This window comes from Mobula hypostoma, chromosome 24 (assembly GCF_963921235.1).
Source record: "Mobula hypostoma chromosome 24, sMobHyp1.1, whole genome shotgun sequence".
NCBI lineage: Eukaryota > Metazoa > Chordata > Chondrichthyes > Myliobatiformes > Myliobatidae > Mobula > Mobula hypostoma.
Window position 1 is genome coordinate 25,333,621 of NC_086120.1, and position 109,818 is coordinate 25,443,438.

The 109,818-nt window shown below is 42.5% G+C and overlaps 2 protein-coding genes across 3 annotated transcripts; one reads left to right on the plus strand and one right to left on the minus strand.

Moving 5' to 3' along the window:
* Positions 1–1,475: 1,475 nt before the first annotated feature.
* Positions 1,476–40,071, minus strand: sugp1 (SURP and G patch domain containing 1). Its single transcript, XM_063032061.1, has 14 exons — positions 40,011–40,071; positions 27,788–27,989; positions 23,738–23,832; positions 20,678–20,923; positions 15,283–15,406; positions 14,816–14,946; positions 13,343–13,466; positions 12,008–12,318; positions 10,721–10,827; positions 9,259–9,436; positions 8,301–8,407; positions 7,225–7,370; positions 3,052–3,181; positions 1,476–2,198 (listed from the first exon to the last, which is right to left on the minus strand). The coding sequence occupies exons 1-14, from the start codon at positions 40,030–40,032 to the stop codon at positions 2,172–2,174; spliced, it is 1,950 nt and encodes a 649-aa protein (XP_062888131.1). The 5' UTR covers positions 40,033–40,071; the 3' UTR covers positions 1,476–2,171.
* Positions 40,072–40,337: 266 nt separating this feature from the next.
* On the plus strand, positions 40,338–78,048 carry LOC134337485 (SURP and G-patch domain-containing protein 2-like). 2 transcript variants are annotated; one of them, XM_063032543.1, is made up of 10 exons: positions 40,338–40,376; positions 48,121–50,061; positions 50,568–50,835; positions 52,732–52,946; positions 55,919–56,042; positions 61,836–62,053; positions 64,391–64,449; positions 68,528–68,664; positions 72,846–72,981; positions 74,798–78,048. In XM_063032543.1, exons 1-9 carry the CDS (start codon positions 40,355–40,357, stop codon positions 72,979–72,981), a joined length of 3,120 nt encoding a protein of 1,039 aa, XP_062888613.1. In that variant the 5' UTR covers positions 40,338–40,354; the 3' UTR covers positions 74,798–78,048. The 2 variants fall into 2 exon arrangements, with proteins under 2 accessions (XP_062888613.1, XP_062888612.1); XM_063032542.1 differs by having other exon boundaries at positions 50,553–50,835; positions 74,798–78,046.
* The last annotated feature ends 31,770 nt before the right edge of the window (positions 78,049–109,818 follow it).

The window sequence follows — 109,818 nt, forward strand, 5'->3', positions numbered from 1 at the left end:
CCAGCTTCATCATGGGTACTAGCTTCCCCAGCATCTTGGTTCAATGGCCCAATTTGTTTTTTTTTAAAAAGGAGGGTTGGGGTTAGGATGCAAGAATGCAGGCAAAATATCCCTCTAGTGTTTGTGGATCTCGTACTGGAGATGCAGTATCACTTCACCCTGCTGCTTTGTTTTTGGCCCACGTTGTCATCATCTCGGTCCCCGACGTGCCTTTATTGGCATCTTCCTCCTGGTTAACCTCCATTCTGGAGTTTAAGTTAAAATGGTGGAGTTACTGCTTATGGATAGTGTTTTGGATATGGGCGTCTTTTTTTATAGGGACTAGGTGCTATGATGTGGGGGTTGTGCAGTAGCTAATTGAGGGGTGTTATGGGGAGGGACAGGCCCAGGGGTAAAGTTAGGTAATGGGGGTTGAAGATTCATGATGAAGGGAGGTGGGGTGGCAAATGGCATTGCGGGGGGGGGGGTTTGCGGGCCCTTGCAGTAGGAGGGAGGGCTGAAATAGGAGCGGAATTGCTGGTGATATTGGGTGAATTTGGCCCCTTGATGGGGTGAGGACTTGGGTTTATGGGGGGAGTGTAGGAGGGTTGGAGATATTAGGTTTAGGGGTAGGGCAAAGGACTCTTACGTAAGCCCTTTTGTGGGGTGTGGTTTGGGTTATTTGGGGTACTGTCCGGTTTAGTTGGGGTGGGTTAGGGTTAGGATGCGAGTATGCAGGCAGTGGGCAAAATATCCCTCTACTGTTTGTGGATCTCGTACTGGAGATGCAGTGTCACTTCACGCTGCCACTTTGTTTTTGGCCCACATTGTCATCATCTCGGTCCCCGACTTGCCTTTATTGGGATCTTCCTCCTGATTAACCTCCATTCTGGAGTTAAAATGGTGGAGTTATCGCTTATGGATAGTGTTTTGGATTTGGTTTTTTTTAAAAATAGGGACTGGAGGGTGAAGGTTCGTGCCCTCTCACCTTGGAGCAGATATATATATTTATTTCTTATTGTAACTTATAGTTTATTGTTATGTATTGCAAGGTACTGCTGCTGCGAAACTGCAAATTTATGACATATCAGTGCTGTTAAACCTTCTTATTGCATTGCTCTGGGTGGGATTTTGTTGAAGCTTATGACGAGTAATGTAGAAAATGATCTCTTCGCTCTTTTAAAAAAAAAAGTTCCATAGAGGATTCCTACTCCGAAACAGGATTTGTGTCCATACTTGCTTTTCAGTGATAGCAGCTGTGCAGCAGTTTATATTAGACCCTCCCCCACCTCAACTCAAATATCCTGCCAACTTTTTACTGTAAAGGAATGGTTCCCAAATTTGGGCCACATTTGCAGCACGTTGTTGAATCATACACTCTCTCTGCAGTATTAGCATCATGGGTGCTCGGCTATCACTGGAGTCCTAGAATCGAACCTACAACTTTCCCACTTCCACCTTAACCATTTTTTAAAAATAAAAAAAAATTGGGTTGTAAATAATACTCATTATACAATAAGTTTATTTAGGCATAGCGTGCAACAGTTCCTACAATTTGTAAGAAATTGTGGTCTTCTACTGGAGGTAAAAAAAACATTACCTGATTTCTACAAGAGATGGTCAAAATGGTTGAGACTTCACTTGCTAGGAACTGGAGCTTAGAAATACTTCTTCACTGTTTCTCTCAAAGGCTTTAAACAGCTACAGTGAAAGCAAATCACTCATCATCTGGGCCAGGATGCATGAGACCAAAGCTTACTGCAGTCTCCTCTTCCAATTAGTTATCCATTGAAGACAGAGGACCAGACATAGTCCTCACCAGTGTATCAGCACCTTCCCACTAGAAAATTCTCCCAGACCCTCTGCAGCTCAAGCCTCTGCAGGCATTTCAGCTGCCGAAAACAGAATGAATCGGTCAAGAAACACATTTCATTTAGGGATTACTTTTCCTGTAACATCCTGGCTCCTGATGAGGGAAAGAGGCTCCTTTCAGAGCAAGGAAATGGACATGAAAATGGGAAGAGAGTAACCTAGTATCAGTGAAACAGAAAATTCCAGCACTGCTTAATTAAGGAAATTCAACTCTTAAGTTCATCCCACAAAAGTACGTTCAACTGATAGCGGTGCTGTTGAAACAAACTAACATCACAGTCAAAGATTGAATAGTAGTCTCTTCCAGCAGTGTGAGGAAGTCAGTAATAAGGTCTTCTTGGGTTATTCTGAAACAAAAAGAGAAATAAATCAATATTACTTCAGACAAGTAGGAGACCAGGTGACCTATTTAGCTTTCTCCACACTCTTGATGACCGGAACATGACTGGACCCTTCCTACCTCCTTCCCTTTCACCGCACATGGATTATCCTGAGAGATAAAAAAACAGGATAAATTTGGAGCCAACAAGGGGATAAAAAAAAATAGAAGTCCATTCAGCAGTAGTTAGGATTACACATAGTGATAGGAATACTCACTCACCTGGACAGGTGCAGTGAAGCACAAGAAGCTCAAACCATCTAGGACCGAGTAATCCCTGCAACCTGACATAATATCCGTGCCTTCCATCACCTGCATTATCATGGCTACTATATAAATGATTCAGGGGATGGATATCCTGCAGTGACCCACCATACTTCAACAATGTTTCCCACCCCCATGATTTTTCCCCACAGAGGGGCAAAAGCAGCAATCCACTGGGACTACCACCACCTTCAATTGACAACAGGGAAACCCCCTATTTGTTTATTGTGCTTCTGCTGGCTCACTGTTGGATCCATCCAAATGGCAAAAGTAAAAAGTTATTGTGTCAATCAAGCCTGTTGCACCATTCAATTAAGACATGATGATCTGTATCATGTTACATACAGAACGGCAGCAAAATTATACTACTTAAGAGGGAAAAAAAAAATGAAGATCTGAAATGCAACAAGCTCAAGACCTTTAACATAGAGTATCTTCTCAGATGAATGTATAGATGATTTTAATGAACTCTATGGAGTTGAGCTGTGAAGGCACAAAACTTCCAACAGAGACCCTCCCCACTCCTCTGTCCCTTGTGTGTTTCAGCGACGACCTACCAATGGATTGGGTCTGAACCTGTAGGCCAACATCATACGCTTGCGGAATGCTTCATACTCGTCATCATCCTTACTGAGCTCTGCGGGGCGATCAATACCAAACCCAGCTCCATCAACTGCAGTAATTCCTCTGTTCATGTGAAAAATAATACGCAATCACAAAAATTCTCAAATTCATATTAGGCTCTAAGAGTTTTCTCTCTTGTTCGAGGGATAGAAAGCTTCAGTTAGGAAAGAACATAGAATAGTACAGACCCTTTAGCCCATAATGTTGTGCCAACCTTTTAACACACTCCAAGATTAATCCAATGCTTCCCTCCCATATGGCCCTCCATTTCTCTTTCATTCATGTGCCTATCTAAGTCTCTTAAATGTCTCTCAGTGATCTGCTTCTACCACCACCCTCAGCAGTGCATTCCATGCAAGTACCATCTTGTGTAAAATAAAATCTACTCTGACATCGCCCCTCTGCTTTCCTTCAATTACCTTGTCCTCTCACATTCGTCACTGTGGCCCAGGGAAAAAGGTGCTGGTTCTGCACTTTACTTATCCCTCTTATCATCTTACACACCTCCATCAAGTCGCCTCTCATTCTCCTTTGCTCCAAAGAGAATAGCCCTAGCTCGCTCAACCTTTCCTCTTAAGACTTGCTGTCTAATCCAGCAGTGTCCTGGTAAATCTCCTTTGCACCTTCTCTAAAACTTTCCCATCCTTTCTATAATGAGGTGACCAGAACTGAACACAATGCTCCAAGTGTAATCTAACCAAAATTTTACAGTGCTGCAACATTACCTGAACTCAATCCCTCAACCAATGAAGGTCAATAGATCATACACCTTGTCAACCATTCTATCAACTTTGAGGGATCTATGGACTTGGGACTCCAAAGCTGAGATTGTTCCTACAGAAAGGCAAAGTTAAAAGATTTAATAAAGGGATTTTGACAGAGTAGATATTGCGAAACAGTTTCCAATAGCAGTATATGGAGGAAATTAAAGATGATAATCAGGAAAGCAATGACAGAAGGTGAGTTTTTTTAATATATGATGTTGTTGTAATCTAGAACAGTGGTCCCCAAACACCGGGCCGCAAAGCATGTGCTACCGAGCTGTGAGGAAACGATATGATTTGGCGATATGAAACGATATGAGTCAGCTGCACGTTTGCTCATTCCCTATCACACCCACTGTTGAACTTGGAACGTACGCGAGGTCATCAGTCGGTCATTAACCTACAACTACTTGATGAGTAAAATACAAACGTCGCATGAGTTTCTTTGGAAGAGGTGGTAGGGGACATAAAAGGCCTAACAGTGATGATAATGCAGAGACAGCTGAGGCCGAGACTGCAAAAAAAAAAAAGAAAGCAAGCTTCCTTCAACAGAAAATGTGAGTCATACATAAAATATGGCTTTATTGTGACCGGTGACTCGCATGTTCCAAGCCCTCTGTGTGTGATATGTGGAGACAAGCTGTCTAATGAGGCAATGAATCCCTCAAAACGGCTTCGGCACCTTGAGTCCAAGCACCCTGCACTTAAAGACAAACCCGCTGAGTTTTTTGAGCGGAGAAAATGTGAGCAAGCGGGACAGAAGCAATTGCTGAGAGTCACCACCTCCACCAATGCAGCCGCTCTGAGAGCATCGTACTTAGTGGCTAGCTGCATTGCTAAGGCTAAGAAGCCTTTCACTGTTGGTGAAGAATTGATTCTGTCTGCTGCCAAAGGCATGTGCTGTGAACTGTTGGGAGAAGCTGCAGCTAACAAGATGGCACAGGTTTCCCTTTCAGCTACCACAGTTTCAAGGAGAATCGGTGACATGGCAGAGGACATCGAAGCACAGCTGTTGGAACGGCTTAACGAGTCGCCATGGTACGCTATTCAGATTGACGAGTCTACCGATGTCGGCAACAAGGCAATACTGCTGGTTTATGTGTGATATATATTTCAAGACGATGTGCACGAGGATATGTTGTGTGCACTGCTGCTGCCAACTAACACAACTCGGGCAGAACTATTCAAGTCTTTGAATGACTACATGTCAGGCAAACTGGACTGGTCATTCTGTGTTGGAATATGCACAGACGGGGCTGCAGCTATGACTGGACGGCTGTCTGGTTTCACTACCCGAGTCAAAGAGGTTGCTTCTGAATACCAGTCTACACACTGTGTCACACACAGGGAAATACTGGCTAGCCAAAAAATGTCACCTGATCTTAACAGCGTATTGAGTGACGTTGTTGAAGTTATTAATCACATCAAAGCAAAAGCCCTTTACTCACGTCCGTTTGAGCAGCTTTGCGAGGAAATGGATGCACAGCACAAATGCCTTCTCTTACACACTGAAATCAGGTGGCTGTCAAGGGGGAGAGCCCTGGCCAGGGTTTTTGAGTTAACAGAGCAGCTACAGAGATTTCTTTCAGGAAAAAAGTCACCACTGGCAGCACATTTCAGTGACGAGGAGTGGATAGCAAAACTCGCTTATCTGTGTGACATCTTCAACCTGCTCAATAAACTCAATTTGTCACTTCAGGGGAGAATGACAACTGTCTTCAAGTTGGCAGATAAAGTGTCTGCTTTCAAAGCCAAACTGGAACTGTGGGGATGGCGAGTGGACAGGGGCATATTTGTCATGTTCCCAACATTAGCTAGGATTTTGGGAGAGACCGAACTGTCCTTCTCACAGCTGGTGCGCAATCACCTATCTTCGCTGTTGACAGAATTCGAGTGTTACTTCCCAACCGCAAATGACCCAAGACGTGCAAAGAAATAGGTCCGTGACCCATTTGTGAATGTCCCTGGTGAATCATCCATGTTAGCGCAGGAAGATGATTAACTCCTTGAGCTTGCAAATGACGGCGGGGTGAAAAGTATGTTTGACATAACATCTCTGCCGGCATTCCGGATCAAAGTCAAGGCTGAATATCCTGAGATAGCCACGAAAGCACTGAAAACGTTAATTCCATTTCCAACGTATCTCTGCAAAGCGGGGTTTTCTGCAATGAATGCAACGAAAACTAAATTGCGGAATAGACTGGACATAAGGAACCCCCTTCAAGTACCGCTGTCTCCCATCACCCCTCGATGGGACCGTCTTGTTGCAGGAAAACAAGCCCAGGGCTCCCACTGATTCAGCGATATTGGTGTGTTGCAATGATTTTATATGTTCGTACGAGGAAAATATGCGCTGTGTGTTTAATACTAAATTCGTTAGATAAACCCTTTTAGGAACGAAATTGAGTGTATTAGCCACTTATAAGTGACTTACAGTTGACTTATCACCTATATTCCAGCTGTGATTCAACACCCCCCACCCCCCCCAATTCAGCTGGTCCACAAGAATATTGTCAATATTAAACAGGTCCGCGGTGCCAAAGAGGTTGGGGACCCCTGATCTATAATGTCAAAAGGCATAGGAAGTGTATTAAATTGGAATTTTTAAATACAGAGCTACAACTAAAGAACTAGCATGCTAGATTAATTGAAGAGTTTTTGCCATAATGAGCTAGCATGGCCATAATATGCAAATTTATTAATCTATAAAGCAGGACTGTCATTCAGCAATTATTGTCAATTGACAAGGACAATGGTATAAGATTCTATAAAACCAACACAATGAATGCAAACTAGCTACTATTGCTGCTTTTGGAAGAAACTTCTGTAATCAGCAGACACCTTGATGACATTGCAACTCTCCTTCAGAGCTGTCCTTGAGCACTGGCGAAAAGATATTCTCCTAGACTAAGCATACATCCACCAAGTTAGACTTTGAATTCTAAGTTTATTTACTTCATACTTAACAGTTCTACTGAAGGCAGTTACAGCAATACCTCTGGGCCTCTAATGTTGTGAAGTCTTGGGATGGTGGAGGATTAGGTTGACTGTGATGTTCCCAAGTTAAAAAAAAAACACAACAATTGGCACACAAGAAGAATGACTACTCATCTGGCCCACTTGTAAACAGAAATCATCAGGATTAAATACATTACCTGCTCCTCTCACTAACAACTCTAAAACCTGGAGAAGAATGCTCTCATTGGACAGTGGCAGAACCTCAGATCTCTGCCCCTTCCTTTTCCCTCAGCTCAGGCCGAATACCGTTTCAACTAACTCACACAGATAATATCGACTTATTTGACAGATTGGAGCCTGGATGTCCCACCATTTGTTCTGTACCTGGGGACAGGAGCTTTGATGCCTTGACCCTCGGAGCCCAAACCATCACCTTCCTTCCAGCCCATTTTCATCAGCATCTGGTAACCAATGTTCTCCACGGTAAGTTTGAAATCCTTGTAGTCAGAATAATCAGGCTCTCTGCCTTCCTACGAAAAACAGGATATAGAATGACAGGGATGATGAGGCAAGAAGTATTTATACATGCACCTACGCCAGTACACTTGACAATACATACAGTCATGCATGCTCATCAACACAGACTGGTTCCCAATCCAATTATAAATTCACATTGCTTTCAAAATACTTCACAGAGCTTCCTTTGCTCTTCAATATTTTTCATCATGATCTTTTAAACTGTACCAATTCTCTGTTTTATCTCTTGATAAATGACAGCTGGCTGGACATCTACACTCCAGATTGTGAAATTTCCACTCCAAACCTCTCCCTGTTCTCAAGGCCCTTCTTCAGACCAAAACCTTGCACAGCTTGGCTGATTTTCCTTCTATCAGAAATCTTCTGCTTTTGACCATATCAAACAGCTTTAGAAATGCAATCTGGTGTTAACTGTAAGTTATGATAGCCAAAAAACCAGTGGCACTTTGCACAAGGGACAATAGACATGAATCCACTAATTTTTTTAAGCACACATTAGCTCACATCAAGGCAATAGTAGCTATACATGATACCAGAAAACATTCTCATTTCTACACCCCAGAAACCAATTCATTTCAATAGTAATTCCTAATACTGAAAGATACAAGATTGACCATAAAGAGGATTGGAAGAAATACAGACTGTAAAAGTCTAATTTCAATCCACCCTAGCTCCTAACATAGCTCTAGATCTCACTGTGGGACCATGGGACCACCAAAAGGGCCAGCGATGAACAAAAGTCATACCAATGCAGTGAATTCTCACTGAGATGAGACACTCAGCACATTTATTGGACACAGCAGAACTTCAGTTTCACTTGAACCAAATTCTGCATCTGCATGGCTAAGAATGCAAAAGAGCTACTTTAAAATAGCAACAGGCAGAATCCATTTTAAGAAGTGTTTTCAGATAATCTAACTTACCTTTAGAGCTTTGAATGTTTCCATGAATTTCTCTAGTTCATCAGGGGGCAGGAAATCCCCAATAAAATGTTTCCCTCGACCCATTTCTGTCAGTTGTTCTGCCCATTCTACCAACAGCAAGACAAACTGTAATCAGTTAAGGTTAAGTATACAATATGAATGTAGATTTTTCAAGCAAAGCAGGTCCCTGGCACATTGATTACTTGCATCTCCACCATCTCACCCACCCTCTTCCCTCAAAATAGTATTTTTAGAATCAGATGAAATTACAACTCCAACAAGGTCAGATGCAAAATATAAAAACAAACATCCACAAATTTTCAAGAATAGAAATGATCTCAGGGTATTACTTTTAAGGAAGGAACAGGCATGCTTCACAGTAACCCAGGGCTAATATTTAACCAACATCACCAAAAAAAAAAAATTGTCTTTTCATTAACTTAGTACTGTTTGTAGGCATTCACTTTGTGGAAATTGATTGCTGTGTATCATATAGTATGTCACTTAAAAAAAAAATTCACAGATTTTAGGACATTCTGAGGTTGTGAAAAGGCCTTTATAAATGCATTTTTCTTTTCCTCTCTTACAACAGGTCATGCACTCCATTTGCTTTCTTCCTGCTAATTGCTACCAGGTAAGAAGATCATTAACCAAGAGTCATCTCACAGAAGCATTCAAGGCACAGATTAGCCATTATTAGCTGAAGAGTTCTCGAGGACACATAGCCACTCTTCTCTCAGCTTCTAGGTGTGTTGGTTTGGTAACGAGAGTAGCAAAGATAGATCATAAGCTGCCTTCAGACAGAAGGAATGGCAATTCTAAGGCCCTTGTGTCCAGACATGGGGTCATCTGTGAGTTTGGACATCTCTAGTATGTCTGCCTAGGACCATATGTACTGATCAGCTGCAGAGTGCCACAATTCCATTGCACCTCATTACATATTGTTATCTGAAATTACCTCTAGTCTTTTCCATCTCCATGTGCCGCAGGCGATGTTCCCAGGTTCCAGCTTCACCGTCAATCTCCTCATCACTATCATACTCGTGTCGGTGTTCTTGAATTGCTTTCTCCCACATCACCTGCATCTCCTGCATGGCTTGCTTGTGCTTCATAATCATATCGTACATTTGCTGCATCTGCAATTCATCCAGAAATCACATCAGCTCCTTGGAAAACGTCACGGACAGCTTCATTCCCCTCCAGACCTTCTCCAACCCTTATTGTCTCTTTGGGTGCTTCAGATGGCAAGTAACACAGCTCTCTAAAATCTGTGTATAGCTCCACCTTGCCAGCTCTGCAAATTCCTTCTATTTATTTCCTTTCCAGCTCTGGGTATAACTCTTTTTAAAACCGGGGAAATGACTGAGTAATCATTCAGCCTCTCCCTGTGTAGTTCTGGCCACCTTCTTTTCTTCCTCTGCTTTGCTTCTTGGTCTCTTTCAGTCTGCTCTTTTCCTCTCTTCCCTACCCCCCCCACAACCCAACCCCTCCCCCCTCACCCCACCCATCCCATCTGCACGTCAGGATGTGTCGATATCCCTTTGCATCTTGATCTGTACCCAGCTCTATGCTGGGCACCCAATGCCTGTCTGTGTATGTAGCACGGCTGCGTAACGCTATTGCAGCTCAGGGTGTTCTGGAGTTCGCAGTTCAATTATGGTACCAACTGTAAGGAATTTGTACGTTCTCCCCGTGGGTTTCCTCCGGGTGCTCTGATTTCCTCCAACTGTTCAAAGGCATACCAGTTAGTGGGTTCATTGGTCAATGTAAATTGTCCTGTGATTTGGCTAGTATTAACTAGGTACGTTTCTGCGTGATGCAGCTTGTTGGGGCAGAAAAGCCTGTTCTGTCCTCTAAACAAACAAATCTCTGCACTCATGTTCAACTTTTCTCTCTCCCTATGTAGTTACTGTTACTAAATACATCAAATTGTCCACCAACCCATGTTCCCCTAGTTTCTATTTCTCTCAGCTTCTCTCTCATCTTTTTCTCTCCGTGCCAAACCCAGTATCTCTCATTTTTTCTCCTCTCTAATTACCACTGCTCTTTATCTGCTTGGTTCTCACACTGAGTGTCCCGAACTAGTGATATGTCTACCTCCAAAAGTTCAACTTCCCTGCTACCTCCCTCTCAAAATACCAGCCTTCAATCTACTGTCCTGTCTGTCAGTTTAACTTCAGTTCTGAGTTACTCCTGGAGCTCCATTTCTTCAAAGAGTTATCAAGCAAGCAAAGCAAGAAGGGCCAGCATCCTGATACACAACAGTATTTAAGCTCAGGCCTTCTGCTGACAATGCCGCAGTTCAGAAGCAATGCACGACAGAATAAGATTGTCTGCAAGCAGACAGCCTCCAACCAGTGCTGCAGAAATATTGCTGTCTACCTCACATGGGCACACTCTGCCATTAATGATCAATTTACCTCTTGCTGTTCCTTTATCTGTTTCTTCTGTGCATCACTGAGCTCGTTGACTCCCACCAATCCGACCGGCTTACCTTTCTGATAGCCGAGTCCCTTCAACTCCTGAGCTATAATCATACAGACACAATTAGGCATTAACAACAGGATACTGGGAATCAACTCCAGCACAGTCACACTCATACCTCAACTTCATCTGTTCCATATGGAACTGTACCTCTGTTTCTCTTCTCCCCAAATCACAATGGATAGGTACAAGGGTTTATACATAAAGGAAGCTCTTCAATCTACTGTGCCAATATTAGTTCTTTAAGTATTAGTCCCACTCCCTGCTCTTTTCATGGCCCCAAGATTCTTCGTGTTTATTCAAACCTATGACGTGATTGGGCCCAGGTTTGTTTGCTGTGAAGTGTTAAGTATGAATTTAGGCAAACTGAAATCAACAACTCTTTGAATTGGGGGAAACTACAGGGTTTCAGACCCGTGGTGCAGTTTATTTGCTGACTTTATGCAAGGCAAGTTTGTGATTAAAGCTAAATGACACCTCAGTATTTAGAGGGCAGGCGAATGGAGTTATTGGGGGCTAGAGGGCACAGACTCAAATTCAAATTAATTTAATATATTCTGAAATCAGAAATATTCTCAGGAAAGAAACTATTTGAACTATAGCATCACAATAAACTCGACAACCTGGATAATCAATCTGACATTGTGTGAGGTTTGTGTGCTTCAAGTACTTCATCAGGCGATGCCAACTCATGGCCGCCCATGTTGGAATGGTTGTGGACGAGATGCCAGATGAAGACTGACCCAATCCTGGCTCCTGAATGGACGGATTCTTGTCTGTTCCTCCTGGGACATGCCACACTAAACTATACAAACTATACAGTGACTGCACCCTCATCACAGACAAAAACACTGATGTACCCTCGTTATAAGGGTCAAAAGACCATGACTGCAATCTCACCATTAGGGTCAAATCCCGATAATGTAAGGGTATAAACATTGTGAATGTACAGTGACAAGTGATGAAATGCTGCCAACATATAAAAATGTATTATGAAGAAAGCACAATTTGACCAAAATATCTTATCACAGATCAATCCCACCTCTCAATCCCATTGACTCATTTTCACCCCATTATAGGAACACCAAATACCCAACCTTTCTCCATCATCTTTAATGAAAATAAAAATTTAATCTGTGAAAACAAGTTCCACCTGATACTCTTCTTACCCATGTCTGACACTAAAATGCCAGTAATATCACTTCCTTATTCACAGAACTTACTTGTTAAGCCAGGTAATTGCATCGGATAAGCCATTTCAGGAGGAGGAAGTTCAATCTTGTCATCCTCTGGGCCCCATCGGCTCTTTTTTTTCTTTTTAACTGAGGAGGAAGATGATGGTGTGGATGCAGGCTCAGTGGATGAGTCACCAGAAGCGGGCTCAGGAGAACCTTTCCTCTTCTGTGTTGCTGGAGATGACATCATCATCAAGCTTGCTTGGACTGCCTTCTGCGCAATAGTTTTAACTTTACAGAATACTTCGACGGTGTCCCTGTAGTATCGATATGCATCACTATTCTGCTCATACAGAAACCTGTGGAGTGGAAGAAGCCAGAGATTTTGGTGCTAATGAACAGCAAGTCAACACTGGGAATTTAATAGCACAGAAACTGGAATCCCACTCAGTTCAGTATACCGATGCTGGACTCTGAAAGAGCTGTCCATTTAGTCCATAAAACCACAAGACATAGGAGCAGAATTAGGCTATTCAGCCCATTGAGTCTGCTCCACCATTCTATTATAGCTGAATATCCCTCTCAAACCCCATTCTCCCACCTTTTCCCTGTAATCTTTTGATGCCCTGACAAATAGTCCCCTATCATTTTCCTACAAAATTCAAAATGTTCTGGATTTTCGTGGGTCTGGGGACATGCTGATTCTGGGCTGGTGCCCCTGACTGAAGCATCGCAGGAGAACACAGAATATTGAAGGGAGCAGGTTAGCTGCCGGGGGTTGTGTCCCCAGAGAGCTGCATCTTCTTGGAAAACAGCAAGGCAACAGACAACAGACTTTTAACATCATAAATCAGCAAGTTATTTGTTATGTCTCCCCTCTTACTGTGAAATGAGGACACTTCTTGTGTGTGTGTGTGTGTGTGTGGAGGGGGGGAAGAGGGGAGGAGAGGGGGAGGGGGAGGGTGCTGATGCTTTTTTGCTGGTGGGGGTGCAGAGGGTCGTTGCCTTGCTACTGCTTGTGCTTGGGAGGGGGCTTTGGGGTTCTAACATTTTAACTGCCATTCACTCCTCTGTTTTCATACATGTTTGCGAAGAAAGAGAATTTCAGGATGTATAGTGTATACATTTCTCTGACATTAAATGTACCTATTAAAACTTATTGATTTATCATACCCCATGAAGACATTCCTCTTCATGTTAGTGTTAAAGGAAAAGGCTCTTATCCAAGACTCCTTTTATCTTATCAATTCTATGCAATTTTATTAAGCTCAATGGCAAAATCTTCATCAGAGATACATTTTAAGGAGCTGCATAGTCAATACATATTGGAATAAAATGTTTTAAGTAACTACCATTTTAAATGTCATAATGAAATGTGCTCACCAGAAGGCAGGATTATCTTGATTATCCTGAATGGCCAACTTTTCCACATCTGGACCCCCGTCTGCCACAAACTTTGCCAACTTCTCAATGACACTCCGGAGCTCTGGGTCCTCTGGGGGTGAAACTTTAAGCAGGCTATCAGTACTTGAGTTCAACTCACACACCCAACAGTAACAGCCAAACAAGGTCTACAGGTGTGGGTGGGTAAGAGTGGGATACAGGGAGAGCACCGGTTAAAGCACACGCACAAGTGGTTTAATACAGACACTGTCCACAGATCCAACTCTTAAGCCACTCTGTTTTAATGGTTTTCTCTTCAGGAAACTTCCCATAGCGTAGTATAGACAATGTTAAAGTACAATCATATCACACAACATTCCTTTACCACCTGTATACGCAGTTCAGAAGCAAATTAAATAAGGAACTTGGGAGAAATTTTATTACAAATAGCGCAAATTGCTACCAGAGTGTGGTTCAGGCACATAGAGGAAGAGAACACAAAAGTCCAAAGTGTGCTGATGATACAGAAGAGGGAGAAAGGAGCATGAAGTATGGGGCAGGCTGTACCCTTTCTATGCAATTTTGGTCAATCCACTTTCAAAATAATGTATGCTGTGATCTAGTCTCAGAATCTGGGATTGTTCTCCTTAGATCACAGGAGTTAAGAGACTTGATAGACTTGTGCCAAATCATAAACGGCTTTGTTAACATAAATTGCTTATTACGGCAGAAAGGTCAATAATCAAGAGGAATTATTTTTAAAAAAAGAAAAGCAGTCCATAGTAAACTGGAATGCACTTAATGAAGTGTGGTGGAAGTTGATTTCAAAAGATTTCCATAAAGAAAATGGGATAAATATTCCAGTGGGGTAAAAGGAAGTGCAACAGAGAAACAAGGAAATGTGACGACTGGTGAGCTTAAATATGGCCTTACTTTTCACTGTACGATTCTCATACAGATTAAACAAAAAACAGTCCATCCCTAATCTAATTTAATCTGCATGTTATCCTCACAGTATGAGAAAGATTTCTACGACTATCTCACAACCAAAGTAACAGATATTTTGGTCCACAAATACAGAGAATGCAATGCATTTTTGTATATTTTCACATTCAAGAGGGTGGATCATAAAGATTTACAGCACACTGAAATGTCAGAGGCTCAATAATCCATTCCTACGAGCTAAGTACCATGTAGAGCTCATCTAGCACTGCCCTAGAGGGCAATCAGCACAGGTTCCATCTCAGAAGATTTATGTTTGACAGCTATTAAACAGACAGTAGGAACTGTGCTAAATTCTGTTAATTCAAAGAAAGGTCAGCCAGCACTGGATCTAGGTTTTAATCCAACTCCACAAGATGAAAAAAGGATAAATATTGTTGGTCTAGACTCCAATCCTGACTTTTGAACTTTTTGCAATTCCAAATCTTTTACACGATAAATCTTAAAGATGATCTCTTTTCGATTTCCTACCTTTTGGGACAGATGCAGAAGTTGGCTCTGGTGGCTTGGGTATTTGCTGACTTAGTTGTTTCTCTCGCTTGATTTCAGCTACTTTTTTCTTGTAATAAAGATAAGCCCGGCTGTTGCGATCGTACAAGAAGCTGCAAAGAGAAATAGAAGAATTAATCAGGAATTTCCTACAGCGTAACACAGATGTACAAATTACATGACTGAAGTTTTATGTGGGAGATTTAGCCACCAGCACCCCTTTTCTTTTTTAAGGCTGTCCAGACTGGACAAATCAAGATACCAGTTTGACTATACTAATCTAAGGGTTTTTTGGAGAGCAGTCAGAAAGTTGCATTTATGAGCTCTGGCATTACTACAGAAAGAAATAGCTCTAAAACAGTGGCACATACACAGGCAGGAACTGAAAACTCAATATAGTTATCGTACATGATTTATTTCAGCTGTCTTACTGAATGAACAACACTTACGAGAAGGCAGGGTTGTCCCTGTTGTTCTGAATGGCAAGCTTTTCAACCTCGTGACCCCCATCTGCAACGTATTTTGCCAGCTTCTCAGCGACGCTCCTCACTTCCGGTTCCTCTGGGGGTGAAACTTTAAGCAGGCTATCAGTATTTGAGTTCAACTCACACACCCAACAGTCAACAGCCAAACAAGGTCTACAAACGTGGATGTGTAAGAGTAGGATACAGGAAGAGGATGGGTTAAAAGCAAAAGGAAGCCAATACTGAGATAAGATGCATTGTTATTACTCCATATCAATACTAATTTTGTTAAGGAGAATGTAGTTTTCTCATTGCCTTCCAAATACATCAAAGATACCATATCCATCACCCAAAAATAACTCTAACACCCTGGCTGATCCTGGATCCCACTCAACTCCATACTCTTGCCTTTTGTTCTTCATTTTGGATTTATCCACAATGAAACTGTGGTTCAGTGGACAATCCTTTCCTCGAATTTGCAGCCTAGTTCAAAGCATACTAGACAACCAGAGTGTCAATCCTTGTGCAGTCCCCAGGAACTGTAGACTACTGGAGCCATCAACTGAGATATTGAACCAGGCCTCATCTGTTCTCTCATTTGGTACTAATTTGAAGGCAATCGGAGAACCCTCATAGCAACAAAGAAACAGCAGTATAAACTGGCCACAATACTCTGCTCCACCTTTCATCAAATACTGCTGATATTTCAACACAAGTGCTTTTCCCAACACTATCCCCAAATATCCAAAAATCTATAATATTTTTGTTAAGAATAAACTCAGCAATTGTGAGTCCATTACCGACGCAAGTCAGAGTGAAGCCATGTCTTCTCACTTCACTTCTAAATGGCCTGCCCCATATTCTGTACTTATGCTCCTTTGTCTAGGACTCCTTCGCCATGGGAAACTTTCTCTGCCTTTAGTCCATCAATTCCTTTACATTTTTTGTAAGTTACATTGCGAACTCCTTTTATTCTTCTAACCATTGAAAATGTAATCCCAGCCCAGTCAATCTTTCCTGGTATGGCATGCTAGGCATCCAAGGAACCAGTTTTCTGAATCTTTGCCACACTCTCTCAATGAAAAATATATCTTTTATGATAAGGATACTAAATTTTTTTTCTGTGATGTACATCAAAGTAGATGACTTACATTATATTCCAACTGCCATAACCTCACCCACTCATACAGCTTGCTCAGATCTCCTTAGAGCCTTTTTACATCCTTCTTGTAATCGCATAGCCACATCATATTGCATTGTCAGCAAAGCTGTAAGTATAACATTCGGTTCCTCTCAGCCACATCATTGATACGGATTGTGAATAGCTGGGACCTGAGCATCAAATCATGAACTACTCTACTTGTCAGAACTTGCCAACCTGGGAATGATTTGCTTATTTCTACTTTTCGGGATTTTTCCAATAACCAATTCCCAATTCTTACTTTCCTGGTAACTTCCTCAAAAAACTTGAAGATTGGTTAGACACGACCTGCCATGCACAAAGCATGCTAATCATCCCAATCAGTCTACATTCATCCAAATACTCATACAGATGCAAGAATTGTACTACTTCTCGTCAATATGGAGGACACCACTTAAGCAATCACAATCTAGGTTCAAAGAAGTATGTGAACCTCTGTCTGGGGTAATGCCTTCCACAAAAGCTATTTGGAGTCAGGTGTTCCAATCAATGAGATGAGATTGGAGGTGTGGGTTGCAGAGGTGCCTTGCACTATAAAACAGATACACAAAGTCAGGTTCCTGACAGAGTCTGCTCTTCTCAAGAAAGATCTGTTTATGTGCACCATGCCTTGATCAAAACAACTTTCAGAGGTCCTTAGAAGAAGAATTGTAGAGATGTATGAAGCTGGAAAAGGCTACAAAAGCATTTCTAAAAATCTGAGTGTTCATCAGTCCACAGTAAGAGAAATTGTCTACAAATAGAGGAAATTCAGAACAGCTGCTACTCTCCCTCGGAGTGGGCGTCCTGCAAAGATCACACCAAGAGCTGAAGGAGATGGAAAAGAACCCAAAGGTAACAGCAAAAGATTTGCAGAAATCTTTAGAACCGGCTGAAGTCTCTGTTCATGTGTCCACTATAAGAAAAACACTGAACAAGAATGTTTTTCATGGAAAGACACTGTGGAGGAAACTGCTGCTCTCCAAAAAAAAAAACATTGCTGCACATCAAGTTTACAAAAAGTACCAAGGTATTTCACACTGCTTCTGGGACAACATTCTGTGGACAGTGAGACAAAAGTTGAACTTTTTGGCAGAAATGCATACCGCTACGTTTGGAGGAAAAAGGCAAACAAACACCAAAATCTCATCCCAACTGTGAAACATGGTGGAAGGAGCATCATGGTTTGGAGCTGCTTTGTTGCCTCAGGGTCTGGACAGGTTGCAATCGCTGAGGGAACAATGAGTTCAAAATTGTATCAAGACATTTTACAGGGGAATGTCAGGGTAGCAGTCCATCACCGGAAGCTTAATAGAAATTGGATAATGTAACAATGTAATGATCTGAAAGGCAAATCAACAAGAGTGGTTAAAAAAAAAGTTTTTTAAAAAATTCATATTTTGGAATGGCCGAGTCAAAGTCCTGACCTTAATCCCTTAGAAATGTTATGGAAGGACCTGAAGCAAGCAGTTCATGCAAGGAAGCCCACCAAAGTTGAAGCAATTTTGTAAGGAGGAATGGCCTAAAATTCCTCCTCGCCATTGAGCAGCTACAGGAAATGTTTGGTGGAGGTTGCTACCACTAAAGGAATTTCTACCAGTTATTAAATACAAGGGTTCACATAGCTTTTCCAGCCTGGACTGTGAATGATTAAACAATGTGTTCAATAAAGACATGGAAAGCGCAATTGTTTGTGTGTAATTAGTTTAGGCAGATTGTGTTCGTCTATTATTGTGACTTACATGAAGAACAGACCACATTTTATGAATAATTAATGAAGAAAACTTGGTAATTCCAAAGGGTTCACAAACTTTTTCTTGCACTGTCTATCGGTCCCTTAGAATACCTTCCAATAACTTTCCCATTACTGACATCAGGCTCACTAGCCTATAATTCCGATTTATTTTTAGATCCTTTCATAAACTGTGGAATATTAGCTATCCTTCAAACTTCCAAATCCTCACCTGTCACTAAGGATGATTTAAATACCCCCGCTAGAACCCCTGCAATTTCTGCACTTGCCTCCCAAAGGGAGTGAAGGAACACCCTGGGGATTTATCCGCCCTAATTATTCTGAAGACAGCAAACACCTCCTTCTCTGTAATCTGCATAGGGTCCATGACCTCACTGCTGCTTTGCTTCACTTCTAAACATTGTGTGTCCGTCTCCTGAGTAAATACAGACGCAAAAAAATCCATTTAAGATCTCCCCTCTCTCTTTTGGCTCCATGCATAGATTAACATCCTAATTTTCCAGAACACCAATATTGTCCCTCTTAACATAGCTGTATAATCCCTCTTTCACTTTGTCTGCTAAGGCAACCTCATGCCTTCTTTCAGCCCTCCTGATTTCTTTAAGTACTCTCTTGCATTTCTTATACTCCTCGAGTATAAGAAATGCAAGAGAATTCCTACCTGCCTATACCTGCTATGCAATTCCCTTTTTTTTTTAACCAGGGCCTCCTGAAAACCAAAGTTCTCTAAACCTTTTATTCTGACAGGAATATACAAGCTTTGTACTCTCAAAATTTCACTTCTGGAGGCCTCTGACTTACCAAGTGCACCTTTGCCAGAAAACAGCCTGTCCCAATCCACACTTGCCAAATTTTTTCTAATACCATCAAAACTGGCCTTTCTCCAATTTAGGGTCTCAACCCACAGACCAGACCTATCCTTTTCCATATTTACTTTGAAAATAATAGCATTATGATCACTGGATGCAAAGTGTTACTCTGCACCAAATTCTGTCACCTGCCCTGTCTCATTCCCTAATAGCAGATCAAGTATTGCATACTCTCTCGATGGGACTTCTACGTAATGATTAAGGACACTTTCTTAAAACACATTTGACAACTCTACTCCACCTAGTCATTTTGTGGTATGGGAGTCCCAGTCGATATGTGGAAAGTTAAAATCACCTACTATAACAACCTTATGTTTCTTTCAAGTTTGCGATCTCTACAAATTTATTCCTCTAAATCCTGCGGGCTGTTGGATGGTCTATAGTATAGCCCCATTAAAGTGGTCATGCTTTTCTTATTCCTCAGTTCCAGCCATAAAGCCTCACTAGACAAGTTCTCCAGTCTGTCCTTACTGAATACTCCTGTGACACTTTTCCTGACTAGTAACACCACCCCTCCCCCTTTAATCCCTCTCGCTCTGTTGCGTCAAAAACATCAGAACCCCAGAATACTGAGCTGCCAGTCCTGCCAGCAACCTGACCACCGTCTACCTTCTGTGAGGTCACCCCCCCCCTCACCCAGTATCCAAAGTACTATACCGATTGTTGAGGGGGTGCTCTGCATTGGCTGTTCAATTCCTTTCCCCTTCCTGACCATCACTCAGTCTCCTGTGTCCTGCACCTTGGCTGTAACTAATTTTCTATATGTCCTATTCATCATCCCCTCAGCCTCCTGAATGATCCAGAGTTCACCCATTTCCAGCTCCAACTCCTCAACCCGGAGTGTTAGAAGCTGCAGCTGGATGCCCTTCTCACAAGTGAAGTCGTCCCTGCCTTCCCAAATCCTGCAAGAGGAGCAGTCAACTATCTGGCCTGTTCTAACTGTGCAAATATAAAGAAGGAAAACCATAAATAAACGGGGGGGGGGGGGCGGTAATCTACCAAGAGGTTTTTTTTTGCCTTCTCTCACTCAAGCCTCTCTGCGCTGAAGGCTCAAAGAGCCAAAGCTTCAAATAACCAGTAACACTGCCCACTCCAAATATGGCTGCTCTGTTTGCCCCTGCCTTATTTTAATTTCTTTCAATCAATCCCGATCGCTGATTGAATATATTAATAGTATTCATATTAGCTGTCAACTAGAATTTAGGACACTAGAAAATATTGTGCAATCACAGAAATACGTCTTAAGTGCAGACTTCTTGATATTGGTTGCCACATTTCTAAAATGTGTATAAGGTACTAATGTTGAAAAAACAAATCCGAATGCTGAAGAAAATGAGTGAACAGTAGGTGTAGTGGGATTCGAACAGTATCCTCACTTTGTGCCAAGTCAAATTTCTGTCTATTTACTTACATCAAGGCACAAGTCAATAATTTCAAGAGGACTAGGACAAACACAACTGGCTTCTCTGCAAACCTCCCCGATTTCCAAACCTCTCAAATTTAATCCAGAATCTTTACTCAAATCATGCCAACAGCTACATTCTAATCTAGTTTTGTAGTTTAGAAAATTCAACTTACCTTTAACTTCTGCCCACTGTTCAAGATCATCATCCTCCTCTTCATCATCATCATCTGGTGACTGGAAGACGCTGGGACGGCTTGCCACTGGTGTTTGCTTGGCATGGGTATAGTTCTTCATTTGGCCTAAAGTGCTGCCCAAAGAGCTCATCCCCAGACCTGGTCGTTTCCCAATTAGAATCTGTCTCTTCTGTGACTGTGTTCCAGAAGTACTGGTGGTGTTGCTGCCATTACCAGTCGGTCCTCCTTTGGGGAAGAAAAAGTGTCTAGGATCAATTGGCCATCTGCACCAATCAAAAGCAGCAACCAAGTTGTATTGAAAATTGCCAATCTACCCATTCCCATAACCCTTGCAGTAAAGTTAACCTTTAATCTTACCTTAAATCCAGGATATAATATTTCAAGCTCCCAACCACCCATTTTTTGAAAACAACTATGAATATGTGTAATTAGTATGATTTTATGACAACTAATTCCCTTATTCATTCTTAAATGAAGCACACTGGCAAAATAGAGCAACTGCAGACTTCAAAGGAAGTAAAAATAAATGGACTGAATAAAATGATTTTGTTCTGAAGTTCCTGTTAAGTTCATGCCTATAATTAATGTAAATTGGCAAAGTGAAATTATATATTACTGTGGGGTGGAGTATGTCTTTACGTAGGTGCACAAGATAACATTTTACAGTCCCTATCAAAGTTGCTGGTGAACGCAGCAGGCCAGGCAGCATCTCTAGGAAGAGGTACAGTCGACGTTTCGGGCCAAGACCCTTCGTCAGGGCTAACTGAAGGAAGAGCTAGTAAGAGATTTTAAAGTGGGAGGGGGAGTGGGAGATCCAAAATGATAGGAGAAGACAGGAGGGGGAGGGATGGAGCCAAGAGCTGGACAGGTGATTGGCAAAAGGGATATGAAAGGATCATGGGACAGGAGGCCCAGGGAGAAGGAAAAGGGGGAGGGGGGAAAAAACCCAGAGGATTGTCAAGGGGTATAGTCGGAGGGACAGAGGGAGAAAAAGGAGAGAGAGAGAGAGTATGTGTGTATATAAATAAAAAATGGATGGGGTATGGCTGGTGTAAGAAATTTAAAAGGTCATATGGCCTAATTTTATTCCTTTATCTTATGGTTTTAAAGTTCTTTGTAGCAAATATAGCATCTTCCATTACGCGGTCACATCTAATGCAGCACCCCATATTGGGAACATCTTTGAAGAAGGTTTTATCAATGGAACAAAATGCCTTTAAAACCTTTTCATAGTAAGCTGTTTGGTTCTCTGCCTGTTCTTTTGCTTCTCGTGTCCTTGATTGCCCAAACACTAAGAGATCCTAACTTGCAAGCATTGTGCTATGTGATTCCAGTATTTCCAAGTCATCCTATTTGCTATGTCAAGCCCAGCTTTATGTGCCAATGTGATAATGTATTTATGGAATGTTTTTTGGGTTCACAAACTCAAAGGCTGTGCACATACCCTAGCTATAATTTACTCCACACAAGATTCACTGTTCCATGGATTTCATCACCCCAAGAAACAGAGATAGCCCATGGTCTTCTTGATATTGCATCTCTTCCAAATTTCATTGATGGGTCTGTCATTGCTGCTCAAATCTGAAACCAGAGTGCTTCATTACTTTCAATCAGTCTTGAAAATAAAGGTAACACACTAGTCCAGATAACAATGAAGTGACACTGGAGGAAAGAACCTGAATGCATTTGGCTTCATTGCCAAAGTCAATCAGATGTCCAGGTGCTCTGTCAATAACGAGCAAGTCTTTGCGATCCAGGTCATTCCTCACACATTATGTTCTGATGAAGAGTGAGAAATAACATGATATGGGAAAAGCACAGCTATCATCCCAGCTTTGCCAATTGCCACAACAATGGCCTCTCAATATCCTTTGGAGACTTTGGGTTTTATAAGTGGTAGCTAAGCTTGAAATAATACAGAAGGACCTGTATTATTAATGGATTCCATTAGTTCCCTGCCCTCTAATATTAGGGATTATTTGTTCTCACAGATAAAGTCTCCCAGATCAAAGACACCCATCTTAATCAACTACATTTTCATGAAAACTCCTACATATTCTATAAATTGAGGAACAGGTGTAATTAAAATGCCACTAAAATGCAAAAATCCTCCTTATTCCGTCAAATGTAAAGATTTCTTTCCATGTGTCTTTTCAACTCTTAAATAGCTGAATCACTATCTTCTATGTTCAAAGAGGGTGCAAGCTAAATAACAAAAAGTATGATTATAGTGGGATAAGATGTTACAGGTTGACTGCACAACTGCATACATGGGAATGATAAAATTAGAGTTGTATGAAATGCATGGAACAGAAGAGTTTTATGTATTTTACACTGGTTGGAAAAGGCCTGAGCAATTGAGTGGTCTATGTCTATGTTGCTTTAGTCCCCAATCTGCACTCCTGTTCAATATGAAGAAACAATCAGATTGTCAGTGTTCAAACACCTCTTACTACATGCCAGATCACAACCCTACTAATGAATGTGATACCATTGCCTTTAGGTCAGCTGAGACTCAATTTCCACAGGACATCTTCAATCCACAGTCTCGAACTTCATAGTCCCACAGCCCTGTAAAGCTTATTTCTACCTCCTCCCCAAAGTTTGATAGGCAAGGCGATCTTGGTAGACTAATGTTTTAAGAGGCTCTTGTTCCACAGAACTTACACTTCCTTTATTCTTCTAGTTCTTTAGATGTACATCCATAACTTGGTCACAATGGATAAACTTGGTCTCCACCTTACCACAGATGTTCAGTTTGCATCACTTCTCCTCAGCCTCTCTGCAACTTAAGCTCACTTATTGTCTCATCTATCCATTGCTGATGAAAAGTCATCCACCTGAAACACGTAATCAGTTTCCTTCTCTACAAGTGCTGCCTGATCTGCCAAGAATCCCAAATATATTTGAGTAAGATTGAGATAGCTTTTTTAGAGTTGTGAACTAAGGAAGGCACTGTGGTGACACAAGTACCCCAAACGCTGATCTTTCATTATAACTCAGAGCTCCACCACATCCTGCAATCCAAACTCTCCTTACCTGAACTTGCTTTCTCTTTCTGCATCTTTAGGAATTCCTGCAGGAAGCTCCCATCATTGGCAAATTTGTTGGATGTGTTCGCTTCATCATTATCTCTGCAAAATAATTAGATCAACAATGAATTCCAGACAAACCAGCAAAAAAAATATAGAAAGGCCTCAATACTTAAGTTTCAAAATTCAACTAGGTTGCTCTAAAATAGGCTATGAATTGAGTAAACCTCAGGCCCATTGGGTTGAAAGTCTACACAGTGCAAGGACTAAATCTATGCAGAGAGAAGTTGCTTTTCAAAATACATGTCTACCCAAAGAAGACTAGAAAGAATAAATCATATATATCTTTATAAATTGTTCAGTTTACTCAATGAACACAACACTAACACAAAGTAAGAGAGGTGGGATTCAAAAACTTGTCTGTAGGATCAATACTTTCGTGAGCCAGTTGTGGTGCAGGACATGGAATAAATAAATTAGTAGATGTAACAGGAATTCTATAGTAATCATGCGGAACACTAGTCTACATACAAGTGGACAAATCAATAATTATAACGTGAGTGAATGTAAATGAGATGGATTTCTAGGTCGATAAGCCAAGGAATTATTTTGGATCTAGTATTGCTGTGTAGGCCTCCTTCAAAAGCATGACCATAACATGAACTAATTTTACATTCATTTCAAAATTGATTATGCTAATCTGAAACTATGGCTTTCAATCTAAAAGGAAATTATGAGTTTAGTTGTGATATACTGTGAAACTATGTGAAGGGGCTTAGCAGTAAACAGACTATGACTATGTTTGACAGAATAATACATGATATGCAACAGGTTAAGTTGCCCAACCATGGATTCCAGCAGAAGTTAAATTGCAAGAGAAAAATCTTATATTGAACAGAAAAATCCAGAGGATTGGTAACAATCTAAAATCTAGTAAGTGATTAAAAAGACACAAAAAAGTAGAGTTACGAGAATAAAGTATTGAGAAGCATACAAAACAGTTTGTAAAACTCACTGTTTCACAAAAATGAAAAGATGAAATGAGAACAAATATGGCTCTCCTAGATAAAGAAAGAGAATTTATGATTGCAAATATTGATTGGCAAAGGAATGAAATAAATGCTTTGTGCTGGTCTTCCCAGAAGACACAAAAATATTAGAGAATAGCCCATTATAAAACAATAAAATTAATGTGCTTGTAAAAAAACAGAACCATCAAAGTTAATGAGACTGAAAATGGGTAAATTCCAGGACCAAATGATTCATATTCTAGAGTTTTGAAAGATATAGTTATAGAGATTGTGGTTGATGTAGTTATTCTACTCCAAAATCTGAGAAAGGAAAATGAGAGAAAACAATAAGCTGCCAAACTCATAAATGTAGTATTGAAAATGCTAGACTCTATAATATCCCCAGTTTTACTCCAAACTCGTCTTCCGCTACACTGACGATTGCATTGGTGCTGCTTCAGGCACCCATGCTGAGCTACTCAATTTCAGCAATTTTGCTTCCAACTTCCACCCTGCCCTTAAATTCACTTGGGCCATCTCTAACACTTCCCTCACCTTTCTTGATCTCTCCGTTTCCACCCCTGGAGGAAAAACTGCCTACTAACCTCTTTTACTTGGACTATACATCTTCCCACCTTACCTCCTATAAAAATGTTATTCCTTTTTCTCAGTTTCTTTGCCTCTGCTGCATCTTTTCTCAGGATGCGGCTTTCCACTACAGGATATCAGAGATGTCCTTCTTTTTTAAAGATCAAAGTTTCCCTCCCTCTGCTATTGATGCTGCGCTCACCTACATCTCCTCCACTTCCTGTATATCTGTTCTCACACCACCTTCCATGATCATAATAGTGATAAGAGTCCCTCTTGTCCTTACCTACCACCCCATCGGCCTCTGCATCCAACACATTATCCTCCACAACTTCTGCCATCTCCAAGGGAACACTACCATTTAACATATCTTTACCACCACCCCACCCCCACTTTCTGCAGGGATTGCTCCCCTCTGTGATTCCCTTGTCTTTTCATCCCTCCCCACTAATCTCCCTCCTGGCATTTATCCCTGTAAACGGCCTAAGTGCTAAACCTGCCCATTCACCTCCTCCCTCCCCTGCATTCTGAGCCCCAGACAGTCCTTCCAGGTGAGGGAACACTTCACCTGCAAATTTGTCGGAGTCATCTGTTGTGCCTGATGCTCTCAACGTGGCCTTCTATACATTGGTGAGATCGCTCGTAAGTTGGGGGACCACTTTGTTGAGCACCTCCGCAGCATCCACCACAAGCGAGACTTCACGGTGGCCAAACACTTTAATTCCGATTGCCATTCCCGTTCTGACGTGTCAATCCATGGCCTCCTCTTGTGCCACCCTCAGGGTGGAGGAGGAACACTATATATTCTGTCTATATACCCTCCAACATGATGGCATGAATACTGATTTCTCCTTCTGGTGAACAAACTCTCTTCCCCGTCCCCCTTTTCTCACTCTGACCTTTTACTTCTTCTCACCCGCCTACCAATTCCCCATGGGTCCCCTCCTCCTTCCCTTTCTCCTATTGTCCACTCTCATCTTTCAGATTCTGCATTCTTCTCCAACCCTTGACCTTTCCCCTCCACCTGGCTTCACCTGTCACCTTCCAGCAAGCCTCTTTCCCCTCCACCCATTGTTTAATTCAGGCATCTCCACCTTTCTCTCTCAGTCCTGAAGAAGGGTCTCCATCCAAAACATTGAGCCTTTACTCTTTTCTATCTAATACGGGATTTGACACTGATTAGAAAATAATTTGACTGATGAATGTAAATGTGGATTTATTAAAGGGAAATCATACTTGACCAGGCTGTTAAGAGTTCTTTGAGGAATGCCTTTAAGTAGATGAGGGAGAATCAATAGGTATGGCATAACTGGATTTTCAGAAGGCTTTCTTAAAAAGATCCCACACAAATTACTTAACAAGATTAGATCACATGGAATTAAGATACTGGTATGGATTGTTAGTTAACAAGTAAAAACGAAGTATAGAAAGAAACATGTTCTTTGAAGATGGGCAGGCAGTAACTAATGAAGTACTGCAGATATCAGGGATAGGGACCCAGAAATTCAGTTTATAACAATTATCTATTTTGCTAATGCCATGAAGTGTTCCCAATGGCATGCACCTCACATAGCCTCTGACAACCAAGTCCAACTCATGGCTTTCATGTGTGACTTAGCTACTAAGCCTGGTGGAACCTTTTCTACTGACAGGAGAAGGGGCAAAACAGGTTACTGCCAACTTAAAAGCAGTTGCTTCGGGCAGATGGGGCTCGTCAGCCATGGTTGGCAGCTCATCGAGAAGAAGGAAAACTCTGATCTCAAATCTCCACTGCCTTGCAGCTATACCCACTCATGGGGAAGGCTTCAGGAGTAAACCCTGATGGGAAAAATCTGGAGCTGCAGTCCCTACGTTGAACTCAACACTGACTGGCAAATCCTGTGACACTGTCAGTACCAAACTTTATAAGTCTCCGCTGTTCCTTTGGGTTCATCAGATACATGGAGAGGGGAAGCTTGCTACATGGGCAACAGCTTGTTCTCCATATCGTACTGCCCAGGATTTCATACCAGGACAGCCGCCAGGACACAACATCCATGGTTGACCCTGACCGAAGGAGGCATCACTCACTCAGTGCAATAAAACTGATTGGAAATGCATTAGTGTTGAGATGCAGAGGTTTAAAAGATGTAAACAAGCAGAGTGAGCAGCCAAAAACACTGCAGTTGGAATAAAATGCAGAAAAGATATGAGGTATGGACTTTGAGAGAAGTGAAATAAATGCTGGAAATTTTTATAATGGTGAATCAGGGTTCAAATAGACAAGAGTTCTTTACTACTTGCCAACCTGAATATAACCTATTTATTCTTTCACTTTTCTTTTTGTTAATCTGTCCTCTACCCATGCAGACACATTATCCAAACTCTATCCATTACAATCAAATTCTTCATCTCAAAGGACACAAATTATTTAGAAGTAAACTGAACACAACTAATGGCAGGTACTAATTGGCACTTACTGAGCCGGTGCTGCTTGTAACTTTGTGAAGCTGCCCTTCTTAGCCTTCTCCATTTTGGCCTCGATTTCCTTTTTCTTCTGTGCTATCAGCTCCTCTTGTTTCATTAGGTTCACATACAATTTATTTGGTCTATTGGAGGAGCCTAGGCGCTCCAGACTAAAGGATCGTTCACCACTGGACTTGATGCCTCCACCAGTCTTTCCTGCATTAAGGAAAAGGCAAAATCCAAAATAATTAAATCAAGATAGTTATGCAAAAAAGGCATGGTTAATACCAATCAGTCTTTACAGTCAGTAGAACACAATGTCAAATATTACTATTCCAAAATGCACTCCCTTTGAACACTTACTTACACTTAACTGCAGTCAAACCACTATTAGTGTTTGATCCGGAACCTGATAACTGCAGATGTTTGATAATATAATCACATAAAAATGTTTAGGAAACTTTCATACTGAATTTATGAAAACACTTAGGATAGACTGGCATGAATACAACTGTTATTTAATCTGTATTCTGCCCTTTGCTTCCACATCATTGTTTACTGCATTGCAAACTTGATATGCTGATTATATACAAGAGTATTTCTTCTGTAATTCATACTGTCATTTTAAATCCACTGGTAGCCGTGTATCCATCCAGAAATCACACAGTGATTGACCGATACCTTTATGTGGTTACCACACCTGCATCTACATAATGAGATGGAATTACAGATCTCTGTGCAAGAGTAGGACTATACTTACAGTGATACACTGGTACACATCAGTATTATATCCATGTATAGTCACAGATAAATGTACCCCATTTATATAGCCTCTAGCCTTTACTGTACCCTAGGGTTCTAAAATATCAGACCTGTACCATCAGTATCATAAACTATTAGTCATGAATCCACAAAATTAAACTTCTGCATCATTCAGATCATAATATCCTCTTGGGTCAGAAGCAAAATGTTGGGAAACTACAATTAAACATTGCACTACTAGATCTAGACTGTCCTAAAATTTTGGACATTTTATTGAAATTAGTCATGGCTCAGTGAATGGTATTTTGAAACAAAAATCAAAACAAACCCAAGGAGGCTTTCCCAATGCAAGACTGATGAACTATAGTGCTTGAAAAGGTGCCATATTTCAAATAAGATATGAAATCAAGACCATCCACTTAGGTGTATGTAAAAACTGCAATCGCATTAATCAAAGGAAAGTAGTGAGTTTTCTCCATTTGATGGCAATAGACAGGAATTGATTGGCAAAAACAGTCTGTAGGTAAAGGGGACTCTGACAAGGAGGAACCTTTTAAAATTGAGATAGTGAGAGTTCAGGATCAGCATATTCCTGCTGGAGTGAAAGGTAAAGCTGGTTGACTCTGATCAAGCAAAGGGAGGCTCACATCAAATATAGGCTGCTGGGATGAAGAAAATAAGGGATATAGGAGAGAAGTCATGAGGGCAAAAAAAGACTTATGCAACACACATCAAAGTTGCTGGTGAACACAGCAGGCCAGGCAGCATCTGTAGGAAGAGGTGCAGTCGACGTTTCAGGCCGAGACCCTTCGTCAGGACTAACTGAAGGAAGAGTGAGTAAGGGATTTGAAAGTTGGAGGGGGAGGGGGAGATGCAAAATGATAGGAGAAGACAGGAGGGGGAGGGATAGAGCCAAGAGCTGGACAGGTGATAGGCAAAAGGGGATACGAGAGGATCATGGGACAGGAGGTCCGGGAAGAAAGACAAGGCGGGGGGGACCCAGAGGATGGACAAGAGGTATATTCAGAGGGACAGAGGGAGAAAAAGGAGAGTGAGAGAAAGAATGTGCATAAAAATAAGTAACAGATGGGGTACGAGGGGGAGGTGGGGCATTAGCGGAAGTTAGAGAAGTCGATGTTCATGCCATCAGGTTGGAGGCTACCCAGACGGAATATAAGGTGTTGTTCCTCCAACCTGAGTGTGGCTTCATCTTTACAGTAGAGGAGGCCGTGGATAGACATGTCAGAATGGGAATGGGATGTGGAATTAAAATGTGTGGCCACTGGGAGATCCTGCTTTCTCTGACGGACAGAGCGTAGATGTTCAGCAAAGCGGTCTCCCAGTCTGCGTCGGGTCTCGCCAATATATAAAAGGCCACATCGGGAGCACCGGACGCAGTATATCACCCCAGTCGACTCACAGGTGAAGTGTTGCCTCACCTGGAAGGACTGTTTGGGGCCCTGAATGGTGGTAAGGGAGGAAGTGTAAGGGCATGTGTAGCACTTGTTCTGCTTACACGGATAAGTGCCAGGAGGGAGATCAGTGGGGAGGGATGGGGAGGACGAATGGACAAGGGAGTTGTGTAGGGAGCGATCCCTGCGGAATGCAGAGAGAGGGGGGGAGGGAAAGATGTGCCTAGTGGTGGGATCCCGTTGGAGGTGGCGGAAGTTACGGAGAATAATATGTTGGACCCGGAGGCTGGTGGGGTGGTAGGTGAGGACCAGGGGAACCCTATCTCTAGTGGGGTGGCGGGAGGATGGAGTGAGAGCAGATGTACGTGAAATGGGGGAGATGCGTTTAAGAGCAGAGTTGATAGTGGAGGAAGGGAAGCCCCTTTCTTTAAAAAATGAAGACATCTCCCTCGTCCTAGAATGAAAAGCCTCATCCTGAGAGCAGATGCGGCGGAGACAGAGGAATTGCGAGAAGGGGATGGCGTTTTTGCAAGAGACAGGGTGAGAAGAGGAATAGTCCAGATAGCTGTGAGAGTCAGTAGGCTTATAGTAGACATCAGTGGATAAGCTGTCTCCAGAGACAGAGACAGAAAGATCTAGAAAGGGGAGGGAGGTGTCGGAAATGGACCAGGTAAACTTGAAGGCAGGGTGAAAGTTGGAGGCAAAGTTAATAAAGTCAACGAGTTCTGCATGCGTGCAGGAAGCAGCGTCAACGAGTTCTGCATGCGTCCAACTTTCACCCTGCCCTCAAGTTTACTTGGTCCATTTCCGACACCTCCCTCCCCTTTCTAGATCTTTCTGTCTCTGTCTCTGGAGACAGCTTATCCACTGATGTCTACTATAAGCCTACTGACTCTCACAGCTATCTGGACTATTCCTCTTCTCACCCTGTCTCTTGCAAAAACGCCATCCCCTTCTCGCAATTCCTCCATCTCCGCTGCATCTGCTCTCAGGATGAGGCTTTTCATTCTAGGACGAGGGAGATGTCTCCCTTTTTTAAAGAAAGGGGCTTCCCTTCCTCCACTATCAACTCTGCTCTTAAACGCATCTCCCCCATTTCACGTACGTCTGCTCTCACTCCATCCTCCCGCCACCCCACTAGGAATAGGGTTCCCCCGGTCCTCACCTACCACCCCACCAGCCTCCGGGTCCAACATATTATTCTCCGTAACTTCCGCCACCTCCAACGGGATCCCACCACTAAGCACATCTTTCCCTCCCCCCCCCCCGCATTCCACAGGGATTGCTCCCTACGCAACTTCCTTGTCCATTCATCCTCCCCATCCCTCCCCACTGATCTCCCTCCTGGCACTTATCCGTGTAAGCGGAACAAGTGCTACACATGCCCTTACACTTCCTCCCTTACCACCATTCAGGGCCCCAAACAGTCCTTCCAGGTGAGGCAACACTTCACCTGTGAGTCGACTGGGGTGATATACTGCGTCCGGTGCTCCCGATGTGGCCTTTTATATATTGGCGAGACCCGACGCAGACTGGGATACCGCTTTGCTGAACATCTATGCTCTGTCCGCCAGAGAAAGCAGGATCTCCCAGTGGTCACACATTTTAATTCCACATCCCATTCCCATTCTGACATGTCTATCCACAGCCTCCTCTACTGTCAAGATGAAGCCACACTCAGGTTGGAGGAACAACACCTTATATACCGTCTGGGTAGCCTCCAACCTGATGGCATGAACATCGACTTCTCTAACTTCCGCTAAGGCCCCACCTCCCCCTCGTACCCCATCTGTTACTTATTTTTATGCACACATACTTTCTCTCACTCTCCTTTTTCTCCCTCTGTCCCTCTGAATATACCTCTTGCCCATCCTCTGGGACCCCCCCGTCTTTCTTCCCGGACCTCCTGTCCCATGATCCTCTCGTATCCCCTTTTGCCTATCACCTGTCCAGCTCTTGGCTCTATCCCTCTCCCTCCTGTCTTCTCCTATCATTTTGGATCTCCCCCTCCCCCTCCAACTTTCAAATCCCTTACTCACTCTTCCTTCAGTTAGTCCTGACGAAGGGTCTCGGCCTGAAACGTCGACTGCAGCTCTTCCTACAGATGCTGCTTGGCCTGCTGCGTTCACCAGCAACTTTAATGTGTGTTGCTTGAATTTCCAGCATCTGCAGAATTCCTGTTGTTTGCGTTTAAAAAAAAAAGACTTATGATGGTTTTGGCAGATAGGCAAAGGAGAATCTCAAGAGATTCTGTAAATACATTAAGTGCGAAACAGCAAGAGAATAGGACCCTTTAAGCATCCCATGTGGCCATCTACCTGTGGAGCTATGGGAGACGGGCAAATCATTGAATATTTTTCATCTGTATTTACCATGGAGGTCATGGAAGCTAGGGAATTCAGGAAAGAGAATACTAATGCCTTAAAACATATCCACATTACAAAAGAAGTAATGACAATCTTAAAGCACATAAAGATGGCTAAATCCCTGGAGCCTGACCAAGTGTATTCTATAACATTCTGTGAAAGTCGCAAAGAAATTGCTGAGGCCTTGACAGAGATACAGGTTTCCCCCGCCATCCGAAGGTAGAGCGTTCCTATGAAACGGTTTGTAAGCCAAAATGTCGTAAAGCGAAGAAGCAATTACCATTTATTTATATGGGAAAATTTTGTGAGCGTTCGCAGACCCAAAAATAACCTACCAAATCATGCCAAATAACACATAAAACCTAAAATAACAGTAACATATAGTAAAAGCAGGAATGATATGATAAATACACAGCCTATATAAAGTAGAAATACTTTTCCACAATCATTACTGAACTGTTCTCCGTAGCGAAAATCTCACGCAAGCACCATCGGCAGAAAATCTCATGCAAGTGCTCTCGGCAAAAACACTCTCTCCAGTAACCTTTAAGCTATGAAGCTGCCAAATCATACCAAATAACATGTAAGAATACACAGCCGATATAAAGTAGAAATAATGTATGTACAGTGTAGTATCACTTACTGGAATTGGTTCAGCGCCGAGCACACTGATGATGGTGTGTTAGACTGAGTCGTCGCAGGTTGAGTGGTGCAGTGGCCCCCACCCTCCGGGCCATCAACCGATACATTGCCGCGAAGCATGCAGCAGTAGCTGGAAGGCACACAACACATCTTTAAGAAAAAAGCCGAAATAAACATGTTAATTAATTACATGCCGCCCGACACGTAATTAATTAGCATGCTTATTTCGGCTTTTTTCTTACAGATGTGCTGTATGCCTCCTGGCTACTGCTGCATTCTCCGCGAATCGGTACAGTATCTGTCCGTGGCCTGGGTGTTGGGGTGGTGGGACACTGGGGTGTCATCTCGTCCTCTGTTTCCATTAGAGCAGGCAGCTCATCTTCTCCCTTGACTGCCCGTCTCGATGTTGGAAGGTCGAAGTTCGTCCTGCTGTGGCTGATGTGGAAGGCTTGCTTGACTGCTGAGCCTCGCGCATTTTTCTATCATACAGTTCTTTGTAGGGACTCAAAGAATCTTGCAAATATCCCCTAAACCTACGTACCCTTTCAAAATTAAAGTCGTACTTTATCACTACTCATTTGGTTTTGATTTTTATCCTCTCCTCTTCCAATTGCATCAGCTCTTCATCTATCAGTTCTTGGTCATGGGATGCCAAAACCTCTTCAACATCATCTTCATCAGCTTCCACAAGCCAAACTCACTTTGTCCTTGCTTCGTTCACCGCGATCGAAACGCTTAATTATGTCTAGTTTTACTCTAAGTGTAACACCCTTACAAGCTCTTTCAGGCTTTTCCGACACCATAGAACTCATCTTGCAAACGACTGCTCACAGGCTCGTGTTAAAGCAATGCTGGCGAGAATGCCGTTCCGAATTCAGGGAGAGCGGCTGCTCGGGGCGCGCGCGCTGCTTTTTATCATGCGCTGAATTTTTTTCGTAACAGTGAAAACACCTTCTGAAAGCGAAAACGGTACTAATGTAGGTCTTTCGTAACTGAGGTTTCATAGAAACATAGAAAATAGGTGCAGGAGTAGGCCATTCGGCCCTTCGAGCCTGCACCGCCATTTATTATGATCATGGCTGATCATCCAACTCAGAACCCTGCACCAGCCTTCCCTCCATACCCCCTGATCCCCGTAGCCACAAGGGCCATATCTAAAGCGAATGTTCGAAAAGCGGGGGACACCTATATTTGTATCATCATTAGCACCATTGGGATACTGGACCGGTGGAGGATGGCTAATGCTGTGCCTTTATTTACGACGGGCTACAAGGACAAGACAGAGAGCAGCAGGCCAGTGAGCCCAACAGCAGCGGCAAGAATGTTACTGAAGAGGACTCTGACAGGCAGGATCTACCAGCACTTGGAAAGGCAAAGACTGATTAGGGATAGCCAGAATGGCTTTTTGCATGGGAGATCATGTCTTGTGAATTTGATGGAGTGTTTTTTTTTTGAAGAGGTGACCAAGAGGGCTGATGAGGACAGAGCAGTAGACATTGCGTACACAAGACTTGAGTAAATACTGCATGGGAGGCTGGTCCAGAATGCTAGAATACATGGAATTCAGGGTGAGCTAGCCAATTAGATAGAAAATTGGCTTGGTTGCAAATGACAGTGATAATGGAGTGCTGTTTTTCACATTGAAGGCCTATGACCGGTGGGGTGCTGCAGGGGGATGAGGGGGGCGGTTAGTGCTGTTCGTCATCTGTAGTAATGGTTTTGAGACGAAGGTAGCTACCATCATGTTTGCAGATAATACCAAATCTGTTGGTACAGAGGACAGTGGATTATGAAGAAGATTCAATGGGATCAAGAACAATTGGGAAAGAGGACCATGAAATAACAGACCAAATTTAACTCAACCAAGTGCAAACTGTTACATTTTGGTAAGGTACCCAGTAAACAGCAGGGCCTTGAAGAATGTTGTGAAACAGAGAAATCTAGGGGTACAAGTATATACAGTAGTGTGAGAAGGTTTGCGAATCCTGTAGAATTTTCTTTATTTCTGTATAAATATGACCTAAAATGTGATCAGATCTTCATGCACGTCCTAAAACCGGATGAAGAAAACTCAATTAAACACAAAAAAAATCATACTTGTTCATTTATTAAATGAGAAAAATGATCCAATTGTACATGTATTTGCTGGAAAAAGCATGTGCATCTTTGCTTTCAGTAACTGGTGTGACCCCCTTGTACAGCAATGACTTCAACCAAATGTATCCGGAAACTGTTGATCAGTCCTGCACATTGGCTTGGAGGAATTTTATGCCAATCCTCCTTACAAAACTGCTTCACCTCTGGGATGCTGGTGGGCTTCCTTGCACGAACTGCTTGCTTCAGGTCCTTCCACAACACTTTTATAGGATTAAGGTCAGGACTTTGACTCGGCCATTCCAAACACAAATTTTCTTCTTTTTAACCATTCTACTGTTGATTTACTCATCTTTCAGATCATTGTCTTGTTGCATTATCCAACTTCCATTAAGCTTCCAGTGACAGACTGCTACCCTGACATTCCCCTGTAAAATGTCTTGATACATTTTGAATTGTTCCCTCAACACCTGCAAGCTGACTAGGCCCTGGGGCAGCAAAGCAGACAAAGACCATAATGCTCCTTCTACCATGATTCACAGTTGGATGAGATTTTGGTGTTGGTGTTGGTGCCCTTTTTCCTACAAAAATAGTGGTGTGCATTTCTGCCAAATACTTCAACTTTTGTCTCAACTGTCTACAGAATGTTGTCCCAGAAGCATTGTGGGATATCTACGTGGTCTTTTGCAAACTTGAGATGTGCAGCAATGTTTTTTGTTGGAGAGCAGTGGCTTCCTCTTTGGTGTCCTTCCACGAAAACATTCTTTTTCAGTGTTTTCTTATAGTGGACACAAGAACAAGTTCTAGAGATTTCTGCAGGTCTTTTGCTATTACTTTTGGTTTCTTTTTCACCTCCTTCAGCATTGCACGTTGTGCTCTTGGTGTGATCTTTGCAGGACGCCCACTCCTAGGGAGAGTAGCAATAGTACTGAATTTCCTCCATTTGTAGCCAATTTCTCTTACTGCGGATTGATGAACACACAGGAAAAGCTTTTGCAGCCTTTTCCAGCTTCATGCATCTCCACAATTCTTCACCTAAGGTCCTCTGAAAGTTGTTTTGATCAAGGCATGATGCACATAAACAGATCTTTCTTGAGAAGAGCAGGCTCTGTCAGTAACCTGGCTTTGTGTGTCTTTTTTATAGGACAGGGCACCACTACAATCCACACCTCCAATCTCATCTCATTGATTGGAACACACGACTCCAAATAGCTTTTGTAGAAGGCATTACCCGAGAGGTTCACATACTTTTTCCAACAAATACATGTAATATTGGATCATTTTTCTTAATAAATGAACAAAAATGTTTTTTGTAATTTATTTGTGCTCTCTTTATCTAGTTTTAGGATTTAAGTAAAGATCTGATTACATTTTCAGTCATATTTATGCAGAAATAGAGAAAATTCTGGAGTTCTTAAACTTTCTAGCACCATTGTGGTTTCCTGAAAGTGGCAACACAGCTAGACAGAGTCATGAAGAAAGCATCAGATACATTTGCTTCATCAGTCAAGGCAATGAGTCTAAGAGTTGGAGCTTCGTGATACAACCATGCAAGAGCTTGATAAGACCACAGTTAAAGTATTGTCTACAGTTCTTATTATTAACCTATATAAAAAAAAGATAACTTTAAGCAGGATGAATGCAGAAAAAATTCACAAGGATGTCACCAGTTATATGGAAAGACTTGATAGGAAGCTGCCTTATCCTTGAAGTGCAGGAGGGTGAGGGGTGACTTCATTCAGGTATAGTGGATTCCGTCCGGTTAACTGGGCCATTGGTTAATCAGGGAAGCTGCTTATTTAAGACAACTCTTAAAGAACAAAAGCTAATCTAGAAAATAGTTGGGATTCCCTTCATTTATTTGGGACACTGTGCCACTTAATCGGGACAGAAACTGTTGCCAGCAGTTTCTAATTAGTGTCAGTTGCATGCACTTGTGTGGCCGTTAGTCGCTACACCATGCATAGAGCGAATAATTTTAAATAATGTCGATTGGGTGTGCTTGTGTTATGCTATTCTGACATGGATATGGAGCTACAGCGGAAATCAAGACAAATTCTACTGCTTGTTGACAATTATGCAGCACACCCTAATTAGAACGTTTCAGAACGACTTTGCACAGTGAAAGGTTGGTGAACCACATTCTCGAAGCAATTGAACAAAATCTACTGACAGACAAGGAAACGAGTGCAAGAGTTAACCTTTTATAGGCAGTACAGTTAGTCACTGAGAGATGGCTAGAAATAAGCAATAAGAGAATTCAGTACTATTTTGCTCTTTGTGGTTTCAAGCATTCCAGTTTGAAGTTGCTAGGTGTGAAAATGAAATGATTTCACTACTTCAACAAGTTAGGACCTACGAAGAATTTGAAAGTTATTGACAGTCATTTTGAATGTTACAATGAAAATGAAGATTTGGAGGATGCAATAATCAAAACATAGTATCAAAACATCAGGGGGTGAGGGAATATGAAGATGAGGAAAATGAAGAAGATGACATATCTAAACTTGAGCTAGTGACTACAGAGGATGCCAGGAAATTTATTGCTGGATTACGACACTACTTCATGCAGGAAGGCAATAAAGACAATCCATTAGCTGCACTAGGTGTTTACGCTCACTTGTTCATTTACAGCCAATCAAAAGATCACGGCAGCATACACTGGAAGAATTCTTCTGTCGATAACTATTGGGAACTAGCACACAGATTTATAATACTATAACAAGAATGGTAGTGTTCTAATTTGTTTGGTATTTCATTTAAATAAATAACTTGTTACTCATTTAAATGATAGCTTGTCTTTTTCATACTTTTTTTAAACTATTTCCATGAAACCGGCTAATTGGGCCAAAATGTACTGGTCCTGATGTGTCCCAATTAATGGGACTCCATTTAATATAAAATTGACGTGCATGGATAACGTGATTATTGTGCCTTTTTCGCAGGCTGGGGAATATAAAACTGGCATGCATAGATTTAAGGTGAGAGGGAAAGATTTAAAGGAGATGAGACGACAAATTTTTTCCACACAGAGGGCAATGGGTGTCTGGAATGAGCTGCCAGAGAAAGTGGTAGAGGCAGGTACTCTTTGGACTCTACCTCACTTTCTTTTTAATATTTCTGTTTTTGCACTTTTTTATATCTATTCGATATACGTAATTGATTTACTTGTTTATTTACTATTATTTTTATTTTTTTCTCTGCTAGATTATGTATTGCATTAAACTGCTGCTGCTAAGTTAACAAATTTCATGTCACATGCCAGTGATAATAAACCTGATTCTGATACATTTTGGGAAGAAAAATGAGGGTAGAACTTTCACAGTAAACAGTAGAGTCCAAGGTAGTGTTGTAGAACAGAGGGACCGAGGAGTACTTGTACAGACTTTCCTGAAAGTGGCATCACAAGTAGACAGGGTGGTGAAGGCGGCTTCTGGTATGCTGGTCTTCACCCCGTCAAGACACGGAGTATAGAAGTTAGAATGTTATGTTGCAGTTGGTGAGGCCACGTTTGGAATGTTGTGTGCAGGTTTGATCAACCTACCACAGGAAAGAAGTCATCAAGTTGGAAAGAGTGCAAAAGGGATCTGCAAAGATGTTGCTGGGACTTGAGGGCCTGAGTTATGGAAAAAAGCTGAGCAGGTTGCAATTTATTTTCACTACAGCAGAAGAGAGTAAGGAGTGATCTTACAGGTGTATAAAATTATGGGGAGGGGGTTGCAGGCCATAGATAGGATAAATGCAGACCCTTTTTCAACTGGGTTCAGGAATCAAGAATATGGTTTAAGGTGAGAGGATGGGAATCTTGGTCAGCATGGACTAGTTGGGCTAAAGGGGCTCTATCTGCCGGGATGAAACGATGGAAAAGTTTGGCTTGTGTTCCTTGGAGCAGAGAATCAACAGCTCACAGAGAAGTTCAAAATGTTAAATTATTTTCATACTATTTCCTAACACCCAGCAGCAGGGGTCGTAAATCAAAGGACATCGACTAAAGTTGATGACACAAAAATTAAAGGAGACTAAAGTTAACTATTGTGATCTGGAATGCACTGCAGGAAAGGAAAATAAAAACAAGATTTTTATTTGGGGAACTAAAATCAGTCAACTCTTTCAATGAGCAAGCATTGGTACCAGGTCTCTGTAAAACACCAAATGCACCAAAAGCCTTTTGCAGAGGAAATGCAATATGGCAGCTATATGCTGTAAAGTACAAAGACAAATTGCGTATGTAACCTTTCAACTGAACATGAAAAGATTTGCTATTTCATAAAGGTTATTTATTTTGCTAACATAAGAACAATTTCTTTGAAAAGTGCCAAGTATAAAATACAACCAATTCTGCCATCCACAATCATGAACAAGGGAGAATGTGAAAGTGTTTTATTAGGATAAAGGGGAATGACTAGCACGATATAGAAGGTCTTGCAAAGTCAAAGCCTAGTCCACTCTGAAAAAGTGAATCAGTGACAGAACGGACAGGAACCAATTCCCAATTAGCAACTGGGACACAAGAGAAAACGTACGCTGGAATCTAGAGCAACAAGAATCTGCTGGAGGAATTTAGTGAGTCAGGCAGTAGCAGGAACCAGGTTTTCAACCCGAAATGTCAATTCCTTTCCTCCCACAAATGCTACCTGACCCACCGAGTACCTCCAGTTAGTCCCTATTAACATCATAGATTCAGTAGAAAGGGTATAGCGAAGAGAAAAAAAATTAAGAAAGTTAAGAGATTTAATTATGTCAAAAATGCTAAATTACATACAATACCTCCCCACTCAATAACTGGGATTAACCGAATTGCCTGCCTTTTGAGGACAGCGAAGGAATCGGAATTCCGGCTAATGCCTCCTCCTTCAATTATAAGAAAGGCGACGAATTTGGTTAATGAGAAATATTTTCCACAATTCTGACACGGCAACCCCAGAACTCGCGTCTACCCAAGAAGCATTCCCAAAACCAACCTGAATCGCCTTCCATGGCCATGGCTTCATATTATTCTGACGTCACTACCGGATAACAGAGCCATAACGTCCATGTGACCGGAAACTGACTCTCTGCCTGCGCAAGATGCGTAGGAAATTGTAGTTTAATATACTAATCTCCAAGCAGAATTAGAGATAAAGCTGCAACATTTATGTTTAATATAGGGAAACAAGAATACTGTTCTTGTGAATATATACAAAGCATAAAATTATGTATTAATTGAAGAAAGAAATAACTTTAAAATATTAATTTTTGTGGGAAGTTATTTCAGAATGCAACAGAGATACTTCCGATGGTAACGGAAGTGACGTCAACATCAGCAATGGAGGAGAGGTTTTGTCCAGGTTTGTGGGGCTGAGGTGGGGGAGGAAAGGGGGTGCTGAGGCGGAAACAATCGAACTTCCTATTTGGTATGCTGCATACCATGATAGATTTAAGCTGTGAATGGAGTTGTCGGTAACTTCGCTGAACCAGCAGCTTTATGAAACAGGTCTGATGACAGACTGGGCCTGTTCGTGGTAACCAGGGGCAACCGAGGCCCAGTGTTGGGCAAAGGCCCGATTCACCAAAGCCGGTGGAATCAGGGCGCAACAGAGCCCTGATCTGTGGACCTTGAGGTTTGAAAAAGAAACCCAATTAGTCCCTGATATCCTGATTCGCAAGTGACCAGAAGCCAATAAATCTTCACTTGTGAGGAAAGGATTGGATGTTCTTTAATTTGGACTGTGGGGAGGGGGTCTCAATGCTGCCCTCGGTAACTGGAACAATTTAGAAAAAATGTCTGGCATTGCCGTATTGGGATGCCAGCTGTGGTTGTATATATTACAGCGTGTAACCACTTCCCTAGAACAGCATTTTGCCTGCTCCAAAATCAATCCAGTATTTAATTTAAAAAGAGAAACCAAAGAATATGGAGGCTATTATTTTAATCACCTACTATGTGTTTCATCCAAAGATGCCTATAAATATGTTCAGGGGATTTTCTGTTCCTGAAGACTCCAAGGTAATCCAAGAATGTGAAAGGTTCTGAGACAATTAGTGAATACACCCTCTCCCTGTCGAATGTAACCAGAATGATGCTCCTAGACTGATCACAGTAAACATCTCAAGATTGATAAGCATTTTGTTGAAATGCTTTCCAATGATGGTCTTAGCCTTTAATAAGTTCAACAGAACAATAGGAATAATGGAAAATTCTTAACATTATTAGTATCTAATGTGTATGTGAAAAATGTTCTGCAACATAAGTTGAAGTTCTTTGTGTGTATGTGGAAGATTTTCTTCGTTCCTTTCAAGGCTGATCCTTCTCAGTGGTTCTGTTTAATAATTGTCTTATTGATGTTACCATTGACATTTTTGTTAGGACGTAGATTTTACATTCAAATAGTCAACAAAAATCAATGATGGCATCTATTATAGGATGTCAAACTGCAGTAAGAGTATCTTTAGGCTAAAATAATTTCCACTATAGCCATGTTCTCAAGGACATTCAGGTGCCTCTTGTTCTTTAATAAGCTAAATTATGTACGTAGGTGGAATTGTTACATGTGGAAAAATAAGGCACTTGAAATTCTGGACTATCTTTCCAGACCTCATTGAAGTTACTCCCACTGCCAATGAAAGTCTGACTTACAAAGCCTTTGATGTGCAAGAGTATTCTATGTTTAAATGTACTACCTGAACTGTAAGGCTTAAAATCAATAATAGAATTTATGGAATTTCATGATTTGCTGTCATGTGGATCTGTTTTTTTTTCCTCAGTGTTATACAGTGATAAATTGCTTCACCTGCATGGCTCAGTAACAATATTACTAAGAGATTTTGGCGGTTCAATGCTTCAAATTTTCAAATTGCGTTTCATTGAACTGCCAAAATCTCTTGGTAATCTCTTAGTAACCAGCTCTCACATTCATGTGCAAGGTTTGATACAAATAATCTGTGCATTTGAGAGAAACATAGATCAGTATGTATGAGTGGAATGTATAGAAGAGTGTGCTGATGGGGTAATGAAGCAGAATATGCTGCCAGCTGGGGTGAAAGCCAGCTGATTAGTAAATTCTGTTTGAAAGCAATCATTAAATAACTGTAATCTGTGGTGAAAGGGATTTCAGATTACTTTTCATTTTGTGTTTTCAAAGAGGTAAATGTTTTCTTTCCGCCTTTCTAGATGGTTTTCTTCGTGATCATTTCCTTTCAAAGGATCCTGTAGCTGATCTTGTCCATCCATGTAGAATGTGATGTTCAGTGGTTGTAGTTGGTAGACCTGACCAGCTCGAGTGTCTTTAAATTGTAAATTAGACTTAAAGTGCATATTTCAACTTACTTAGAATTTAGAAAATTGATCTCTATAATTGGTGCTTGAATTTAATTAATTTATCCAAAGCTAATTGATATTTTCATTATAGTGAAGCTAGATAAATGGGGAAGTGTGGCAAGCATTTTATGTAACACTTACTTGGCTCTTCTACAGATCTAGATTGAGATGTAGCTTTTCGTAAAGAGATTTCATGAAACTGGTGATATCTGTGACCATTTTAAAAAAGGGAGGGGTTCTCTTGAAGCCATTTTGTTCAAAAAAATTGGCTGGGAAAGAAAAGTCTCATACGTGGCAATTTTGTATTTTTTAATTAGCTTACAAAACTTAAACATCGTTTAGAAAATTAAATCTACATTTAATTTTCAAATTTAGCATTTTGTTAGATTAATACTTTACTGTTAGCTCATTCTTATTATCCTGTAGATCATTTGCCATGCCACACCAGGGAAGTAAGGCTCTTTGAATTCACATCTAATTTTTTTTTCAAAACATGACGAGGATTTCTCTACTGGGGAGCAAGGGGGTTCATGCTAGAGTTGTATGCTATCAGTTTAGGCTTTATCTTAAGCATTGTTTACAATGTGGTTACTACATTTAAGGAAATATGTGATTATACTGGAGAAACTGTAGATCTACAAGGATGTTGCAAGTACCAGAACATTTTAATAATGTGTTGGTTGGATAGGTTGGGGTTGTTTTCTTTGGTGGCAAAAAGGAGAATTGTGGAAAATTATGAGAGGTTTTGATAAAATAAGTAAGAAGTGCCTTATTCCCTGAGATTCTAGAGCAAAATCCAAAAATTTAGAATTTATGCAATTATTAAAAAAAGATGAAATAACTTATTGGGATATGGAATTGTGTGTTTGAAAGCATGGTAGAGAAACCCTCATCACATTTTTAAAATATTATTGAATACAAGTTTGAAGAGCCTTAACCTGCAGGATTATAGACCTAGTACTAGATAGTAGGATTAGACTAAGTAGCTGTTTTTCAACTGAAGCATACATTTTCTATGATTTTTTTTTGTTACTTCAGCTTCTGGTCAAAGCCAAGAGGCATTATTTTCTATCAGAGAAAGGTAGAGGAAGGTGTGGAAAGGGTGTTTCCTATGGTGGGGGAGTCAAAGACAGCCTGGTGAATCTGTGGAATTTGTTGCCACAGGCAGCTGTGGAGGCCAAGTTATTGGGTATATTTAAGGCAGACATAATCATGATGAGTTCAGATTGAGAAAAGAAAAATGTTTGTTTTAAGGGTTGATTATCAGGTGCTGTAGGTTTAGGTATTTGATACTAGTGCGTGATGAAACACAAAGACAAAGCATCATTCATAAGAAGTGATCAGAGTTTGTAACATGCTACCTCATGGAGTGATAAAAATAGATTCAGGAATAAGTTAGATGAATACTTGAAAGAAAATCGAGTGATATAAAGGAACAGTGGGGATAGAGAGTGGTTTACTAAATGTTGTATAGAGGAGCATAAATGTTGTATAGAGGAGCAAATGTAGATTTAGCAGGTGGAATGGTCATTCTTTGTAATTGTAATCTCATGATTGACCACTGCATCCAGCATCCAATCATTAATAGCCGGATTAGATTAGATTAGATTATGAGGACATTCAGTCCTCATTTATTGTCATTTAGAAATGCATGCATGCATTAAGAAATGATACAATGTTCTTCCAGAGTGATAATCACAAAAAAAAGGACAAACCAAAGACTAACACTGATAAGACCACATAATTATAACATATAGTTACAGCAGTGCAAAACAATACCATAATTTGATAAAGAACAGACCATGGGAACAGTAAAAAAAAGTCTCAAAGTTCTGATCGACTCCCGATAGTCCCCGATAGCAGGCGGCAGAAGGGAGAAACTCTCTCTGCCATAAACCTCCAAGCACCGATGAATGATGTTACAAGAGTCACATACTAATACCAGGAGAAATCAATATGGATCTAAATACTTTCAGTGTATTTTCCTTGCTGCAAGCCTTTGCCTAGTACAAATATCCCTCAGGCTGTGGCCGACTGCTTCTACAGTTTTACTTATCCTTATGTGATAATATTTGTCTTAAAACGGAAATTTGGATGCTTGCTGCTTGCATTTTCTGGCGCATCTTTTCACCCTAGATTTGACTAACTGCTGTTAACCCTCATCATTAGGTGAGTAACTAAAGTGAAGGGCAACTGAGCTGAATATGTCACTATGCATCAGATTGTCAAAATTCTAACTGAGATCTATTTATTTTTGGTTATGTTTTCATTGTCTTTTGTAACAAGAGATTTTGGAGTGGGGCTTTTTTGCAATGAATTACATAGGAAGGCATTAGACTGCATAGAGATATAGATGATTGATCAAATCAAGTGAAAAATGGTAAGTAGAACTTCATTCAGAGAAGTGTGAGCAGTGCTTTTGAAGAGATGCAACAATGCAGGGGAATACACAATAAATGAAAAGATATTCATTGGTGTGAAAGAACAAAGGAACCTTGGAGTGTGTGTACGCACGTGCAGATCTTTGGATCACAGTTCAGTAAGTTGACTAAAAGGGCAAACAGGATGATTTCTCAATTTTAGCCAAGTGAAAGGAATTTATGCTTATGATTTGTATACAATAACTTGGCAGGAGCTTAAATACAGTGTATAGTTCAGGTCAACTGACCAGAAAGGTTTCACTGCACTGGAGAGGGTACAGAAGATGTTTGAGGATGTTGCTAGCACTGGAAAGTTGTAGTTTTGAGGAAGAAAGAATTTTATTCTTTAGAATAGATGAGGTGGAAGGGAGATTTCATTTGCGTTAGATAAAGTTATGAGGGACCTTCTAAAGTAAATAGGAAGGGCCTAGTTTTCTTAAGAGAAAGGGTCAAAATCTAGAGGTATACAGCAGATTTAAAGTAATTGGATTAGCGAAGGAAACAACTTTTCACACGAAGTTGGTATCAGACTGGAACTCACTGCTGCAGGGATGATAGAGGCAGAAGCATTTGTCATATTTAAGACATGGATGTGTACTTAAAGAGTCATGACCTGTGGGACTATAGACCTGGTATTGAAGATGGGACTAGATTGTGCAGCAGTTTTTCAGCTGGTACGTTGAGCTAAATGGTGACCCCCTGTATAGTAAATTTTAAATGATAGCGAACAGTGGTGACCCCGCACCCTTTACTATCATACACATTCACGTTTCTTTGACATTAACAGGGATTCCTTTGCCTTGATTCATTATCCTGACATTTTACCTCCCGCTACAGTGAAGCAGCTCTTTTAACTATTGCATGCACTTCAATTCTGGAATTTCCTTCACATGCATGTGTCTCCATCTCTGCTTTCTTTTCTGCCTCTTTCCATTCCCCTCCCCTCAACACACACACACCCTTATGTCCTGTGTGCACATAAGCACATGCTCTGCTTGTCCAGTTCCTTGTTTCCATTTATTTCCTCTGCTTTTCAGATGTCATACTACCGAGCAATGAAAAGTAGTCTGCAATCAGCCATATCTGCAGCTTACTGCATTCTGCTCAGTGGCAAAGAGGGCCTGCCTCTCATTGATGTACAGCAATCATAGTAAATCCTAAATCTGACATTTTTCTTCTTGTGTTCAAATAGTGCATATGAGTTTGTTTATTCCTCCTCAAGTACAGTGATGTTATATATCAATCATAAATTTTATGACGCACCATGTTTTCATCTATTTATGTAATCCTTCTCTGGCTCATTTTCCTGGTCCTATCTAATGTCCATTTCCTTGGGTCTCGGCCCGAAACATCAACTGTACATCTTCCTAGAGATGCTGCCTAGCCTGCTGCGTTCACCAGCAACTTTGACGTGTGTTCCTCGGGTCTTTATTCTGATTTGACTGGCAGGCAGAGTTAGCTGTCCTTGTTCTCATAGTGCATTTGGTTACTCTGTACACATTTGCTTTACAGAGGAAAAAGGGAAGTTTAAAACTAGTGAGATCCAGTTAAGCAGGTGGATTGAAAGGGGATCACAGAAAAAATGTTTCATAGACCAGATTATTTCCTTGGAAAAATAGCAAGATTTTACAACCTATAAATGTTATTGCAGATTCCTCACAATAAGGAGGTGTACTGTAACTAATTCATTGGAAGACTTGATTATAGATACGTTTAGTTTGAAACTTAAAAGAAGATTGCTGTTCTAAATGTGTAGCAAGTTAAGCTTCACACAAAATGGCTACCACATTTCCTACATTACAAGGATGGCTACCTACATTAAAACAGCGATTAATACAACAATTGTGTTGGCTGCAAAATGCTGTGGAACATCCTGGGATTCAATTTCAATTCAAGTTTTTTAACTTATCAAATTGAGGATGATTGAATATTTCCAAAGCACACCTTGCTCCAGGAATGAAGAAGATCTGGTAACTTATCTCTCTCTCATGTTTGCATTTACCTTTTTCTGACTAGATCACCTTGCTTGTTCTACATTGTATATTTCTTCCTCACGTAAAATTTGAATCTGCCAAGAATAATCAATGGCAACTTTTGAATTTTGTACTGATCTTGTAGGATTTAACACATCACCTTCTTGGTATTATACAATCAAAAGTGCCTCTGATGCGGTATTGAATTGAGGCCCAACTGTACTCTTGACTGATATTAAAATATTCCCCACAACAGTTCTCTATGGTGTCCTGGCTAATATTTATCTCTTAACAACATCAATGAAACATTATCAGGTGATTGTCATGTTATTACTTGAGGCTTTGTTGGACATGATTGGTACAGTTTATCTGAAATTACTGCAAATTACATATCAAATGTACTTAATTAGTCATAAAGTGCTTTGAGAAATCCTCGGGTATTGAAATGTACCATGCAAACATCAATTATCTTTTCATTAGTGCCACCCCACAATAGGACATATTGGACTGAATTTTCATACTTCCAGTTAGTCTTGTTAATGCAAGTCTTAGTTATGCTACCATGATATTGTTAAGAGCATATTTGGCTTTTCTTGTGGATCCAAGAGAGATTCCAGGAACTGAGTTATCTTGAGGAACCTGAATTTTGGTCTGCTTTTCAAGACTGAACTTCTCAGAATTCTTGTGTTTGGCTCACCTGTGTGGATTGATCTGGAAGATGACTTTCAGCAGCTCCGTATTCTGCTTTTAGCCAAAGGATAATTTGAACCACATCACCATGTTGGAAATGAAGGAATGTACACCTCTGCCTCTGGACTTGCACAGTGCTATCTGGGAATTACAAAGGAGAGAGCAATTAACTACAGGATCTAGTCTGTTGAATTCTGTCTTAGGTATTAATGGCCAGTGTATCTTGGCTCAGTATACTCCTGGATATCTTTGTCTAAAATTGTGTTTCTCCAGGCCTCGTTCCTCAATTTGAACAAACAGGATTGTGCCAGGGCACCACACTTCCATACACTATATATGCTTGAGCCCATTGGACAAAAGACGTTGACTCTCTCTCTTGGATGCTTATCACTTGTTGATTTCCAAATGACAACACGTGCCCATTGATAGAACAAGTGATCCTGTTTGTCTTGCTTGCATCTCTTGGATTATGTCAGATTTACAAAAAGCAGTCAATTAGGTGCATTTTGTGGTTTAAGAACTCATCATATCTTCCTGATCTTGGTGATGTTATCAGCATGCCCACTGATCACTGATACATTAGCTTTTACATGAAATATAGATTGCAACTTTTTAAAGAGTTTTTTTTTTCATTTTGATAAAAAAGCTAAACACTTTTTTTCTTCCTTTCTTCCCTCCTCTGCCATTGAAGAAATGCACAACTATGCACCAAGGCGATATCCCAGGGAATCTTATGAAGAAAATTCACAGTATGATGAGCTGGCATACGATTACTATGAATCTCCATCTCACAGGTCGGAGAGATGGAGGAATGTGTCCAATCAGGCTGATATGCATTCCGAAAGCAATAGAAGATATTACGATGATGCTACTTACACTTCTTCATCCAGAGACAATTTCTTGGATCATGACGATAGAGATGATTGCCATTCACAGTACAACGATTTGAGGAATCCCACTGACACCGGTGGGGATGCAGGATTGTTTGGCAGGCCAGCAAATTCAAGTGACAGTGATGCCAGGAGAGGATATGGGATTTACCAGAGATCAGCGAGCCCTGCTGAGTCTAGAGATCGACCAGAATCATACAGAAGCCCAAGTAATTGGCAGTCTCAGAGTTCAGTTGATGACTCGAGAGATTACCAATTCTACAGGAGATCCCAAAGTCCTGATGGCAGAGATAGTCATGGTTCATATAATAGATCCCAAAATCCTGTTGCTAAGTCAGGGCATTTAGAATCACGCAGGCGATCCTGGAGCCCTGGCCATAAGACTGGGGATCAGGGATCAAAACCCACAACGGGAAGTCCCGTGAAGGCACCTGATGCAGAGTTATACAAATTATTAAGTAATGTTATTGATAATGCTCGGCGTATGAAAGCTAGTAAAAATGACCCCTCTCACACATCTTGGAGCAACTCATCTAGGGATTCCCCTCAAAGGGATTCTTCTGCTTACCAGACCGATGCACCTACACTTGGGTTCCATGGAGATGAGGATTATACACCTCATTTGAATCAGCAGAGTTATAGTCACAAAAGCACGGATGTTTCCAAAAGAAGTCGTTCTTTACATGGTCCTCCTAAAGGTACAAGAGCACCTTTGCTTAAGCGTCCCAAGGTTCCAGCACGACGTGGCCTTCTAGGGAGAGCCCCTGGCCTCCTTGGGACTGCACCTGGTCTTCTAGGGGTAGCACCTGGCCTCCTAGGGATAGCTCCCGGGCTCCTGGGAGTTGCCCCTGGGATACCAGGAACATCGCCTGCCTTACTAGGGTCAGGCCCTGGCCTTCTGGGGACAGCCCCTGCTGGTTTAGCAGGGTCTTCCATATCTAGTGCGCCAGTGGCCACCTACAGAAATGTATCCTCTGACTCTTCTCATTTGCAGTCACTGGGGAATATATCTACCACTACAGGTAATCAAATGGATCTGGAGCAACAAATAATAAAGTGGGCTGGTTTTCAGAGTGTTGACCATTCTGTTAAAAAAAAGTTTGATTCCAATACAGATACTTACTCTAAGGTAGTCTTAGCTTTCCGGTGCTTGATGTCGCAACAGCATCAGGATATCTGTCAGTCATCATCAGCAGCACATCTGGGCCTCACGTGCCCTGTGATAGATAATTCTTTTGTGTCTCTGCTGAGAAGGAAGAATATCATTACATGCAGGAAAGCGCTGGATGATCTTGTACAACATGAAGATCCGCTTTTGCAAGAGGTTCAGAATAGACTGCTGGAATGTGTAGGTCCCCTGTTTGTAGCAACAAATAACCATGAATTGAGCTCCAAGGTGCAAAGTTCACAATCTGCTAACGAACTTGCCAGTGTACTTGAGCAGGTGATCACGGCATGCCGCCAAACAATGGTATTTGTTGGGCAAACATTTGCATTTGTCAGCCAAGAAAGAAGGAAGAATCTGTTAAACAAAACCGGACTTGCATCAGTAGCTCCAAGCTACGAATATTTCACAAATCTGGAAAACAATGAGCTCTTTGGAAACAAATACACAAATGAGCTGAAGAGCCGAGTGGAGCATATCTACCTTACTCCAGTACATAGCCAGGTTTCTAGTTCCAGTAAGTTCATGGTCAAAGAGGAACAATCACCAAATGATACAGCAATCAAGCCTTCAAAAAGTAAGTAACCTAAATAATTTATCTTCACAAAAGTTTAAATGTAAGTTATGCATCCCAAATACAATTGCTATTAATGAGTTTTTTAAAATTTGATATCACATAACATCTTGAGGAAGATGGCATTGACTTTTGGTGAAATCATTAATCACACAATTCAACAAATCTACAGATGTCAATGAATGAGATGTCAATGTCAATCCCTTATCTGTCAAGTTCTTGGCCTCACTAGTACATCCAGCAGTTGGTGACATGGATGCATTTTCAGCAGTCTGGAAGTGGTCTTTGCCCCCGCTGTTTTGGTGGTAGAAGGCTGAATGCCCGACGAGAGAGATTGCTGTATCAGTTTAGATCCAATTTTTTAAAAAATAAGGCTGAGATATTTCTCATCCAAATTCTGTTTTGTTGATTTTGCTCTTTTGTGACTCTGTTAGCCCTTCTGTTTGGCTCATTGTTGCACACACACCTGGCTTGAAATGTTGTGTTTTCTCAAGTTTCCCATTTGTCAGATGCCAAATCTGGCACACAGACAGATGTAGGTTCTTTGGCACCAGATGACAACAGTAGATGCAAGACAGATAAAGATTCAGCGTCCACTGATGGCAATGGCAAGAGTGCGGCAGAGGATGCGGCAGTAGCTGACGAGGAAGGCATCTGTCCTCCAGACGACCCACAAGTCAAGAATATTATTGACAAGCTGGCAATGTTCGTAGCTAACAAGGGTGAGGCAGCAGAGAAAGCAGTCATGCAGTACAAGAAAGAGGACCCCAATTATAGGTAAGCACAATTATCTGCATTAAGGAATAGGAGCTGCTGTTGGCCATTTAGCCTGCTATAACGTTTGGGAAGATCATAGAATCATAGAACTCAAACAGACACTTCGGCTCATCTAGTCTATGCTGACATGATCTCCTTGGTCATATCTACTTGCTCTTGGACCATATCTCTTCAAACGTTCACATCCATGTACCAGACTTCCCTTGTATGTTAAATTGAACCAGCATCTACTACATCTACTGCTGGCACACTAGCAACACCCTTTGAGTTAAGAAGTTTCCCCTCAGACACCTCTTAATATTTCACCTTTCATCCTAAACTTGTGACTTCTAGTTCTAGTCTCACCCACCCGAGGAGAAAAAGGATACAAGCATTCACCCTATCTCTACCTCTCATAATCTTGTAACCCTCTATAAAATCTTCCTTTGTTCCCCTGTGCTCCAGGAAATAAAGTCTTAACCTGTTGAACCTTTCCCAGCAACCTCCTTGTAAATTTTCTCCGCACTCTTTCAAGCTTATTGATATCTTTCCTGTCGGTGATGACCAGAACTGCTTTTAAATTTGGCCTCACCAACATCTTTTACAACTTCAACATAACATCTAAACTCCAGTACTCCCTGTCCTTATTTATAAAGGCCAATGTATCAAAAGCTAGCTTTAAGATTCTTATCTACTATCTGTGATGCCACTTTCAATGGATTATAGATTTGTATTCCCAGGAACTTTGTTCTACAACACACCTCAATGCCCTACCGTTCATTGTTAAGTGTTGCCTTGGTTTGTCCCACAGAAGTACAATACTTCACACTTGACTACATTAAATTTCATCTGTTATTTTTCATCCCATTTACCATCTGGTCGAAATCATGCTGCAGGCTTTGATAGCCTTCCTTGCTGTCCACTATGCCCTCAATTTTGGTGTCATCCTCAAATTTGCTGATCCATGTTATCATGCAAATAGTTAATGTAGATGGAAAACAACAACGATCCCTGCAGTACGCCACTAGTCATAGAATCCAGTCAGAGAATCAATCATCTTCACCCAGCCGCAGGCTTCTCCCACTAAAATATCCAAATGGCTACTTCATCCTAAATACTAAGCAACATAACCATCTGGACCAGCTTTCCATGTGGGATTTTGTCAAATGACTTGCTAAAGTCCATGTAAACAACTGCCTGTTCTTCATGAACCTTAGTAACCTCCTAGAAAAAAAAACGCTGTATGCTTAGCTAGACATGATCTGCTATGCACAAAGCCATGTTGACTGTCCCTAATTGGGCTCTGTCTATCCAAATACTTATATAGTGTGTCCCTTATAATATCTTCCAAAAATTTATCCACACTGACCTATAATTTCCTGAAATATCCTTAGACCCTTTATTGAACAACAGTAACTATCCTCCAGTTCTCCAGCATCTTTCCTGTGCCTAAGGATGTTTTAAATGTCACTGCCTGGGCCCGTACAACTTCTGCATTAGCTTCCCACTAAGTCCAAGGAGGAAAGCATGTCAGGCTCTGGGAATCATGTTATTTTCATCCAACTTTTTCATTCTTATTTTCCTCCATCTTTTGATTTTTATTATGCCTAAAAATCTATTGATTTCAATCCTGAATATGGAATATAGCTTCATAATCCTCTAACCATGTTAAAATCATGACAGTTATAACTGAAAAACTAATTTTAGGGGCTGTGTGGATAATTTGTCCACAGCATCTTCCCATTTTAAAACAACCAGCAGGAGCTGCAACCCATCAAACAGCAACCATTCCAGAATGACAGCTAAGTTGCACAGCATGGGCTAATAGCTATTGGCTATCTTACCTCTGACCCAGGAAATGGTGAAGAACATAGAAAAGATAGACCCAAATATTGAAAATGTATATTTACTTTATAGGTTTCTTCATGATACAGAAAGCAATGGGTTCAAATATTACAAGCAAAAATTGGCACAGTTTTCTACTGAAAAAGTGTCTGAGTCAAACCAAGGTGAATCAGAGTGTAAAACATCATTGGAAGGAATGAATGAATTGGAAACAAATCCAGAGGATTTGCAGCCAAAGGTCCTCATGCAAGCTGAGACTGCAACATCTTGTCCATCTGAAGAAAAAGGTAGGGATAACTGCTGCTGTAAGCAAAAGATTAATTGACTATCTTGAAATCTTAAAATTATACTTATTTTGATTGGTTTATATTGTAGAGTTTTTAATAATTTTCACCATACTTCGGAATGTTTTGAGACATTAAAGGTGTTATGTATCAGTGATTTTTACCTTTGCCTGTAGGTAGGATGCTTAAGTTGTTGTGAAGTTTAAAGAACTGCTGAGCCAATTGCATACTGTGTTGTATATTAGTTATTTGATAATACGTGCAGTTATCTCTGCAAGGAAGAACATCTGGGTATATATCATTTCTAATTAAGAATTCAGTGGAAACAGGAGATTGAGTTTCATGATGGGTTAATAATTATATGTAATGTGAGTGAAAGCATTAATACCAAGGCCATCAAATTTTACCAGTTACTTTTTTAAAAAACAGGCTTGTTTGTTTTGGAAAAACTAAAAATAAATTGTCACATTAAAGAAGTAAAGACAAATATATAAAATTAGCACGTTAGCACAGTGCTATTATAGTTCAGAGTTCAGTGCAGATGCTGTCTATGTGAAGTTTGTATGTCCTTCCCATGACAGTGAGTTTCCTTCAGGTGCTCCAGTTTCCTCCCACAATCCAAAGACATATCAGTTGGTAGGTTAATTGGTCATTATAAATTATCTCATGATTAGGCTAGGGTTAAATAGATGGTTTGCTGTGTGGTGTGGCTCATTGGGCCAGAAGGGCCTGTTCCATGCTGTATCTCTAAATTAAAAAGAAAATAAAAATAGATGTCAGCCTTACAGCTTACATATATAGTTCGCATACTGATTGGCCATTGAATAATTATCACTGAAAGCCAGTGCTTCCAGAGGGAATCTTTGAATCCGTGGTACAAGGGAATTCAATCCAACAGGTTGTCAATACCATATGCTGAACTGAACACTGGTGATAACACTGCCTGAAAACCTCCCACGTTCTCTTTCTGCGATGCCACATAATTTTACGAGTGTTGAAAGGTGAATGCCTAGCACTGATGGAGGAACGTTCAGTCTTACTCCCATCTGTGTGACCTAGCAATCTGGAATGTGCTTACAGTGTTTCCGCCTAGGCCAAGAGAGGTCATTCCCAAACTGCTCTTGTGTGCCTGTCTTTGCTGTACAGTGGCATGTTCATTGTGCTGGCATATGAAAGTTAACATGTAGGAACAAGTAGTAATTTTATAGGCATTTGCTTTATTACAAGGAATTTGGTGTATAAACATGATGTCCTGATGTGATTGTACGGAGGAGCTTTACTGACATTACACCTGAAGTACTGTGAGGACAGGCCTTTTTGCGGTAGGGTAGATGCATTTATCTTGGAGACTAAGCACATTAAGGAATTGGGCAGAAAAATGGAAACCACAGAATTCACCATAAGCAACACACATCAAAGTTGCTGGTCAACGCAGCAGGCCAGGCAGCATCTCTAGGAAGAGGTACAGTCAACGTTTCAGGCTGAGACCCTTCGTCAGGACTAACTGAAGGAAGAGTTAGTAAGAGATTTGAAAGTGTGAGGGGGAGGGGGAGATCCAAAATGATAGGAGAAGACAGGAGAGGGAGGGATGGAGCCAAGAGCTGGACAGGTGATTGACAAAGGGGATATGAGAGGATCATGGGACAGGCGGTCCGGGGAGAAAGACAAGGCGGGGGGAAACCCAGAGGATGGGCAAGGGGTATAGTCAGAGGGACAGAGGGAGAAAAAGGAGAGTGAGAGAAAGAATGTGTGTATAAAAATAAATAACAGATGGGGTACGAGGGGGAGGTGGGGCATTAGCGGAAGTTAGAGAAGTCGATGTTCATGCCATCAGGTTGGAGGCTATATCGTCCCCCCCATCCCTCCCCACTAATCTCCCTCCTGGCACTTATCCTTGTAAGCGGAACAAGTGCTACACATGCCCGTACACTTTCTCCCTTACCACCATTCAGGGCCCCAGACAGTCCTTCCAGGTGAGGCGACACTTCACCTGTGAGTTGGCTGGGGTAATATACTGCGTCCGGTGCTCTCGATGTGGCCTTCTATATATTGGCGAGATCCGACGCAGACTGGGAGACTGCTTTGCTGAACACCTACACTCTGTCCGCCAGAGAAAGCAGGATCTCCCAGTGGCCATACATTTTAATTCCACATCCCATTCCCATTCTGACATGTCTGTCCACGGCCTCCTCTACTGTAAAGATGAAGCCACAATCAGGTTGGAGGAACAACACCTTATATTCCGTCTGGGTAGCCTCCAACCTGATGGCATGAACATCGACTTCTCTAACTTCTGCTAATGCCCCACCTCCCCCTCGTACCCTATCCGTTATTTATTTTTATACACACATTCTTTCTCTCACTCTCCTTTTTCTCTCTTTCCCTCTGACTATACCTCTTGCCCATCCTGTGGGTTCCACCTCCCCCTTTTCTTTCTCCCTGGGCCTCCTGTCTCATGATCCTCTCATATCCCCTTTGCCAATCACCTGTCCAGCTCTTGGCTCCATCCCTCCCCCTCCTGTCTTCTCCTATCATTTTGGATCTCCCCCTCCCCCTCCCACTTTCAAATCTCTTACTAACTCTTCCTTCAGTTAGTCCTGACGAAGGGTCTTGGCCCGAAACGTCAACTGTACCTCTTCCTAGAGATGCTGCCTGGCCTGCTGCGTTCACCAGCAACTTTGATGTGTGTTGCTTGAATTTCCAGCATCTGCAGAATTCCTGTTGTTTGCATTTTTAGAATTCACCATAATTTTGTAAAATAATAGGGTAGACTCAAGAAACTGTATGAACGTCCTTGAAGCTATTTTTTATGTTCTGCCAGTTTCCTGATTACATTTGAATCATTTACATTCTGAGACCTGGTTATCCCTCCCTTGCATGTAGTATGAGAGTACTGTGCCAATTTGGCGAAGGATGTATTGTGACCTGACCCTGCGTAATTTGTGATTTCTGGGAAGTATTAATCTTGTTTACAGATGACTCTCTCAGCGACACAAAGACAAAAAGCACTGCAGAAAAACTAGCCAAGTTTGTTGCTGAATGTGGTCCAGAGCTGGAAGAGATTGCTATTGAAAATAACCGGGATAATCCAATGTTCTGGTAAGAGTTCTGTGCGCTTCTATGTACATAAATCAGATGACAACTATGATGTTGCTTGGGGTTAAGGTGACTACCACTTTTCATGGTCAGAGTTCATGCATGCTAATTTCACTGTCACAGATAGGGTAGTTGGTTGTAAAAAAACTTAACACTGCAGCAACAGCCGTTCGTGCTGCTTTGCAAGCTCCTGACTTTAGTTTCAAATGACCAGGGCAATAAGCAATGAGAACACTGCCAGCTGCAGATTCCACTTCAAATAACACCACTGAGACTTTAAAGTAGATTGCTGTTCCTTCCTTGTCACTGGATTTAAAAACTGTTGCTCTCTGCCTAATGTCGCTATTTAAGTATCCTTACTGCAGGGAGTGCAATAGTTCAAAACAATGGCTCACTTCTACCTTCTACAGGGCAACTGGTAAAAAGCATTAAATATTTGCATAGCCAAGCACAATCAAATCTGCAAGAGAATTTTAAAACAAAGATTGCAAAAGGAAATGTTTGGTTGAGTAGAAAATGCTTGTAGACTTCTGGTAACTGTCACAATGGGGGCGTTGGGAACGGACCCAAGTGCAAGACACAGACACTGAAGTACTAGGAACAGGACTTGACTTGAGTAGGGATGTGACAGGATACAGATAAGGAGCAGGGATAAGAATGCAGACTTGGGCTTGGACCCCGAGCCCGAGACTGGACAAGGACCCAGAACCTGGGTCTTGCCTCGGGCCCCAGAACCAGGCAAGGACATGACATGACATGACTGCAGGACTGGAGTCTGCGGGCTTGAGGCTTGAGGCTTGGAGACAGGCTTGGGGTCTTGAGGCTTGAGGCTTGGAGACAGGCTTGGGGGTCTTGAGGCTTGAGGCTTGGAGACAGGCTTGGGGGTCGAGGCTTGAGGCTTGGACAGGCTTGGGGTCTTGAGGCTTGGAAACAGGCTTGGGGTCTTGAGGCTTGGAGACAGGCTTGGGGTCTTGAGGCTTGGAGACAGGCTTGGGGGTCTTGAGGCTTGGAGACAGGGTTGGCGTCTTGAGGCTTGGAGACAGGCTTGGGGTCTAGGGTACTTCGAGGCTTGGGGATGGACTCCGGGCCAGAGACTGGGCAAGGACCCAGAACCTGGAACTTGACTTGGGCTCGGACTCCAAAACTAGGCGAGGACAAGACGAGGCTACAGGACTGGACATGGCTTGGGTGAGGAACTCTTGGGTAGGGCGAGACACAAGGACAGGTAAAGGCACATGGACAGGACTCGGATAGGACTGGACTAGGCACGGACTGGAGGAGGGCCTTCAGGAGCACGGAGCCTTGGACTAGAAGAGATGGGAGCACGGAACACAGAGCCGGGACCCCTCCTTGGGAACAGGACGTAGGGCCAGGACTCATACACAGAACGCTGAACATGAAGAGACGGATCCCAACACAAGGTGGCGGCAAACGGCCGGACCCATCTAGCGAAGGCAAGGACACAGAGAGACAATTCCACACAATGAAAGACAGTTCCTTATCTTGGCCTAACAAGGCTCTGGTATTGCTCCAGCGGTAAAACTTTAGCAATACAGGCGGGTATCCAGGCTAGGTGAGCAGGCAGAGAGTCAGGCGAGGAATCCAAGCAGTGGGTCAGGCAAGGGTGGGGGAGAGGAGACAAGGAGGGGAACAGAACAGTCCAGCCGGGAACCCCTGGTTTGCAGAGGTATTTATGTCTCAGCCCCAAAACGAGAATCACGTGCTCACAACAGAAACTGGGGAAAACCAGAAACCCCGGAACAAGGAACCATGGACTGGACCGTGAACCGGAACACGGACTTTATGGACCGGACCATGACAGTAACCATTTCATTGTTCCTTTTCATGTACCATGTTATTACTTATTACCATGATCTTGTGTTTTTTTTTTGCAGAGTTGGGTATAAAAGACCTGTTATCATAAATCAATAGGTTTTTATGTCCATACGTTGATGTCTTGAGGAAAATATGGCTCTCCTGATTTCCAATCCATAAGGGGTGGTATCTGATCGGCCAAACCTCTTCACCAAGTTGTAGTTTTGAGGCTGTCATGTGGCATTAATTTCTTATCCATAATGTTGTGGATAGAGCATGTGACTTTCACTTGTTGTCTCAGATTTTTCCAAAATGTATGTTTATCCATTGGCAGTGTAGAGAACTGAGTTGGACGAGAAAAGGGGAATGGGGGTGCTATCCAGTTGGGGCTAAGTGTTTTCAAACTTTTTGGCACTAATTTGTTCTCTTAACCTCATATTCCTTGAATACCATTTGGGAAAACCCCAAGTCATTAGGTATGCACTACATGTGTGATTGAAATTGGACTGTTGGGCAGTAGTAAAGGATATTGGATTGGTCGTCTTTATTATAAATAGGACTCCTTCAGGAATCTTCCACATTAGATCATTAGTTATGTGCATATCGTATGACATGGGCGATCATGGTCTTTCATAGTCTTGTCTTCAGGAGTGGTTTGCCATTGCCTTCTTCTGGCAGTGTCTTTACAAGACAGATGATCCAGCTAATATCAATATTCTTTAGAGATTGTCTACCTGGTGTCAGTGGTTGTATAACCAGGTCTTGTAATATGCACCAGCTGTTCATATGACCATCCACCACCTGCACCCATGGCTTCACGTGACCCTGATTGGGGGGGGGGAGAGGGGGGTGACACAGGTTTAACACCTTGACCAAGTATGACCTGCAGGCTAGCAGAGGGAAGGGGCGCCTTAGACCTCCTTTGGTAGAGATATATCTCTATCCCACTACCCAACTTCCATATTATTGGGTGGATACTATTATTGCAATATGGCTAAGTCTGGTGAATGTGTTAACAGCTCTGCAAATGGGATGTTGTGATCATATATCCTTAATTGTATGTAGTCTCCTTGGCATTTCATAATGTTATGAATGAAGGAATGACTAAAGACAAGCCTCTGTGAAGGCTGGGATCTTAAAGAAGGCCAGTATTAAACATTATTCATTCAAGGGATGTGGGTTTTGCAAGTAGTTAATTGCCCATTCCTTATTGCCCTTGAGAAAGTGAACTGCTTTCTGGAACTGCTGCAGTCCTTGAGGTATGGTTATACCCACAATACTGTTAGGGGAGAGTTTCTGGGTGTTGACTCAGCATCAATGAAGGAATGGTGATTTATTTCCAAGTCAAGATGGTGTGTAGCTTGGAGGACAACTTTCAGGTGGTGGTGATTCTATACTTTTGTTGCCCTTGTCTGTCCAGCTAGTAGAAAAAGTCTATTTACAATCATCTACTTGATATTTCCATTATTTGCATAGGAGCTGGAGGAGTAGTCGAATGGATATGCTACTGGACTAATGTTTAATTAACAGGCAGGTTAAGCCATAAAAAATATTTGGTTGGAACATGAAAGGGTACTGGAAGAACTTAATGGATCAGATAGTATCTAGGGAAAGAAATGGACAGTCAACATTTGGGTTGAGACCCTTCATCCAGACCCTTTATATGGTCAGAGAGCAATCGTATTATAGTTGGCCTTAGATCTGTCTATTCCTCTATAAAAAGATAAAATTTCTGTAGAGTCTTTCATAGCCACAGGCCAATAACATCATTGTGAATATAACCAGGGAACTATTGCAATGTGAAATCTGTGAGAGCCAATGCTGACACAGCAATGCCTGAAGACATAAATGTGATTAATAGCTAAGTATTAGATGTTTTTAAGATGTTACACACAAAAATCTGAAGAAAATCAATGGCTCAGGCAACATCTATGGAGTGAAATGGGCAGTTGACATTTTGGATTGAAATCTTTCATCTGGACTAAAAGATAGAGAGACAACATAAAAAATTGGACAGAAGAGGTGAAACTGAACTATCAAGTGATAGCTGAATTCAGGTGAGGAGGATTGATAGGCAGGTGGGGTAGGGGAGAGTGGAAATAGCACCAGAAACTAGGAAGTGATGGCTGAAGATGATGGAACGTGAAAGAGAGAGTATGTGGAGGTGGCTTTGGGAATAAGGGGAAAGGAACCACTAGGAGGAGTTTGTGGTGAATGTCAGATGGAAAGGATGGAGGAGGGGAAAGAAACAGGATGATGTGGTCTGAGGTGAGTGTAGAAAGAACTTAGTAGATCTGGAAGACAGAGAAAAGTGAGCAGTAGACTACCTAGGCAGATTATAAGTTGCAGTTCCTCTATTTTGTATTTAGCCTCATCCTGGCAGTGGAGGAACCCAAAGACAGACATGTCAGTGTGGGAATGGGAGTAGAATTAAAATGGCTTGCAGCCTCAAGGTCCAGACAGTCGTGGCAGAAGGAGAGCAGGTTCTTTGCAAAGCAGTCACCCAGTTTTCTACTTGTCTCACCTATGTTGACAAGGCCACATTGGAAGTACCAGGTGCAATAAATAAGGCTGCCTCACCTTGAAGGGATGTTTAGTGTCCTGGACGGTGGTGAGGAAAAAGGTGTAGGGACAGGTGTTACACCTCTTGCAGATACAAGAAAATGCTTGAGAAGGGAGGGGGATGGGTGGCAAAGTTGAGCAGCATAGCAAGTCACAGATAGTGATCCCCATAGAAAGCAGAAAGGACTCGAACAGGAAGATGTGGCTGGTGGCAAAATCACAAATTAGCTGGCAGAAGTTACAGAAAGGGATGTGCTGATGCATAGGTTAGGTTTGTAAGGACCTGAGGAACTATCGCTGGTCTGTTGAGGGGTTGGCGGGGGTGGGATATGGAGTGAGAGCACGAGTACAGGAAATAGAGTACATACTTGGGTCAGAGTTGCTTTTGCAAATTAAACAGATATGCTCTACAAAGCAGCCATGCTTCTATGGTTTCTCCAGTGAGCACCAAATACTGAACAATGAATTGCTGCCTTGCCTGTAAAGACTGAGTTCGTAAATGGTGCAAAGGGAAGAGGTAAAAGGGCAAGTGTCTCTACTGAAATTGAATAAAAGAGTGTCATTAAAGTGGAGGCTGAAGGATGTACCAGATTGGTCTGTTTGAGGGGCTAAATGGAAAATGGAAGGAAGGTGTGCCTGGTGGTGGAATCCCACTGGAGGTAGCAGAAATTAACAAGGGTGATCTGGAAGGTTTCTGGAGTGGAAGGTCAGTACAAAGGAAACACAGGCCCTTTTCTGCCTGAGGAGACAGGGTGAAAAAAGGAAAAGTGTGAGAATTAAGGAAAATGTTAAACCTTTAACTATAGTAAAGAGAAATACTTCGTAAAGAAGAAAGGAAGATAGATTAGAGGCAGTGTTGTGGAAAGACTTATTATCGAAATAAAATCAAATAGAGACCAAGAAACTGCCAGAACGGAATGAAATTACACAGGAATAATCCTCTCTGCCCTCAGGAGAGGAGCTTCAGGAGGCATTCCCCCTTTTCTTTGTCTTCACTTTCTGCTATTTAAGAGATATTTGTCTTCTCATTTTTCAGTTCTGATTAATGCACCATGAAACATCAACTACATTTCACCCTCTTGATCTTAAATGACCTTCTTATGACTTCTGGTTTTCTTTGTACTGAATCACTGAAACAGATCTACTCATTACGACTTTGCTGTTTTTGGAGACAGTTTGTGTGTAAAAATAGCAGCTGCATTTTCTTTGTTACAGCAATGACATAGTTTTAACAGTTCTTAATTGGCTGTAAAGTCCTCTGAAGATTCTGGCTTTGTGATGGGCACTTCATTAATTATTTCAATATTGTTGCTCTCTTCTAAAGGACATGTAGGCTGTGGCTTCTCTGCATACTGTCAGAAATGGAAATGTATTTTTTTGTAAGAGAGGGATTGCAGTGTGCTCTCTTTGTCTGTATAGGTTTCTGTATGATGAGAACAGTTCATACTTCAAATATTATAAAGAGAAAGTGAAGGAGTACAGTGCGATAGAGAAATCAGAATCTTCCACAGATCCTGCAACAGAGGCGGGATCCTCTGGCCATTCTGCCCTGCGCACCAAAAAGAGGAAAGGACTAACGTTGAAAGTGGGCATGCTACCACCTAAGAAAGTGCGCCCGAGAGCTGCCCCTTCACCAGGTAAGCAATTAAAAATATGTGGGGAAACATTGTACTTATGTGCATCAAAATGACTGTTTAATGTGGTGATTGCATCACTTGCCTTACTATATTCCCTGATGGCAAGGAACATCCATACAGAAAAATAGTGGAAAATTATAGTAAGACTGTGTGACACTTCGTTTTTAATTTCTGTCTGATCTGATAATTATTTTAATCGAACACCCAGGTAAGAACTACAGCTTTTGTGTTTTAAAGAACGTAATATTCTGTACAAACATTCGCGAGTCTCTTGGTAGTTAGTTACATGGCTCAATTTTATTTTCCCTCAAGTTCTAGAATGAAGTTTGAACTCTTTATTTTTCGGCTATCAGTGATGTTCCTGAAGTTAATCAGACATTATTTGTAGGTCCCTCAATTGTGGTCACTGGATTCAAACACCTTGGGGAAAGTTTCCATTAGCTTGCATGATAGAAGGTTAACAATAAATCTTCTGTAACCTGCACCATATTTCATGGTGTTCGGATTTTTTGGGCTGTTTCTGGTGACATGTAAATCGTGATTAGATAAGAATTGGATTAAGTGCTTTTGTGGATCTCCTGTTTTATGAAGCCCTTTTATTGCACAGTAAGTAAAATTTATTTTTACAAAATGGTACAAAATTAGAGAATGCTTGATGTTAATTGACTTTAGTTGGTTGTTTGTGTAAATGAATACAGGAGAAAATGCATAGGGCCCATCCAGGAGTGGAACCTATTCTTTTTTAGTCTGCTGAACTTTGCAGTCTCACACTAAGTGTATAACTCTGTTTCAAATATTTCTCAGTTCCTAAAGATATCTGTCTGTCTCTTCTCATCTCCCCTTCATTAACTGACAGAGGTTAAGTGGAGTTTCTACGACGTGGCTATGTTTTCTGACAATTTACCTAATAAATACTAAAGTAGGGATGGGAAAAAAAGCGGCTTTTGATTATTACATTAATTGCTTTTGTCTATCCCATTCATGAAGGTTACTCTAAAAATATATAATCCCTTTCAAAGTTGGCTAAAAGCTTGCTTTAAGATAACTTATAACCATGGAAGCCAGATTCAGATTTATCATGGGTACATCAAAAAGGGCAGTAAAATGCATCATTAGCGTTAACAACCAACACAACCTAAAGATGTGCTGAGGGCAGCCTGCAAGTGTCGCCATACATTCCAACACGACATGCCCACAGTGTTCAGCAGAAAAACACCAGCAACAAAACAAACAACAGCAAAATAAGCCTCTTTTCTCCATTCCACCCACTCACTCACACAGACCGGCCTCCAACTTCCAGTCCCTGGATCGGATTTGCAGACATCAGGCCTCTTACTCTGGACACATCAATCCAGAGGCCTTGACCATCGAGCCTCAACTTCCAGACTTGCCGTCTTCAGTCTTTGACCTTTGGTATCAACCCCAGGATTTGCCAATCATACCTCGAACTCCAGGCTCAAACAGGCCTCCGACCCTGGGTCTCACCAACTTGTCCGAGGGCCGTTCATGAGTAAGTCTTACAGGCATCGGAACATGCTGATCCAGAGGTTTCAACCACTGGGCCTTGACTCTGGACTCGCCAACTTTGGTCTTTGACCTACAAGCTTTAATCTTCAGTATCAACCCCGGGACTTGCTGATAAATTGGCTTTGAACTCTAGACTTGCATGAACCTCCAACCCTGTGACTCACCGTCTTGGAGAGTCACCAGTCTTCGTGTCTCCTGCCTGCATGGACCTCCAATCCCAGGAATCGCCAGCTTGGGACGTCCCCAACCTTCATCCACTGGGTTGCCAGCGTTGATCGTTGACAATGGGGATTGCTGGTCTACATCTCAGCACCTACTGACCTGACATCTGTCCACTGGCCTTGTTTGGCTCTGGCTCCTGCCCTCACTTTTTATTTATTGCCCCTTACCTCTAACTCCCCACATCCCTATCCCTAAACTCTAACCTGACCCCTATCTCCCTGTTCTGCCCCCAAAACCATCCCTATGAAACTTAAAAAAACAACTAAGTCAGAGCCACGACCTCAAAGGACATTACGGCTTGGCACCATCTTGGCCCAAAATAAATTAAATACGGTAAATGAATGATTTCCTGAAATATTTTCTGTATTTTTATAGTAACTTATAAAATATTTACTTTTAAAACATGATACAACAAATAAATTACAGTGGACACAAAAAGCACCATTACTATGTTCAGGTTTATCCAAAATTCAAACACTGTCTGGAGATCTTTTAATATAATCCAGAAGCTGGATTATTCAGACTGCATTATAATTTAGTGCTAAAAAATAGGTATAAGTCATTGATAATTCTGTGGTATCTTTTCAGTTCGAGAATTGAAGAGAATTGGTTATGACAAGCCAACATACAAACCGAAGAAAAAGCCGGTAAGGTGACAGGCTGCAATTCTGTGCTATCCTAAACGTGGGCTTTCTATACCAGTACCTACCCTTTCACTTTTTAGCACAATTCCCAATAAGAGACATTCATCCTACAGTTTTTCTAAGTTCTGAATTGATATTGTAATGATTGCTTAAGGAAACCTCTTCCATTGCAGTGAATATTTAATTGCTTGCTTGTTAAGTGCAGCCAAATAGTCTTTAAAATATTTTTCCATTTTCTTCCATTCTGTCCTTGTTCAGAACTAAAGTTATTAATAATAAATTGTGGACAGCTCTCTTTCCATTGACTGAAGTGTTGCATCACCACTCCATACACCCAAACTGATACTACACTGCAGTACTGAATGAGTGAAGAAAGGAGGGGGAAAGGTATTGTTTGAAATGTGAGAGGTCGGATGTCCTGAGGCAATCAAGGAAATAATCAGTTAAAAATTAGAAATCAACACTAAAGAAACATAAGCATAAAATGATTGGAGGTTGATCAAAGACCAAAAAGGAAATGACTCATGGCAGTAAATTAATATTTTACATTGGTCTTCGCCAAGAAGAAGCTATTTCCAGAGTCTCAGCCAATGAAGCTGTAGTTGGTATTCTGTCGGGACTAAAAATTGACAGGAAAGTACTGGAAAGGGTAGCTGCACATAAAGTGCATAAATTGCCTAGTTCAGGTGGAATGCATCTGAAGCTCAAAGTTCATAGTACATTTATTATCAAATTATGTATACTTTATACAACCTTGATTCATCTCCTTACGAGCAGCCACTAAACAAAGAAACCCAATGGAACCCATTAGAACAAAATAAAACTGTCGAACATCCAATGTGCAGAGGAAAAAACAACAAATCATGCAAACAATAAACATAAGCAGATAGCATTCAAAGCTGAAGGTCACAAAAGTGAGACTATAGCCTGTTAGTTGCAGGCCACAACCTCAGTTCAGTGTAGAAACGAGTAAACCTTCTGGAGCAGCGAGCTGGACCGGCCCGTCCCTCACCTCCAGCCCTGACACCTTAACTTTTTCAATCCAGCCCGGTGCTTAAATTGTCAAAACCTTGGCTCATTCTTGTTTTCAGACCTGGGTCCTGCCAGATTGGTACTTTATGGGGCCGAGCGCCACTGCCTCAATTCAGCCTGTAGCCAACTTTTCCAATTCGGCTTTGAGCTTAATTTGATCAAACTTTGGGTCCTACCTTACTCTCAGGCCTGGGCTCCGCCTTGACTCTGCTTTACCTCACCTTGGTTCTGCTCCAGCAATGGTCAAACATGGGCTCATTCCCCACTCTTAGATCCGTACATGCTTCACTGCAACCATCCTGCACCTTTGAGGCTTCAGTTCAGAGAGCAAAAATGCAAAGTCATACAGGCGATTTTAAAAATAGAAAGTGTTACACTCTTATTTGAGTCTGGCAACCCAGGCCTGTACCAGAAAAATAGGTATGATTTGCGGAGGGCTATTTCAAGGGGCAAGAGACAATTTTGAACGAGGTTGGAGGCGATATCAGATGCACGGCAACTCTGGCAGGGTCTGCAAGGCGTTACTTCCTTCAAAGCAAAACCCAATAGTATGAGTGGCAGCGATGCTTCACTACCAGATGAACTCAACGCCTTCTATGCACGTTTTGGAAGGGAGAACACAACTACAGCCGTGAAGATCCCTGCTGCACCTGAGGACCCTGTGATCTCTGTCTCAGAGGACGATATTAGACTGTCTTTAAAGAGAGTGAACCCTCACAAGGCAGAAGGTCCCAATGGGGTACCTGTAAAGGCTCTAAAAACCTGTGCCAACCAACTAGCGGGAGTATTCAAGGGCATTTTCAACCTCTCACTGCTACGGGCATAGTTCCCACTTGCTTCTAAAAGGCAACAATCATACCAGTGCCTGTGAAGAATAATGTGGGCTGCCTTAATGACTATCTCCCGGTAGCACTCACATCGACAATGATGAAATGCTTTGACAGGTTGGTTATGACTGGACTGAACTCCTGCCTCAGCAAGGACCTGGACCCATTGCAATTTGCCTGTCGCCACAATAGGTCAACTGCAGACACAATCTCAATGGCTCTGCACATGGCTTTAGACCACCTAGACAACACAAACACCTACGTCAGGATACTGTTTCTTCAGCTATAGCTCAGCATTTAATACCATCATTCCCATAATCCTGATTGAGCAGTTGCAGAACCTGGGCCTCTGTACCTCCCTCTGCAATTGGATCTTTGACTTCCTAACCGGAAGACTAGTCTGTGTGGATTGGTGATAACATATCCTCCTTGCTGATGGTCAACACTGGCGCACCTCAGGGGTGTGTGCTTAGCCCACTGCTCTACTCTGTATACACAGGACTGTGGCTGGGCATAGCTCAAGTACAAGCTATAAATTTGCAGGCGATACAACCATTGTTGGTAGAATCTCAGGTGGTGACTAGAGGGCGTACAGGAGTGAGATATGCCAACTTGTAGAATGGTGCCGCAGTAACAACCTGGCACTCAAAGTCAGTAAAATGAAAGAGCTGATTGTGGGCTTCAGGAAGTGTAAGACGAAGGAACACATACCAATCCTCACAGAGGAATCAGAAGTGGAGAGTGTGAGCAGCTTCAAGTTCCTCGGTGTCAAGAATTCTGGGGATCTGACCTGGTCCCAGCATATCAACATAGTTATAAAGAAGGCAAGACAGCGGCTATACTTTATTAGGAGTTTGAAGAGATTTGGCATGTCAACCAATACACTCAAAAACTTCTATAGTTGTGCCGTGGAGAGTATTCTGACAGGTTGCATCACTGTCTGGTATGGGTGGGACTACTGCAACTGCACAGGACCAAAAGAAGCTGCAGAAGGTTGTAAATCTAGTCAGCTCCATCTTGGGCACTAGCCTACAAAGTACACAGGACATCTTTAGGGAGCAGCGTCTCATAAAGGCAGCATCCATTATTAAGGACCTCCAGTACCCAGGGCATGCCCTTTTCTCACTGTTACCATCAGGTAGGAGGTACAGAAGCCTGAAAGCACACACTCAGCGATTCAGGAACAGCTTCTTCCCCTCTGCTATCCTTTACCTAAATGGACATTGAAGCTTTGGACAATACCTCACTTTTTTAATATACAGTATTTCTGTTTTTGCACATTTTTAAAAATCTATTCAATATTTGTAATTGATTTACTTGTTTATTTATTATGTTTTTATTATTTTTTTCTCTCTGCTAGATTATGTATTGCATTGAACTGCTGCTGCTGAGTTAACAAATTTCATGTCACATGCTGGTGATGATAAACCTGATTCTGATTCTGAAGGAAGGGTACAGCAATAAATCCAGTCCAATCAGCTTAACATTGATTGTAGGGCATGTTCTGGATTTAATAACCACAGACAGAATTGGCAGCCCCTTTGAGAAGCATGCAGTGAATAGGGAAAGACAATGGGAATTTGTTAAAGGCAGATTGTATCTGTCTTGATAGAATTTTTTGCTGAGGTAGTGGGGCAGAGAGAAATGCAATTGTGTGGTATACCATTTGCATTTGGAGCCTCCAAATGGTGTTAGATAATGTGTCAAATAACAGGCAATTTATCTATTCAAATTGCTAGCTGTTTTTTTCTTAATTTCACAAGCGCTCTAAATTATTTGATTGAATGTAAAATACTTTGAAACATACGAAATTAGTGAAAAACAAGTCAGTCTTTTCCTTCAAATGTATTAGGCCTTGCATGTGCACTTCCTGGGGCATTTGGTGCCCCTCAAAGCTTTCTGTATGACCATTTCTCATGGGAGCAACAATCAATTCAAGTTTCCCTTGCCCATGAACATTAAATTTCAAGTCAATGGCTATTGATCAGCAAAGCCAAGACTGGTTTGATCCTGCTACAGAATAAGATGCTTATAAAGCTCACCCCCATCCCCTCTGTCACCTGACAGAGCTCAGCTAAGTCAGCACAGGTTGAACGTATAACTTTCTGGTAGGAGAGACTAAGACTAGATGCTATCTTTACCCTCTGAACCATTGAGGAAAGCTGGTGTTGGGTAAGTTCGTCTGAATTTGGTTGTGTAAAAGATTTATACTTTTCTTGCAGAAAACAGAGGATATAAATTACACCAAAAACAAACTGGCAACGGACAACCTTGGGTACCAGATGCTACAGAAGATGGGCTGGAAGGATGGAGAGGGACTGGGCTCAGATAAGCAGGGCATCAGAGATCCTGTAAACAGGTATAATGGAGGGTGAGGGTAGACAGGACAAGATTGGATTTCCTTATTTGCATATTGGTTTCAAACTCAGACAAAACTCCTGAGGTGAAAGGTTGCCTTAAGGGCCTCAGCACAACCTTCATTCCTATCTATGGGGTAACGTTTTGTTGACAATTTATTGTATGCATTCATTTCCTTCACTTTACATTAGAAACTTGCACCTTATATCTCTGTGGGATTTTGATAATGTGTGAATGCTTATTTACTCCATCCATTGGAATTTCAAAATTACCCATCAGTTTGAACAGTACTGAATGGCTGCAATACTGGTAGGGATAGCCTGTCACAGTATGACATGGTTACATTACTGGTGGGTACAGAACGTCAACAAGTAACACTGGGATACAGTGCTAATGGAATAAAAATAGAAAATGCCAGACATACTCAATAGCTCAGGTGGTGTCTGTGTAATGACACTTAATATGTCAGATTAATAATCTTTGATTGAGTACAGACCTATCACTTGCACTGGGGCCAAAGCACTAATGTGCTTAAGAATCAGAAACAGAATTAGACTATTCAGCATCTCACACTTGGTCTACTATTCAATAAAATTATGATTGATCTTTAAACTTAGTGCCGCTTTCCTACACCACACAATATTCCCCGAGTCCCTTAATATCGAAAAATCTAACCATCTCTGCATGTACGTGAAAGTGTATGATAAGGTAGGGCAAACTCAGCATGGTTTCGTTGAGAGATCTTGCCTGACAAACCTACCTGTTAGAATTCTTTGGGTAACAAGTAGGTTAGACAATGGAAAGTCCATGGATGTTTATTCACTTAGTGTTTCAGAAGGTTTTGACAAAAGTGCTGTAGATGAGGCTGCTGTTCAAGAAAATAGCCCGTGATGTTAGTAGCAAAGGTACTATCATGGAAAGAAGATTAGCTGTCTGGCAGAAGTCAGAGAACAGGGATAAAGCTGTTCTTTTCAGCAAAGCCACTGGTGTTGTGGAATTCTGCAGTGTGGAGACGACAGTTTTTCACTTAATCAATAATCTAGATTAAGGAATCACTGGCATTATGGCCAAGTTTGCAGACTGTACCAAGGTAGATGAGGAATGGGTAGTGTCACAGAGGTAATGGGTACAACAAGAAGACAAAAGAAAGGAGCTGAAAAATCTGTCTCTATATCTTATGGTCTTGTGTACATACTCTAACAAATGGGCTACATTGCTCTCTGGGTAGAGATTTCCAAGATTCATTACCTTTCTGGTGAAGAAATATTTCCTCATCTCTGTCCTGAATGGCTCACTCCTAATTTTAAGGCACTGATCCCTGGTTTTAGACAACACAGGCAAGGAAACGTTGACTCATCATGTACCATGGCACTTCCTAAATAATTTTGTATGTTTAAATGAAATCACTTTTATTGTTCTAATGCCGAGAAAGTATAGGCCTAATCTGCTTAATCTATCCTTGTGTGACAAATCTGCCATCACGGGAATCAATATGTATATCTTACCCACACTACTTTTTATGTAATTATATTCATCCTTCGTTAGATGTGGAGACCAAACCCGAACACAATATTTCAGATACTCTCTCTCCACAGCTCTGTATAATTCAAACAATATATATTGTCCTGCATTAAGGACCAACCTACTGTTAAGCTCTCTATTTGTTTGCTAAACCTTTATGTTAATGTTCAGTGATTCAAGTACAGGATGCCCAAGTTCTCCTGACACCAAGTCTTCCCAATTTCTTACCATAATGTTAAAAAAAAAATGCAACTGTCATGTCCTTGCCCATTCACATAGCCTGCCCGTCATCTCAAGCCCTTCCGCTCATGCTGCCACTTAACTTTGTTTCATTAGCAAACTTGGATGCGTTACTTTTGATACCCCCCATTTAAATCATTGCTGTAGATTGCAAACAGCTAGCTAAGCAACCCAACTTTGTTGAAAAATAACTTATTTATCTCTACTTTTTATTTTCCATCTGTTAACCAGTACTCAATCCACATCTCTATGTTACCCACAGTTCTATGTTTATTGCTAATTTCGTTTAATAATCTCTTGCATGGCGACTTATTAAAGGCCTTCAGAGAGTCCAAATGCAAAACATCCACTGATTCTCCTTTATCTACTTTGCTAGTTTCAACTTCATAAAGTTCTAATAGGTTGGTCAAACAAGATTTCCTTTCAAAACCCAATCTACGACTGCCTAATCGTACTATTTTTCATTTCCTCTGTTACCACTTCCTTAATAATGCTCTCCAGCATTTATCAAGATCCAGCCAACCAGTCGGTAGTTCCCTTCTTTTTCTGTCCTCATTTCTTAAACAGTTATTATCCATTAGCTGTCTCCCAATCTATGGAAACCATCCTAGAATATCGAAGTTTTGGAAGACAACCAGTAGGAGGAATAATAAAGCAAGGAAACGTATAATACGTGACAGGATTGAGGCAAGTACAGGGAGACAGTACCGTGATGTGCATTGCCAAGAATCCCTGACAGCAGCAGCGTTGATAGACAAGGTGGTAGAGAATACATTCAAGGCAAAAGAACATAAAAGTAAGGACATTGTGATACAACTATGTAAAACACTGCTTTAGGCAACTTAAGAAGAATGTGATTGCGCCAAGGGGGTTGTTACGACTCACCAGGGTGTCCCTTGGAATGGACCATTTCAGCTGTGAGAAGAGATTGGATAGACTGGTTTTGTTTGCTTTGCAAAAGGCTAAGGGAGGACCTGGTAAAAATATACAGCAGTATGAAGGACTTAAGTAAGGTGGATCCTGAGAAACTTTTAGACCATAACATAGGGAGCAGGATTAGACCATTAGGCCAATCGAGCTGTGCCACTATTTAATCATGGATGATATATTCCCATTCAAACTCATTCCCCTGCTTCTCCCTATTACCTTTGACACCCTTACTAATCAAGAACCTATCAATCTCTTCTTTACATATACCAATGTCTTGGCCTCCACAGCCATTTGTGGCAATGCATTCCATAGACTCATCACCCTCGGGCTAAATCCCTCTTTACTTCTAAATGGTATTTGTTTTATTCAGAGACTGTGCCTTCTAGTTCTACACCCTCCCACTAATGAAAACATCCACTCCACCTCGGATTTTAAAAATTCAGTGAGGACTCCCCTCCCCCATTCTTCTAAACTCCAGCACCCAGATCCATCAAATGCTCCTTGTGCATTAACCCTTTTACTCTGGGAACATTCTCATAACTCTGGACAACTCACAATACTTCAAACATGATCTGATCTATGCCTTAAAAGCTTAGCATTGCACCCTTGCTTTTAGTCCTTTTGAAATGAATGCTAACATTGCATTTGTCTTTCTTACTACTGACTCAACCTGCAAGTTAACCTTTAGGAATCCTGCACGAGGACTCCCTTTGCACCTCTGATTTCTAAATTCTCTCCCCATATTTATTCGTTCTATCAAAGTGCATGACCATACATTTCCCTACTCTATATACCAAGTGCTTTCTTTCAACCTGTGGGCTTCCTGCTTCCTCAACACTACCTTCCCCTCCACCTATTTTCATATTATCCACATACAGTACCTGGCCACAAAGTTATCAATTCTAACATCCAAATCATTGACGTAAAAAGTAGCAGACCCAGCACTAACCCCTGTGGAACACAAGTCACTCGCAGCCAACCAGAAAAAAGTCCCCTTTATTCCTAATCTTTGCCTTCTCCAGTCAGCCAATCTTCAATCGATGCTAGTACTTTTATCTTTAATACCATGGGCTCCTGTCTTGTTTAGCAGTCTCGCATGCAGTACCTTGTCAAAGTCTTTCTGAAAGTCCAAGTGAACAAAATCCATTAATGCTCCTTTATCTCACCTGTTATTTCCTCAAAGAATTCCAACATATTTGTTAGGCAAGATCTGCCCTGAAGGAAACCATACTTACTTGGGCCTATCTTATCATGCTTTTAAGTACCCTGAAACCTTATCATTGATAATAGACTCTAAAATTTTTTCAACCGCTGACGCCAGGCTAACTGGCCTATAATTTCCTGTCTTTAGCACTGATGGGTACATGCCTGACATTATGGTAAAAGTAATCTGGAGAAATAAATTCAGTTTCTCACAAGCTTAATCCCTTTTAACTCCAATGTCTCAGTACCTTCCACTGGGAACATTACAAAATAGCCCTCTCTCCACAGGGGTGTGACATCATCAGACAGGTCTGGCCTGGGAGTCGGTGGGCCTGCAGAGGGAGATGATGGGGATAACGAATTTGCAACTTTTCGCAAACGGATGATGATGGCGTTCAGAACCAAACTGCTGTCGAAGTCCTAGGTATGTATGTCACAGCTGGTCGGCAGCAAATGCTTCTAGAGATGTACCTGCAGATAACCAAAATTTGTTAGCAGGTGAAATGCTGAGAATGCCTTGCTTGGATTATCTGAAATATCCCCATTTTTCATGTGCATTTGTTTAGGTGAAATGTGAATTTTTGGATTAGAGCATTCTGGCCAGCTGATCCATGTTGGTGTTAATGTTCTACTTCCTAACCTGCTTCATTTCATCTCACTGATATACTCTCCTCCTTCCTCCCTGATGTATTTAACTGTGATCCACTGCTTTCTGCTTAAAATAGTCTTTCCTGAGCAAATCGCATATTATCATCATTCTCATTAGTTCCCTTTTGGATTTATTATGAACTGTTCTATACATAGGATATAGAACAGTACAGCACGGAACAGACCCTCAGCCCACAATGTTGTGCCACCCTTGTAATCTACTCCAAGATCAGCTTAATGCTTCCCTCCCACATAGCCCTCCATTTTTCCTTCATCCATATGCCTGTCTTAAGAGTTTCTTAAATGTATCTGCCACTACCACCACCTCCATCAGTGCATTCTCTGCACTTACCACTCTTGTGTATATAAAATAAATTACCTCTGACAACCCTTTATACTTTCCTCCGATCACCTAAAATGCATACCCTCTCATTAGCTGTTGGCCACCCTGGAAAAAAGTGCACTGGCTGTCCACTTTATCTATGCCTCTTATCTTGTACACTGCTGTCAAGCAGTTTCTCATCTACCTTCCCTCCAAAGAGAAAAAGTTTGGTTTGTTCAACTTTCCCTCAAGGGATATGTTCTCTATTTCTGGAGCACCCTCGTAAATCTCTGCAGCCTCTGTAAAGCTTCCACATTCTTCCATAATGAGGCAACCAGAACTGAAAACAATAATCTACAAGTGTTGTCAAACCAGAGTTTTATAGAGCTGCAATGTTGCTGCACAGCTCTTGAACTCAGTCTTCCATCTGATGAAGGCCAACACAGCATACACCATCTTAACCAAGCTTTCAACTTGCATGGCACTTTGGGAAATTTATAGACCTGGACCCCAAGATCCCTCTGTTCCTCCACACTGCTAAGTAACTTTTACTCTGCCTTCAAGTACTACCAGTGTATCACTTCACACATTTCCATCCTGAACTGCATCTGCTACATCTAACCTCAACTCTGCATCCTGTCAATGGTGAAGGAGAGCATAGAAGTTGACCTAACCTTTGATTCTGTTACTTTGCTGATGATGACAGAGAACAAAGTTTCCATTCCTATCTGCTTCCGTACACTGCTTCCACTGTATTAGGTGAAGTGCATTTATTTTGAATGTTGGGTTAACACATAGAAGGTTCAGCTTTAATTATTTCAATGTAAGTGTAGCCTGCCATTCATTTACTGGTGGAAGCACTGGGGACAAGTTACTCTTCCCAGTAGAAGTGCAGCCCTGTGGTATCATCTTGTGAAAAGGAGGAAGCAATATCCCAAGATTCAGCACCTTCAGAAGAAGTGGAATCCTGTACCCCAGCAACCTAATGAGAGGAAAGTACAAATTGGGAGGTAGGGGACAAGAAGCAAAATGGATGATTAATAAAAAAACATATTTTAGAATGTAAGCTGTGAAGACTATTACACTGTAATTATATCTGAATATATGTTCTGTGGTATTTTCATTACCAGTGCACTTACCAGATTGTGTTTGGTGTAGCTTAGAACTAAATTACCAAGGACTGCTAATATCACTGCCCTTCATTATGTCCCTCCCCTCCCACAGCTGTACTTATCAAATAATTCCTATTTGATTATTCTTTTTCTTTCAGGTTAATGTTGGGCTAGTGATGTTGGAGTTGCGGGAAAGTGGAGGATGGTCTTCATAGCACAGGTTGAGAGGGTTGGAGGCCAAATGAAAAATGGAAAAAGAAACACCTGAAAATGCAGAATGTTTATAATAAAAACTATCCAGACAAGGACCGTACTGGAGCCCATTATACCTGATGAATCACTGTACCTGGTAACTTGCTATACATAGTAACCTGGTAATTCACTATATTTAGTAACCTGGAGACTTATTGTATATGGTAACCTGGCAACTCACTATACTTAGTATCCTGGAGACTTGCTGTTCATGGTAACTAGGAAACATATTGTAATCGGGAGCTCAGAGTACACAGTAGCCTGGTAACTCACTGTACCTAGTAATCTAGTAGCTCACCTGATAACATGCTATTCCCGGTGACTTGGTGTACGTGGAATTCACTGTGCCTGGAAACCTCGTAATGGTGTATGTGGTAATCTGGTAATACAGTATACCTGCCAACCCACCATGTGACAACAGTGCTCCAATTGGATAATTTAGGATATCCAATGTGTCTGGATCCATATGTTGTTGGTATTTCTGGTTGGATCCGGGTGTATACACTTGATCCCTTTGATGTCAGAGGATGGACTATTATAGGAGATCTATAATGCACTTGTTTCATTTTCTAAATTTTTTAAAACATGTCTTCAAGAATTCTCCTATTTGGATATCAATGTTTCTCATAATGAATTCTCATAATGAATGGACTAGGCTGTACCTTTTCCTATTCCTATCGCCCAGTGTTAGCTTTTCCTCCCTGCAACCCATATTTAGGTAACAATCTTGGCCTTCACTGCTGCACACTTTGGCCTGAGGTAAGTATCTGAGTTGGACGCAACAAAGTTCTCGGTTAGGTATTGCCAGTTACTGGTATAGAGCTATTGACCATTCAATTATTGGGTGCAGCAGACACACAAAATATGATTGCATCAGTGTAAATAAACACAGCCAAACAAGTGTTAATCTAGCAATGGCTGCCTTCACTTACTTTAGTTGGAGGGAGGGACTTAACGCTATTGCAGGAGAAAACAAAGTGAAGCACATGGAAGAGAAAACAATAGTGTTTTTCAGAGCCAGGCCAAGTTGCCGGGTCTGCATGAAGTTGACGCTGCACTTTGGAGACAGTTTGTAGTGAAACCATTTATGAAACACATTTGCAGCCTTGCTATTAGTGTTAGCTTTGTCCTACACAATTTTGACCAAAACTAGGCTGGCTCCCCCAGGAGCTCGTACAACTTCAAATCCCACTTGTCCCATCTCTAATCCCAAGTGCACAAATCATGCAGCAACTGAGGTAAAAATTGACAAAGGTTTTAAAGCATGAGATTGTATGGCCCCGTGTCTCTATGGGATGGAGGAGAGGAAGGGAAGTTTTGCATAAGCATATGTGAGACAGTGTAATCCTGGATGAGGAGCAAGTGAAAAGCAAGTCAATAGCAGTACCCTGAATTTGGAACAATAGCCTAATAGAGAGGAACACCCTAATAATGGTAAATCTCTTAGAGCTTTGAGTTGCAGTATTGTACTGAAAGTGCTTGTTCAGACTCCTGTGCCGTTTCTTTACTTAGCGTTACCATTGTGTTGTGTTATTTATCAGTAGTAGAGTATTGTGGTGTTGCTTCACTTAACTCGATCACCGTGCATGTAGCACACGGAGTGGTGATGTAACTCACCCCGACCTCGCCTTCCCTGCAGGTGTACTAAAGGTGCCACCTGCAAGCCATCATCTTTGATAGTGAACGAGTTGGAAAGAGTGACAGTTTCTAACATGTGACATTTATAATCTGGATATACTGTACAAAAAAAAATTAAAACAAATGTGCGCAAAGTTTGTCTGTCTCTCACTCCCGGTGGTACATTGGTACATCCAACGATTCACCCACTTTATGCACAGGTGTCCCATCAATAGCAACAGTACAAATGAGCAGTTAGACTGTTGGTGCTGTAGTCCCATATTTTGAGGTAGACAGTGAGAGTAAAACAGCCTCTATTCCAATCATGATGTTTAACTTTACCTCAGGAACAGGGGACTTTATTCAGTCACCTGTGAGGTGGCTTGATCAACTGAGTACGGCTGATGCAACCTCATCAATTTCAGTGTGGATTACTGTAACAGAAGACAACTGAAGTGCACTATGGTACCCACATTCAACATGCTTGAAGCTTGTGATGGTGGGGGAAGGGGATGAAAGTTGGGCTCACTTATATTCAAAAAGCTCAATTTGGCACCATTTAGCGAGTGATCCAAGGGATTGTGAACATATTTGCAGCCTTGATAAATCAGGAAATTTGCAACTGTACTCGGAACTTTCACCTTTTTTTATTCTTTGAATATGAGTCTTTTTCTCATCCCCCATTGGTCCATTGCAACCTCCCTCAGTATCCTCTCTATCTGTTCCATCCTGTACAACTCCCCTTCCTTCCCCATACATCCACTTAGTCTCCTTACAGATTCCAGTTATTTGTCCCACTTCAGTCCTCACATGCGTTTTCCTTTTCCTTACTATATCTTTCTTGGGTGCTTCAATATTTTTAAGTGGCAGTGATTTACCAGCTGTCACACATTTAGACTAATCCTACATTAATCCCATTTCCTTCTACCAAAATTTCTATCAACTCTTCTAGATTCTACTACTCAATACTAGGGAAAGTTTACAGTGACCAATTAACCCCACAACTGACACGTCTTTGGGATATGGGAGGAACCTAATGCCCTCATAGTAGGAGCAATAAACAATCTGCTGGATTGAGTAACATCATTGGGAGAAAATGATCTGTCTACTTGTCCTGTCAAAGCACTGCAACAGGACTATTCCTCGCATTTGCTGCTTGATTCACTGAATTCTTCCAGCAAATTGTTTGTTGCTCCAGCCTTCAATATCTGCTGACTCTTGTGTGGTCACAGTAGGCACTGCTGTCAGTGTGGGGATGAAATATTTAATATTCCTGAATATCCCATTGAATGGGAAATGCTCTATTACAATATCAACTCAGGCTTTCTTCCCTCTGAGCTGTGTGACTGCACATTAAGTGGAAAATGCTCCTGTGTACATACCCTTTGTTGCCACACTGCTGGAGTTTTTTATATAATTTTGAAATTATGCTAATATAATTGTGAAACACCCCGTGAATTGTGTTAATGAATATAATCCGTAAATTTTCTAAATAATAAACATACCACAACCTTTGAGATATTTTAGAGCTTCGACCTATTTACATCATCAGTGATTTAAGTTACATTACTGTTACAAATTGTAACAATAAACACAGAATGGAAGGTGGTAGCTCATTGTTAATAAATTGCCAGTCAGGTGAACACTGACACCTACAAAACATTTAAAGTGCCATGCAGTTTCCGGCTATATAAAAATGTCCTACAATTGTTGATATGAACAGCTGTAAAAAAAAAATAGAATGTTGAACACAGGGCACCCTATTGTTTTTTTTTACTTGTGCAAAACAAAGCACCCCAGATAAGGCCAGTGTCATGCATCAGCCTTGTCAGCTCATTGCAGACAAAATAAATTCCAAGTCTTTATTTGGAGCATACCCTTCTTGGGCCAAACAAGTTTGGAGGCACAGTCTTGCGGCTGCCTATAACTGAAGTTTCACTGTTATTGCAAGAAGAGGAGGAAAATGGTGGGTGAAACAGAAAACAAAGGAATACTGGAATCCTTATATAAGATGTATGCCCTACATATTAAATAAAGTTGTTGACTCAGATGATTTCCATAACAAATCACTGAAATCCTGCATGGTTTTACTGATCTGATTACTGTCCTAAATATTGAATTGTGGAACACTTCCAAGATGTATTATGAACAAAGGGTATTTGCCCATGTATCTCCCAAAAGATTTAATGGCCAGGATTTTGTGGACTATGATGGACACTGCAGTTAGATCGTCCCAGAAGAATCTCATCCACAAATGTTTTTATTTTCTCTTTGGAAGTATGTTGACAACCCCAATCTGGATTTCAGAATCAGATTTATTATCACTGGCATGTGTTGTGAAATTTGTTAACTTAGCAGCAGTTCGATGCAGTACATAATATGGAAGAAATAAAATCAAAATAACTCAATTACAGTATACATGAATAGATTAAAAATAGTACAAAAAACAAATAATATATTTAAAAACTGAGGTAATGTCCAAGGGTTTAATGGCCATTTAGGACTCGGGTAGCAGAGGGGAAGAAGCTGTTCCTGAATCACTGAGTGTGTGCCTTCAGGCTTCTGTACCTCCTACCTGATGGTAACAGTGAGCGAAGGGCATGCCCTGGGTGCTGGAGGTCCTTAATAATGGACGCTGCCTTTCTGAGACACTGCTCCTTGAAGATGTCCTGGGTACTTTGTAGGCTAGTATCCAAGATGGAGCTCTCTAGAATTACAATCTTCTGCAGCTTCTTTCAGCCCTGTGCAGTAGCTACCCCCCATACCAGACAGTGATGCAGCCTGTCAGAATGCTCTCCACGGTACATCTATAGATGTTTTTGAGTATATTTGTTGACATACCAAATCTCCTTCAAACTCCTAATGAAGTATAGTCGCTGTTTTGCCTTCTTTATAACTGGTTAAATATGTTGGGATATGTTAGATCCTCAGAGATCTTGACACCCAGGTACTTGAAACTCCACTTCTGATCCCTCTCTGATGATTGGTATGTGTTCCTTCGTCTTATCCTTCCTGAAGTCCGCATTTCAACTTACTGATGTTGAGTGCCAGGTTGTAGCTGCGACACCACTCCACCAGTTGGCATATTTCGCTGCTGTATGCCCTCTTGTCACCATCTGAGTTCTACCAACAATGGTTGTAGCATCTGCAAATTTATTTGGGCTGTGCCTAGCCACACAGTCATGGGTATATAGAGAGTAGAACAGTGAGCCAAGCATACACCCCTGAGGTGCACCAGTGTTGATCGTCAGCAAAGAGGACATGTTATCACCAGTCTGCATAGATTGTGGTCTTCCGGTTAGAAAGTCGAGGATCCAATCGCAGAGGGAGGTACAGAGGCCCAGATTCTGCAACTTCTCAATCAGGTTTGTGGGAATGATGGTATTAAATGCTGAGCTATATAGTAGTCGGTGAACAGCATCCTGACATAAGGTGATTTTCTAAGAAAGTTCTGGATAATCCGGAATTCGTGCCCTATCCTTGGGCAAGGTCCGCACAGGAAGCGGGTTCGCTGGCTAGTGAAATGTGACCAAAACCATCGGTAATTTGCACCAGACTACCATCCAACATTAACTTAAAAAGACCGAAAGAAGAACATTTAGAACTGCGATTGCAGACGAATCGGGAAGAAAATAAAGGTCTGCAGAAAATTGTGTTGAAAACGACGACCTCGCAGGCCCCATTCAGACGTTGGGTGGACTCTCCTCTCTGGTGATAAATCTGGATACCTCTCATGTTTGTCGGAACCATGAAACATCCTAGCGTACAAATTCGATGCGTTCACGGGATTTTTTTTCAAAATTACATGCCCCAGTACCCAGCGTGGCGGAGAACGCAGCCTGCAGCCTGGCAAGTGTGCAGGCATAGTCATCCAGCGAGTACAAGAAACAGCTGACCGTGCGCGGGGTCGAGAGAGGATTATTGTTTATTTCGAACACGAGAAAATCTACAGATGCTGGAAATCCAAAGGAACACGCACAAAATGCTGGAGGAACTTAACAGGCCAGGCAGCATCGGTGGAAAGGAGTAAACAGTCGACGTTTCGGGCCGAAGCCCTTCATCAGGATTTAACTTATAGAGACTTGTTCATCTCTGATGAGATTTACAGCCAATTAAGTAAGAGCAAAAAATTCTGAGAACTCAGGTGAGGCAGCATTCGTGGGAAGAAACTATCTCAACCTGACTTTTTCCTCTTTCTATGGATGGTGCCTGGCCTGCTGAGTTTTTCTGTGCTTATTTCAGGTCTCGGTCATCTGTATGTTTTATATTCAGTTGAAACCAACGATTCAGCTGAAAGCGACAAGAATGTGCGTTACGGCCCGAGTTCAATGACTTTTAATAGGAACTGTGCAGAAACAAAGGGGCAGAAAACAATAAACGCTAGGCCACCAGGGCCGTTAACTAGAACTTTCAAACTAAAGCTAACGCCAATACAGCGGATCGACGGTAGTAGCTTAATACTGAATAAATACCGCCCCTTAACAGCCTCAGTCTAAACAGTAGTCTTTATTCCCCGGAACCAGGCCAACGGTAAGCAGGGAGCATTGACATTGCTGTTTTGATCATGTCTTGACAAGACTGAAATGAGTGGTAGGGAGTTAATACTGTATATACCACCACAGTGAACGCTAATTGGCTGGAACAAGTATGGTTCCGAACCCGTTCTACATCCTGCCCGTGAGGGCGTGCAGATCCCACGGCAGACTCCGTGGTTGTGACAGCACCCCCGAGGCGCCAGAGACCGGTGTCTGTCGGAAGTCCCGGTGAGAGACTTGTCCAGAATGTCATGGGCCAGAACCCAAGAGCGTTCCTTAAGGTAATACGTTTCCCAATCCACGAGTTACTGGGCCCCGCCCCGTACCCGGCGAAATAACGCGAGGCGTCGCACGTAATAGACAGGGGTCCCATTCACCAAGCATGGAGGAGAGGCTAACTGGAGCCAGGCTTGAGCTGGGAAGCATGGAACAATGGGCGAATCTTCATTGATGATGATAGGCGCAATCTATGAAACCTTGTAATAGCTTTCTGCACTGTGAATGGTTCCACGCAGCGTGGGGCCAACTTGTGTCTCTCGACTTCCCCTCGTTGCCATCGAGACCTTCTCCACTGGCTTGAGACCTCACCTGTCGACGGAGCCGATCGGCCTGCCTGGCATGTTGTTTCTGACTGGGCAGAAGAGAAGCCCCGGCCGGTTTCCAAGAGCGCTTGTGGCGTTGGACCAACTGTTCAACAGTAGAAACCCCCACATCATTCTCTGGGTGGCTGGAACCCTTTTGGCATTCAAAGAGAATATGCGAGTGGAGGTTATTGTGGGCAATCTCGGCCCAAACCAATTGGGAGCTCCGGGATGTGGTATCGGAGGAGACAAGGGAGCGCAAGCTCGTCTCCGGCTCCTGATTCATTCTCGGTTTGGCCGTTCTTAGATGGGGTGGGGGCGAAAAGTAGATGAGAGGCTGGCTGTGGCTCTCACAAGAGAACAGAAGGACTTTCAAAAACGAGACATGAACAGTGGCCCTCGATCAGATACCATGTCCTGAGGGAAGCCGTACAGCGTGCTGAAACCCCAGAGAGTGTCCATCTCACGAGACGACGGGAGCTTACGGAGAACAAAGAAACGGGCAGCCTTGGAAAATCGCTCCACAACCGCCAGAATGGTAGTATTTCCATCAGAATGGGCATACAGTGAGGAAATCCATAGAGAGATGGGACAAGGGGCGGCAAGGCACCGGCAGCGGACACGGCAACCCGCCAGGCGCTGAAGTGATGTCTTGTTCTGGGCACAAGATGGACGGACAGACGACATGGTGAACGCCCGGGGACATAGATGGCCACAAAAATCCTCTCTTGTTAAATTCCAGGGTCTGTTGAATTCCTGGATGTCCAACCAGACGGGAGGAGTAACCCCATTCCAACACTGTGAGGCGCACGGTAACATGGAAAAACAACGGCTGGGAGGTCCCCCATCTGGGCCTAGATCCGACTACTGGGCAGTTCTGAACTCCTCCTTCCTCGACGTATCATCAATTAGCCCACTACTTCTCCAGAGAGCTCGACGATGGCTTCTGTCATCCCAGAGTCTCTCTCTCCCCCCTCCCCCACCCGCGGTTGTGCTATCTTGGAGCCTTGGAGAGACCTTTTCGCTTGATCCAAAGTCAGTGACTGCTTCTTTCTGTCACCTCTGATGTGGTTCTGATGGTTTGCCTTAAAGTCTGATCATGGATCTCCAGCTCCTTCAGTAATTTGATGATGGATGTGGCTGCAATCCAATTCCACAGGCAGACTTTTGTTTTTCCTGCCCCTTGCTGAGCTTCAGCTGCTAGATCTGCATAGTGTAGCCTCTTGCGCTCATATGTCTCAGCCACTGATTCCTCCCATGGGACTGAGTTCCACGATGTAAACGATCTGTAATGAATTGGACCAGAGAACCAAGTCTGGCCTAAGGTTGGTGGTAGCAATTTCTGATGGAAAGGTGAGTTGTTTATTGACATCCACCAGCATTTTGCAGTCATGGGACATGTTCATCTGTCCTGTTTCTGGCTTCGGAGGGAGATTAGTTGGCCTTTTCCCTCCCAGTCAGGACGCTGAAGCAGAGACCCAATCGCAGACCAAGTACTGTGCACACTCCGATATTTACTGAGTAACAAATCCAGAGGGGCAACAAAGTCGGCGTCAAAGTTCAGGCAGAGATCAAAAATTCCAGAGAAATACAAAAATCAGAATCGGGAAACAGGCAGGGTCGATATTCGGACGGACAGAATGCTGGAAAGGCTCAGGAAAACTCACTGGCACAATCTGGCAGCAAACAGGTGAAAACACAGGATTAAAAAACACTGAGCAATAAACAGAGAGGCAGATGATAGATGGACCACATTGAGACAGAAGTGGCAGCAAAACAGGTAATTCCCTCCGGGAGAAGGCTCAGGAGCTTGAAGACTCATACGGCCAGATTTGGGAACAGCTTCTTTCCAACTGTGATAAGACTGCTGAACGGATTCTGACCTGGATCTGGGCCGTAACCTCCAAATATCCGGACCTGCCTCTCGGTTTTTTTTTGCACTATCTTACTTCCCATTTTTCTATTTCCTATTTATAATTTATAATTTAAATTTTTAATATTTACTATTGATTTGTAATCCAGGGTGCCGGAAGCGCGCAATCAAATATCACTATGATGATTGTACATTTTAGTATCAATTGTTTGGCGACAATAAAGTATAAAGTATAATAATGAGAAACAGGTGAGAGACGGAGTACTCGGTAATACAGCGACCGGAGTAGAGCAGGAGCGGGGACAGGAGCACATGGGACATGAAAACAAACAAGAGCACATGGCAATACAAAACCACAGACTGACAGCTAGGGGAAAACACACAAAAAGACAAAGTTCAACTGGAGGTACTGACACTCCTGGACAAATGCTGCTGTTCAAGGAGAAAAGGAGTTGGTTGCTATACTCTTGGTCTCGATTGCCACTGCCAGACCCTTCAAGACTTGTTATGACACCATATGTATCTGCCTTGTGTGAGGCTAGCTTTGCAGCTTGCCGGGGTATGCTTGAGGGTTGCCAGATTTGGGCACAGGGCATAAATTGGGCCCTCACTGATCCACTGGTGGAGGTTTTATTGTGAAGGAACAACATCATATGTAGCTCTGACGAGAAAGCTAAGTCTGTTTGCTTCCATCCATATGTCCTTCCAGCAGATATTCCTTGCTCATTGCTTTCCCACCACACCCATTGCCCCTGCTTACCCAGGGAGACAGCCTTTGCACTTTTGTCTGACTCTTCTTGTTGCCGCACTTCTTCGACAACCACCTTCCTCCGCTCTGGAGTTGTGGCCTTGTGCTAGGTGGGTCCACTTGCTGCCAGACTGAAGCTGCCCCTGTCCTATTAGACTTGCCCCACAATTTCTCTGTGCTTGCTGCACCACATCAACTGGGGTCCATTTCCACCCAGTTGATAAGGTCCGTGCAGCGTTTACTGATGGTCTTGTCATGAGCATCTTTGAGTATCATCTGTATATTCACCTTAGAACACCTGGACTCCTCCGTAAGGTCGGTGAAAGGTAGTTCAAGGACTTCTTTACCATAGAGACTGATACACTTTGGGACACCGAGTCACGTCTTTACCAACTAAGGTTTGCTCGAGCTTCTCCACGGTTAGTGGGACCTCATAGACAGATCATCTGGGGCAGGAGTCCCAGCTGTGAACACCAGAGCTTCAGTTTTCCAGACAGCATGGTCTTGTCAATGTTATCCAGGCCATTGGTGATGTGTTGCTTTAGTTGCTGCAGCTGCTCTTTGTCCGTGAGGCTGGTGCTGTACCATCTACCCAGGCTTTTGACAGGCTGTTCAAGCACTGTTGGAATTGTGTGTTCACCGATGAAGAACTTGATGTCTTTCAGCATTCCCTTGACTATGGAGGTGCTTCGTGACTTGCTGGGTTTGATTTTCATTCTGGCCCACTTGATGATTTCCTGCAGCTTTCCAAGTAGTCGCTTGGTGCATGCTGCAGTAGTGGGCAGTGTTGTTATATCTTCCATATACGCCCTAATAGGGGGAAGATGAAGTCCCGCACTTGTTCCTTCACCACCTACCACCCATCTTGAAGCCCTGATAATGACCTCCATGGCCATTGAGAAGGGCGGGGGTGATATAGTGCAAACTGCCATAATACCAACTTCCAGTCTCTGCCATGTTGTGGTAAAATCTGCTGTCGTGAAGCACAATTGCAGGTCTTGAAAGTACAATGTCACCAGTGTTGTGATGGGGTCTGGTACCTGGAAGAAGTCAAATGCTTCCCAGAGGAGTGAATGGGGAATTGAGCCGAATGCATCAGCGAGGTGCAAGAAGATCACATAGATTTCTTTTGTCCTTCCTAGCTGCTTGGATCTGATGCTATATCATGCTTGTATGTTCCAAACACCCGTAGAACCCTGGAATTCCTGCTTTCTGAACAGATGTATCAATGTAATTGTTTCTCTCCTAGTAGCTGGGCAGCCTCAACGTTCAGAAGGTAGATTGGTCGAAACTGACTGATGTTTTCTGCATCCTTTTCATTTGGAATCAGGACATTGCCAGCCCTTCGCCACACTTTGGGTATTTGCCTCAACCACACTCCTCTCATGAGCCTCCACAGAAACCACAAGACGTCTGGTGCGTTCTTACAGAGACTAAATGGTACTCCATTAGGCCTGGGAACATATACAATTCTTGACCATTGGACTGCCTTCTACACCTCTGTCCATTTTGGTGGGTCAGAATCCAAGTGGTAGGTTGGGGGATGAAATAGTGGGATGTTGGATGGAATGACCATATGTTCCTGCCTTTTCAAGTTGGTGTGTATCTTTTCCAGTTCCTGCTTTGACATTTTCTAAGTTCCCATTTTTTTCTGCTGTAAAGAGACCTGTAATGAACTTAAAAGGGTCTTTAAAGAACTGTGTTCTTGTTTGTTCTTCCTTTCCAAGCAGCTTCCTTAGATTATCACTCTTCACAACTTTGTCAGCTGGCTCTTGATGTCTGCTTGGAGTTGTTTGAGGCCTTCCCTCTCACTATCTGGGGTTTTCTTCCACTCAGCTGTCTCCTTTCTCGAACCAGTTACTCAATCTCCTGCTGCCTCCAGGATTTTATTGGTGGTGATAACGTCTTTCCACTCTTCCTTGCGCTGACTCCAAACCGTTCTTCCCCGTAGCAGTAGATGACGTCTCCCATTGCATCCAACTTCTTTTCTGTTGTACCTTTTAACTGCTTCATCGAGTTGTTGTCGATGGGTTCCCACTCTTTCTTATCAGCAGTTTTGGGCCACTTCACAAACAGTCTGTGCCCTTTGATCTTTCTCTCCTTAGGTGGTTGGTTAGTTGGTGGTTGGGTGGGTCCCTCAATTGGGATTTCTGTACTAACCTCCTCAGTGACTGGGGTGCTGGTGCTCAGCCAACTTTGTTTTGTGTCCGGTCACTGCACATCACTCAATTGAGTTGATTGACTTTGCAAGAAGTACTGGCCAATACGAGGCCACTGACCCTGCTCCCTCAAGCAGTCTTTTCTCCCTTGATGGATCTTCAACCCTTTTACTGATGTAACTTTCTCCTACCCACAGATGCACACCCGACGCTTGTGTCCCGCTACTGCTGCTGGCGTTTCGGTGTTCTCTAGTGCAGTACTGTCTTTATTCATGGTAGATTCTGTTCCTAAGTCTGTAGCCATTATCAGTCATTGAGCCATCGCTGTCGCAGGCTCTGGGGGTATCTTCCCTTGTTGCCTTTTCATCGCCGTTCATGGGTGTCTCCAACATGCTGAGACAATGTTAAGGACTGCTGCCGTGGGTAGCTAGCCCATGACCTTCATTCCCTCCTGTCAGCTCTCTTTCCATGTTGTCAAAGGTCTTTCCCTTGTCATCAGCTGCTCTTTCACAGCAGTCACTGGACAATCTATGGATATTTGAAGGCTGAGCAAGGAAGGATGTGAGAATAACTCAATGTGATGTCCTGTCATTCTTCTAGACTCAAATGACTGTGCGCCAACATTAATCGCGACGCATAGGACAGCCAACCCATTTCCAGAATCAGTATATAAAATTGTAAGTGTTACTGATGTTGAAATCTGAAATGGAAGTATTTGAAAACATTGTTACAGAGCTAGGGAAATGAATTGGTAACATAAGAAAATCAAAATTAGAGTACAGGTGCAGATTCAGGAGTCTTCTGACAAAGGGTCTTAGACCTGAAATGTTAACTCTGTTTCCCTGTCTCTAGATGCTGTTTGACCTGTTGAGTGTTTCCATTATTTTCTGTTTTTATTATATTCTTGATACAACTTGCTCATGCTCATGTAAGTGTAGTTTCCCCTAAGCTCGCAATCCAGCGTGGCACTATATATGTCGTTCATCAGTCAAACTGATGGCTACTGCCTCTTCAATGGTTTAACTGGATGTCAATGAAATTGTGACATTTAGAACAAAATATTTTTTATTGGTAATTGATCTACTTAGTGTAGAAAAGTATTGATGGAGTAACATGGCATGAACATCAACTTCTCTAACCGGTAATTACTCGCCCCCTCCCCACTCTCTCTGTATCCATTCCCACTCTGGCTCTCCTCTTACCCTTCTCTTCTCCTTACCTGCCTATCAGCTCTCTCTGGTATCCCTCCTCTTTTGCTTTCTCCCTTGTTGCACTCATAACTCCCGTCAGATTCCTTACTTCTTCAGCCCTTTAGCTTTTCCACCTATCACCCCCTAATTTCTAAATTCATCCTCCTCTCCCCCACCTACCTACCTTCCCCCTCAACTGGTCTCGCCTATCACATTCCAGCTTGTATGCCTTCCCATCCCTCCACCTTCTTATCCTGGCTTCTTGGCCCTTCCTTTCCAGTCCTGATGAAGGGTCTTGGCCCAAAACATTGATTGCTTATTCCTCTCCATAGATGCTGCTTGACCAGCTGAGTTCCTCCAGCATTTTGTGTGTTTTACTTAAAATTATCGAAACCAGAAAACCTACAGCACAATACAGGCCCTTCGGCCCACAAAGCTGTGCCAAACATGCCCTTACCTTAGAAATTACCTAGGGTTACCCATAGCCCTCTATTTTCTAAGCTCCACATACCTGTCTAAGAGTCTCTCAAAAGACCCTATCATATCCGCCTCCACCACCGTCACCGGCAGCCCATTCCACACACCCACCACCCTCTGCGTAAAAAAACTTACCCCTGACATCTCCTCTGCACCTACTTCCAAACACCTTAAAACTGTATCCTCTCGTGCTAGCCATTTCAGCCCTGGGAAAAAGCCTCTGACTATCCACACGATCAATGCCATGATGTTTGTGATAGAAAGATTATTTCTCCTTAGGGACCTATTGCAATAAGGCAGTCAGAAATTAATTCAGGAGAAACCTTACCCAGAAAGCACCGAGAACCTGGAATGGCTGAGCTAAATGGGTTAGCAGCTGTGAGCTCTGTGGGACAGTGCATTCCGCAGTTTCATAAACACACAGTGTAGGGTCTCGGTCCAAAATATCGACTGTTTACTCCTTTCCATAGATGCTGCCTGGCCTGCTGAGTTCCTCCAGCATTTTGTGTGTGTTGCTTTCTGCAGTTTCCTTAATATAATTGTTCCTGGAATGAATTGAAGAGTCCTTTCCAGGTAGTTATAATGTCATGTTTCAAATGTTTTATCCTTTCGAAAAATATTACAATGTGTGTTGAGTTAAACATGCTTTAAATGGACTAGTGCAACAGGATGGCTAATACTAGTTGGCTATCTAAAATCAGCCAAAAGCAGGTTAATATAGTAAACACAATGTTGTTTCCGCTGGAAATCAAAGTACCAGCGATTCATCCATGCTTATTGACAGGAACAATAAAGTGGTGTCAGTAAGCCTTGGGTGCCCTTTTTAAGGCTTAAAGAGGCAAAACTTCAACACCAAACGGATGCATCAGGCAGCAACTGATCAGAGTATAATTTATAGACTGGAGAGTGAGAGTGAATTGTGATATTCAGACTAGAGATCTAGCTGAAGGGACAGAGTTTATTGCATGGAATAGGATGGCCCACAATGATCAGGATGCATGGCAGGTTCCTCAGTTTACTTACTGTGTTTATGGTTATACTGTTTGGTTAGACATGCTCTGTACGTTTCTTATTAATGTGCAATACACCACCTTATGACTGATAACAAAATTCTTTAACTTATGGCTCTCAGTTGTACTTTTCCATAAAGAGATTGTGGAATCGCACATAAATAATATAAAAATCTGGCATACAAGTCTCAGGTGAGCTTCACTGCAGCAGGAGTCCAACTACAAGTGTGGGCCACAACCCTAGAATGTTTCACAGTCCTTCACAATCAATGGTATGCTTATGAAAATTATCAATTGCTGCTCGATAGGTTACAGATAACCTTAGGACTGATTTTAGTTAATTAACTGGAATGTCCATAGGACAATCAGGTACTGCTGAATCCCTAAATATCTCCACTATGCCCATATCTATAAAAGTGGAAGTCGTTCATTACATTGAAGGAAGAAAATGTTTCTGTGAACTTGTACAGTCTGAATTGTACAGTGAGTGTAAGATTGAGGTGGTTGGACAGACTGGACAGTGTTTGCACGGGTTTAATATGTGAATAAGTCCAGCTATACTCACAACATCTGGGTCACACCACACCTAGTAGAATAATGGTTAAACACCCATGGTGCGTTTCAACTTTCACGGGGAAGAATTGGATATCTTGGATGATGCCACCATCCTTAGGAATTACAGGTCGACTTTCATTAATCCGGCACCATTGGGACCTGAGGAGTGCCGGATTTGTGAAAATGCCAAATTACAGAAGGATCACATTAAGCATAATCAGTGCCAGATAGCGAAGGAACTGGATTACAGGTAGTCGGATTAGTGAAGGTCGACCTGTATAATAAATCCATTCATTCATTATAGATGCACTGGGAGTTCCCTGCTTGCTCAGACGCATATCCAGTAACTGCCAATAGACAGAAGGCTCACCTGGAAGTAAGCCCCAGATTAAGGTCTTGGGTGTGGAAGATACAGTTCCGAACTTTCTGCTCAATGATCTAGCAGGATTTAGGATATGCTGAGTTAATGCTAAAATAACATAAATTATTTCTGTTTCTTTGTTTTCTGAGCTCTGATCATTCATCTCCACTTTCAGACAAGGCACATATTCACCTAAATTCTTCTAGAATATTTATTGTTCTAATCTTCTAGAATATTTAATTCTCTCTATTAGTTACTTTGTATTCATGTATTTGTAATGACTAAGACCACACCTGTTTATCTATCATTGTCATAATTAGTCTATCTTGTTACGAATATCCTGCGCATTTATTTCCCTCTTCTCTGACTTGAATTTGAGGTATGCTGTATACTCCGTGTCTTCCTGAAAAGCTGCTTATCATTATCCAGATTCCAAACCCGGACTCCACGACCATCAGTGCGGGTTCCAACGACCTCGGACATTTACAAAGTGCTCATTGCACAACTCCAACTCTGACTCCAGCCTTGACCTCCAGGCCGGATCTACACACGTTGCTGCTGGAACCCCCATCTCCCCTTTCCCCACTACCACACTGCAATCTCATGTCTCTCAGGTCCCACCACCGGCTCTTGGGTCTTCGGAGACTCCATCTTCCTCTCACCCCACCTTCCCTAAACACCTCAATTCTCCCCTTTCCTCTGACACTACCCACCCCTACCCACCTCCGATCCTAAATCTCATCCATGCCAGGTTTTCACCATCCCCTCTCTGAGACAGGACCCTCTATCCTCAGTAAGGGCTTCATCTTTGTCCCCTGAGTACACATCTCAATGAGTTTGACCCCTGCCACAATACTGAGCTCTTCTTCCACCACTTCCGTCTCTGTGCCTACTTCTTTGGCAAAGAATCTCCACCCCGCACCAATGACCCCTTCTCCTGTCTTCAACCCTCCTCTTCTTCCTGGACACCCCGCCCTGGTCTTCTGCTGATGGGACATCAACCATCTCGACTTCAACACTCCTCTCTCCAATTCCAACTTCACCTCTTCCAAACGCTCTGCTCTTCACTCCCTTCACAGCAACCCTAACCTCACAGATGGGGTGGGATGCTGCATGCTGACCTTTACCTTGCTATGGCCCAGCGACAACTCTCAGACACCTCCTCTTACTTACCCCTCGAACAGAACCCCGCTAAGGACCACCAGGCTATTGTCTCCCACACCAACACCGACCTCATTAACTTTGGGGATCTCCCATCCACTGCTACCAACCTCATAGTTCCCTTACCTCACACATCCCGTTTCTACCTCCTACCCAAGATCCACAAACCTGCCTGTCCAGTTAGACCTATTGTTCCAGCTTGTTCATGCCCCACTGCATACCTCAATTCTGTTTTATCCCCCCGGTTCAGTCCCTTCCTACCTACATCTGTGACACTTCACATACTCTGGATCTTTTCAATGATTTCAAGTTCCCTGGCCCCCATCATGTTATTTTACTATGGATGTCCAGTCCCTCTACACCTCCATCCCCCACCAGGAAGGCCTCAAAACTCTTCATTTCTTCCAGGACACCAGACCCAACCAGTTCTCCTCCAGCACCACTCTGAAGAACTTGTCCTCACTCTTAATAATTTCTCCTTTAGCTCCTCCCACTTCCTTCAAACAAAAGGTGTAGCCATGGGCACTCTCATAGGTCCCAGCTATGCCTGCCTTTTTGTCGGCTATGTGGAACGGTCTTTGTATGCTACATTGACGACTGCATTGGTGTTGCTTCCTGCACACATACTGAGCTCGTCAACTTCATCAACTTTGCCTCCAACTTCCACCCTGTCCTCAAACTTACCTGGTCCATTTCTAACACCTCCCTTCACTTCTTGATCCCTTTGTCCCTGTCTCTGGAGAAAGCTTATCTACTGATGTCTGCTATAAACCCACAGACTCTCACTGCTATCTAGAGCATACTTCTTCCCACTCTGTTACTTGGGAAACATCATCCCCTTCACTCATTTCCTCCGTCTCTGCTGTACTGCTCTCAGGATGAGGCTTTTCATTCCAGAATGATGGCGATGTCCTCCTCCTTCTTCAAAGAATGGAGTTTCCCTTCTCCACCATCAACACTGACCTCAACTGAATTTCTTCCATTATGCGCACGTCTGCTCTCACCCCATCCTCCTGCCACCCTACCAGGGATAGGCTTCCTCTTGTCCTCACCTGCCACCTCACCAGCCTCCGTGTCCAGCACATAATTCTCCATAACTTCCGCCATCTCCAACAGGATCCCATCACCAAAACATCAAGCACATCCTTCCTCTCCCCCCCCCCCACCTCCGCTTTCTGCAGGGATCACTCCCTACGCAACTCCCTTGTCCATTCATTCCTCCCCACTGGTCTCTCTCCTGGCACTTATCCTTGCAAGCGGAACAACGGCTACACCTGTCCCTACACCTCCGCCTTCACTACAATTCAGGGCCCTAAACAGTCCTTCCAGGTGAGGCGACACCTCCTGCGAGTCTGTTGGGGTCATGTACTGTGTCTGGGGCTCCCGGTGTCGCCTCCTGTATTTTGGTGAGACCCATTGTAGATTGGGAGACTGCTTTACCGAGCATCTACACTCCATCCACCAGAAAAAGTGTCCACCCATTTTAATTCCATTTCCCATTCCAATATATCAATCTATGGCCTCCTCTATTGTCACAATGGGGCCACAGTCAGGTTGAAGGAGCCACACCTTATATTCCATCTGAGTAGCCTCCAACCAGATGGCATGAACATCAATATTTTGAACTTCCGGTAATGGCCCCTCTCCCCTCTCTTCCACCATTCCCCATCCCCTTTTCCCTCTGTCACCTTCTGTCCTCTCCTATTAGATTCCCCCTTCTCCAGCCCTGTATCTCTTTCACCAATCAACTTCCCAGTTCTTTACTTCACCCCTCCCCCTCCCGATGTCACCTATCACCTCGTGTTTCTCCCTCCCCTCCCCCCCCCCATCTTTTAACTCTACTCATCTTTTTTTCTCCAGTCCTGCCGAAAGGTCTCGGCCCGAAACGTCAACTGTACCCTTTCTGCTGAGATCCTCCAGCATTTTGTGTCTGTTACTTGGATTTCCAACATCGGCAGGCTTTCTCTGGTTTATCATTATCCGCCTTACTTCCATGCACCGTTACTTGTCCTCCATCAAAGTTGAAGAATATCATCATCATTGAAGATTCCCACCATCCAAGCTATGCCATCTCTTGTGGGTACCATCAGGCAGGAGGTTCAGAAACCTGAAGTCCTACACCATCAGATTCAAGAACAGCTACTTCCCTTTCTGGGATGCCTGTCTCTCTCTGGGCTGGGCAGGGGTCTTTGAATATATTATCTGCTTTACTCATGATCTAGGGAAGCATTTCACAGCATGACTAGAGTTTAACAACATTATGACTACTTTGATCACTTTACATTAACCATTCGGTTCTTGAACTAACTAGCACAATCCCAATGAACTGGAATGGAATGTCCTTAGTATTGTCACGTGTACCAAAATACAGTGAAAACTTTGCATACAATTTATACAGATCAAACCTTTACACAGTGCGTTGAGGCAGAACAATGCAAAATAATAACAGAATGAAGAATAAAGTACAACAGCCATGGAAGAAGTGCAGTAAGGGTAAACAACAGGTGCAAGATCATAATGAGGTAGATTATGAGGTGAAGAGTTCATCTTGTATAGTAAATGGAATACAGTCTAGGGAAGTGTATGGTCATGCACTTTGGCAGATGGAATAAGGGCATAGACTATTTTCTAAACAGGAAGAACATTCAAAATCAGAGGTGCAAAGGGATTTGGGAGTCCTTGTGCAGGATTCCCTAAAAGTTAACTTGCAGGTAGGAAGGGCAAATGCAATGTTAGCATTCATTTCGAGAGGACTAGAATACAACAGCAAGCATGTGATGCCAAGACTTTATAAGGCATTGGTCAGACCACACTTCAAGTATTGTGAGCAGTTTTGGGCCCCTTATCTAGGAAAAGATGAGCTGGCATTGGAGAGGGCCCAGAGGAGGTTCACAAGAATGATGCCAGGAATTAGAAGGTTAATGAATGAGGAGTGTTTGATGGCTCTGGGCCTGTACTCGCTGGGGCTTAGAAGAATGAGGTGGGATTTCATTGAAACCTACCAAATATTGAAAGGCCTAGATAGAGTGGATGTGGAGAGGATGGGTGGGTCTAGAACCAGAGAGCACAGCCTCGGGAATAGAGGGCTATCCATTTACAACAGAGATAGGGAGGAAGATCTTCAGCCTGAGGGAGGTGAATCTATGGAATTAATTGCCACAGAGGGCTGTGGAGGCCAAGTCATCAGGTATGTTTAAAGCAGAGATTGTTGATTAATAAGGCATGACAGGTTATGGGGAGAAGGCAGGAAAATGAATGAAGGTAGAGGTAGAGAGGGACAATAAATAAGCCATAATGAAATGGCAGAACAGACTCAGAGGGGCAAGTGGCATAATTCTGCTCCTGTGTCTTGTGGTCTTATCATACTAGGGAAAGAAGGGGGAGAATGTCTACGGTCGGTGGGATCTTTGTTGTCTGCTTTACTGAGGATCTATGGAGTCATTTAATATGTCTATAACTATGACTGCTTTGGTCACTTCAACATTGAAATTGACTTATTTTGTTCTAATTGTTTGCTTTTTTTAAATTTATGTGTATTATGTTTTTCTTGTGAATGCTTATATGGTGCTCTGTGCTTGTGATGCAATAATGACTTTGACTTTCTCTTGAACTTTCTAAACTTCCCCTCAACTGATGTTATTTCTCCTAAATGTATCCAATCAATGCACAGCAACATCCCCACAAACACTAATGTGATAGTGACTGGTTTATTTATTTTAGTGAAATTAATTTACCCTAAACCAATATTTATCCTGAATATCAACTCTAGGACAGAGGGGTAAATTATCCCTGCACCTCTTGGATAGTATTGTGGGATCTTTTCCCGAGAGGCCAGCTTCGTGGCCTGACAGTGCAGCAGTAACTTGATATGCACTGAACATAAACCTCTGAAGTCAGGTCTTGAATTAATGACCTCCTGAGGATGAAGTGCTACCCATTGAGGCATGGGCAACAACTCAAAGGTAATCACAACTACATTTTCTTTATCCAGTCGAGCTGAGTTAACCCGTGTTTACATCCATAATAAACACAAGGGTTTCTGCAGATACTGAAATCTTGAGCAACACACACATAATGCTGGAGGGACTCAGCAGGACAGGCAGCATCCATGGAAGGGAATAAACAGTCAATGTTTTGACCCAAATTCTTTCATCGGGACTGGAAAGGAAGAGGCAGAAGCCAAAATAAGAAGGTGGAGGGCAAGAAGAAAAACCAAGTGTCGGGGAGAGTGGGTAGGTGAGTGGCGGGGAGGTGGGGGGTGAAGTGAGAACCTGGGAAGAGATGGGTAAAAGAAGTAAGTGGCTGAAAAAAAATCTAATAAGGGAGAACAATAGACCAAGAAAGAAAGGGAAGGAGGAGGGGAATAATCTGAGGGAGACGATGGGCAAGTGAGGAGAAGAGAACGGGTGAAAATGTATCGAGAATGAGAAATAGAAAAAGAAGGGGGGGGGGAGAAATGACCGGAAAATGGGGAAATCGGTGCTTGTGCCATCGGGCTGGAGGCTCCAGACGGAACATGCGATGTTGCTCCTCCATCCTGAGGGTGGCCTCATCATGGCGGTAGAGAAGGCCAGGGACAGACATGTCGGAATGGAAATGGGTGGCCACCGGGACATCCTACCTTTCACAGCGGATAGAACGAATGTGCTCGATAGAGCGGTCCCCCAGTCCACATCGGGTCTCAATAGAGGAGGCCACACCGAGAGCACCGGATACTGTAATCATGAATGCAATATATTTATATCTGTAATATCTGGCATGACTTATTGTATATCTGTGTTCACTGACTGTTCGCAGGCTTCGATTAAATGTAACGAACTGAAACTATTTTTTTCTTCTAATGTGCTGTTCCCCCCCCCTCCCCCACCATCATCTAATTTCATTTCAGATTTCCAGAGTTTGCAGTGCCGGTAATTTAGTTCGGTTGACTGGGCGGGGAGGCTGCGGTACCTCTTTCTGCCTGTTGGTGGCGCTGCTCCGTCCCCGCGGTCGCCGATGCAGCAATGTCATTTACAGTTACAGTGTTCTCCGCCGCTTGGACGCTTTGATCAAACCAGCAGCCCATGTGGTCCATTATAAACTCCATATCAGCAAATCAACAACCACCTCAGCACAACAGTCAACCATTTCGCATTGCACGTACACCAGTCTCGATTGCTAATGAGACAATTGCAAAACGCTAGGCACAGCAGTCATCATAGTCATAGTCATACTTTACTGATCCCAGGGGAAATTGGTTTTCGTTACAGTTGCACCATAAGTAATTAAATAGTAATAAAGCCATAAATAGTTAAATAGTAATATGTAAATTATGCCAGGAAATAAGTCCAGGACCAGTCTATTGGCTCAGGATGTCTGACCCTCCAAGGGAGGAGTTGTAAAGTTTGATGGCCACAGGCAGGAATGACTTCCTATGACGCTCTGTGTCGCATCTCCGTGGAATGAGTCTCTGGCTGAATGTACTCCTGTGCCCAACCAGTACATTACGTAGTGGATGGGAGACATTGTCCAAGATGGCATGCAACTTGGACAGCATCCTCTTTTCAGATACCACTGTCAGAGAGTCCAGTTCCATCCCCACAACATCACTGGCCTTACGAATGAGTCTTACGAACTAATCAGAAGACAGAAACCATCAACTGGAAGTGTCAGGTTAAACAAATCACAATCAAGTGCCCCCATACGACAGCAACCAATTGCAAATCGATCGACTCAGGGACTTTTGAGATTTTATTTACCGTGTCCATGGTTTGTTCTTCATCAAATTATGGTACTGCTTTGCACTGCTGTAACTATATGTTATAATTATGTGGTTCTGTCAGTGTTAGTCTTTGGTTTGTCCTGTTTTCTGTGATATCGCTCCGGAGAAACATTGTATCATTTCTTAATGCATGTATGCATTTCTAAATGACAATAAAAGAAGACTGAGTGTTCTCATAATCTAATCTAAATCATTGACTCAAAGTGGTTCTACTTTGAAGGGAATTAAGCAATCACAGTAAATCTGTTGATACACCAAGCTTGTATAAGACAAGGAGGCAAGGGAGGAATATAGGGCACCAGGTACCATGCAGAGAGGTTCAAACATATCAGACACTGGTGTTCTGTCATACATGACAAAGACTGGGCCATATAACACCCCACGCCTTATCACATTCCTAGATGATCTTCACAGACAACACTTAGCTTCCGAGGAGGAAGAGAATGCCAGGTTCCGTGGCCCACACTGTGTCATCATATGGGACAGTGTACCTTTCCACCACTCATCCCGCAGTGACAGACTCCTTGCAGGTTCATCCATGCATGTGCCAGTAAATTCTTTCCACCATGCTCCCCATTCCTCAACCCTGCTGAGGAGTTCTTTCTCCCCCTTCCTGGAGACGGAAGCGTTCTAATGACCAAGTGCCACCGATGGACGGTATGATGGAAGTTTGTCAGACTCTCAGGGCTGGATTAGGGATTCCGGGAGGTATTCCCCTCTGCTGTATCACTAGGGAGCACATTCTATGTGATGTGGATGAAAACATGTGGCCCAACATTAGGGGCAGAATAGATCAAGGGTGACTGTTATCGTACTGTATTTCTGTTATCAGAGATGCATAATTTTTGTCTTCGAGTTTCATGTAACGAGAGTAAACTGCTGAGATTACAGTGAAGACTCTGTGCGTTTTCATCCTGCTGGTCCTCCAGTGTTCTTACTCGTGGACTGGAGTTGAGTTATATTTTCATGATATTTACAATAATGGAGTAAATATACTGATCTCTGATACCATACACAAGCACCACACCGTACGACTGACTACACTATTCATGTTATGCCTCAGTGAGAAGGATTTTGCCAGTGATTATCCAATGATTGCTTATAAGTGTTAGGGAGACAATGTTGTGTGCTACTGGTTTAACTGAATTATTACAAATATTTATTGGTTTGATGAACTGAGTATGTCTTGCAGTGAAAATTAGGAGTTTTGCACAATGTGTTAGTCTTTTGCAGGCTGTGTGAACTGTTTTGAGAAAATGGCTACTGTTTTGACCAGCGTGGCGAAGTGACTGAGAAAAAGTGAAATTGTATACGAGTGGCTGGTCAAGTTTAGGAGCAGCTGCTCTGAAGTCATTAAACATTTTGTAATCCTAGCCTTGCCTGACAACAGGTCTAAGGATGTTCACCCAATTCTATTGATACATTGCAAACTATCTACAAAAAGTACAAAATGCACTGCAGGTACTTACTAGGACAACTCCAACAGCAGCTTCCAAACCCATGTTCTCTACCACCAAGAAGGACAAGGACGTGCTGAATCTGGGATGCTCACACCTACAGATGCCTCTCTAAATCATTCATCACTTTGACTGGAATACAGTACATCACTAGGCCCTCACTGTCGATGCCCTGAAACTCATCTGGAGGACTGTATTAGTTCAACAAGGCAGCTCACCAACATTGTTCCATGTGCAATCAGGGATTGGCAATAAATGGCACCTTTATAAATGACACCCATATCCTGAAAGTTTAATAGATAAAAACAAGAGTCACTGTTACTAAAGAGGTAAATAACTTGAGTATGAAGAGCATTACCTGGAAAAGCCAAGTGGTTTTGTCATTATGATTTATCCAGTGTCTCTAATTTCTTTTAGCAGTCAACTTAATAGAAATCACTTGAAAAACTTTCAAGATCCACCTTGTTCATCTTCTGCCATCTTGTTAGCCATTACTTAGAATAGGACTGGTGTTTATGAGTTATTACGTTGAGTCCAGATGGACCAGTTATGAGATGAGGAAATCCCCACTGGGGTAGTGTTGGAAATAGACTCCTCTGAACTTCTTCGCGCTCACTCCTTGTCACCTCTCAAATGACTCATCAACTGTGTTACTTTCTGAAAGAAATCTAGTAGAGTTATATTTTGTTATGAAACTATTAAAATATAATAGTTACATTTTGATAAATTAGCCCTAACTCCAATATTTCAGTCTAAGGAATAGAAATAAATTAGTTTGAGCTAAATTATTCCTGTTTCATACATTGAGCTGCTGTTCAAGCAGATTATGAATACATTAATTTTTCCTGGAGTGGAGTTTTGAACTGATATATTTGCACTGGAATGAGGCAGTGAAGTAGTTACAATCTACTGGTATCGTCATTTAATGAATTTACACTTGTTGCATAAGCTCTTAGGATTGAACAGCAAATAGGCTTAAATAGTATATTTAACAGAAAAAGATCCTGAGTTGGATATTATCAGATATAATATTGTCGGCATGCCACACAAAGAGACATTCAGAAAGTTGATCAAAGGCTTATTAAAGAGGAAGGATTTAAGAAACATTTTAAAACAGTAAAGAGGTGGAGAGGTTTATGGAAGGAAGTGCAGAACTTTTGGCCTTGGTACGTGAAGGCACGGACATCAGTGGTGGAATGATAAGAAACCAGCAACAATCAAAAGGTGTAATTAAACCTGTAAAATCATGGAGGAGATCATGGGGACTGGGGATAAGCAAGATTCTAGAAGTACTTTAAAACAAGTAAGCAAAGTCACTTGATGTGATTCAGCTGCTGATGGGTGAACTGAACATAGACTATTAAGCTTAGTCTTGGTTATTTTTTCACAACCTTAGCATTGTATTAGACTTCAGAGATTTCAATCAGACTTCCAATTTGATGAGGTGAAGGTCTTCCATTCTGCACTTATGAAGGTTTCTTTTCAGTTCCACTGAAACAAGTCTGAGGACCTCATCAAAGTAAATTAACTCTTACTGGGCTATTGGTTCGAACACATCCATTGGATTCAGAATTTCCAATAAACAGATTTGACTGCAGGTAACGGAGGTTCACAGAGAGATCTATTTTCTCTATTCTAATACGGCTGTCAGTGAATTCAGAAATCAGCGATGAAATTCACCATCACCTTTGGTTTACTGAAGAGGCAAATATTAGAAGATCAAGATGTCAAACATAGCACAAACCCCATGGCCAATGGGCAGTGGTGATCACTTTCTTCCTTTAAACAGCTGAATCTTGGGCCATCTTCAAGGTACTGGAAAGATTCCACCAACATTGTCTCTGCTAAATACTTCATCTCCACAGGATGAATACGTGAATGAACCTCAATGTTTTCTCTCAGACAAACATCCCTTGTTGGGCTTGATGTCAGCAGGTAGACAGAGGAAAAGATTCAAGGATATTATCAACACCTCCAAAAAAATGGAACATCCCATCCCGAGGAATCCCAGATCCGTAACGACTCAAAGTGAAGGAGTATTCAGGATAGGGCTTAGAACCTCAAGTCCATGTGTCAGGAGCTTGTGGAATCCACTGTAAACAATGGAAGGGGTGATCCATCTCCCAAACAACCCAACTTCCTATTCTGTCAGCCACCTTCTGCCCCTTCCGTGAATGAGTCTGTGGGTTCCACAATGGCCTTTTAGTCACCTCGAAACCCACAGACATTGGAAGCAAGTCGTCATCCATCAAAGGGATTCCATAAGAAGTCTGTAAGGAGTTTATATGTTCTCCCCATGACCACATGGGTTTCCTTCCACATTCCAAAGATACATCCTCGGACAGTGTTGATGCAAACGAAGCATTTCACTGTATGTTTCAACATTTCCTTGCAGATGTTACAAATATCTTTATATTTGTCTTCAGCTACATGTATTTTCTGCTGTGGCTCAGGGACAACTTTCTAGCATCGAACATCAGAAGTTCAAGGTTCACTCCAGTGACCCTAGAACATAATACAGATGCTCCCTGGGGGGTATTGCATTTTCAGAGAGGTTGCTTTTCGAATGAGACAGACTGAGCTCTTGTTCCCCTCTCACACAAGAGAAAATCTGCAGGTGCTGGAAATCCAAGCCGCACACAGAGACTGCTGGAGGAACTGAGCAGGCCAGGCAACATCATTGGAAAAGAGTACAGTTGATGCTTTGGGCTGAGACGTTTCACTGGAACTGGAAAAAGAGCTGAGTTAGAGTAAGAACATGGGGAGAGGGGAGGAAGAACCACAAGATGGTAGCTGAAACCAGGAGGGTAGGGTGAAGAAAGAGCTGGGAAGTTGGTTGGCTATATCTCCCAGTGGGCACTCATTTTAATTCCAGTTCCCATTCCCACTCTAACATGTTAGTCCATGGCCTCCTCTACTGTCGCAATGAGGCCACACTCAGGTTGGAGGAACAACACCTTATATTCCATCTGGGTAGCCTCCAACCTGATGGCATGAACATTGATTTTTCAAACTTCCGGTAATGCCCCCACCCCCCCTTCACCATTCCCCATCCCCTTTTCCCTCTCTCATCTTATCACCTCCCTCCGGTGCTCCTCCCCCCTTTCCTTCTTCCATGGCCTTCTGTTCTTTCCTATTAGATTCCCCCTTCTCCAGCCCTGGGTCACCAATCAACTTCCCAGCTCTTTACTTCATCCCCCACCCCCACCTCCCCCGTGGTACCTATCACCTTGTGTTTCTCCCTCCCCTCCCCCCCACCTTTTAACTCTGAATCCTCATTTTTTTTCCAGTTCCAATGAAGGGTCTCGGCCGGGACACCGACTATACTCTTTTGTACAAGTTCTGCCTGGTCTGCTGGGTTCCTTCAGCATTTTGTGTGTCTTGTTCCCCTCTGGTGGATGTAAAGGCCCATATGTCATTCTTTGAAGAGGAGGAGGGGAATAACCTCTGGTGACAAAATTTCACAATTTATCTGGTCAATCAGCCCGCTGGTGTTTATGGGACCTCACTGTGTGTAGTTAGGTATTTCCCTGCCTTATAACAGTGCCTTGGATTTCCCAGACAGCAGTAAATTTGCAGCATTTCTGGTGACTTCAGAAAGTATGCCCACATTAATTGACCTTTGCAGTATGGACTTCCCCTTCCTCATTGAGGGTGAATTGTTGTAGTCATTAGCTATAGGAGATCTCTGGTGTTCAACAAACAGTGGATTGATCAAGCTGTCTGAACAACAAAGGTGACAATTTCTGACCAACAGCCTGAGATAACTCTCAAGATATGAGAAGTAGCTATGTTTCTGGCCTCAGGCCTTAGTTGTTGTAAAGTACCGTGAAGCAGTAGGGGAAGATTGATGGAGAACCTTGTTCTTGTGGACATTGGGTCCAATTCCTATCCGCTTGTATGTTCAGAGAACATGTTAACCATGTTTTGGAGTTCACCTTCTTTTTTGGAGCATGACTTTGTCAAAGGCAGATCGTGCCTTATGAGCCTGATTGAATTTTTTTGAGGATGTAAGTAAACACATTGATGAAGGTAGAACCGTAGATGTAGTGTATATGGATTTCAGCAAGGCATTTGATAAGGTACCCCATGCAAGACTTATTGAGAAAGTAAGGAGGCATGGGATCCAAGGGGTCCTTGCTTTGTGGATCCAGAATTAGCTTGCCCACAGAAGGCAAAGAGTGGTTGTAGATGGGTCATATTCTGCATGGAGGTTGGTGACCAGTGATGTGCCTCAGGGATCTGTTCTGGGCCCCTTCTTGTCCTGATTTTTATAAATGACCTGGACGAGGAAGTGGAGGGATGGGTTAGTAAATTTGCTGATGACACAAAGGTCAGGGGTGTTGTGGATAGTGTGGAGGGCTGTCAGAGGTTACAGCTGGTCATCGATAGGATGCAAAACTGGGCTGAGAAGTGGCAGATGGAGTTCAACCCAGATAAGTGTGAGGTGGTTCATTTCGGAAGGTCAAATATGATGGCAGAATATAGTATTAATGGTAAGAGTCTTGGCAGTGTGGAGGATCAGAGCGACCTTGGGGTCTGAGTCCATAGGACACTCAAAGCTGGTACGCAGGTTGACTCTGTGGTTAAGAGAGCATATGGTTCATTGGCCTTCATCAACCGTGGGATTGAGTTTAAGAGCCAAGAGGTAATGTTGCAGCTATATAGGACTCTAGTCAGACCCCACTTGGAGTACTGTGCTCAGTTCTGGTCTCCTCACTACAGGAAGGATGTGGAAACTATAGAAAGGGTGCAAAGGAGATTTATAGAACATAGAATAGTACAGCACAGTACAGGCCCTCAAACCCTGCCTCCCATATAACCCCCCACCTTAAATTCCTCCATATACCTGTCTAGTAGTCTCTTAAACTTCACTAGTGTATCTGCCTCCACCACTGACGCAGGCAGTGCATTCCATGCACCAACCACTCTCTGAGTACAAGGATGTTTCCTGGATTGGGGAGCATGCCTTATGAGAATAGGTTGAGTGAACTCAGCCTTTTTTCCTTGGAGCGGCAGAGGATGAGAGGTGACCTGACAGAGGTGTGTAAGATGATGAAAGGCATTGATTGTGTGGATAATCAGAAGCTTTTTCCCAGGGCTGAAATGGCTAGCACGAAAGGGCACAGTTTTAAGGTGCTTGGAAGTAGGTACAGAGGAGATGTCAGGGGTAAGATTTTTACGCAGAGAGTGGTGAGTGCGTGGAATGGGCTGCCAGCGACAGTGGTGGAGGCGGATGCGATAGGGTCTTTTAAGAGACTTCTGGACAGGTACATGGAACTTAGAAAAATAGAGGGCTATGGTTAACCTTGGGTAATATCTAAAGTAAGTACATGTTCGGCACAGCATTGTGGGCCGAAGGGCCTGTATTGAGCTGTAGGTTTTCTATGTTTCTGAGCATGTGCAAACGCAGGGTGCATCTCAACCACTGAGGTTGAGTAACTCCACAGCTTCTGAGGGTAGTCACCACAGGGTGAAATGTTTTCCATTTGTTCTGAGCATTAGCTGCATTCCCAAGAGAAGTCTTTTTCTTTTGGAAGCAATGTGCAACATTGTGGTGACAAAAATTTCTGAAGAGTTCAGAATCCAGCCATTTGGCCCAGCATTCTCGGCTAATCTTTATGTTCCACGAGCACCTTTTTTTCTTCTCTTTTGCCATCTAAATCTATCAATGCAAATCTCCGGTCACTACTCCCTCGTGTATTTGTCCAACCTCTTTTCAGCCCGTTCCTGTGGCACTGAGTTCCACATTCCCACCACCATCTGAGGAAAGTAGTTCTTTCTGAATTCTCTTTTGGATTTCTTGGTGACTATTCTATTTCAATGGTCTCTAATTATGTCCTTCTTCACAAATGGAAACGCTCTCCCTGTGTGCTCTCTATCAAGATCATTTATAGAACATTGAAATCTACATCACATCACAGGCCTTTTGGCCCACAATGTTGTGCCGACCATGTAATCTACTCTAGAAATGGCCTAGAATTTCCCTAGTGCATAACCCTCCCTGTACCTAAGTCTCTTAAAAGACCCTATTGTATCCACCTCTACCATCGTTGCTGGCAGTGCACTTCACACACCCACCACTCTGTGTGAAAAACTTACCTCTGACATTACCCCCCGTACCTACTTCCAAGCACCTTAAAGCTATGCCCCCTCTTATCAGCCATTATAATTTGCAAGCGGATTATTACACCTTCAGCCCTTTTTTTAAGAGAAAAGAGACCCAGTCCCGAACCTTATAACCTCAAACACGTGTATCTCATCATCCTTCCTGGTGCCCTTCAATTGTTTTTAGTTTCCCAGAGCAAATAGCTTTCACCACATTGCGTCCAGATATAATCATATGGTCTGACACCAGTAGAGAAGTGGTTATTGGTGAACTCACAGTCCCCTGGGAAGACAACATTGATGAAGCCCATGAGCGCAAGTTAACCAAGTATGCAGAATTAAGATCAGAGTGCAGAGACAGAGGGTGGAAGGTCTCATGCTATCCATTCGAAGTAGGCTGCCGTGGGTTTATTGCGTTCACTTTCCAGAAGTGGCTGCCTGACCTTGGCTTCACTAGAAGAGAGATCAAGTCAACCAGCAGGGCTGTAGCTGAGGCAGCAGAGACAGGATCAGCATGGGTGTGGACCAAGTATGTCCAGAGGGGCAGATAGTCAGACAGTGCAAACCCTGCAGTAGTTGCATAGACACCTGAACAGCAGACTATTTGTTGGATGGAAGTGACTGACAGAGGCAGATGCCAAGTTTTTAAGCTCACCGGTGGGAGGTGGTGCTTTAGCACTGCTGGCCCACCACCTCGAGGGAGTCTTGATCATAAGTGGGCTGAAACTCCTGAAAACAGGTGGCAGATCAACCGATGATCCACTGGTGAGAGCACAGGACAGTTAACATCTTAGTCCAAGTGTATTTTTAACTATAATGCCAACCACATCTGTATGTGGAACCCTACGTTTGGTCATACCAAAACTCGATGCAGGTTTAGTATAATTTTACCACTTTCCATTTCTTTCTCTCCAGAAGTAAACCAAGTAAAATCCAGTGTTTGGATTTCTATTTTCATGACCTTGCCAATCTGTGGTGAAACCTTCAGTGACTGAGAAATTTGTACACTAAGATCCTTTTGCTCTTCCATCCCACCAAGACTCAGTCCTTCCAAGTAACGAGACACTGGCAAATCTCTACCGTGGACAGCAGTGATCTCCACAGGCATCTTTGAAACTTTGCAGCTGAATGGGAGATCCAGATCATGTTATAAAACTTCCCTATTCCATGCAGGAAAATGTAACATCTCATATTTATCTTTGTTGAACTTCAATCATCAGCAAATTTACTAATGCCCTCCCCCCCACCCCCACCCCCATGGTCTATGGCAGATCCCCACAGTAGCAGCTTTCTCTACCAATCTACAACTTTTAGAATTATATTTCTGACTCCAGAGTCAAAATCAATAATATAAATTGTGAACAGCTTTGAACTAGAATTAATCCCATCAGAACAACACTATCACATGATTCCACCCTGAACAGCTACCCATTATGTTCACTGTATGCTTTCTGTTCAGGAGCTAACCAGCAATCCATTCTGCTGATAAATGCTCTGGCCTTATTGATTAATCTATTAAAGGTTATTTTGACAAAGACATTTAAAACATTTAGATAAATTACATCTGCTACATTACCATTGTGTACTTTTTATAACTTTTGATGTATTTTCCAAGAAGCTAAATAAAATGGTGGAGGCAGAACTAAGGGGATCAAATAGCTCTGATCTGCATTTCAGATACTTTATTTAATTGCTTGCTTCCTTCCTACCTACCTAATATCTGCAGGAAATTTGGCATCTTCTTCTTCCATGAGGACAGACAGTTTAAAAAAAAATCACTGCCACTCCTTTACACCCCCCCCCCCCCGGCAACAGATTACCAACTCTCACATCTGTAAGGAGCCCACGTTTTCTTTTGCTGGTCTTTCCTTTCTAGATTCCTACAGTCAAACGTATTATTAATGTCACCAGTCAAATCTTATGTTCTGCCTTTCCTTTTTTAAAAAAAAATCAATTTCTTAGTCCTCCTTTGTTAAATTCTAAAATGCTCCCAATCCTCAAGTCTACTGATATCTCTGGACAGTTTATAAGATCTTCCTTTGATGTAATACCATCTTTAAATTCTCCTTAGGTGATGAACAGATCACTTTTCCTGGTGGATTATTGTGCTTCAAGAGGTTATTTATACAAATCATGAAATATTGCCTGTCTAGCACAGTAAAATTGCCCATTCTAGTTTGTTTTGATTTAACACCCTAGTTTTGGATTGAACTACATTACGTACGATTCAAAGTAAAACTGTGTCATCTGATGGTCACTTGCCCTTAAAAGCCTCTTTACAACATTATTTATTCATTGCATAAATATAGATCTGAATCACCTCTCCCCATTGCTCAGCATTATGTCCTAGAAAATAGTCCTGTAGACACTCCATGCATCTACTCTCCAACTTATTATCTCTAAATTCACTTGTTCGGTCTATATATAGATCAGTTTCCTGTTTGACTACCCCATTACCTTATAACCATATAACAATTACAGCACGGAAACAGGCCATCTCGGCCCTTCTAGTCCATGCCAAACTCTTACTCTCACCTAGTCCCACCGACCTGCACTCAGCCCATAACCCTCCATTCCTTTCCTGTCCATATAGCTATCCAATTTAACTTTAAATGACAACATCGAACCTGCCTCAACCACTTCTGCTGGAAGCTCGTTCCACACAGCTATCACTATCTGAGTAAAGAAGTTCCCCCTCATGTTACCCCTAAACTTTTGCCCTTTAATTCTCAACTCATGTCCTCTTGTTTGAATCTCCCCCACTCTCAATGGAAAAAGCCTATCCACATCAACTCTATCTATCCCCCTCATAATTTTAAATACCTCTATCAAGTCTCCCCTCAACCTTCTATGTTCCAAAGAATAAAGACCCAACTTGTTCAACCTTTCTCACCTTCATGGTGTTACGTACCCCGTAACTGGGTTGTCAAATCAGCAGAAATGGACCACTCAGTTGGAGTCTGGATTTCTGGAACTGAGAAAGTTTTATTAAAGAAATAAGCAACACAGTACTGTAATAGTAAGGATATAAATGCAACAGGTTAGCAATGAATAAACACACATGTACACAGAACTAGGATAATAGGGTCAATCAGCTCTATCGCAGTCTAGGGGTAAAATGTTCAATCACAAGTGACAGAGTTCAGTTTAGTTCAGTTCGCAGTAATCGCCATCGTGCCGTTGGAGAGAGAGAGAGAACGAATGAATATTCAAATCGGATTCCAAACAGACCTTCAATATTCCTCGCAGTCAGCTTTCGGGCAAGCCCTTTGTAATGTCTTCTGAGGTCACCAACTGTGACCCCTCCGTTTCAGATACGATCGTTCCTCTGCGGTGAACCTGGCACCCAGGCAAGGGCGGACACACACACCAGGTTCCCGCCGACCGTATCTTTCCACCCTGTGCGTCTATAGCTGTCCCGCGATCAGTCCTCTAAAAACTCCCACCGACTTGTGGGGGCAAACCGCTTCCAGGGTCTCGTTACCTCGTGGTGTCACATGTGGTGTCTTAGCGAACCTGCTCCTTTTTATCCCCCTGCTGGGGTATCGCCTGTCCATCACACTTCAAACAGTTCAGGGTTCAAAAGGAGCCAGTCTTGACAATACTCAGACCGGTGTCTCCTTCCGTTAAACTCTCTCGTCTCTTCATTAACATTTCCAAATGCTGCTCCATTGTCTTACTTATCTCTCTCTCCTGAAGACAGGTGGCAGATCAACTGTTGATCCCACTGGTGCTAGCACAGGACAGTTAACATCTTAGTCTATGTGTACTTTTGTAACCCTCTTTCGTCACAATTGTGTGAACCTTCAGTTTGCTAATTAATGCAACGCCCGATATTGCAGCTACTGTGTAGTGGTTAATAAAGAACTCCTATCACTGCTTTCTGCCCTTTGTCGTTCCTTAGCTAAACCTCAATATTTCATCACAATCTGCTGAGCCAACATCATTTCTCCTTGCTGTTCTGATCTCATTCCTTATTATCAGCAGTCTGATACTTCCCTTTTCCTTTTCCTGTTCTTCCTAAATGTTAAAGAGGCCTGAAATCCAACCTCCAGCACTGGTTATGCTTCAGCTACTGTTCTACAATTACAATTGGATCATTCCAATTTTTTTCTACTTTTGCCATTAATTTGTTTGCCCTGTCATTGAGCACATTACGATACAAATTGAATGCTCTTTAACATTTTTCATGCTTTAATCTCACTTTCTGCTTGTCTTTGCTTCTTCTGCCCATTCACTAATTTTCCCATTTCCATTTTCTGTTATATTCCTGTCCTTCCTGCATTCACTCTAAGGTTCCTATTCCCCTGACTCCTTTACAGCAGACCCAGCGACCATCCCCTCAGGCCACCAGTCCAGATGAGGTGCAACCCCTGTAACATGCACAGATCTGAACCCCTTCAAAATGGCCTGCTCCCTCAGAAATCTGTCACCCTCCTTCCTGCATCATCGTTTCCGCCACAGATTCGTTAGCTTTGTCCTCCCTTTTCTGTACTTCCTAGCATGTATCATTGGGAATAATCCTAAAACGACCGAATTTGAGGTTCTGTTTTTAAATCTCTTTCCATCCAAGCCCCTTCCCCCTTCACCATTCCCCATCCCCTTTCCCTCTCTCACTTCATCTCCTCATCCGCCCATCTCCTACCTCTGGTGCTCCCCCCACCCCCATGGCCTTCTGTTCCTTCCTATCCAACTCTCCTTTCTCAGTGGGTGTGTCTCTTTCATCAATCAACTTCCCAGCTCTTTACTTCATCCCTCCCCCTCCCGGTTTTGTCTACACCTTGTCTTTCTCTCTCTCCTCCGCCACCTTTTCAATCTACTGCTCATTTTTTTTTCTCTTTCCCTAGTCCTGCCCAAGGACCTCGGCCGGAAACGCCGACAGTGGCCTTCCCCATAGATGCTGCCTGGCCTGCTGAGTTCCTCCGGCAGTTTATGTGTGTGGCTTGGATTTCCAGCACCTGCAGATTTTCTCTTGTTCCCAAAAATATGGTGCGTTTTTTTAAAAAAACAAAACATTTGTCATCACCACCACTGTGGCTTTTAGCTGTGTTCTGCCTTCAGGTTACCCTGTAGCCTGTCAGTAACACCCTTGACTCACTCACCAAGGCAGCAGCATATCACTGAGCCATAGAGTTTTGCGGCGCGGGTCAGACCCTCCGGCCCAGCCCGTCCAAGATAACTGCTTAAACCAAGCCCACACCCCTCTCCATACCTTTCCTATTCATGTATATGTGTAAATGACCTTTAAACATTGCAATTGGAATAGTTTCTACCACTTCCCCTGGCAGTTCGTTCCACACACCCACCAGATTGTGAAAACCTTGCCCCGCAGGA

What these genes read in the sequence shown, in the direction of transcription:
- sugp1 (XM_063032061.1), bottom strand. Translation starts at nt 40,032, where the DNA reads ATGGCCATGGAAGGCGATTCAG. An exon ending in ACAGTGGGCAGAAGTTAAAG is followed by an intron (nt 15,407 to 20,677) that starts GTAAGTTGAATT and finishes GCCTGCTTAAAG; the next exon opens with TTTCACCCCCAGAGGAACCG. An exon ending in CAAGATAATCCTGCCTTCTG is followed by an intron (nt 12,319 to 13,342) that starts GTGAGCACATTT and finishes TCCACTCCACAG; the next exon opens with GTTTCTGTATGAGCAGAATA.
- LOC134337485 (XM_063032542.1), top strand. Translation starts at nt 40,355, where the DNA reads ATGGAGGAGAGGTTTTGTCCAG. An exon ending in AGCAATCAAGCCTTCAAAAA is followed by an intron (nt 50,062 to 50,552) that starts GTAAGTAACCTA and finishes TGTTTTCTCAAG; the next exon opens with TTTCCCATTTGTCAGATGCC. An exon ending in GAGAGCTGCCCCTTCACCAG is followed by an intron (nt 62,054 to 64,390) that starts GTAAGCAATTAA and finishes GTATCTTTTCAG; the next exon opens with TTCGAGAATTGAAGAGAATT.